General features: G+C 39.9%; 1 protein-coding gene, 1 long non-coding RNA gene and 1 pseudogene across 3 annotated transcripts; 1 reads left to right on the forward strand and 2 right to left on the reverse strand.

The window, feature by feature from the left end:
• Positions 1–40,577: 40,577 nt before the first annotated feature.
• On the reverse strand, positions 40,578–43,945 carry RGS2 (regulator of G protein signaling 2). Its single transcript, XM_004438999.3, has 5 exons — positions 43,809–43,945; positions 42,643–42,744; positions 42,477–42,538; positions 41,736–41,902; positions 40,578–41,452 (listed from the first exon to the last, which is right to left on the reverse strand). Exons 1-5 carry the CDS (start codon positions 43,916–43,918, stop codon positions 41,258–41,260), a joined length of 636 nt encoding a protein of 211 aa, XP_004439056.1. The 5' UTR covers positions 43,919–43,945; the 3' UTR covers positions 40,578–41,257.
• Positions 43,946–44,095: 150 nt separating this feature from the next.
• LOC147912345 (uncharacterized) lies at positions 44,096–94,309 on the forward strand. Of its 2 annotated transcripts, none has more exons than XR_015550016.1 (4): positions 44,096–44,181; positions 55,967–56,140; positions 80,944–81,109; positions 94,033–94,309. It is a non-coding gene; the product is annotated as an uncharacterized LOC147912345 (long non-coding RNA). The 2 variants fall into 2 exon arrangements; XR_015550015.1 differs by lacking the exon at positions 94,033–94,309 and adding an exon at positions 88,487–94,023.
• Positions 87,793–88,209, reverse strand: LOC101388443 (small ribosomal subunit protein eS24 pseudogene; annotated as a pseudogene).
• Positions 94,310–144,179: the final 49,870 nt, after the last annotated feature.

Below are 144,179 nucleotides of genomic sequence, written 5' to 3' on the forward strand. Positions count from 1 at the left end.
TGAGGAGCACTGGAGCATTGTCTGATAGAGCATCGGGAGGGGAGAGGATGTGCAAAAAGATTGGGGCAGGGTTCCCCGCCGCTGGACGCAGGGGCGCTAGGAGTCAGACGCTGACAGCCACAGAGTAGTAGTGATTCCCCAGACTTGGCAGAGACCCTGCTCAGCAGCTGAAAGCAGTTTTAAAAAGGCTGCTTCGTCAATGGCCATGCTGCTTTGGTGTGGACAGACCTGGGTTCAGACTTGGGCTTTGTTTTTAATCAGCAAGTTTTTTTTATCTCCCTTCCCATTATCAAATTTACAAACGAAGCTACATCGGCACCTGTTTTTCACCTCTTGCCCTCATAATGAAGAGCCAGTGCCCCCTCTTACATTTATTGGGTTATGGATCCCGTTTTCCCTCACTTTCTCTAGGAATTCACATGGTATTCTTTCAATATTATCTATAATACATGATACTCCTTTCTACTGGATCATTTCTTTCTTTCTTTCTTTCTTTTTTCTTTTTGCTGAGGAAGATTCACCCTGAGCTAACATCTGTGCCAAGCTTCCTCTATTTCGTATGTGGGTCACTGCCACAGCAGGGCTGACGATGAACGGTGTAGGTCCGAGCCTGGGATCTGAACCCCGGGCCGCTGAAGCAAAGTGTGCCGAACTTAACCACGAGGCCACGGGCCGGCCCCTACTGGGTCATTTCTATCAGCGCACTGACAGGCTTTCATATCTCCTGTTAAATTCATTAAACAAGGAGGCCGTTGGACTCAGATGCTTCCAATACCTTAGCAGCCTACGTAGACAAACCCAAACCGAAGCCTGTAAATGCCTCAGGTTAAGAAATCAAAACCTAAGGACGACCGATCACAAATAGCCATGAGGCTTTTCCACAAAAGGCAAATGCTCAGGCTACAGCCAACGCAATAATTTCCCTGCTTTACTTCACCTCTTCTCTAGAAAAGTCTCTCCCCAGCTCCTGCCAGGGGAGCACTCCTAACCACTTCCTGTTGGCGGATGCCCCATTCGAGTCGATTTTTTGCTCAAATAAACTCTTAAAATTCTTTACTGTCCCTCAGTTTATCTTTTAATGCTCCTGTGTTGAAAAAGCCCTCGCTGCATACCCGTCTCTCCCCACTCTCCGCTCCCTTTCTCAATCACGTACTTCACGCCCTCACCTCTCACCGTCTTCACCCGCTCCAATCCGCATTCAGCTATCCCTCCCTAAAAGTACATGCGCTAGTAACTTCCATGTAGCCAAATTCAGAGGATGCTTCTAGAGTGTCCTCATTTTCCCCATTCTCAGCAGCATTTGGTGTAGTTTATTAGTCCCTTTCTCTTGACAAACTCCCCTGCTGGTCTTCCTGACTCCACATATTCCTGACCACAATGGACTGTTTTCATAGCCTTTTCCCCCGCCCCAGCTCCTTATTCCTTAGCCCAGTGTAAAAGGTTGAGGTTGTTTAGGGCTTTTCCTGGATCCTTTTCTCTTTCCTTCCCCCCTCACCTCACTACGCTCCTCCTAGGTAATCTCATCCATACCCGTAACTTTAAATATCATCTTTAAACCACTGATTCACCAGTGTATGTCTGTAGCCCAGAGTTCTCCACTAGACTCCAACATTAACATTCAGTTCTAATATTTTTAATAAAATTTATCCAAAGGAGAATTCTTGATTCTTCCCAAACCTGTCCCCTGTCCCCTGCCTCAGCCCTTAAGTTTCCCCATCTCAATAAATGGATTCACCATCTACCCAGATGTTCAAGCCGAAAACCCAGGAGTCATGCCCATTTCCTCTTGTCCCTTGCAGGCATTTCATCACCAAATCCTATAAATGTTATCTCCAAAATATTTCTCAGATCCTGTGATTTCTCTCCATGTCCATTCGTCACCATTCTCTCTCTTCTGGACTACACTACACAGCCTGCCAACTGGTCTCCCTGTTTGCACTGTTGCATACCTCCCCTCCCAATCAATATTTCTAATTCATCTGCTACATTGCCTAAGAGTTTTCTTTAAATGTAAATATGGTATGTCCTCTCCTGCTTAAAACATTTCACTGACTTCTAGTTAAACTTAGAATACAATTTAAATTCATCTTCTGGGCCTTCAAGATCCTGCATAATGAGAGCCCTCGCCTCCCTAGTTCCTCAAGTCATCTCAAGTCACTCTTACATTCTTCCTTTATGCTCCAGACAAATTGATTCTATTTTGGTTCCTTGAGCATGCAAAGCTGTTTCCTGCCTCAGGGCCTTTGCACTTGCTACTCTTTCCTCCACCTGGAAGTTTCTCCCTATCCTCATCTAATATTTCTTATCCCTTTGGTCTCAGCTGAAATGTTCTCTCTTTAGTAAGTAGCTTTCCCTGACAGTTCTTTTTGACAGATTTCCCCAATCCCATAATTCCATCATTCTCTGGTTTAGCACCCAGTCATTTTCTTGTACTTGGCACATTGCAATTCTTTCTTATTTGTTAGTGTTTTTTGTTCACATAATTTTTGTCTATCTCAGTAAAGCAGGTGTAAAAGACCATCTGGTGTAGTCTAGAGGGCAGGGAACACAGTGGAATCACACAGTCTGAGTCTGAATCATTGATGTGTTCTCCTAGAGGTTATTTAACCTTTTAAAACCTCAGTTTTCTAATCTATAAAATGTGGACAACAATATTACCCTCCCAGGGTTGATGTGAGAAGCAAATGAGAGTATACTTATGGAGTTATTAGCAAAAAGCCTGGTATGTCAGGAACATTCCACAGCTCTTACTTGATAATGTTATTGTTCACTTTTTATTCCTCCACAGCTAGTATAGTGCTTAGAACACAGTAGGCTCCAGGGGGTTAAGTTTGCATGCTCTGCTTAGGTGGCCCGCTGTTCGCGGGTTCAGATCCCAGGCGCGGACCTATACATTGCTTATCACGCCATGCTGTGGCAGATGTACCACATAAAATAGAGGAAGATGGGCACAGATGTTAGCTCAGTGCCAATCTTCCTTAGCATAAAGAGGGGGATTGGCAACAGATGTTAGCTCAGGGCTAATCTTCCTCACCAAAAAAAAAAAAAAAGGGAACTCCTTCCCTTACGGTTCCTGGATACCTATTTGAGCAGCTATGGATTCCTCTTTCTAAGGTGGCAAGCAAGATAATTAATGGAATATTTGGTGCTGGTGTTAGGTCATATGTTAGTTTGGGATGAAATAAAGTAACACAGAAATTTAAAATAAAAAAAAGAATACAGTAGGCTCTTATTAAATATTTGTTCAGTGATTAAATAAACGAATGAATTGTGGGCTCAGTTTAATTCACAGAGTTGTTTTGAGGATGAGACAAAGCATACGTCAAGTGGTTAAAACAGTCCCTGGTACACCATAAGTGCTTTATCCTTATGAAACTCTATCATCAGTACTCAAAGAGCCTGATAATTTGATCAACAGATACAATTAAAAGCTACCTCGGGGGCTCTTATCTAAAGTAATCATCATCTTTCTTTGTCCAGTGGGTCCCGCCCCTCCCATGTTATAAAGGACTTGGCTCCTACAGTTGTCTCTATCTCACCCCCCCACCTCTCTTTATTGGATCCCCAGCAAGAAACAAACATGCGGAACTAATTTTCATTTTACTAACCCCTTCCTTGAATCCCCACATCTCCCTCCGATTATCATCCCATTTCTCCTCTGCTTTTCACAATTTTCCCTCCGATTCTCCTTCACTCATTCCAGTCATACTTTCTTCTCCACCTCTCTGCAGAAACTTCCTTTGTCAAGGTCGTCAGTGACTTACACACTGTCAAATCGAATGTTACGTCCTGGGTTCTCAACTTGCTTGATCAATCAGCAGCGCTGACAGTTGCTCCTTTTTTTGAAACACTTTCTTCACTTGGCTTTCAGAACACCATTCATTCTTGTTTATTCCTCTGCACGGCTGGCCAACTTTTTCTTAGTCTTTCTTTGGTTTGTTCTCGTGTTCCCAAACTCTAGATTTTGTCTTAGTATTAGAACCTCACCTCTTTTCTCCTTTTTCACTCCCCATGTAACCTCCTCGAATCCCATAGCTTTAAATATCGTCTTAAAACTGACGATTCGCAAGTTTACATTTTCACCTTTGACCTCTCTCTGGAACTCCAAACACATAATTGGCCCCTTGATGTTTCCATTTGGGTGTCTAATAGGCATCTCAAATGTAATGTGTTCAAAACTGTACTCTTAATTCCTCCCTCGCTCATTCCCCCAATAGTACCTCCTCCCACATTTTCCCGTGGGTGTGGCAACTCCATTCTTTCACTTGCTCAAACCAAAAACATTGTGTTCATCTTTGATTTGTCTATACTCCCTAGTTAGGCCGTAAACAAATCTTATGGGTCTATTTGGAAAATGTATCATGAATAGAACTACTTCTTATCACCCCAACTGCTCTCTCCTTACTCCAAGCCAGGATCACCTCTCACTTTATTACTGTAATAGCTGTCTCTTCAGTCTGCCTGCAGCCACCTCCTCTATCTGTTTGTCACCCGGTCCTTTTAAACGGGCATATCATTCCTCCACTCAAAACCATCGAATGGCTTTCCATTGAAAGTCAATGCTAAAATACTTACTGTGGCCTGAAATGTTCTATATAATCTTTCTGACCTCCCTCTGGACCCACAGTACCTCTATGATCCACCTTTTCCCCTGGCCCACCCGTCCCTATTCCAACCACACCAGGCAACTTGCTGTGTATAGAACATGCCAAGCATTCTCCGCCTCAGGGCCTTGGCACATGCTGTTCTTCTGTCTGGATCACTCTTTCCCCAGCTATATTTGCATGGCTCCTTCCCTGACCTCCTTCAAGCCTCCATTGTCCCCTTTTCTAAGAAGGCTTCCTTAACCCTCCAACATAAAATTGTTCTCCCCCTCATCACCATCATGATCACCCTTACCCTGTTTATTTTTCTTCATGTATACCTATCACCCACCAACATTTGATATATTTGATTATTATGTCTCACCTCCCTAGTGTGCAAATTCCATGAGAGTAGGGACTTTATTCTCCTCTTTACTCCCTGAAGCTAGAATGGTAGGCATTAAAAATATTTGACAAATCAATGAATAGGCTAATAAGTGTTTTAGAGGTCTAATGACTTCTAAATTTTTCTATTTAAGTGAAACTTTTGATTATTGATGATAACCTGATGAAATCACAAAGGCTATGTTTGCTGGAGTGATTTGTATGGTAGAGGGAAGTTTGTTGAATTTTTTGGTGTCTCTCAAATCCGGTAAGTGGGTGACTGTTTTCTTCTATGCACACAGCTAGCTCTATCTATTGCCAAAATCAAACTCTATTTTTGAAAAACTTCTGTTCAACTTGAAATCATTCTGCGCATTGCAATGGATACAAATTACTATGGGATGACTCATCACATGGCTCCTACCACTCCGAGGCCCTCCTTTCTCAGCTCCTCCCAATCACCTACTAATTGACTATGTAAAATGGTCACGAAGAGGAAAATCTTGTTTCAAAGCGGGGCTCACTGTGATTCAGGGGTGATAAATGTGCCTTTTGGCTCCTTGTCCTCCCAGTGGCACAGTGTAGCTTGTTCAAGCTACTTGGTTGGGGACCAAGTGCAATCTGATTTTCATTTGAAGCTCTTTTGTGCTTATGATGTGATGATTAGAATATCTGTTGAAAGACCATGGTATCCTTTCCAGGAACAGAACAAAACTATAAAATATAAAGCCTCTCAAGTGACTTTATTCTAAAGCCAAGCCTATATGTGAAACTTCTTTGTACAATAGGTGGTTTAAAAAAAAACATAATAAAGACCACTTTAGTCTCAAATACTTCTTCCTTTTTCTTTACTTTCTTCTCTTCATGAATCAGATATCTGGAACCAAATTGCTGTTTGCCTCAGTTTTCCACGTACCTTGCATATTAGATTAAGCCTAAATTCCCATCAAAACCCTTTTTAAAACAGTTTCAGCATTTTATGATGTATCAATTGTAATAATTAAAATTTTAAAAGATACTTTCCATAGAAAACGTGAAAGCATTTTTACTTCTCTTCTTCCAGGAAAACTTATCATCGGGAGCTAGAAGATGTATGCCCTAACACTTTCTAACTTTGGTAGAAATGTTTGGCAGCAACTTAGATGCTGCTGCTGATAATAAGTACAGACATCATAATTATGACACTTGTTTAGTACAACTTGTGTTCAAATAGTCATGTGGTGGGTTAATTAATATGTGAGCGTTTTGGTGAGTGCCAACTTTAATTACCATCTTGCCTTTAAAAATAAACCTCTAAGAGGTGCTTAACTTTACTAAAACAAATATAAAGTAGGTTTAACTTTCTTAATGCATGAGTAGTCTCTCTACGTCAGCCTTTCTCCTATCTAGAGCACTAGCTTAGCTAGGTAAATCTTTTAAGAAATTGTTTTTTCAAGTGATATCACTATTAAAAAACTTTAATGGTTTTACATTTCCAGTAGAGACCAACTGAATTACACACACACACACACACTAAGTACCTTCTCTATAAGAGGCAGCGAGGTAGGTTAGCAGAAAACTACAAAAATAAATAATATACAGTTCTTATCCTCAAGTACAGTCTTAGAAGGTTGCATAAGGGCTACTTTTGAAATCTTTACATTTGATGGCTTTTAAAAATCTGATCCTAACCTACTTTTCTAAACTTATCTCCCATTGAATCTTAAATAAACTCTCTGCTAAAGTCTAAAACGTCAACCTGTTCTCCCTGTGCGTACTTTGTGCATCCTTGATTCCATCCTTTTTCCTTACCTATTTTCCCACTTCTTTCCCTTAAGCCCTGCTCAGATCACACCTTTTTTGTAGAGTGTTCCCTGACCCCCAGTCTACACAGCTTGCCTCTTTCCTTTGGCGTCATGCACTGCTTTGCTAGTCAACTTTTTATACGTGTATCTTATATTTCCAAATTGACTGTGAGCATTCTGAGGACAGGAGCTATGTCTTGTTTATTTTTATGTGCCTCGCACATAGAAAGTGTTCAATATTTATTCCCTTCTAAGAGTTTGTAATTTTACATATTTTTTTCATAAGTGGAACTTTTAAAGTTTTAAGTTCTTTTAACTTTCTATGTAGCTGGGCCTTTAATGTAAAAATAAAAGTCTGTTGGTCCACTTATATAAGTATCACATCACATTCTAAGAGGTTCTACTTATGTGAGCACTATTTGTGATATTTACAAATGGTCCATATTTAGAAATGAAATAGACAGTAGTAAGGAAGAAGGAGGATGGTAATCTTGCTCAAGTATTACGAATTGATGTCTCTTTGTTCTCGGTCTGAATTTTAAGTCTCAGAAGCTCTTAACTGATTTGTGCTAAACAAATTCAGAAATTTATTAATTTATAAGAGCAGATTCTACCCAAGATATTCTCTTTCTGGACATTTTCACTCAGGAAAAATATAGTGTTTAGAAATTTGATGAATAGGATATAAGCAAAGGAAATGGAATATTTTAACAACATCTTTTACCAAGCCATGACATACTGAAGAGTTTTCCTTCTCTAATTATCCTGAAATCATTATCTGGGATCTTAACACAGGACAAACTAGTTTTCATTTTTCAACTCTAATTTTCCTAAAACTCTTTTGTGATCACTACTTTGGATTTGCACTTATGATAATTTCACTCTCTCATTTTAATGTATTGTCATAGTCTATTACAATGTCTGTGTTTCAGACCATGTCACTTTTGACTGATTGCTTTCCAAGCAGTTTGCTCATCACTAACCACACTGTAGAGTGGATTCCTTCCGGACTGGTCTTCAGGAGACAGCTAATCCACTCTACAGGTTGAGGATTTTTATTATCCTTATCCATCTCTAATTTCTGGTGTATATTCTGCTTTTACATCAAGCTATTGACTAGACAGACCATATTCTAAAAATGATTTGTACATATTTATTGGTTAGGAATATCACCTTTTGCAAAAAGTGAACTTAAGATTTTTAAAAGCAAATAACTTGGTTTGTATCCTTGCTTCTTAACAGCTATTAGGGCATTTGAATTATAACATGCTTTGAAAAAAAAGTGAGCCAAGACTGATAATCTCTAATTGTGAGTGATAATAAGACAGTTCAAACATGCAACTCTAACAATAAATGAAAATAGTTGAGAACTTGAGGGATAGGAGCAATTCACATCCGTGTTAAACTATATAGATCATTTTATTGATGCTCAATAATCTATCAGTTTCTTTCTCTAGCAACAGTGTTTGCCATATTAAAAGAAATGACTATTTTGCTCTTTGATGCAGGAGAAAGATTTTTTGAAAATCTCTCAGATGTCAGGATTTGATACATAAATATTAATTGCTTTCTTTCAGTTGGACATTGTGTTACAAGAGAAGTCACCCCTATTTTAGAACAGCTGACCTTGATTCTCCTCTAAACTATGTGTCACTGGCAAATGAAACAAAATAAATAAAATTAATCTTTGAGGAGCTGCAGTAAAGGAAAAACCCCCTTAAATATAAATAAGACTAGAACAGAATGTGCCCATTAAAAAAAAAGCCCATGTGACCACAGCTGTTCAAGGCCAACTGAAGAATTCCTTTTTATGTTTCAGCAGGATTCCTACTCTATTGCATATATAAGGTGTTTAAGAGTATAAGTAATGAAATCATATAGAAACTGGCACTGGTAATGCATCAAGAGGCACTTCAAGAAATGATGCACCAGTATTGACTGGGCAAACATATAGATCTACAGTTTACGTACTGTGTCTTCTTTGAGTTCATTTGACCAAAAAGAGGAACCAGTGATACAAAGAGATCTGAAAAAATATGAGAGGATGTAGTCAAAATAATTTTGACATTAGTTGTCATTACTCGTTCAGCTGTCACTGTGAAATATCTTCTAATACTTTTAATTATATCTTCACAAATATCTTATTTCATCAAACAGCTCATAAGTTCATTGAAAGCTTGCCACAAATTTTACTTCTTTGTATTTCTCTTATATAGAGAGAAGAAATTTGTATGGATTCTGTGCTTAATAAACGTGTTTTGGATTTTTGATTGAGGAAGGAGATGTGTGGTTAAAAATGTGATTTATATACTACTTGGATTAGCAACTTCCAGAGAATAAGAACATAAGTAGATACACTTTAAGTCTAATTTGAACACATTTCAGTGGATACCTAAGGGCCTAATCTAGATGCTACAGGGTGATATCACTTTATTTTCTAAATGCAGAAGTATTAACTAGCAAAAGACTCTAATTAACAGCATAGTAAATAAAAGGATTGATTTTATCATGTACATAAACTGATGACTAATACACAGGTATTTGTTATATGTCAAATTCTCCACAGTTCAAAATATGATAAATCACATAAGCACTAAATTACACAAGCAGGTAGAAAACAAGTTAGAAAAAATTATATTAATAAAATGACCTTTAAGGATTTTTTGTAAAAGTATCAAGTGATTAGAGTTAAAATGTAATGATTTTTATGAATTTTTCTATTTTATAATTTTTAAATTTAATTTAATTTTTTTTTTGGCGAGGAAGATTAGCTCTGACCTAACATCTGTTGCCAGTCTTCCTCTTTTTTTTTCTTTGCTTGAGGAAGACTAGCCCTGAGCTAACATCTATGCCAATCTTCCTCAGTTTTGTATGTGGGATGCCACCGCAGCATGGCTTGACAAGTGGTGTAGGTCTGTGCAGGATCTGAACCCATGAACCCAGGCCACTGAAGCAGAGTGTGCCAGACTTTAACCACTAGGCCAAGGGGCTGGCCCCTATAATTTTTTAAAAGACAACATAGTACTTAACAGAGATTAAGGAAAATGTTTTATTCCCAAAAAACTAGAAAAAATTTCAATTCCAAGACTGTTTCTTCCTTAAAGCACATATAAATTATGAGAAACAAGAAACTTCGGATGATGAGAATGATATTGTTAACTGCACATTTAAACATCTAACTGATAAATTCTTTAGAAAGCAACAACTGTATTTACAAGACTCATAGAAGGAATAAAATATAACTGAAAATTCCCATCAGTGTAAATTATTTTATTAATTTACAAACAATGCAAATGGTGACTTATAAATTACTATCAATATAGTAATATCATTCACCATACCTGTATAATATAAATAATGTCATAGGGCTCTCTATTGATGAAGTGAAAAGGAAGAAATAGAATAAGTATATCGGGACTGAACAAGCAATAATAAAATTTCTCTTTTCTTAAATGCCATAATTTATATCCCCCTTTTGTTCTGAATTTGCTGAGAGTTTATAATAACCATTGTGTGTGTGTATGTGTATAAAATTATAAACTCAAAATTTTTTTAAAGACCTTAAAATCTTCTAAGCAAACCTCTTTCCCACCATAGCAATTAGCACCAACATGCTTAACACAGCCCCTCAGCTACTGCTCGGATCTCTGGGGCATCAAGCTTAGTATTTTACAGATGGCTCTTAATTCGGGGAAAATATCCTACATTTGGCCAAACTCTGCGTGCAGTCCCACAACTGGTCCTCATTCTGCCCTGTGGCTTGCCCTTTGAAATCTATCTCCCTCCCCACTCTCCTTTCTCCCCTTAAATTTCAAGTTTTCTCAAAAAACTCACATGGCTTTTTCAGTCCTTAACCATCATCCTTGTTGTTTTATATTATACCTCTTCAGCTTATCAAGGGTATCGTTTTCAAAGCTTAACACCTGGAACTGGACACAATTCTGGGTGGTGTAAGCAGCACATAGTCTCGTGTCTTTCTTATTCTGGACATTAATTTTCTTTTTTTTTTTTTTTTTTAATTTTTATTTATTTATTTATTTATTTTTCCCCCAAAGCCCTGGTAGATAGTTGTCTGTCATAGCTGCACATCCTTCTAGTTGCTGTATGTGGGACGCGGCCTCAGCATGGCCAGAGAAGCGGTGCATCAGTGCGCGCCCGGGATCCGAACCCGGGCCGCCAGTAGCGGAGCGCATGCACTTAACCGCTAAGCCACGGGGCCGGCCCTGGACATTAATTTTCTGATAACACAGCCTAACAGGACATTTATTTTCAGCAGCTATACCTAATACTAAGCTTCCATTAATCTTGTGGCTAATTAACAGTCATAGATCAATTTCTTATGAACTATTAATTCAGTTCTAATGCAAGCTGAACTTATGAAGTGTATACTTTTAAACTTAGATGCACAGCTTTATAAATATGTTTTATTAGACTTCATCTTGTTGGTTCTCTTCTTAGTATTCTAGATCTAGCCTTAGTGTCTCTCTCTCCAGTGTATCCTCATGGACTGCTGCCAGACTTGAAATTTCCATTCTGTTTATTTAAATGTCCAAAAAATAAATTGAGTCAAACACTTCAGCCTGGCATTCCAAGTTCTGTGTAACAAGGCACTTCAGTGGCTCCCAAGGGCCTGTGGAGCGAGCATGGCAGTGTGGAAAGAGTGTTGGCCAGTCCACAGGTCTAGTTTCTAGTCTGACTCTGATATTTGCTAGTGGATAACTTAGCAAGTCACTCAGACTCAATTTCCTTATCTGTATTAAAGTGGGGATATATTAGGCCATCGACCTACTTTAAAGGTTTTGGGGACTTTAAAAAAGATGATGCATGTGAAAATGGAGGCCTATAAAAATATAAGGTCTTGATAACACAGAGACTGTCAGGCCCTCTCTTGTGCTGTCGAAAGCCTTTTATGATCTGACCCCGACCTGCCTTCCAATGTTGTTTTCTGCCACTGGCCCTCACTCCTTTCCTGAACATCTAAACAAACACGTTTTATTTCTTACTAGTCTTTAAATACATTCAGATATTCGTGCTTCCATATCTTTGCTAAAACTGCCTGGAATATTTCCCCCAACCTTACTTGTTCTCTCTTTTTCTCTCCCTCACCTCTATTCTCTCTCTTCCTCACTTCTCATCTCTAATTCAAGGCCAAACTCAAATGCTATTTCTTTCATAAGGCTTTGATTTTCCTAATCAGAATTAATCTGTTTCTTTACAATCTTCCTGTAGAAATTGATCTGCACCCTCAGTATTTCATTTTCATATCTGGTCATATCTTCTAGGTGATCTTATTCCCATTTGTTTGCCCAACACGAGGAACAGATACCGGGTATTTTTGTATTCCCGCAGTACTCAGAATTGTACTCTATTATTATTCCCATTTTTAGAGATGACTCAAGTAATGCGGAGAGTTCAGCCATTTGCTAAGCTCATGTTATCTTTTTTTTTTTTTTTTCTTGTGAGGAAGATCAGCCCTGAGCTAACATCTGCCCATCCTCCTCTTTTTCTGCTGAGGAAGACTGGCCCTGGGCTAACATCCGTGCCCATCTTCCTCTACTTTATAAGGGACGCCGCCACAGCATGGCTTAACAAGTGGTGCCTCGGTGCGCGCCCGGGATCCGAACCGGCGAACCCCGGGCCGCCGCAGCAGAGCTCGTGCACTTAACCGCTTGTGCCACCGGGCCGGCCCCTTATGTTATCTTTTAAGTGACAGGAAGACCCCAGGCTGCCTGATTTCAAATCCTGGGCCTTTCTACAGTGCTCCCCAGCACCCAGCCTTCTCCACGTCTATCGTGAGGACTCTTGGTTAGCGTCTGTTAACACGAATAATCCTCTTGTCTTCCTGAGCTTGATCTCCCCACTTTAGTGTCCCTCATGTGGAATTGTGTTTATCATTGCTCTGGAATTTTGAAATATGCTTTCATGTCCCTTAGAGTGCATATTTTACTGTGCTCATGTTGGTCACTTTTGCTATCATCAACGTTAAAGTGACATTTTTTTTTCTCTAATGTTTTCATAATTCCCACATCACTCGTTAGATGGTTCTTGCTGATGCGAATAAATCGAGAGTATCGACTCCTTAGTATTTCCTCTAACTTTTGAAATGTGACCTTTAGTATCCCATGTTCTGCTCCGATGGAATCAGGATCAAAGTCTGCTGATGCTGAAGCAGAGCTTCGCTCGTGCTGGTCTGAGTCCCTGGGTCATTCCTCCACCTTGCTTGCTTGCTCATCTTACACAGGTTCTCTTGAGTTGGACATATTCCAAATCATCCTTGCTTCTGGTCTTCTGTCAGTCTCCTGCTATGCGGTAGCTGGAGGCAGAATTCAGTCCAGTTTTGGACTTAGGGTATTTGTCCCTCTGTCCTTTGACGAGTAACCTCTCGTTCTTCGACCTGTCGCTAATGGATCTATACTGTATGCTCAGGCTCTTTGACTTGTTGATAATAATGCCTAAAATTGACTTTTATTGAGTGCCTACTCTGTGCCGGTTACTGGGCTAAAGGCCTTACATATATTATCTCTTTTCATCCTCAGCGTGCTGAAAGTATTCCCATTTAATAGATGGGGAAAAGGAGGCTTATAAAGGTTAATTGACTTGCTTAAGGAGAGATGGGACTTGATTCTAAGCTTGCCTGGTGCTCAGGCCCATAGTCTTGACCAGGACCCAGTCATTGCTGTGTTTTCCCCCCTGGGAGCCAATCACGAACTGGCACTTCTACTTACATTATTGAAAATCGGTTATTATTTACATTTAATTCCTATACGCATGTAGGATGTGCATTGTCCATAGATGGTTTTTGTATTTTTCTTGAGACAATAACAATTATACTAATAATATGCAAACTATTTAACAACGATTAAAAATATTTGCAGTTGGGGCGGCCCAGTGGCTTAGCGGTTAAGCACGCGCTCCTCTACTGGCGGGGCGGCCCGGGTTCGGATCCTGGGCGATCACTGACGCACCGCTTCTCCGGCCATGCTGAGGCCGCTTCCCACATACAGCAACTAGAAAAATGTGCAACTATGACATACAACTGTCTCCTGGGGCTTTGGGGAAGAAAAAAAAAAAAAAGGAGGAGGATTGGCAATAGATGTTAGCTCAGAGCTGGTCTTCCTCAGCAAAAAGAGGAGGATTAGCATGGATGTTAGCTCAGGGCTGATCTTCCTCACACACACACACAAAAAATACAGATGACTGATGTAATGGAATTATACACAAAGGGCAATGAGAACACAGTGGAAAGGATGTCTTAGGGGAAGTGCCCTCAAAGCAGATCCTAAGATCTTTGTCAAAGACTCAAATGCAAGTCGTGTTTTTGGTAAGTCAAGGCAACGCTGAGGGGGGCGGTGAAGGAAGACAGGAAAGGGAAAGGGGACAATGAAGGGTCATTCTCAGCCAGCAACCACTGCAGATCACGAGACTTTAAAATTCTGGGGGCTAGCATACAACACATGCCCCAGTTCCTTTTCACCCAAGGGGCAGGGAGTTGGAATATTTATACCCCAACTTTGGTCATTCAACAGTTGAAGCTGCACTAGGGAGCTTCATCCAGGTCAATTCCAGCTTTGCTGCACAGCCAGACACCATGTGTCCTTAGGGAGGGAAATGTAGACCCTGGCAACCAGAGAGCAGGCCTGAGTGCCCTCAAGTGGTCAGTGCTAGCGGAGAGGGTCTGGGAATACAGCCCCTGCGTAAGCCAGTCTAGGGGGCTCAGGAAAGTTCCACTAAGGAAGTGATTCTTGAGTCTACTGTTGATGACAAAAGCTTTCCACCAGGCAGATATGGTGAAATCATGAACATCTTTTCCAGGAAGAGAGAATAGAACGTGCAAAGACAGGGAGGCATGAGAGCACGTGGAATATCTGAGAAACTAAAGGTTGTCTAATGCTCCTCGAGGCTGAGGGGTGGCACCAGGAGAGGCTCTGTGTGCCATGACATGTTCAGGTTTTCTCTGATGGGACATAGGGAGCCACTGAAGATTTTTGAGCCAAGGAATGACATGTTTGTATTTGTATATTAAAAAATATCGCTTTGGCTAGAGTAGTGGGAATTGATTAAAGGAGAGGGGAATGAAGGCAGGAGGATTTTGAAAAGGGCTCCAGCAAGACAAGATGAGGGTTGCTGTGAGGATGGAGAGAAAAGGGCAAATTTGAGAGAGTTTGTATGGTAAAATGATAGGACTTTGTGGCTGGTTTGCTAAGGGAGACGGAGGGAGTGGCAGGGAGAGACTCATGATGATGGGAAGACTCTGGCATGGGTGACTGTAGATGGTGGTGTCATCAACCACAAAGGGCCACATAAGAGGAGGCCAGAGGAAGAGAAGACAGGGACCTTTGAGTGTGGAGAGTAGCTATGCGTCAGAGGAGGGGCTGGGAACGAGCTACGTCTGGGCTGTCGTGAATCATTTTGGAGAACAAGTTTTGTAGGAAAAAGGGTACATAGTTCCGGTATTTACAAGTGTCATGAAATGGTTTTGTATAGTCTCTCTGCCCACCAAGAAATCGAATTCAACATTCCCAGATTTTGCAGCTGAGGCAACTCCTGAAAATCGAAGAAAAAGAGATGGAATGAAGAAAAGCACATATTATTTCATCTTCTAGAAATCCAGATCTCTAATAGCTGATGCTTTCGGAGCTGAGGGAACTTGGAAGCACCACTTCAAATCGATTTTCCCCACAATTCCGCGTGGAATCACAATCCTTCATATAAAGAAAAACTGGTGTAGGTGGTAGTGCTAAAAATGACTTACCTGAAAGATGGGTTTAGAACGGAAATTCCTCTACAAGTCTCACTCAGCCTAAAGGGAGTTCAATCATCTAAGATGAAAAATTCAGACCATACATCATTCTTCATATAAAGATGAGCTGAGATATTGATCCCTGCAGCTCTTTCCTGGGATTGTCAGAGCAACACATTTCTAATCACCTCAGACCTGGAGTGGCATCAAGGAGCATTCCCAACGGTCCTGACTAAAAAAATGTAAATTTTTAGGTGTACCATGATGTGAAAAATGTTGGGAAACATTTTTTTTCTTTTTTTTTGGTGAGGAAGATTCACCCCGAGCTAATGTCTGTGCCAGTCTTCCTCTATTTTGTATGTGGGTTGCCACCTCAGCATGGCTGTTGAGTGGTGTAGATCTGTGCCCTGGATCTGAACCTGCGAACCCAGGCCACTGAAACAAGGCACAACAAACTTAACCACTAAGCCGTGAGGCCAGCACCTGGGGAGCATTTTTGTAAGGTTTGTGTAAAGTCAACATTTGCTCACTAACAAATACTTATTGAAGTCCTACTATATTCCAAATACATGGTATTGGGCTCCTTTTTATACAATTTCATAACAAAAGAAAACCTTATTATTATTATTTTTTAATAATTTTATATATTTACTTTTTTTCCCCTAAAGCCCCAGTAGATAGTTGTATGTCATAGCTGCACATCCTTCTAGTTGCTGTATGTGGGACGCTGCCTCAGCATGGCCGGAGAAGCGGTGCATTGGTGCGCGCCCAGGATCCAAACCTGGGCCGCCAGCAGCAGAGCACACGCACTTAACCGCTAAGCCACAGGGCCGGCCCAAGAAAACCTTACATTAACAGCCATCAACTAAATACTTTGAGAGAGAATAAGAAAATGCTTGTTAAGTGATCATATGTTGTTTTCTCAAGTACATTTTGAACATTTTTTCAGTTAACTATACAAGTCACGAAGGGAGAACTAAGGTATTCAATGTTTAACTTTTTCTATAACTTCTCAAATAGTTCTTCAAACAAAAGATGTATTCAAAAGTTTAGTGAGTGAAGAAATGAGATCATCTCAGACTTATTCATCATGAATCCTCCATTGAATAAATATGAATGAGTTTTAACTCTGAGATAGGTACCAGTGTAGTTGTTGGGTACAGTGAATTAAAAAACACATCTCCAACTCTAAAAGAACGCGGCCTTCTCTGGGAACACACAGGAAAGAACTGTGATAGTGCAGTCAGGTGTGCTCATAGACACCGGTACAAAGTGTTTCCAGAACACAGAGATGCTCAGAAAGATTTCAGCCAAGTGATGGAGAAGAACAGAAGCTTTCTCTTGCTGCTTTCTTCTAAGTCCCAGGTTTTATAGTTTGCTTCTTTTTATATACATTTTCTTTCTTTCTTTTTTTTTTTTGGTGAGGAAGATCAGCCCTGAGCTAACATCCATGCCAATCCTCCTCTTTTTGCCGAGGAAGATTGGCCCTGGGCTAACATCCGTGCCCATCTTCCTCTACTTTATATGGGACGCGGCCACAGCATGGCTTGATAAGTGGTGCGCTGGTGCGTGCCCGGGATCTGAACCTGTGAACCCTGGGCCACTGCAGTGGAACTTGAGAACTTAACTGCGCCACTGGGCCGGCCCCATTATATACATTTTCAATTTTAGAACAAAGTTTATACTCTAAGTGTTTCATGTGGCCAATATCATGCAAAACATATTGCAGTGGCTATATTCTGGACACTCACCAGATGGTCTTCTCAGTCACCCCTTCTTTGGGAACTGCCCCATGATCCCACCGTCTGTAGAGTCACAAAAGTGGACTCCTGGGGGTCATTTCATAAAATGTAACTCTGTCTCATGACCAGGGAGAGTCACCTGATCCAAATTGTACTAGAATCTCTTTCCTAGAATTCTAGAACCGAGACCCGGAGGATGAGATTCATTTTCTCTGGGAAGTGGACCTTATGTTTACACAGAAACCATTGGAAGTCTTACCCGCCATGTGGATTTAAGAACAAAGGAAATCAGTCCACACAGAGAGAAGAAACCATATCTACCTAGAGGAGAAATAAAAGACAGAGAGAAAAATTTCAATGACTTTGTACCCTTGGTTCCAGATCCTTCCAGAAGACTGGTAGCATTCATGCCTTTAAGCCTGAGGGATTTTTTTGGGTCTTTATAATAAAGTTCCATTTTCTTCTTAGGCTAGTTAGAATTGGTTTTTGCAATTAAAAAGAAATTCTAAATAACTGTAGTGGGAATGGACTGTTTGCTTCCTCAGAATTTTTTCTTGACCTCTGTCCACCTACCTTTTCCTTTTCTACTAGCATCTAGGTATTTCTTTCGGGGATTTTTTTTTTTTTTTAACATTCTTTAACCATTATGGTGTGTGAAGTGGGTGGGATTGACTTCACCCTCGGGCCCAGGGAAGGAGCCTTGTTACCAGTTGATTTAAGAGTAGTCCTGTGGCCGCCCACATAAGTGGATGGGCAAGGAGATGCTAAGTGAGAGATTCTGGGGAAAATACCCCACTCTCATTTGGGGGAGCCACTGGAGATGTTTCCACTTCTTCCTGACAGTGTGGCGGGGCAATGTGAAGTCTGGAGCTGCTGTAGCTCTTTCTGTAGTGAAGGAAGCCAGACAGAGGACCAAGTTGACACAAGGAGGAGGGCAGAGCTGAGAGAACACGGAGAAACAGAGACATGGTGGCCTTCTGGATCAAATCATGACTGACGTCAACACTGATTCTGTACATTTATTTTTTCCTGTTTTTTTTTTTTTTTTTAAGTCATTTCAGTCACATTTGCTACTTATAAACAAAAGCATCATAACCCACAGTAACTCATTCAGAATATTTTCCCCAGGTCCTTTATTTTTTTTGCTAACATCTTGGGGCCTGAAAACCCTCCTGATTTATATATAGACCCCAGATTTATAAATTCAGTCATCTCTGGGCTGTCCTTTTGAAATGTGGATCTGACAATATCGCTCTGTCTTACGTGTTCCAATGAGACCCATTTGGACAAGCCACAGTAACAAATGAGGAACAGAATGCTAGAGACGAGACAAGAGAATGAGACGCCCTCTTGATTGGGACTCTCGTCATCATGTATTATGTATTGAGGAATTTGAGCCACCTCAGAAGCTTCAGTTTCTAGAACATTATTTTCTGTGAATACTTTCAACTAATAGTTTTAGGTTTTTAGACTTTGAGAGGATTGTAAAGCTTTCTGGCAAGACGTGTTGCAGATAAAATTCACCTCCCAGAGCAGCCACTTGCTCCGCAAATTGTTAAATGATGGTCTTTAACTTAGAGAGCCATTCGTCGCGGAAAGGTGTGATAAGTATTTTTGATAACATCAAGTCAGATTGTTACTCTAGAAAATGATCCGGTATTCTACGATTGAGCTAGTCTTCCTAGCCAGTGCGGTTGCCTCTGAGGAGATGTGAGGGTGAATTCTATGCTCTTTTGTCTCCTCCAAGCACTGGATTCTCATTTCTCTGCTGGGCTGCCCAGAATTCCCAAGTTTCCTGTAAATGCGGACAAGTTAAAATTCTCTCCCGTTTCCTTCCTCCTGCAACTTCTTCTCCTTCTCAGCTCCCTCCTATTTCCTTTCTCATTCTAACAGACCCAGAGGATATTTTTACTGGAAATATCCATCTATCTTTAAACCTCCCATGATAAAACCAAGACATTGACCACAAACCTATCCCTCCAAATATGTTTTTGTTCTTAACTTGAATTACCAGATAACTGTGGGTGAAGTAACCAGCCTCAATGATCTGTTTACCATCTTCTCTATTTCATGGTCTGGAGATCCGGCCTTTTATGAAACAGCTATTTTTAAATTTCCAAGCTACGTGATTACAAGTGTTAGCTGCTTAACTTTCCTTGGAAGATGAGTAAATGTGGACAAAGATGTTTTACGTATTTTCTAGATTGTTTGTTTCTCTGTCAAGGATCCTTCTGGTATGTTAGAACCTCAAATACTTAATAAGACATGTTGTTAGTATTACTGGTTAAAAGAGCAGGTTTAAGAAGCATTTTCTTCTTCAGAAACCAGGAGGGGATTTAGAGAAGAGTAATCACTTTTGTTTCTCATATAGTGACATTTAGAAGTTACATTCTAGACAATAACTTGTTAAGAGTGCTGTGGTCTACAAGACTTTAGACTGAAATGTCAAGTTTAGGAAAGAGTCTTGAGAAGAAACGTTCTTTCCGGTAATACTTGAAAGGCTGAAGGCAGCTGTTGAAGAATGAAAACAGGGCAACTATACAGAGAGGTTTAGTGGCCTGCCCAAGGTCACACAGACTGTAAGCGGTAGGGCAGGAATTCAAGCTCATGACCTCCTGACCCCAATGTCTAAGCCCTTGGCCACAAGGATGATAATTGCCAAGATTGATTGAGCACTTCCTCTGAGCCAAGCACAGCCTCACAGGCAGCAACTTGATGGTAACTCTTGAGATTCTCGAGAGTGGGCATTGGATCTTCTATTTCTGTATGTCTTGTGCCTATACCAGGTGGTATCTCAAAAACTGTTAGTTTAAATAGACCCCCAACAGCCCTAAAAGGCAGGGTGGGATTTTGATGGAAGTGAGGCTAGGGTGGGGAGTTGGGAGAAAGCCTGCTTTTGTGATAAAGAGAAGTGGAGATTTTTTTTGATTGTCGTAAGAACACTTAATATGAGATCTACTCTCATAAGTTTTTTTTTTTTTTGCTGAAGAAGATTAGCTCTGAGCTAACATCTGTGCCAATCTTCCTCGATTTTATATGTGAGTCGCTGCCATAGCATGGCTGACGAGTGGTGTAGGTCTGCGCCTGGGATCTGAACCCACGAACCTGGGCTGCTGAAGCGGAGCACTCCAAACTTAACCACTAGGCCATGGGGCTGGCCCCTACCCTCTTAAATTTTTAAATATACAATACAGTATTGTTAACTATAGGCACATGTTGTACAGCAGATATCTAGAACTTGTTCATCTTGCATAACTGAAACCTTAGACCCACGATCACAACTCCTCGTTTCTCCCCTCCCCAGCCCCTGGCAAGCACCATTCTACTCTCTGCTTCTATGAGTCTGACTCTTTTAGATGTCTCCTCTATATGGAATCATGCAGCATTTATCCTTCTGTAACTGGCTTACTTCACTTAGCATCGTGACCCTAAGTTCATCCGTGTTGTTTCCTATGGCAGGATTATAAGAAGTGGAGATTTTTACTAAGTATAACTGCCCGGCACTGATGCTGGTGCTCAGACCTCACTGGTTGTGGCAGAGGTTGGATGCTTTCGCCTCTTCTTCCACAACCAAGCCTTTGATTTTTAGCTGGGCACACCTGCAGAAGTGGTGTTCAACTTCCAGGAAACGTCCTTGAAGAGTAGGAGTGTATCCTCCTTTTCTGCTTCTGTCCTCCTGCATGGAATAGGGACTGAATGGCTGGAGCTCCAGGAACTATTGTGTTCCATGAGGGAACCTTGAAGACGAGGCAACAAGGTAGAAGCAATCTGAGTCTCTGAAATTACAAAGGGCCATGCGTGTCCTGGAATGAATATCTTTGTACGCTTAAATGTGAGAGCGAAGAAAACTTCTATCTTGTTTATGCCACGGTTGCTTTTTCAATGCTATTCATAGCTGAACCAAATCCAAACTAATATACTTGTATCATTTCATTTGATCCCAAAGATAACCTTCTGAGATAGGTACTATGATTATGTCCATTTGTAGGTGAAGAAATAGAGGACCAGAGAACCTAAGTAACTTTTTCAGGATCATGCAGCTACCGGCTGGTAAAGCTGGGATTCTAACATCCAGTCTTAGGCACTGTGGTATATTCATCACATGTAAGATGGATCAGACAGAAGAATCCCTACTGCTCTTATGTCTCTAGTTAGGGGACCTTTCTAATAAGACTAAATGATGGGTCTGACCTTTTATTTATTCACTTATTTTTTTATTGAAGTATAATTGACTTACAATATTATATTAGTTTCAGGTGTACAACATAGTGATTCGATATTTTATACATTACAAAATGATCACCATGATATGTCTACTTACCATCTGTCACCACACAATTTTATTACTATATTATTGACTATATTCTATGCTGTACATTACATCCCTCTAACATTTATTTTATGGCTGGAAGTTTGCACCTCTTAATCCCTGGCACCCATCCCCCACCCCTGGGTCTGACCCTTTAGTGGCTCATTTAGTAAATAGTTTAGTGCACAACCTCTGCCACAGTCAACTACCTAGTAGAACATACAGGATGTTTTGGTTAGAATGTTTTTGATTTTGTAACTGAAAATCCAATTCAAATGGCCGTGAACAATTAAGACATTTGTTAGCTTACATGAAGGGAGATTCAGACATAGAGTGGTCTTCAGGGTTGGCTGACTCAGCAGCTAAGCGATGTTAATAAGAACACGGGTTCTTTTCACCTCTGCTCTGTGGCCCAGAGCATTATCTTCATCCAGAAGTTGGTTCTCCTTGTGGTGACAAAAAGGCTGCTTGGAGCAATCAGGATTACCTACTTTCCTATTCACATCTAGCAGAAAGAGAGAAGGCATTTCCTCATCTTTCTTTTAAAATTGAGGTAAATCTTTCTCAGAAGGTTCCCACTAACATTCTCCTGTCCAGTAGCAATTGACTGTAGATATGGAGGGAGATGTCAATAGACAAGTGATAACTGCAGCCGTGGGTGTGGATGAGGTGCAGGGCTGCCTGCTGGCAAACACATCATTTATGATGTTTAGAAAAGGACACTCCCTCTGGGCCAAATAATTAGAAATCTGCACTGCATCCCTCCCTCCCCCAAGGCCAACTCCGTGTTAGGACTTCAGCTGTGATTAAATTCCCCCTCCCTTGACCAGGTGGCTTTGTGCAAGACACTCCCTTCACACCAGGTGTGGCAACAGAGATAAGATGGTCTAGGGGAGTGGTAGACTGAGAAAAGAAGTGGGCCTTGATCAGAACCTCAAGGAGAATGTTTTCTTTTCATAGTCTAGAGTCCAGAACCGTAGTAGTGATGCACCTGCTAAGTCCAGAGCAGAGTAGGTCTGTCACCTCCCTCATCCTAAAGACTCTACCTCTGTTAACACAGCCTAATCCTGCACTGGATTTGGGGGGACCACAATAATCTGTCAATTTATGTCAACTTGAGCTCCTAGGTCTTTTTCATAAGGGCTACTCCTCAGATATATCCGTCTCAGGCAAAGAAGTTCAGGAGAAGAGCCTGTGTGAGAAAAAGAGACACGAAGGTGAGGCTGGAAAGTCAGGAGTGTGGCCAAGAGAATCAGACGCTTCAGTCTTGGAGTTCACTAATGGCAGTTGGCTTGCCCCTGTCCTGCCCATTTGTGAGTGAGAATCTCCTTTCTCCAGCTGTATATCGAGGGTCTATTGATGTGTATGTGCAGGTGTATGTCGTGTGTATTGACGTGTATGGCCCAATTTCCAGCGCCTCGAAGGTATTCACCAAACATGACTTAGCTGTACAGAGGGGGATTGTCTATCCCTATTCCCTGGTCCTCTGTCTCTCGGTAGCAGTGAAATGCACAGAACGTGCAGCTGTCCCCATGCACTACTTCCAGGACTCTGCCTACCTCCTCCACTGCCTCCTCCATGGGGCTTAACTCGTTGGTACTTTCCCCCCAGGAGGCAATGCTCCTCTCCCAGCCCCCTCAAATTCTTTCTTGCTTTTTTATTTGCAAAGGGAGGAGGGTGTGGGTTGGAGGAGGTAGTGTATCTATGAGGAGGGAACTGATGGGAGTCCTGGGAGAGCAGGACCCTAGTACCCTTAACAAACAGTGCCCTGCTTTTTGTGCCTAAAGGCAGGCAACCGGGAAAGGATCAGAATCTCTCTCCTTAGTGTCAGGCAGACAGTTTTGTTCTTTTTCAGGTTGTAAACCATGTGTCATCAAAGATCATGATTCCTAAATCAGCTCCATGGGTGTTGCGGTAGCAGGATTTCCTCTTAGAATCGGGCAATAGATAGCCTATCAATCACAGGTTCTAGTGTTTTGTATTTTTCTCTTGCTGTCTTTACAGGCACTTTGGGGGGCATTGTGAGATGCTGCCTCAGAGACCGGTTATTTGAAACTGGAGTCTTAGCCTCAGTATTTAGATAACTACATCTATAAAGCCATTTAAAACAATTTTTCTATTTAGAAATGAAAAGAAATCATCACTACTGGTTTGACTAGATGCCTATTTAAATGACTAACTCCATCTCAACCTAATTACTGATCTCCTGATTGGAAGTTAATACATAACTTTTAAACCAACACTATCCCTTCAACTCTCAAAATTGCTGCCTGGCTTCTATATAAATTAAAAGTGTCTTGAGTGACCTGCCTGTAACCTTACTTCTTTATCAAGGCTTCCCTAATATCAGCACAAATTGCGTCGTGGAATTTCCTCTTAGCACGTAGATATGGACATGTATCATCAACCAATATTTAAATGCATAAGAATTTTATTCATTTTCCCCTCAACTAAATTCTTCAAAGGCTAGAATTGCACTATATAATATATACTACAAATATATAATACATATATATGTTACAAATATATATTATATGTTACAAATATATAATATATGTATTACAAATATATATGTATGTTACAAATATATATGTTATAAATATTATATGTGTTACAAATATATTACATATATACATTTGCTTTTACTTCTTCCAAAATACTGATTGCATCCCGTTTCACGTTTCTGTCCCTACTGATATCACTCTAGTTTCGGTTCTCATTTCATATTATCTGCACAATTGTAATCTGTCTGTCTTGCAATTTTTTCTCATCTCGGTGTGTCTTACATAAAGTGGCCAGATCAGACGTGTTGGGAAGAATTCTCATCTTGTTACTCTTTTGCACAAAAATGGTTAAAAAAATTCCCTATATTTCTTTAACAAGAAAGCACAAAATTGTTAGCTGGATATTTTTGGATACCCCAGGTCCAATGGCCGCTTAACTCTTATTTGACTTTTCTCTAGCATTTTGAATTGTTTGACCTGAATGTAGTTTTTTCAAATCCCTTTCCCCCCTAGCTTCTAGCACAGCATTCTCTCTTGGCTCTACTACTCTCTGTAAACTGCTTCTCGGTCTCTTTCACTGGATCTCAACGTGTCTCTCCAATGTTGATGTCCTCTAACAGATGCTCCACCTCTTCTGCTCTCCCTCCACACTATAGGCTCTTCTTGGGGCCCTAACTTATTCTCGTGCATTAACTTGCGTGTACACAGTGGGGACTCCAGCCTCTTGGTCTTCAGGCTTGACCTATCTACCTGGTTCCAAACGTGCATTTTCAAATGTCTGGTGAAAAAACCATATATCTGTGTCCTCCATTAAAATGACTTCTTCAATGGCTGAAAGTTGTTTCATTATTAAATTTAGAAAAAAATCCCTTCTTCTTATATGTAAATGATAGGTAAACAATCTACAGTTGTAAATCGAACTTCCATAGTGGATGAAGAAGAGAGAAGGACAGTGGCAAGTGGGTTCTACTTTTGACTTTGGCACTAATTTGCCATATAACCTTTAAAAAAACACTTAAACTCATGGGGCCTTAATTTGATGTCTTTAGAATACGGGCTAATCTGGTTGAGGCAGCTGGTGTGGGGAAATGGCCTGCATCTGAAGTCTCGTCTTGGTTCTGTCCCAAAGGAGCAAAGTGACACTGGCAAGTCACTTCACCTCTCCAATTCTTCCTCTCTTGTGAAATAAAGAGATTGGATTAGTTACTCCTTCTATTCTGTACTCTTTGTAAATAATCAAGTTGGCATCAAAGATGAGAGGCAAATTATTAAGAACTGCTAGGCTTTTGAGTTCTACTAGGCTCTATAAAGATAGACTCATTTGAGTTCATGAGCAATTTTTAAGCTAAAAATAGAGTCACTGAATTACTATTGAGCACCCATATAATTACTAATATTTATTGTTTATAGTAATTTAGTATTGGTAGCACAATTACTAATAGTATTCTCCTAATACTGTATATTGTAGCATACACTACACTTACTAAGAGTATAGGTACCATTATTTATTGTTTCTCTTACTTCTAGTAGGTTGGCTCTTAGCAGGTGTCAATAAGCTTTTTTGTTTTAAAGGAATGATTAAAGAGATTATACACTGCGAATTGAGCACAACCAGAAGGAACACTTGAAATAGAAAAGTATAAAAATCTAGTAAAAGATAAAGGGAACTATATCATGTAAAAATCTTGGCTACGGTAAAGAGATCAGTTACGACATGACTCAGAATTCTCAGAAGTTTTATAGGGGAGAAGAAATTCGAACACTTGTAGGTTTACGGGACTCCTCTGTTCATATTTTCCATTCTATTCAGGCACCACTTGAATGGTCAACCAAAGCTTTTGTCTTTTCTTTCAGGCAATGATTGTAGAAGAGATTTCAGTAACCGTACCTCCTCCCCTAACTTCCATTCTGACCCAGGATTAACACACACATACACACACAGAGAAAATAAGCCTGTTTGAAAATGAAATCAAACCATTTGGAAGTTTAGGCAACTTATTTGACATTGCATCTGTCATGATTTTATGCAACGTTGCACTTATAATTCTATAATACTAATTTTACATCAATAAAGCAAGACAGTTTTAAAACATTATCAGTTACAAAATAAATATCCATGTTTTGTATGCACTATGCTTACAGTGTATCTAAAATCTGTTTTTTTCCATCAAAACTTTGTATTTATTTCAGATGTTTGTTTTGTTTTTAATTCAAACAACAAATCTTTTCTATTTAAGTACAAAGATCAATTTAGACTCTTTTAATTTCTTTATCTGGGCTATGCAGAAGGTGTTCCCTCTGAGACCTGAATCTGTTAATTCCTCAGTGGTTCCTACCTCACCGATGAAGAGTTCCAGACAGGTTATTCATTAATTATTGTTGTCAGTAGCCTCACTCCCAGTATTAGCTGTCAGATTCACTGCCAAGCTTCCTTTGTCATTGGCCTTAGTAAGACCAATCTGGGTTTATATTTCATGGTAGTTCATAGGCTGTTCTGTATGCCCTGCCCAGAGAGGAGGCATGGAATGTCATCCTTCTTTACAAGTTGTCATTCCTGATGCTGTGAAACATTTCCCAACTCTTACTTAGTCATTTCCTTTCAACTCCTGGGTAATGTTGGGTTCATTTCTTGGACTTTTTTAGGTAGTTAATTAACATTGAGAGGTGCAAGTGGTTTCTTTATATTGTCATTTGCTTTCAAGAAGAGTTTGCTCTGGAGGAGGGCTACATGGGTTCAAAGATTTATGAGACTGCACTCTAGATTTTTATCTTTTTGTATTTCCAGACTCTAGTTAACTAAAGGTATTACCATCAGTCATTGGCAGATCACTTTGGGGTTTATCTGAATCAATCTTGTTTCTAGGGTGATACTATTCAGACTGTTGCCCCAGGATGTGTTCACCCTGACTCTTGGGGTGGGGGTGGGGAAGTGGAGGAGGGAAATGACATAACTGTGATTGGACCTAGAAACCCTGTGCCATTCATTAGCATATTCATGAGGTGGCAGCATGCATGACATCCGTGCCAGATGGTCTGTGAAATGGAGAAAGTGTGCATATATTTTATTGTCCAAGTTTGGGTGAGTGATAGTGGATGGGTAAGAAGAAATTAGGAATGAAAGTCTAAGAAATGACTAAAATTTGTCTTAAATAATCTAAGAATGTCTTTCTAATTAAAATAAAAATATGGAAGCGTGAGGTCTTTTGGTAAATTTAGTATATACCATTTCTCTATGGGATAGATTTGCTTATTTGTTCATTTAACCACACTTATTAGGCATCTGCCATATGCCTTGACCTGTGCTAAACATTGGAAATAAAAAAATAAAAAAATAAAATATGGTTTATTTCCTTTGACTAATTCACAGTCTAATGAAAGGATAGATACACATTTAAATGGAATATGATAGTTGTTGAGCATTCCCTCTCAAGTCTCTGTGTGTGGACTTCTCCTTCTGTTTCATCACCTGCCATCAGGGTGACAAACACTTCCATCCTTTTCAAGGTGGGAGGCATGCTTATAATTATTCTAGGCCATTGACAAAGGGATTTCCAATATAGAGCAATTAAGAAGGGGCTGTCCTGGGGAATGGAAAGCCCACACTCAAAGTGATGGGTGGAATGTCTAGCTTTACTTACCCCAGGGCAACAGGTGATGTTCTCTGGAGTTCTGAGGAAGGTCTGCAGGCTTGTGTCGCCTTCTAAGCAACAGCTTTGCAGGGTAGTGGACAGCTCCCTACTCCTCTTCATGTAATTGTCCTACTTCTAGTCATAGTTTCTCTTCTTACATAACCCTGGGTGGGGTCTGAGAGGATGCATGGAAATTAGAAGAGCCAATGTGTGCTCTAAAGAAGGGAGCTGGGCCAATTGTGTCATCTTGGAACAGAATTTTGTGCTGCTTACTTTGGGAATCCTTTTTAAACTTTTCTGTAAAGTCATGGTTCTGCGCTGTGGACCTCTATGGCTGCCTGGAGATTCTCAGAATATTGTTTACAAATGCATAAATAAGCGGCCGGCAGGGTGGTGTAGTGGTTAAATGCATGAGCTCCGCTTCTGTGGCCGCGGGTTCACAGGTTCGGATCCCGGGCGCGCACCAACGCACCGCTTGTCAAGCCATGCTGTGGCGGCGTCCCATATAAAGTAGAGGAAGATGGGCACGGATGTTAGCCCAGGGCCAATCTTCCTAGGCAAAAAAAGAGGAGGATTGGCATAGGGTGTTAGCTCGGGGCTGATCTTCCTCACACACACAAAAAATAAATAAACGCATAAATAAAACATATAGGATTACAAAAGAATCCAATTATATTGAAATGTAGTAATCAAAATATTAAAAACAGTGATAGAAGAGAATTCCACTTCCTCGAAGATGGAATCGATTTTTTTGCCCCTATTTCTCCCACTAAATACAATGACTAGCCCTGCATATTATATATGAAACCAACATAAAAAGACCCTGAAAAGTGGAGAGAAGTAGGAAGCCCAGCTAGAGACTTTAGGGCCCAAGGAATGATGTAGTGGTGTGTTCCCTGGATTGTCATTTTGCTGCAGGTGTCCCAGACCGGGAGCTGAAAAAGCTGGCAACCCAGAAATGTCAAGGCACGTAGACAAAAATGTCCCAACAAAAGCCTTCTTTCTTTAGCCAGAGGACCAGGAAAGGGACCACCTAGCAAGACAGAAAACTTTTAAACAATAAGGACTTCACTCCAGCCAAACACTGTAGAAAAGAATCTATGGTCCCACCCACACCAATGCCAGAGAAATTTGAATGCAGAGTATAGACTTCCACCTTTGTCAGGTGGTAAGCCAGGGGAGCATCAGCGGAGAGCTAGTGGAGAGTTGAAACTCCCACTCCAACCCCAGCAGTAAAAATGAGCCTCTCTCCCCCTTGGGTGTCAACAGAGGCTAAGTGAAAAACTTGGACTTCTAATCCGCCTGCAAATAATCAGGCAGTATCTCCCCTCTCCTACTGGAGCAGTGTCAGATGAAGCCAGCTAACACGGAAGGTTTCAATAGCGTGGGTCTCATAAGAAAATACTCAGCGTTCAGATTTTTGTACAGAATCACTTGTCGTGCCAAGAACCAGAAAAATCTCAACTTGGATGAAAAAAGACAATCAGTAGATGCCAAGAATGAGATGACAGAGATGTTAAGATGATTTGACAGGGATTTTAAAGCAGCCATTACAAAAACATGTCAAAAAGCAATTATGAACACACTTAACACAAACAAAACATGGAAAGTTTCAGCAAAGAAACAGAAGATATGAAGAAGACCCAAATGGAAAAACTAAAACTGAAAAATACAATAACCTAAATAAAAATGCAATGGATGGGTCCAACAGCAGGTGGATAAGATAGAGGAAACAATCCAGTGAAACTGAAGATAAAATAGAGATTATCCCATCTAAAAAAAGAGAGAAAATAGACAGAAGAAAAAAATGAACAGGGCCTCAGATACCTGTGGGACTGTAACAAAAAAAGATTTGCTTTATTAGAGTCTTGAAAGGAGAGGAGAAAGGACAGGGCTGAAAAAGTCATCCCTGAAACTTCCCAATTTGAAAACAGAGCTAAACCTGCATATTCAAGAAGCTGAGTGGATCACAAAGAGGATAAACCCACGGGAATCCACATCGAAACAGGTCACAGTCAAACTTCTAAAACTAAAAGCAAAGAAAAAAAATCTCAGAAGTAGAGAGAGAGAAATGACCTTACCTCTAGGGGGAAAACAACTTGAATGACAGGAGATTTATCAGAAAGCATGGAGGCTAGAAGGAAGTGGCATATATGATTTTTCAAGTGCCAAAAGAGAAGAACAGTCAGCCCAAAATTCTATGTCCAGTGCAAATGTCCTGGGAATGAAGGGCAAATAGAGACAGTCTCAAATGAAGGAAAACTAGGACCATTTGTCACCATTAGAATACTTGTAGTTCTTATCTCATGAAAGCCGGGGGAAACAAGACAGGCTTACAACCAACTCAACACATAAGTGGCAAAAGAGAATTTAATATTAAAAATCAGGTGTTGGATATTCCACTTCAGCTTTCACAGTAAAATAAACAAGCCAGTTAGAAGATGGACAAAATGACATGAACAAAAGACATGCACAGACATTTCACCAAAGAGGATATACAGATGGCAAGTAAGCTCGTGAAAATGTTCAACATCGTTAGCCACTAGGGAAATGCAAATTAAAACCACAATGAGATATCATTACACACCTACCAGCATGGCTAAAATAAAAAATTGTTTTAACACCAAATGCTTGTGAGGTTGGAAAAAAACTGGATCACACATACTTACATTGCCAGTAAAGATGTAAAATGGTACAGCCACTCTGAAAAACAGTTTGGCAGTTTTCTTACAAATCTAAACAGACAACTAGTGTATGTATCACCCAGCAATTATGTTCTTGGGCAGTTATCTCAAAGAAATGAAAACTTGTGTTGACACAACAGCCTGTACGTGAGTGTTTACAGCAGTTTTATTCATAATAGCCAAAACTAGAGGCAATCAGATGTATTTCAGTGGGTAAATGGTTAAAGAGACCATGCACACTATGGAATACTACTCAGCAATAAAAGGAACACACCGCTGATACACGCGACATCTTGGATGAATCTCCATAGTATTATGCTGAGTGGCAAAGCCAATCCCAAAATGTTACATACTGTAGGATTCCATTTATGTGACATTCTACAAATGACAAAATTATAGAAATGGAGAGAGATTAGTGGTTGCCAGGGTTTAAGCATGGGGTGGGGTGGGGTGGGAGGGAAGTATATGTGACTATAAAAGAGCAAGACAAGGGACCCTTGTGGTGATGGAAATATTCTGTATCTTGACTGTATCAATGTCAATATCCTAGTTGTGATATTTCACCACAGTTTTGCAAAATGTTACCATTGGGGGAAACTGGGTAAAGAGTACACAGGATCTCTCTGTATTATTTCTTTCTTTATTTTTTTTTTTTTTGCTGAGGAAGGTTCATCCTGAGCTAACATCTGTGCCAAACTTCCTTTATTTTGTATGTGGGTCGCTGCCACAGCACGGCTGCAGACGAGTGGTGTAGGTCCATGCCCGGGAACTGAACTGGGGCTGCTAAAGTGGAGTGCGCTGAACTTAACCACTAGGCCAGGGGGCCAGCCCCCCAAAAGATTATTTTTTTATGGATAAAAAATTATTTTGGAATTAATAGAAAGTTATGGCTTAGCTTAAATAAGTTTTATGTCTATTCCATTCAAAGAGGATTTGTTATTGAAGAGCAGAACCAGGCTTTGGTTTAGTTAATCAGTCAGTTAACGCAAGTTCACGGAGCGTCTAACAACATTATGCACAGCTAAGATGTACCTTCCCAGACCACCCAGCCTCCTCCCTATCTCACCACTTAGCTTATGTCTTCCATAAGCACTTGTCATAATCTAGAATTGTCTTGTTTGCTCTCTTGTTCATTATCTATTGACTCCAGTGGAATGTAAGTTCCATGAGGGCAAGAAACCTCTCTCTTTTATTCAGCTTGGTGTCCTCAGTGCTTTGCACACAGTAGGCATTTGGCAAGTGTTTGCTGAAGGAAAGATTGGATGAAGAGATTAATAAACTGGTGTACCATGGGAACGTGAGTTGGGTCTTGAAGAATATATAGGATACAGATAGGATAAATGGCGTAGGGACCCTCTCCAGACAGGAGGTCAATATGAGTGAAATGATGGTGGCTTTTCTTATGGGGGTACGGAGGAGAGCAGATGATAAAACCAGTGGTTTTATGTTATATGGTTTGTGAAAAAAATTCAAGTTGTTAGGGTAAGGACAGGTTGCAGGGGACATCTATTGCCAATAAGATTTTAGGGCTGGAAGAAATTTGAGACATCCAATCAACTCTCTTATAGCTGAAGGAGCTGGGGTCCTGAGAGGTGATGATCCTTGGGGTAACTGGATAGTTAATGCTGTTCGGAATCTCATTCTGTTGATTTGCAATCCAGTGCTCTTCCTATGCTGCTTTGGAAATAGGGAGGCAATGAGACTGTTTGAATGGAAGACAGTACCTGGTAAAAAATTGGTGTTTTTGAAAAATGATCTAACTCCCTATGTAGGGTGAATTGGAAAGAGTAAACTCTAATTACAAGAGAACAGAAAATAGAATATGAAGTAATACTGTAAGAAGTGGAGCTGAAACTCAAATTTCTTTTTCTTTTTTTTTTGAAAGAGCACTGTCCTGTTTGTTTGTTTTTTTTCCTTAGGAAGATTGGCCCTGAGCTAACATCTGCTGCCAATCTTCCTCTTTTTCTTTTTTCTCCCCAAAGCCCCAGTATGTAGTTGTATATCCTAGTTGTACGTTCTTCTAGCTCTTCTATGTGGGATGCTGCCTCAGCATGGCTTGATGAGCAGTGAGTAGGTCTGAGCCCAGGATCCAAACTGGTGAACCCCAGGCCGCCAAAGTGGAGCACGGGAACTTAATGGCTATGCCACTGGGCTGGCCCCCTGCAACACAAATTTCTAAATCTATTCCTTGTTTTATACTTATTTGCTCATTTAATACCTTCCAGCCATGTCTGAACTGATAAAGACAACAGTCTATGCAGTCAGGATAAAAATCATGTGTGTTCTGGATTTCATTTGACAGTGACCCATTTTGTGATATTATTCCCAAGTACTTATTGGGTCATGGACTGCCGCGTCAGAGACTTTGGAACAATTACAGATGTAGAAGTTCATTTTTAGCATTGTGTGATAGACCTTGTTGATTGCCCACACAGTTTTAGTTCCTCCTTACTAACAAAACCCTAATTTCCTTCAGCTAACCGCGTCTTCCGTAGGCATGACTCCACCTCTGGACTAAAGAGTACTCTTGGATCCTGGTTAAAGAGTAGTATTAGATCTTGGTTAAAGAGTACTCTTGGATCCTGGACTAAAGTGTACTCTTGGATCCTGGACTAAAGAGTACTCTTGGATCCTGGTGATTCCAGACCCTTTGCCAATAATCATGTGAAAGCCCAGCCTAACACCAATCAATGCATGATTTCTTCTCCGGACTGCTGGAAGTTGATCCAATTACACTTAAGAAAGAAATTTTTTTTCCCTACAGTTGGAAGAGCAATCTTTTTGCCTCCATTTCTCCTCTTGCTAGTGGTAACCATTTTGTGACCATGATGGAAGCCAGTCTGTTGACAAAACTGAAGTATGGAGGACTGAGTAAAAGGAAAAGCTGAGTGACAGCAGAAGCTCAGATTGCACAATGATTGGTGTCGACCCTATTTTTGAATTTCTATATTTTGCAAGCCAGCTTGATTGGGGGTTTCTAATACTTGCATACAAAATCATCCTAATGATGGATGTAAGCAAGGAAAGTTTACAGGGGCAATCCACTGAAATAGAAGTTCCGCTGATGGCAGAGACTGTGTGTCTTGTTCACTGCTTAGTTGGGTACCTGGCTGAATATTGTTGAATATGTGAAAGCAACATATTCTAATTCTAATTCTACTTCTAATTCTACTTCTAATTCTACTTCTAATTCTAATTCTAATTCTAATTCTAATTCTAATTCTAGTGAGCAAAGGAGTCAGTTCCTTGAGAAACTGGTTCTTTCATGTTAGAATTTTCATATTAACTGAGAGTTAGTGGTCTCTCAGCCAACAATATTGACTGAGCTCCATCATGTCTAGAAATTACGCAAAGTAATGTTAACAGCTAACACTTAAATAATATTACTATTAAACATCATTTGCTAACACTGTCATAAGCACTTTACATGCATCAATCTATTTATTTTGAAAAAGTAATAAGAGCAAAAAAACCTATAAGGGGATGTATTACTGCTCTGTTTTGTAGATGAGAGACAGTGAGGTTAGAAGGTTCCATAATACATCTATGTTTGGTCACACAGCCAGTAAGTGATGGAGGTGGGATTTGAGCTCAGGCAATCTAGCTTGACTGTCTTTACACAGCAAATAGAAGACACTTTTCCTAATTCAAGGCAACATAATGGTAAAGAATTTTGAGAACCACTGGCTATAAAATGTATTTTGGGGATTGGAAAAAAATAAGACAGAACGTGTAAATTTATTCTGGTTTAAGATCTATCATCTCAGACTCAGCCTTTACTGCTATGTTCTCCGCTAAGGTAGCCACTAGCCACATGCGGCTACTGAGCACTTGCAATGTGACTGGTGCGGATTTAGATGTGCTGTAAGTGTCAAACACAAGCCAGATTTTTGAAGCCTTAATAAGAAAAAAAATGTATAAAATATCTCTTTCATACATTATTATACGAACTACATGTTGAAATGATAATATTCTGAATATACTGCGTTACATAAAATATATTGTTAAAATTAATTTCACTTGTTTCTTTTTTACATATTTTAATGTGGCTATAAGATTTAAAATTACTTATGTGGCCTATCACATTATCTTATATTTTTTATTGGACAGCACTACTTTACTGATTTTGTGTTCAGTGCTGTTTCTGGGTTCTTTCTACACTTTCTAGATAAAAACATCTCCAAGTTCAGAGATACTTCATTAATACTAACATTTTCAATAGTGAATGGATTATTGACTTTTTCCTATAAATAATGGTATGATGACCAAAATTATTTCTGAAATTGTTGTATCGGGCACCCTTGAAATGTTAATCATCTTACTAGCACTTTTGTAGAATGTTATGGGATTTGTGAGGTTCTAGAATCTGAAAACAGAAGTAAAATAAATTAGAAAGAGGTAGAACTTAAGACCTGACATTTAGGTCACCACGGTCAGTGGCCACTTCCGTAGGAAATCGCTCTGTATGAGAATGCGCTGGTTTGCGCCAAGTGGAGATTTCGTATCATAAAATTCCCTGCGAGCAGAGCAAAGGTCTACTAACTCCCACCTGCTTTTCAAACCAGAGCTTTCTATCTGGTCTTTCTCAGACTACACCACGGCTCACGTAGACTGCATATTTTTCTGAGTTCAATCAATATTGCAGTTTCAAAATGAACTCGTTGGAGATAACCTGTGGTTTCATTCCAAAGTTCAAGACTGAGAGAGTAATTTGGCATGGAAGCTGGAATGGGCCTATGAGACTGGAAGTTGCAAATGCATTAAAAAAAAAAAAAAAAAAATCAGTTCCCTCTCACCCTAAAGCAGACAGCAGCAAATAGTCTCGTCTCATTGTCTTTTTAGGCCCATTTCTCTTTTTCCTTATTTTGATTTTGCTGTGATGTCTGTGCATGTCTAAGATATATACCAGCTAAATAAACACACAGCCTCACTCCTAAGGGAAGTTTCCATATAGGTCAGTGCAGTTTTTAAAGCATACAAATTTCAGATTAACTTGGGATTCAAGAAAACCTAATGTTAGGACCTTATCCAAGATCCACACAGTTCAGTTTTTAAAAAAAATTTGCAAGACAAAAATGTAGACACAAAATGAAAAACTATGTGGACTCCTGAAAAAATATTACTTTTTTGCAAATGAGTTTAACAAATTTCAATGAAATAATTTATATCACTGCATGTATTTTTACATGAGTTTGTGAATCAATCAATCAGAATTAATCAGTTAATCAATAATCAATGGTGCTGAGTATCTTCCATGTATGAAATTTTACTAGTTACTCTGAAAACTAGGTAGAATAATGGTCCAGTTATTGTCCATTTAGTTGGGAGATAAGACTGACATACCCTTTACAATATTTCATAGAAGTGAAACTTGATCTGAGCCTTGAAAAATGAGGAAAATTTAAGGGAAGAGAGAGCAGTTCTAGGTAAGGGGAAAAATTTGATCTAATAATAGGAGAAAAATAATATATCTCAGGGACAATAAGAAAATCCAGCATTGAATGTTTTTGGTCAGTGGTGGGAAATAAGATTAGATGGGCAGGGCCGGCCCCGTGGCTTAGGGGTTAAGTGCTCGCGCTCCGATACTGGCGGCCCGGGTTCTATCCCAGGTGCGCACCCACGCACCGCTTCTCCGGCCATGCTGAGGCTGCGTCCCACATACAGCAACTAGAAGGATGTGCATCTATGACATACAACTATCTACTGGGGCTTTGGGGGAAAAAAAAAGGAGGAGGATTGGCAATAGATGTTAGCTCAGAGCCAGTCTTCCTCAGCAAAAAGAGGAGGATTAGCATGGATGTTAGCTCAGGGCTGATCTTCCTCACAAAAAAAAAAAAAAAAGATTAGATGGGCAGAAAAAAACAGAACTTTTAACCTTAGGTATAGGAGTTTTCCTGATTTGGGAGATCAGAGAGTTCATATATTTTTCTGGTCATAAGAGTGATGTGAGAAAATCAATGTTCAAATAGCAGTCTAGGGAATAAATTAGAAGTAGGACACAAGATCTGAGACCCCTCGAGATCTAGTGAGAGGAGGGTGACGATGGCGAGTAAGCTCTTGGCTGTAGTAAGAGAGGGGCAAGAACCTGAAGGAAGATTCAACAGAGCTTGATGACTAGGCTGGTTGATGATCTTACAGAAATCTGTTTTTGAGAAAAATAAAGTTGAGAGTTTAGTTGTGTTTTTGAGCTTCCAGCCTTTCTGTTCCTTTCCTTCTGAACAGATGACCATTTCATCTACTCTTTCACATCTGCCTTGCCCAGAGAAACCCTTCATATATTTGCCAAAAAATGAATCAATGAAATAGCTTTCAAATATACATCCCCACTAAAAATACCTGCCTACAAAAATATCATAGTACAATGCAAGATGTACTCCTGCTTTCCCCTTTCCCTATATTTAAACTGTTTCTCCACACTGAATACTCTCCCTTTCATCCTTATTAAATCCTACCCGTTCTTTAAATCTTATTTAAAAATGCCACTTCCCTTAAAGTGTTTCTTGATTCATTTCAGCTAAAAGCATGTGCACTTCTTTTTTGATAATCACCAATCATAGCCCAGCTTATATTTTACTTTCTGTACATTATTTCATTAGATACTTAATTGGTGCCTCTTGGAGGACAGGCAATATGTCTCAGATGTCTTTATATTTATTCCTTGTATGGTTTAGATCCATGGGTTCTGCTCAGAGCAGGTGATGAATAATTTGCTATTAAGTTACATTGAATTGTTTGGTGACAATATCCTGGTTTAGGCACATGGTATTTCTCATCTGGGCTATCACTGCAGTCTCCTGACTCATCTCCCTGCCCCCAGTTCATCCTTCAAATTGCTGTCCAAGTTACTTTTATGCATTTTAGTTGAGGTTGGTATCCATGGCCTCAGGATAAAATCCCAACCTTTAGAATTCAAGGCCCTCTATGACCTGGTCCTGAGTTAAGCTTCTATACCCACCCTAGGCTTTATCCTCCACATGTAGTGTGGTCTGGTCATGCTGGATCATGGGCCCAAAATGTTAATATCAGGCCTTTGTTTAATGCTGTCGCCTTAGGCTAGAATATACTTCTTACTCCTGCAGGTGATTCCTCTTTTTATCCTTCAGGTCACAGGAGAAGCTCTTTTGGGTTGTCCTCGTCACCTCAAGCAACTCCAAGCTGCTCCTTAGCTAGGACGCCAAAAATTAGAAAACCTCATCTCCTCGCCATTGACAAAAACACAGAAAATGGTTTTCTAAAGTTGTCAAAAGGCAGCTAAGCCAGACCCTGGGGCTCTCTGTACTTGTCAACTGCACTGTTTAATAGTGGCGATGCTGTCTTATAAAGTCAGACTAACTCCTTTAGCTGCAATTTGGGGCTAACATAGGAAAATACAGTTAGAACTTAGTATATTGCCTGGCACAGGGTAGGCACCTCCTAATCTCCATATTGTCCAAATGCACAATGCACCTCCGTCCATAACATTGCTCATGACGTAGAGAAACTCTCTTCACTCTCCAACCCACAAGGTGAGAATCACTGTCATAAATGATCAACTATTGTGGTAAAACCAACCAACCAACCAATCAACCAACCCATCCTCTACCAAACCCGTTTCCTACAAAATTCTGGGTGATCACTTTAAGCCATCTCATTGAAACTCATGTATTGCCTCCCTGTGCTCAAATGACAGCTAATACACAATTTCTTCTATTTTTTTCAGTGGGACCGTATGAAATTACCATCTTTTAAAATGGCCCTTGGTTTAAAATACATGAAAAATGAAATATCTTCAAAACGAAAGCACTGTGGATCCTAAACATATGAACTCTGAGAAACTGGAACATGAAGTAATATTTATTTGTGGAGGTATGTGGTTTCTAATCTTAAATCTATTTCAGTTTGTTCCACGCTGGAGAACATTGAGAAATACCACCTGAGTAAAGCCTGTGCTTTTAGCAGCCTTGAAAAAGTCAAAACTCTTATTTTTTGTTAGTATAATCTGGCTTCTCCTATTAAAGGTCAAAAGTTATAGAGAACATGCCTAGTAAGAGATATTTATTTTTTGCCAAAGGAAAAAGCTCTGTAGATATTTTCAGACAGTTGAGCCAATGGGGCTTTTAAAACTTTATCCTTATTTCCTCGTGCATTTGTGGATACTTCTTCTATCATCAAAATTTGTTTCTAGGCCCTTTTCCTAGTTATTCATTCCTTCAACAATGATTTATGCAGCTCCCCTCGTGTGCCAGGCATCGTGCTTGGTGTTGGGGTTCAGCAGTGAGCAGTAAAGCAGAGCCCTCAAATCGTGGCCTCAACAGTCTAGTGAGGGAAGACATAGAATTGTCAAGTATTCGTACAAGTTAACAAGAACTCTTATTAAGCACTCCAAATGAGAGAACTTGATGCTATGAGAATGTCTAAAAAGGGACATGACCTAGAGAAAGAGGTTAGGGAAGGCCTCCCTGAGGAAGCGACAATTCCACCGATCTATGAATGATGAGTAAGAGCTAAAATTGCATTCTGTGCAGAGGAATTATTACGTGCAAAGACCCTGTGGGACCAGTGGGCATGGTACCTACGAGGGAATAGGAGTAGGCCGGTGTGGCTAGCAGAGAGAGCCGGGGGAAACGTGATGGAGCCAAGGTTGGAGTGGAATGAGGGGTCAAGCTATGCAGGTGTTAGACCATATTAGGGATATTGCCTTTATCCTCATTGTTTGGGAAACCTGTCAAGGGTTAGTAGGTAACAGGAGACAAGATCAGGGTTATATCCTGAAGGACCTCTAGAGTTAAAAAGCAGGGAGCATATAGGAGGGGGGAAGAGCCAGTGAGGGGAGACAAGTTGAGACGACTATTGCAGTCATCCAGCCATCAGATGGTGGCATCTTTGATCAGGTGATGAGGGAAAGCAGGCTGGAGATTCGAGGTAAAATAAATAGGACTTGCTGACAAATTAGATATATGGCATGACTCCTGGGTTTCTCTGCTTGCCAAAACCTTTCCAAATTAAGGCTTGTGCAGATCTGACGTATTTATCCTCCAAAGAAATCTCTCTTTCAATGACCCTTCAGAATTCATTTATTCAACCACTATTTATGGAGCGCATATTATGTACTATTCTGGCTGCTGGCGACACAGGAGCTTGTGCCGTTGGTGCCACAACGTCTGGTTAAGGTGAAAATTAGTACAAGCACAATGAAAACAGTATTTAAACTACAGGAGGTCAATTTTTCTTTTGGCAAATCAGAATAAATGCTACCTTTTTTTTTTAAAGTGGTTTACAATTTCTAAAGCCCCTTGCTACCTCACAGGAACCAGTGGGATAGGAGGAAGGTGAAAATAAGGAGCCAGGAAAGATGAGGACTCCCAAGGTCACAGAGCTCTGAGAAATCATTACGGGGGCTCAGGTTTTCCAAATCCAAGATGAGGGCTCCCCCTTTTTTAAAATTAAAACCATAATCAGAGGTGGAAAAAGCAGCCTGCTGGCGAAGAGTATTCCTTTTCTGAATAGCCAGTTTGAAAAATAACAGATTCAAGGCCTCCCTCTCAACTAGGAAAAGAGCACATTTCTAGATGAAGCCTAAGAAACACAAGTGTGCTTCTTTTGCTTTCCTCATTAGCTAAAGTCACATAATCAGATTCTTTCTTGGCCAAATGCAGGCAGGAGATTCAGGAAAATTCTGATTTTGTATTGATCCATCATGGAAGTGAATTTCAGGTTTATATCTTCGACGCTCATGCCAGTACCCTGTGGGGGAACTTGGACCCAAGGGAAATAAAAAAGACAGGCCTACATTCACTTTATTGGGCTTTTTTCATCTGAGAAGCTAAGTTGTGTGATAATTTTGGTGCTGTCTCCACTATCTTATTTTACTTCTCATATTTAGCTAGTCTGTAACAGCTACTCATTAAGGGCTTTAGGTTAATGTTCTTCTGTTTTCATTAACAAGCTTGATTTTTACAAGGTCATATTAGAAAGCTTGATCCTAGGGTGGTTCTAAGGATATGATGACCTCCTTTGACCTACAAAAGCATCCTAGCAAAAGGAACATATGTTCCCTGCAACTATCATTTCCCAGTTCCAAGGACTGGCAATTCTCACTACACAGGCTCATCAATTATGATGCCTCTTCTCCACCAGAAAGGAGATGTTTTCCCTCGTATCGGCCATATTTCCGATTACCGAAAAACAAAACAAAACAAAAACCCCCCCAAACCACTCACATCTGGACCAAATATTCAATGACCTTATTTATCAAAATAAATTTATTAAAAGTATTCCAAGACCACTTCAAAGTGTAGCTGCCTTCAGGACAGTTTGGCACTCATCATGGACACTGTAGTTTTCTACATGACAGCACTCATTCTATTACACACACCATTTAACAATTCAAACACAGACCATTTCAGGTTTAGAGTTACATGAGACAACAGTACTCATGATCTGGAGGCAAAAGAACTTCAATACCCTTGCACACAGTAAACGTTTTAATGTTACTTAGTACTAAACTAAAACTAAAACCACTACGTGGTAACGTGGACTGATTCAAGGAAAGATGGACAGCCAGCTAGCTAAGGCCACATAATCCCAGGTCTACTGATTCTAAACGCTTTTGGACCACTAGCATTACATCGTATCTTCCAGTCTCCCATTCTGGCTTTTCCAGTGTGAGACACGCCACGTTCAGACCACTCTCCCTGTGTTCTACACAGTTATGGATGCCATCCTGATACAAGCCCCTTCTAGAAGGCTACCAGCTTCCTGATTGACTACCCAACTTTGAATCAATAGTTCTGAGCGATGTCTCCTGAACACCCAGGGTGAATTCAAGGTCAGTCTTTTTGGCAGGTCACACAGCCTTTCCCCTTAGGAAAAAAATGAAATGTCCTCCACTTTTGGGGTCCATCTCATGGTCTTCCATCTCATGTAGCATGGGGCTCTGTGGTGATCTGTGGCTTTTTACACAAGTCCTGGTAGAATTCTGACTCCAAGAAACGAGGGTAAGAGTTGTTCTCCATCAAGCTGTATACCCTTTTCTGGGCGGTTGTAAAGCAGCCGCTTGTCGCCTCTTGTATATTTTGGGCAATTAGAGTTTTGGTTTGAAAGTCTATGTTTATCTGCAATAAAACAAAGAAGTGGTTTATTCCATATTCAGAGTTAGAGACTGAAATCTATTTAATATTTGAAAACAAAAAAACAAACAAAAACTATAATGCACAATTGGCTTCACCAGCCAAGTCACTGAAGAAAATGAACTTAATTGAAAGCTAGGGTGAGGGGAAGACATTTTTCCCTCCACCCCTGCCCCACTTTTAATGTGCTGTCTCTTCAATTCTTGCTTCAGTTTGGCGCTAAGAATGTTCAAAATACACTGAAATGAGGAAACTTTTTTTCCCTTACCTCTTTTGGAGCTTCTTTCTCTATGAAGTCAGTATATATTTTCCTTGCTTTTGAGGACAGCTTTTGGGGTGACTTAGTTTTCTTGAAATCTTCACAGGCCAGCCAGAATTCAATATTTTCTTCACAGAATTCAGATTTCAAAAAAGCCCTGAATGCAGCAAGACCATCTAGAAGAAGGGATGGGGGAGAACGGATACGGAATGTGAAGAACTGAGTCACCAAATAATCCTATTTTTTCTAGAACTCCCATTCTCTTGCTCCCATATTTCATTGTTTCTGGATGACAGCAATTTTCTAGATTTCACTCAAACCTGTAATCCTCGGAATTTAGCTCTTTAAAGACTACGGTGCCAGTAAGAAAAATCCTTCAAGTTGGCACACTGCTACAAAAATATAAATACTTAACTTTGCTGTCAATGCAAATATTTACAGGGGAGTCACAAGTTCTCTGGGAACGAAGCCTCTTGACAATAGTGTATGCAATGGAAAAGCTAACCCAACCTTAACAAAGAGCAATTGCTACTATAATTTTTTTAGGCTACTTTTTCTTTCCCACAGGAGTGAATAAACTATGCATTTCCATGATTTAACACTGGGAAATAAAGGATAAAAATAGGCCTTATGTTATAGTGATTGTAAATTCGAATTCCCCTTGGGCAAGCTGCTTTTCTGTGATGTGGACACAACCTTTCTAGACTCTTGTGATACTTGAAATGGATCCAATTCAAGCGAGTAACTTACATTTGCTGGCTAGCAGCTCATCAAATGCTTCAGACCACAGCTGTGCTTCCTCAGGAGAAGGCCTGCAAGGGAGAGGTTCTGCACATTAGCTTATGCACATCCACTTTCTCTTTTCAGCTCAGCAGTCCAGCTATTCATATTTGCAACTACAAGATTTTCAACTTACTTGATGAAGGTTTGCTGCTTGCTTTTCTTGCCAGTTTTGGGCTTCCCAGGAGAGGAGGAATTTTGCAAGAAGTAGCTCAAACGGGTCTTCCAATCTTTTAATCTAAAAAAAAAAAAACAAAAGATATTCACTAAGTGGCAACACTTGAAGTCGCTACCGCAGCCAAAGGCATTTTTACCAAATAAAGTCGCCCAGTAGCTGCACACAAACCAAATAAGACAAAACACCAACTCTTCAAGTCAGTCTTATTTATCTAACATTTAAACCCAGCACCTATGTACTGAACATAATCAGTTTCATCTGTTCATCTGAACATAATTACTAGTTTTGTAACTAAGGGCAGAAATACCTAAAATTACTAGGGTATTTTAATGAATTTAGATTACATAATTCAAAAGGCAGATGCTATTTCTGGCTCACAAAAGGCAGCAGTTTTTCTGCCACTTAATTACAATTCTGAGACATTTCACACTTGATGAAACCACAGTGGAACTGCCTTGAGCACGCCCACGCTCATTTACCTCTACCCTTGGAGCAGGAGGCTCTGGACCACGCCAGAAGCTGTGTACAATGAGGTGTCTGTGTGTGTGTGTGTGTGCGCGCGCGTGTGTGTATGACTGCCTCCACCCTCGCCAACTACAACCCTCATTTTAAGCAGCTGATGCAGAACAATTATTTGTTCCACAGCCGTGAGTGTGCGAGATCTGCTTTTCAATTAAAAAATAAAAATGGATTCAAAAGGAATATATTCAGAACTAGCAAAAATATCTCCATCCCAGCAGCTGTGTAAGCTGATCAGAACTTATCATTCAACGCACAAAGGCCGGGGACGCCCTTCAGCCGCAGGATTCTCTGATGTCATTTCAATGCAGGGGGACAAAAAGCCAGCCCGTAATTTCTTAGCGCATCTACCACCGAAAAAAATCAAGAATTTTTTTCAGCTCCTAAACTACCCGAGAGTCCCTCGCTCACGTAACAAAATAAGTATATACCACACAAACAACCTTACGGAGCAAATTAACCTTTTCCACTTTTTTTTTTCCTGCAGAGGCGCAGGCTACATAGTTCTCAATGTCCAAGCCGAGCGCGAATGCACCGCGATTGCAGCCCGCCCGGGGAGCCAGGTCGGCAGCGGGGGGCGGGAGAGAGAACAAAGCCGTACTCACAGAGTCCGCTTCATTTTCTCCCGCTTCTCCTCGCTCTTGGGGCCGCTGCCTGCACTCTTGTCCATGGGGCCACAGTCGTGCTGGACAGCCAAGAACATGGCACTTTGCATGCTACTCTAACCACTGGCGCCGCCGGGGTCTGCAGCAGGGCGCGCGCTGCCGCCTTTATAAGAGGCGGAGGCGCGGGGGCGGGGCCTCACGTCGCCGGTCCCGCCTCCAGAGGGCGCCGATTGGCCGGCTGCAGCCGGGCCTGGGGGCGGGGCAGCGCCGGCCCGTGCGGTCCCGGGCGCCGCCGCAGCGTCTCAGAGCGAGGGCGCTGCTGACGTCTGTGGACCCGGTGTCGTGCGCACTCGGAGCGGACGGAGGTTTCACTGTGAGTCGCCGCGGGCGATCTCTTCCAGGCGGGGCGGCCGGTCCCTCCGGCCCAGGGAGGAGCCGAAGTCGGTGGCGCTCGCCCTCCTCGCCTCCTTCCCCTCCCCCACGCTCCCGTGCTCCCGACCCCAGAAAGTGATGACTCCCCGCAGGGCAAGGTTGCTGGTTGCGAACCAGAGTGCAATCACCTTACTTTGAGTTAAGACTTGCCCCTGGTGTTTGGAGCGCGCCCCTTCTCCTCACGCCTCCTTTCTGGGTCTGTAAACTGGGGGACCCCCCGCCCGCGCCCGTTCCCCTCTGCGACTCCATTTAGTTTGGGGAAGGAAACGGTGAACGGGAGGAACAGTGCTGGTCGAAGGGCACACGGTGTGACCTCCTCTGCAGCTTGCCTGGGCATCTGGGGACACTTTTGGGTAATGAACATGAGTCAGGGAAGGACCAGGGGAAAGTGACTTTGTCAGACGACAGTGCTTTAACGGTGTGCGTTTTTGATCACCGATAGACACGTGGCTGGGTCTGTCCGTGGGGTTGCAGGCTTAATCCTCCGGAGTCCTTCCAGAATAGAAATCACATATCTCCTTACGAGATAGAGGGAAACACCGAGACCTCGCAGCTGTAACGCACCGGAATCGTTCTAGTGTTAAGAGCGCAAGGATGCAGGATTTCCTCATGAGTCATTCTTGGTTGGCTTAGAATTTACCAGAACTCTTAACTGGCAAAAGGGGGGAGGTGAGAAGTTAACAGTTTGCTTGCGAAAGTTTAATTTGTTAGTTCTTCAGAAATCCTCTCAACTGTAGGGGGCTTTAAATGGTTTGATAGGTAAGGACAAATAGATAACCTCAACTACAAAATGGTTTGATTTCAGATAACATTATTAAAACTGGGGATTGGAATATTCAAGTGGTTTTCCCATCAAGCATCTAAGTGGACAGTAAGATTAACAGCAAGGTGTTTACTGGGCTGCAAATCTTCTCCTACTTTGCATCGAACTGTTAAAAGAAAATTGGAACTAGTTTAACATATTCTTATGGTGAGCTGCCAGTAGTTGGAGCTCCAAGTTTGACTTGGAGGGTAAAATTTGCAATTATTACTCAAGAGAACAGCCATGTACCTTATTATAGAAAGGAAAATCATTTCGATTTCAGTTGTGAATACTTTGTGCGAAATGTAAGAATGTCATCCTTCTCAAGCTTATGCTCATCTCTAAAAGAAGTTTGCATAATATTTCCTATATCTATTTTCACTTTCTGATGATTCAGTACTTATTTATTAAATATGTGTAATATGCAGACACTTGCTTTTCCTTGCAAATGTAAATCTCAGTCGTATTTTCCACTTAAAACCTTGGATGGTAGAATTCGCTCATTCTGGAAAGGCCAGGAGTTCTGACAAAAGCAGCAGGGAGAGAGAGCTGGGTTTCTGTTAGGAGACCTAGTTATAGTCTGAGCTTAACCAGTAATTACTAGGTAACTGTTGGAACTGCCCCATCACACCTTCTTGAGCCCGTTTCTCATCTGTATTGAGAGTAATGCATCTTTCTTGCCAACCTCCTTAGATATTATGTGAATCTTACCTGAAAGGCCTTGGTAAATTCTAAAGTACAATACAAAGTTTATTATTATTAATTTGCATATGTGTGAAAAAGGAAATATCTGGAAGCGTAGCTATTACAGGTAGAAAAATCATTAAAGGATTAACTCTGAGTTAATTAGGTTATGAATCTGTAGGTCCTATTAAAATATCAAGATAGGGCCAGCCCTGTGGCTTAGCGGTTAAGTGCTGGAGCTCCACTGCTGGCGGCCCGGGTTCGGATCCTGGACGTGCACCGACGCATGGCTTCTCCGGCCATGCTGCTGCCGAGTCCCACATACAGCAACTAGAAGGATGTTCAGCTATGACATACGTCTAGGGGCTTTGGGGGGAGGGGAAGGAGGAGGATTGGCAATAGATGTTAGCTCAGAGCCAGTCTTCCTCAGCAAAAAGAGGAGGATTAGCATGGATGTTAGCTCAGGGCTGATCTTCCTCACAAAAAATAAAAAAAATAAAATATGAAGATAATGTCAAGAGATTTGTAGAGTATCAAGCTCTTAATAGATACTTACTAAATGCTCTCTGGATAATAAGCACGTAAGGAAAATAAGCAAACTGTTTGACATTTAAACTTTCCAGACATCTCCAAGCCAGCAAAGTTCAATCATCTCAGTATATTCACAAAAGTGAATATACATGAATCTATGTAAGCAACTGCTTTAAATGTAGACTATTCTAGATGTTTTTGTAAATTTAATGTCATTATTTGCTTTTTTCCTAAACCATTTCCAATTAACATCTGATGTTAAGTGGCAGAAAATTAATTTTTTCCTTAAAATTATGAGGTTGATAAATCTGAATGTAAATTTATCATTTCTGTATCTATGGGTAATGTTAAGAGTTAAGGCAATATCACCTATAGACTAAGAAATCTTTTCATCAAAAAGTTGCCACGTTCTTGTCGTTTATAAAGACAGGCAGATGTATATTGAAAGGCAAGCTACTGTTTGATGACTTCCCTTTGTTTTTTTGTTGCGACTGGCTTTTAGGTAAATGGGATTGCTCAATATTAAGATGACACATATTTTCCATTCCATGGTGGAGGAAGAAACAATGCAATGGGTTGTAAATATTGCACAGCAAAGTCACAGCTGGAGAGTGGCTTGATAAACGAACCATACATTTTCCATGTTGAATCTCCCATGCCCTCTACTGGAGAGGCTCTCTGAACAGGTTAGTGGTGGAGGTTCTTAGTGTGGTTCTTGAACTTTTTGTATTTAAAATAATTTTAAGTTACTGAAGAAGGCAAACAGAAAAATACAAGTTTCTAGCAATTTCAAAGGGGGAATATGAAAAGCGAAAGTCTCCCTTGCCGTACTTCTCTCTTCCCCTCCAACTGTGTGCTATTATTAACCAAAAATTATTAATTATTATTAGCTAAAAATATTTATACATAACTTTCAGCTATACTTTAGAAATTTAGGAAACAAGATACATGCTTTAAAAAAACACAAAAGGATCATCCTGTGTATTACTCCGTGCCTTACTTTTTTTGGTCAGTAAGATGTTTTAGTTCCTGAATTTGTAAAAGCTGTAAACCTGTTGCTTACCTCATGAAATCTTACATGGGTAGTAAGTTGGAAAAAAGGGGAAAAAAACTAGGAAATTAAACACCATGTGGCAAAGGGTGTGATGAGTAACTGGAAAAAATGAAAACTTTTAGTACCCTAATTGTTGACCATATTTGAGGAAGTGACACCTGTCTTTTCCTTCCTTCCTTCCACCTTTGTCTCTCTCATTGAACTTTAGTTGGTGAAATTCTCTTTTAAGAGATTGAACGTATGACCCCATAAGATTCTGTACTCCACTTTTCACCCCAATGTGATCTGAGATTTAAAAATTACAATTACTGTCTTTCTTAGAATGTAATTTGCATACACAGAAGCTGATAAAAAAGAAAGTGTTTTTGTCAGGAATGAGTCAGAGTTGCAACCTAATACTTGACATGTACGATAGAGGAGTTCATAATTTTACCAGTCCTTGGATTGGTAATTCCGGTTAGAGTACTTCCATGGTTCTGCCTTCAATTCATCCATGGTGTGGAGTATGTTGTACTTCAGATGCAGATAAATTTAATAACCCCCTCCTTCCTAAAGTATCTGGATTCTCTTTGGGAACCAACAACAGGAGCATCACAAAGGTTTTTTTCCAAATAAAAAATGCTAATGTATATTGAAATACCTCTAATATGTTTCTGTAGTTAAAGGACCAATAGCATGAGCTCTAAGTTAGGGGACTGTTTCCAGTGTGTGCCTGTGCCTGCCATTTTCTGTGACAGTGGGGTACACAGAACCTCAGGGAGAGTAGGCGATCATAAAGACTTTCTTATAACATAAGTTACCTAGATGGCATATTGTCTATAAAGTGCAGAGAGAAAACTAGGAATTTCTTTCCTGGCATTTCTTCTGCCTAGGATTTTAATTTCTGTGCACAGAATTTTGTTAAATCATTAGGGTGCCAAATGTCTTATTGCCTACTTTTTGGGATGTTGGGTTCATAATATACAAGATTTCAAAGATCTGTATATGATGTCAATCACGGAGAGTCCGTCCCTTTTTTCTTTTTTTTTTAAGTGTAAAGAAGGGCTGCCTTTCGTCTGGTAAATAAGGAATCTCTTTGCAAAGAGATTTACAAAGGTCTTTGATCCATGGACTATTTCATAAAAGCCTAAAAGCTTGTGGATTCTCTCCCAAACACATTTTTTAAACAAACAAAAATTCCCAAATCCTAACCAAATTAATTGAAAAAAGAACAATGCTTCCAAAGAGATACCAGTAGGCCTTCACCCAATTGTCATGTTATAAATATTCAAGTCTTAAAGGCTGAGCTAATGGTACCAGACCCCATGACATTCTCAGCTTCAAAAAACAAAATAGTTTTGCATTTCTTTTCATAAATTATCCTTAGGAGAGCAAAATGGTTGGAGGGTTTGTCCGTAATTGGGATACTTGCCTTCAGTTCCCAGTTCCTGGTACTATTTTAGTTATGACATCAGACAGCTGGCTTCGCCTTCTTGTGCCTACGCTTCATATCTTTAGGGTGGAAGTAATTATAGCAGCCTTCCTCTGCAAGGAAGTTAAAAGAAAACATTGAGGAGAATGCCCTGAGCCACTTGGTTGATGATAGTACTAAGTGCATGTGGCTGGCCTTCAGCAAAGCTTTGTCATGGGACTAATTTCTTCTAGGTGACTCTCGTTCCCATTTTGTTGCTGCTTTCCTAGCACCCACTCTTTGGTGCTGCTTCTAGGGTGCCATGTCTCCCATTCAAGTGGAAGGGTTGCATCAAATGAAGGCCCTGGGTGTCTACCAGTTCAAGGAGCACCAGGACAGACCCTGTCTTGCTTCTTTGGAGGAGGCGCTGTGGTAAGGAGGGGGGTGGCCTAATCGAGGACTCTTTTGTCGGTGGTCCTAACCCTGGGAGGATTGCATCTGGTCTACACTGGGCACTGGACCCTGGATCCCGCGTGATCACTGCCTGATCTTCCTCCTTTCTTGGGGTCTGTTCATCTGTTGGTTCCCTGGTGGTCCCCTTGGATTCTTCCAAATGCCCCATTGGGAACATTAGGGATGTAAGGTTACTTTCTGAGATGTTTTAAGTTCTTCCTCAAAAATGTTTTGGAAATGTTCAGCTCTTCATGTGCTCATCTGTTCATCTACTTTGGAAGAATTCTCCACTGTGTTTATGGGGTGAATTCTCTCTACATTAGATATTGAGTGAAAATTCATTTCTTTTTCTTGATGCACCTTGGGAAGAATGTAAAGTTGCCTCTGGCACTTTGTGTGTTCTTTTCTGACTGCATGCCCCCCCCACCTCGCCCCGCCCCCACAGTTTGGAGACTTATAGTCTTTCCGTGCATCCATTGCTTTATCTCCTTCAGTTAGTTTAGTGTGTATTTGGTTTCAGATTCTTCAAGAGTGTTTAAATAAGTTTTTAAATAAATCCAGCTAAGGCCAGCCTAGTCACCTGGCCTAGGCCAGCCTAGACCAGCTGTATTTAACCCAGCAACACCAGTCAGTTTCTTCAAAACTCCTTTGAGTTCATCTTAGAAGTCTCCATTTTCTGGCACATTTATAATATCTAATTTCAAGGTCCCACCATCCACATTGTCTTCATGTACAGCAGGCTGAACTCTCTTCTTTAACAATGATCTGACTTTCTTAATCATTCTGAACTTATTTCGTATACAGTAGAGTTTTGATTTTTTTTTAAACTGTTTTTCTGATTAATGTCTGCTCACTCTTTCTATCCATTCTTTAGCTTCTTGTGAAAGCAGTTTTATACTTCCTGAAGATGAGAATTTCCATCTGAAGCATCTTTTTAGTGCTGTCTGAAGTTGTTCTTCACTTTTCTGATGTGCTTTGAAGGCTGTTTTGCTTGTAGCTGCTTGAAGTTGGATGTGTTTTGATGTACCTTCTAAAGACTGACCATTTCTTGTAATGTCAACTTGTTCTAAACGTTTAGGTTTCTCTTTGTTAATTCCTTTTCTAAAAGTCTGTATTTTAAGCCCAAGCAAAGAGTTGGAGCCCTAGCTCTTTATAATGACCTCTAGTTTGTTGATTTCTGATAGTTTGTTCTTGAGTCTGGCTTCCATTAATGTTGATTCAAGGCCTTCAAACTCTTTTTGAATTAATTTAAACTTGTCAACATTTTGATATCTTTCCTCCAGAAGGGCAGAAACTTCAGTGTCTACTTCTCTGTCTTTACTTGCATAAGGTAGGCTTTTAATTATTAAAGAATCTGATGATTACTATAAATAACACCATCTCCCACAGTAATCCGTGGGCATCTGGGTCTGATTTAATGTTCTCGGGCAGGGCTGCCACTGGCTGGCAGTGTGTCTCTGGAACTGGTGTAACATTGAGCATCACAGCCGTGAGCAGACCCTCCAAGAACCCCCAGGCTATTCTGAGCCACTTCAGGTTTCCAGGACGCTGCCGGTCACACAGACTGTAGAGGACACCAGTGAGCATTCTGCCTCGAACCAGTCCGGTGTCTGGTAACGGGGGCAGACCGCAATGGAGGTGCAGGAGGGGAGATAAATACAGTAAGTTATTGGCTAATGTTCCTTCTTCTCTTGACTAAACTTTTTATTCTGTGGCCCCAGGGGCCTTATTTTACCCATAAAGGCCACAGAAAACGGCTTCCTCTTTGACACCCTCCATGTCTGGCTGGCCTTGAATGTATGTGGGAAGGGGTGAGGGAGAGATTATGGAGGACCCTACAAAGCTTTCAACTTACTTCACCAATTCTACCTTTAAAGAATAAGGAAGAAATAAGTGGAATTCTTAAAAGTTTTCACATCTCAAGAATGTACAGTCCAACTATGAGAAAGGAAGACATGATTTTTTCAAACTCTTCTTATATGTGGTGAAATGTTTTTGTGTGTGTGTGTGTGTGTGAGGAAGATCAGCCCTGAGCTAACATCTGATGCCAATCCTCCTCTTTTTTTGCCGAGGAAGACTGGCCCTGAGCTAACATCCATGCCCATCCTCCTCCACTTTATATGGGACGCCGCCACAGCATGGCTTAACAAGCGGTGTGTCAGTGTGCGCCTGGGATCTGAACCTGCAAACCCCGGGCTGCCGAAGCACAGCGCGCTCACTTAACCGCTTGCACCACCGGGCCAGCCCCGTGGTGAAATGTTTGATGATACAGAAGCCGTTCAGGGTCCTTCTGTTCAGAATAATCATCTCTGGAGGTATTCGATGCTGAATGCAGTTTTCCTCACAGAGACTGATTCCTAGGCCGTGGGGGACCCAGACTTTGGCCAGCTCAATTAACAGCTCAGTCTTGTGGACAGTGAGTCTGCAGGTTGGCCGGGGGTTCCACTGGTCTTGGCTGGGCTGGGCGTCTCTGCTGACTCGCCTGGGCTCACTCATGCATCCTGGAGTCAGCTGGAGATTGGCCAGTCTGGGCTGGGCTAGGCTGGGTGGCTCTGCAGGTCTTGGCGGGACTCCTTCATGTGCTTGATGTCAGTTGGGGGTCAGCTGATACACGCTGGTACAGCTTGATGCTTGGCTCTACCTCTTTTGTCTCTCATCCTTGTCTCGTAACCTATGGTAAAGCCTGGTCTTTTCTTTCCATGGTAATAGCAGAACGAGAGACAGCCATTGGAAAGCAATTATCCAATTTGCATTTTTAAAAGTTTACCCTGACTATGAGATGTCAATGTCTCATTTGATGGCCTTTTCACTTTATGAAGTCATGATCCTGAGGGAGACTTTTCTGGAATTGGGATATAGGGTGGGAGTTGATATAGTCATCCATTTCTCTGTTTTTATGGCTTGGTTCATTGGCCACTGTGAATTTGGGACATGTGAGCTGACAGAGATGAAATCCTACTGCAGTGTACATCAACACAGAGATGGCTAAATGAGCATTCCCAAATTACTGCACTCTACCTACCAGGTGAAGAGCCACTCTACACAGCACGTACTGTCCAATGGCATAACATCAGCTTGGGTGTCCAAGATGCTGATTCAGCGGGACCAAATGCTGAGTAACTGCAGGATTCCAGGGAAGTGTCTTCATGTTTGCAGGCTTTCAGTTCCCTCTCTGAAGAGCAGGAAGTATGTGAATAAAATCCATATCCTGAATCTGGTGGGGCTCAAGATGATGTGAAAACTTCATCTTTGACAGGACTAAGATGATTTTTTTCGAAGAGATTTTTTTTTTGACTTATTGTAGAATTTTCTTGAAAGAATAAATCAACATCGATGTCAAGGTACAAGGAATGATGCACTGAGTCATTCCTCCTATTACCTTGCCAAAAAGTGAGAAGCCTTTAATTGTCCTGAAATAGCCTGCTGAAACTAAGAGCTCAAGAATTTCAGTCAACTTGACATTTTGTTCTTTATTTTCTCTTTTCCACCTCCGGGAGACCCTGGCTGTCCTGCCCCTTGGGGCACACTGTGATCCATTGGGCTGGTGAATGACTGTAACAAAACCTGAGGAGTTGGCCTAGTGGTTAAGTTTTACACATGCTGCTTCGGCAGCCCAGGTTCGGTTCCCAGCCTTGGACATACACCACTTATCGGTGTCCGTGCTGTGGTGACCACCCACATGCCAAATAGAGGAATATTGGCACAGATGTTAGCTCAGGGCAGATCTTCCTCAAGCAGAAAGAGGAAGATGGGCAACAGATATTAGCTCAGGGCAAGCCTTTCTCAGCAAAAAAAAAACCCCAGAAAACAGACAAAACCTGAGGAGCATCTGAAGGAAGCTGTCTCTGCTTTGGGAAGCTGCTCCTAGGGTGGAATGTCTCCCATTCTTTTACGTATTAAATATTTAAGGTTTTTTTTTTTGCCATGTAACATATAAACAGACCTCCTTAACAGACTGCTTTTTGATTTGAGAGAGAAAAGTGCTTAAGAACTTCATGAAAAGGAGAAAGTGTGTTGGTGAGTGTGTGTGCGTTTTGGGGAGCATAGAGAAAAGTGTAGGTGATGATGGCTATGAGAAATTAGAAGCTTAGCCGAGGGCCAGCCCTGGTGGCCTAGTGGTTAAGTTCAGTGCACTCTGCTTCAGCGGCCCAGGTTCGGTTCTGGGGCGTGGACCTGCACCACTCTGTTAGCGGCCATGCTGTGCTGGCAGCCCACATACTAAAAATAGAGGACGATTGGCATGGATGTGAGCTCAGGGCAAATCTTCCTCAGCAAAAAAAAGCTTAGCGAAGATGTGAGTTTAAGGTGGTTAGGAGAGCTCTTTCCATAGGTCTCCCAGATCTAAGCAGGGACTCTTTATAGGGATATCGAATTTATTTTCTGTTTGGAAGAGGTTTTTCTTTCAACCTCCTTTGCGGCATCTGCTCATTTGTCCTTTCAATGTTGAAGTTCCTCAGATGTCCTCTCTTTTTGCTCTACTCATTCACTCTGCGCATCCACCCTGTAAATTCAGTTGTGGCCTGTAGGCTGATGAGTCCCCGTGCTGATCTCCTCATCTCAGACCCTTACAGCTAATTGTCCGTTAGCTTGATTCGCTTAGATGACTCAGATGAACTCGTTAAAAACAGCATATCCCGCCTTTGCACCTAAATGTATTCCTTTGCCTTTGTTCTCTATCTCAGTGAATGGTTCCATCCTCTCTTACCTGAGACAGAACATGGGAGTGGAGAGAGTGGTCACCTTTGAGTTCTGTCCTTTCCCAGTCTCATATTGACTCTATCCTGCCTAATAACTTTACATCTAAATATATCTTGAAACTATAAACTTCTCTTCACTCCCGTTTCCACTTTCCTAATTCTCTCTTCATCGATCTAGGCAAGACTTCTAATTGATCTCTCATCTTCTAATAAATCCTCTGTAATGAATTATGTGTTTTTCAGCCAGCATGATTTTACTAAAACACTTATCTGGTCCTTATTGCTTTCCTGATTAAAACTACTCATGGTTTTCTATTACCCTTAAGTTTCAAATTCCTTACATTGACCTATGAGATCGTTTTCATCTGGCCTCTGAATGCTTTTCCAGCCTTATCATTCATAACCGATGTCTTACTCTCTGTGCCTTATCCTATTGATTTTGTTTTAGTTCCTTCTACATGCCGTGATTCCTCTTTCCTCTGGCCCTTTGCACATGCTATTCCCTCTACTTGGACTTGTCTTCTATTCTTCCCACCCTTCATCTGACTATCTTCTATGTTATTCATATGTCTCCAGGTGTCACTTAAATGAACTTTCTCTCCTGGATGTCACCTACCCACTTTTCCTCCCTCTGCTAACAAAGCTAGGTGAGGTACCCCTCCTACATGCTCTCACAGCACCTATTAATTTACTGACCACAGTGAATTGTAACTGCCTGATTTCCGTCAGTATTCCCCACCAGACTTATTTTGTTTATTTTTTTCTTATTGTATCCTGGAACCTAGAGGATACTCAATAAATATTTGTTGAGGGAATGGATGGATGGGAGTAGGAAGGAAGGAAGGAAGGATAGAGGGAAGGAAGGATTACTTTTCCAGGGAGTCTGCCATCTGTTATCAGTGTGACTTGTGTCAGAGGTTCATGTGTTCATGATTTCTATAACTAAATTCTGAATGTAACCTTCTAAAGTTTGCGTATTAACCCTGAATTGTGCAATGTTTATAAATTAGCTTTCTATTCTTTCTGTTGGTATTTTTTCTGTTTGCGATTTATGAGATAACCTATTTGTTGATTTTTTGAAAATCTGGCTTTTACTTGTAAATAGAACACTTTGTTTATAAAGCTACTTAACAGAGATCCAAATTAGGAGGAAAATTGACAAGGCAGTGATATACAAGATATTTATTTAAAACGTTATGAATATGTGGATAATCTCACATTTTTTTCTAATAAAATATTTTTAAAAACCCATAGGATTAAAAAGATTACATGGTATCATCATTTGTTCTCATTTCACTATCAATTGTAATATGTATTTGAATGTTGCTGTCTCTATATCTCTATATATTTATCTGTCTTAATTAGACAATTTAATAATAAATCTAATATGAAAGTGTAGCTTGTTTCTGAGGCTTTAGAAATTTCCATTTTGAACCATTATGTAATAGGTTGCCTCTTTTTGCTTCTGTCAGGCAAATGGACTGAGGTCTAACACATTACAGATTTTAGAGGACAGGACATTGCCTAATGGTTTTAAATCTTTCGTAATTACAGAAAATAATTTCCTTCATACTTTCACTGCTTGTAAGGTCTGAATTTCTGTTCACACAGAATCACTGCTACACTATTTGGATAATGTTCAAATTTATTATAACATTATAATATATAATGTATAATATATACAATGATCAGTTTAGATAATTTCCTTAGATTCAAGATGATGAAAACAAAGAGGAAAGCCTTATTAAGAGAATGATCAGGGCCGGCCCCATGGCTTAGCGGTTAAGTGTGCGCGCTCCGCTACTGGTGGCCCGGCTTCGGATCCCGGGTGCGCACTGACGCACCGCTTTTCCCGCCATGCTGAGGCCGCGTCCCACATACAGCAACTAGAAGGATGTGCAACTATGACATACAACTATCTACTGGGGCTTTGGGATCTTCCTCAGCAAAAAGAGGAGGATTAGCATGGATGTTAGCTCAGGGCTGATCTTCCTCAAAAAAAAAAAAGGAATGATCAGTTGGGGTAGCACTTGAAAGAGTTAAAAACAAATTCTAGATTATCGCTTTAAGGTCGTGTCTTGAACCTATGCACTTACCTTCCCTGCTTCCTCACAGCATGTTTAAAGAAACAAAAATGTAAACAAAAAAGAGAAGAAAAGAAAACAGAAGCTCTGTAGGACCACTGGAAAAGAGGGAAAGGCACCGCTGACCTGAGGAATGTGGAACTTTGGGAATATGTGAAACAAAGGGGATCGAACTGAAGCAAAACTAATCAGACTTGAGGAGCAGGTATGTTGGAGCCTCTTGAGGAGTGTGTGATGCCCTCAACGTAACCTGAAAAAGTTTCCAGTTTGGAGCAACAATGTCTTAAACAGGGGTGTACTGTAGCAGCAATGGGTGAGGGTTCAATTACAGTATTTGAGAAGCTGTAAGGGTGACCCACATAGTAAGTGTCCCTAGGTTTTGCTTTATACGGACAGTTTACTAAATGAAGAACTTGTAGGCCAAGGAGGAAATAAAAATAAAAGTCCAAGGCTATTTAGAAAGTATTAAAAATGGCATAATCGTGTATAAAAATCTGTGGGATGTAGTCAAAGCCATACATGGAAAATAATTCATGTTAATTTCTTAATATAGAAGAAAGATCGAAAATAACCAATCCATGTTTGTCACTTATGGTTATGTAGAGTGCTGTGTTAAGAAGGAGTCTGAAGGTGAGTCTATACTGAGCAGGAACACTGGTATTAGTGAGTAGTGACTTCAGGGTTCAATGAATTTTTTAGATGAGCTGAATAAAACTGTTAAGGGTCAGATAATTCCTATATTGCTGCAAAGCACAGAGTGACAGGAAGTTTCCCCAATAATTTTCTGAAGCGAGCATAATTCTGATCCCCAAACCTGATGAAGAGAACACTCAAAAGAAAACTGAAGAAAAATTTCAATTATAAAGATGTAGACACCTTAAATAAAATATTTCAAATAGGTTCTACCAGTAAACAGTTTAAACTAAGCAGCACCACTGTGCACAGTGAAAGATAGAATTCTTGGCACCTACGAGTAACAAAAGAAGCTCCTTTTAATTTGTGTTAGGCAGAAATTAAAGAAATTGTGTTGTAACTTACAGATACGGTGGTAAATACTATCCACCTAGCTCTGCTACGTGGTGGGATTCACAGTTGTGGCAGTGTGGTTGAGCTGGTAGGGCATGGAACGTGAGGGATCACCAGCATCCACACTGAACGTCTGAGAGCTAGGTGAAAGCTAGAGGAGAAGGTCCAACACTTGACTTTGAATGTCAAACTCTCTTTTTCCACTTGTGTTTTGAGTTGCTTATCTGTTTGTCTCATTTCCCCTTGCTCTCATGAGAGAAGAACTATAGTGATTCACCTTTGTTGCCACCTAGTACAGACTTTTCCATAAAGCAAGTGCAAAGAAAATACTTGTTCACTGAATCTAATCGAAGAAGCTGTGGTATAGTGGGGAGTGCACTGGTCTTGGAGACAAGGGTTTGGTTTCATGCAAAGCCAGGCTGCTAATGATGATCTGAGAGGTTGCTTCCTCAACCACTCAGCGAGGATGTCCCCTGTGGGGACTCTACTCACCCTCTCTACCCTGTGTTCTGAATGAGCTCACTCGTATGGTGCTTCCCTCTTTGGGTGCATTTAGCGTTCTCCTGTGTCTCCTCTGCTTGAGTTCAGAGACTCTCCTCTGCATCCTTGTACCTGCAGAGACGAGCCGTGGTCTGGCACATAGTTAGTGCTAGACAAGTTTGTTAAAGGAATGGATGATGTAACTTCTCTGAGCTTAATTTTTTTCCATTTGAAAAATGAGAATATTAATAATACATGATATTGGGGTTTCCAAGAATTTTCCTTAGAAAGAAGTTTGGCCTTGCCCCCTTTAATAGATTTTGTTTATTGGGCATTTATTATATGTGCCAAACATGGACCAGGCACTTTACATATATTATCATTTTATCTCTTATCCTCACGCCTCTATAAGATGGGCACTATTATCTCCATATAAGTCCTGGAGACATGAAGAACTGCCCCAGATCAATAGCAAGCAAGTCTGGCAGAGCCAGGATTTGGATTCCAAGTCTGTAATCTTCCCACTATAGAATTGGTGTTTCCGTGGGAAGTTCAGTTTGGGTTGTCATCAACAGGTCTTCTCATAGATTCCCTGGCTGTGTAATTATGGTCTGTAAAAGGTTGACCTTGCAAGTTGAGCTAGTGAAATCCAGCCTCTAATATGTTGCTTGGGACATGGTAATTGCTTGCTCAATATATAACTGTTGAATAAAATACAGAATTAGTTAATTAATGAAAAGTCCATGGATGGTAATAGTAATTAATCTAATAAACTAAGAGACTCTTCATATGTGTGTGACTGAAGCGTTTTTAAACACCCACATTTTCAGATGACGTGCAAATAATCCTAGGAAGGTGAGACTAGAATTTGATTCTCATTTAGTCTGTGAAAAGTATGGAATAAGGGGATTGTCTAGTCATGTAGGGATCTTACTAAAAGTGAAGATTTCTAGAGTCTATTCCCAGAGTTTGTTCGTTTTACACTCTCCTCTCTTGAGTGTGAAATAAAACACTTCATAAACTGTGGAATGCTGCACACACTTGACGTACTGCTAAGGAATTGTTGTTGTTTTTACATGAAGGTTGGAGAGAGTATCCTTTGGGATCTGTTGAAACTCAAAGAAGAGAACAGTTTAGAGACTCAGCTAAATCGGAAAAGGAAAGAGCTCTTTTGCTGGGTGAAAGGAAGGTTTCTTTTGTCAGTATCTCTTCAGAGGCAAGTGTGGTTGACTGAAATTTAACAAATGGAGTTCACTGGTGTGTTTGGTTATTTCAGGGTTGAGACCCCCTCAGGTTATCTCAGGTGATAGCGATGTATTGTCGCGGTGTACGCGCAGTCTGAAAGCCGAGCCGGGAGGGCCGGCCCGTGGCTTAGCGGTTAGGTGCGCGCTCTCTGCTGCTGGCGGCCTGGGTTCGGATCCCGGGCGCGCACCGACGCACCGCTTGTCTGGCCATGCTGAGGCCGCGTCCCACATACAGCAACTAGAAGGATGTGCAGCTATGACATGCAACTGTCTACTGGGGCTTTGGGGAAAAAAAAAAAAAAAATGCCGAGCCGGGAAACTCTGAGCAAGGCTGCGGTGTTCGGGATCAGCGGCAGCCCCAGGGAGCCCGGGTCGTTCTGCTTGTCTGTCATGCTTGTGACTCAGCATCTCTCTTTTTGCTTTTCTCTCTAGATTCCTTCCTGTTCCATCAGCGGTTCCTTCTTTTGTCTTTCCTTGTTTCTGCCTAATGGCTTGTGCTTCCTGCTTTCTATGTTTGACAATAAGCTCCATTTATGGAGGTTTACTGTGTGCCAAGCAGAATTTCATTTTTATGCTCGTAACAACCTTTTGAGGTAGGAATAGAGTGTCTCCCATATCTGATCTTTCATTACCCTGATCTCCGGAGGCACTGAGTGCACAGAGATGCAAAAGCCATCAAACTAGGAAAATTCCACCAATGAATTGAAAACCAATACATTTTCCACTCAAAACCCTCTCCCCACTTAATATTAGTCTTGGTAATTAACAATAACTAACATGCAATGCAAATGTAATGCAAAGCCAAGTGGCAAAATTTGCAAAAGATGCAGATTTTCATAAAGTTCATGTCAATGGGAAAACCACTGATAAACGAGGGTCTGAGGGTGTGGCCAGTTAAGAATCAGAGAAGAGAAAATTGACAAGGTCTATGTCAATTTTGCTGCTTGAGAACTGGTTTTGCTGTTCTGAAATACATTTTGGAAATCTTTGGTATGTGCACTATTATATAACTGGGTGTAGGCATTAACATAGGCCAGATTTTTAGCCTTTTCGGGTCCCTGGCTTTCACGGAATAAGAATTAGGCTCCTGGAACATAATGCCAGGGATTTTTGACTGATACATGCTCGTGAGGTTGGGAAACATGAATGGATGCCTGGAGTCCTTAAAAACTGAGGGTCATCTAAGATTTAGAAATGATGGAGGCTGTGACAAATTATTAATCAGCCCAAATAGACACTTTAGCTTCCACTTTAAAGTCCTGCTAATAGCATCTTACTTTTATATAGGATATTAGATTTTGAGAGTGTTTTTCACACGCATTATCTATTTCATGTCACAAAACTGTACGAAGCGGAAGAGGGAAATAGCATTACTCTGTGTTTTGAAGGTGAGAATACTGAGATTAGTCTGCTGTCGAGTAGTCTGACAGTCCAGGACTGAAATAATTTTCCTGACTCCTGGTTCAGTGCTTTTCCCACTCCCCAAAATAAAAAAAGGAGACTAAAAAAGGGAGACAGAAAAGAAGGAAGAAAGATATCTCACAGTTACTAAATACCAACCATGTGCTTCATACACTATTTAAGAAAGCTAATTTTTGATTATTTAGCATAATATATTTTTCAGAATGGGTGCTTTAAATTCATCTTTACTCTCTCTGTATGAGGAAGATCTCTATCTCACAAACAAAGAAATTACAAAAAAAAATCAAAGAATGTAGACACACTGGGAAAATCAGTTGGAAAATTAAATAGAATAGACATGTGTGCATAATCAGGCGATTACTAAAATAATTAACAAAAGTGGAATTACTCAGACTAATTACCCCTTTTACCCAGGGCAGCTTTTAAAATCTCATCTGATTTTCTCATCTTTTTCAGCAATATGTTTTATTGTAATTTTTTTTTTCTTTTTTACAATTGGTTTGTTAACTGCGATAAATCACAAAGCTCAGTACAGTTTTTATACTTTTCTCTTTGGGAAAAATAATACTTGGTCCTAAGCATTTACTTAAAAAAACTAAGTTGAAAACAAAACAAGAGAACACCAGGCAGAAGAGACTTAGTCTTGGGGCAATTGATAGCTAGCTGATCATGCACTAATTGCTTCTTAGGCTCAAAATCGATGATATATTTTACTTGTAATCATAGTTTATGCTTAAGGATTTTTTTTTTTGGTGTGTGTAGGGTGCTAGGGAAAGAACAATGATCAAAATTTTTGTGAGTCTTTACATTTCTGAGTGTTCCCCTTTCTTATGCTTTGCATTTAAGTACTTAGGAAAGAGTGGTTTCTGCAGAAAGGTTGGCTCCTGGTAATAACTGTAAGTAACTGTGGTTTTGTTCTAGGTGATTATTTGAAGTGGAAAAGTCCTGAACTTTGGACTGATGTTATTCTACCACCCACTTCATATTTAAACCAAATTTATTTGCTGAAAAATTTAGTTTATGAACCTCTTTTCATAAGCTCCTGAAATAACTCAAAGCTTTTTTTAGACACATGTCCTTGCCCTGAGTGCTTAATGGAATGGCATTTTTGTGACTCTTGGTACATTAAACTTTTCTGATTTCCCTGACTGGTCATTTGAGTACAAATTAAGAAAACATTCAGGATGAAGAAAGAATGTCTCTGAGGCAGTTGTGTCTAATTCTAAGGTGTAATAAAAAGCTCTCGCAATACCATGTCTGACTGATACCAGACCTCTTAATCTCAAGTTCATGAGCCCAATGCACAGTGCTTGGACATTTTTGCTTGGACATGGATAAAGTTTTCTTCAAATTGGCCAAAACAAGAAGGCAGGAGGATAGGTTCTCTCACATCCGTCTTCACAGGAGAAGAAAGCAGGGGGTTTTATGGAGCTAAGGGGTGTGGCAGGAGGAGTTTCAGAGAAACAAAGCGGAAGTCCGTGGTTCTTTCACTCCAGATAAGCCCCTGGGCAATCAGACTTCTGGGTGTCAGTGGCAGCTAGGGGCTGTTATCTGATGATCATTGAAGGCATTCTTTTTCTTCTGTAAAACAAGCTCATAAATCCTTGTGACCCTTGAGTCACCCCCCTGGTTAAACAAGAAAACAGCAAGAGCCGGCCTGGTGGTGTAGGGGTTAAGTGCGTGTGCTCCACTTTGGCGGCCCGTGGTTCGCAGGTTTGGATCCCAGGTGTGCACCAATGCACCACTTGTCAAGCCTTGTCGTGGCGGCATCCCGTATAAAGTAGAGGAAGATGGGCACAGATGTCAGCCCAGGGCCAATCTTCTTCAGCAAAAAAAGAGGAGGATTGGCAACAGATATTAGCTCAGGGCTAATCTTCGTCACAAAAAAAAAAAAGCATGAAAAAACTCCCAGAAAACCTCAAGAAAACAGCAAATTGACAAGATTAACTTCTTTTCCTAACAAGGTCAAAAGGTAATCTTATTGAATATTTACAGTAACCCTCAGATACCTGGCTTCAATGCCATGTCTGACTTTAAAACAGAAAAATATCTGTGGCTTTCGGAGACCTAATGACAGGCAGGGAGAGTGGGCCATCAGTCCCTGAGAGTTTCCTTGGGAGTGAAGTTCCTATTTTGTCAAGAAGAAAACATGCGGTAAAACATTCCGTTCCACCAAATAGGACTAAGCATGGCTCAAGCATGCTAACATCTCACACGTAATTATTTTGTCAAAGTATTTATTAGGTTTTGGTCATATGTTTGATTTATTTAACTTTATGTAGCTGAATCACCCTAACATATGATTACGTAGAATTTCTGGCTAAGTGTTCAATTTTTTATCACTCTTGCACATTATTATCTTATATTTTTAAGACCATCAAAACCTTACGTTTAACAAAATTTAATTTAACCAATTGAAAAACATTGGGAATATTTATCTTTAAGGCTTGTATGATATTTTGAAATATTTAAGATAAAATGATATTTGTGTAGCAACAATTTAGGCATATGATATAGAAATCATGGTAGTTATTAAAGTTTTTGTGCAATCACAGAAAGAATAATGAAACATGTTCATGTGGGAGGTACTGTAGGGTTGGGGAAAAAGCACAAGGTTTGCATCCTGATTCTATTATTTGCTAACTTTGATATCTCAGGTAACAATTTGATTAGTCTGGGTCCCTGTTCTCTCAACTGTAAAATAATTTTTACATCGGATGGTATTTGGCATATGTATTAATTTCTGCTTTCTTTTGTATTTAATATATGCTGTATTATTTTATACTTGTAAAATATGATTATATAAATTAATAGGCTTTTTAAATTGTAAAAAGTCATGATATGTTGTTTACATAATATTTGTTTCATATATTTGTTTTTGTTACCCAACCAGGTTTGTTTTTGCCCATCACACAGAGAAAGGGTTTTATTTTTTTTTAATTTTTTTGTGAGGAGGACTAGCCCTGAGCTAACATCCGATGCCAATCCTCCCCTTTTTTTTTCTTGAGGAAGAGTGGCCCTGGACTAATATCCATGCCCATCTTCCTCTACTTTACATGGGATGCCACCGCAGCATGGCCTGCCAAGTGGTGCGTCGGTGCGCGCCTGGGATCCGAACCTGTGAACCCTGGGCCGCCGCAGCGGAGCGTGCGCACTTAACCGCTTGCGCCACCCGGCCGGCCTGAGAAAGGGTTTTAATCACAAGGCAGCCAAGCGAGGAGGCAGGAGAATCAATCTCAGATCCACCTCCCCGAAAATGGGGACTCAAGGATATTTATGGGGTAGAGAGCAAAGTGGTCTGAAGTGTGGAAATAGATGATTGGAGGTAAGGATAAGTGAGGTAATTGATGATCTGCTCAAGTGTGGTCCAGCTTCACGGCTCTTCATAGGATGCATGTTCACAAAATGGCAGTGTTCCCATGATGTGAGCATGGAGTTTTTACCTCTTTGATGTCAGTGTCATTTATTGATCATCTGCACAGGCCCAGTTGGTGAGTTGATGGTCTCAGCCCACCTGAACTGCACAAGGAGTTGACTCTCAGTTCCTGAAAAACTTGAGCACCCCATCTGTTACCATGGTGACCCAAGTGTCAGAGATGTTGTCTATAGGGTGGGCTTTACTAATGCATTATCTAACTACTTTTGTGAACAGACAACTGAGTATAGCGAAAGCAAGTGGGCCCCTGGTTTCATTTTGTTTGTAGGGTCAGTGAGTCAAGAATCGTGACTTTTCCAAATTCCTTAGTGCTTTTCGTTCTTCCCAGTAACTTTGTATTAGAACAGATAAGCCAGAAGCAGGTAGGTTGTAAAGAAACTGATATAATTGTATCAGTCTTTGTTAGGAGGAATGGTCATTGTAGTCAAACTTCATCTTCTTTTTGGAACTTGATTCCTGCTTTAAAGCTGCTTATACCTGCCTGAAAGCTGGCAGAGCGTGCTGATAAGACTCTGCTAACAAAATAGCATCCGCATCCACTGTGTCCCCAAGGACTCGTGGTGTTATTTGGATAGGGGTGGGGGGAAGTGAGGATCTTAATTTCCTCTCAGATTATTTCCTTTTCCCTCTCCCTTGAAATCACTCCTGGTAATAGGATATCTGTGTAATGGTCTGTTGGCCTTGGCAATACCTGGGGGTTAGGAGTTTAGGAGAAACAACAGTGAGGACTCTAAGAACTCTCAGTGACATTGTCTTTGTTAAATTCTGAAATTAGTACTCAGTAGATACGAGCAGTGATATCACTTTAAAGAACTGGTTCTCAACTGAGGTTGATTTTGTCCCCAGGGGATAGTTGCCAATGCCTGGGGACATTTTTGATTGGCTTAACTGTTCCTAGCTGGTCTTCTCTCCCAAATCCCTCCTTCCACCCCACGTCAAGCCAGTCTTCTTTTTATTTAGTCTTATGGCAGTGAACTATGTGAAAACCATGAGACAAAATATCCTCATGCATTGCAGAGGTCAGTAGTAACAGGAAACGCAGGAAGGAGTGTGTGCATGTGCTACTGGAGTTAGTGGGTAGAGGCCAGGGATGCTGCTAAACGTCCTATGGTGCACAGGACAGCTCCCACAGCAAAGAATGACCTGGTTCAAAATGTCAACAGCGCTGAGGTTGAGAACCCCTCCTTCTTAGAACAATTGGCTTTCCTACTAGTGGATCTTGATTATAAAGGATTGAAGGTATTAATATATCGTTTAAAAAATGTATTGATTAGAATAACGCAATGTGGAACATTTCAGGAAAAATTGTAGAAAAGTAGAAAGACAAGGTTTGGCAATAATTATCCAAACACTGTTCGCATGAACTTGCATTCATTCATTCAACAAATATTGAAGGCTTTCTGTGAGCCAGACCATGTTCTAGGAGTTCAATGTGAGTTATGGGGCTGTTTGGTGACTCTTTCCTTATTAAGGAGATGGACCCATAAGGCTGTTAGACCTGATGTCATCGGATATTCAAATCATAAAATTAACTGCCCTGCCCCCCATTCTGAGCCTGTGCTCACGAAGCTCATCTGAAAATTTGTTTCCATGAAGCATGTGTCCAAAAGAAAGTGTACTGTTTAGATCAACTGACAATTACATTTCTCTATGTCAAGCTGTCCATTGACATTAGTCTCTTATTGGTTCTATTTGCATAAATTAGCAACCCTGAATTTTGTAACTCTGGGACATTGGTGAGATAGCTCTGGTCCTATGTGGTTGAGTGCCAGAGCAGTTCACTGTGGTACGTGTAACATTGTGGGCCCTGAATGGATGGCCATCATATTTTTTCTAGGCTTCTACTCTTTCTCAGTAGGTACTTTAATTGAAATTCTAACAGTAAATGATTTATTTTTAGAGGAAAAGAAACTAGATTAATACATTAAACTTGTTCTTAGTGCTTACAACCTTCTTTTTTGGGATGTTGTTAACATTATGTTTTATTGATGGAGATTTGCATAGCCTATTGCAATTATGAACTTGATAATTTTTTTTTCCTAAGGAAGATTTCTTAGGAATCTTATTAGCCCTGAGCTAACATCTGTGCCAGTCTTCCTCTATTTTGTATGTGGATTGCCACCACAGCATGGCCGCCAACGAGTGGTGTAGGTCCGTGCCTGGAAACTGAACCAGGGCCACTGAAGCGGAGTGTGCCAAACTTAACCACTAGGCCATGGGGCCGGCCCATGAGAACTTTTATATAAAAAGATATTGCCCTTTTCATTGAACTCCTGTAGTGTTTATTAAAGGAATACTTACTTTTGGGCTTATTCTCATTCTGACTTTTACTGTCATTCAAATTTGTATGTATTCAAGTTACAATACAAGTAGAATGTAAACTCTAAGAGTGTGTAAACCAGGGTCTATCACTTCTTGTAAACTTCTCAGCATCTTACATAGTCTGGGTGCCTCTTAGGTAGTCAGGGATACTGGCTACTGTTTACCCAGCGTGTACATCATGGCATCAAGGGCTTTGTAGGAGTGAGCTGGTACGCAGTGAGTGTGTTCGGATTTATTATGTGTTTTGGAGACCATACAAGTGAAATGACCCAGAGTAGAGTTCAAAATATGCTCACACTATTTATTATAAAATGATTATGACTCTAAATCTCTATATCACAATCTGTGGCAGCCCATTTTTTTCTTTCTCATCTCCAGATATCCCCATGGATCCCCAGGGTTGCTTACGCAGTCTAATGAGGTTGTTCCAAGTTTCTGTCTCCAAAAAATTGGGAGAGTATGCTGAATGCATTATTCTGAGCTGCTGTTGCAGATGTTGCTGCTCTGGGTGTCCCTTCTGAAGCCTAGGCAGTCTGGGCACACCAGAGCAAATGCCCTTTTGCTGTGGTTGCTGCCAGTCCACACAGTGGTTCCTCAGGGCTGAATCGGGGCCGAAAGTCATCAGCCATAACCTGTGCTCAGAATCCGACCTCCCTTACTAGTTTCCCAAAGAACGGGAACACAGTTTCACCCCAGAAGCACTGCTAAGTGAGACTCCTACACTCGCACAAGGCAGGTCCAGTGGTCCATGGGATATTACCCAGGGTCTTGCTCCACTGGCTAGTACACCAGAAATGGCCTTTTTGGGGGAGATTTGTTCGTTTCTTCCTGGTGTTTGTCCACCAGAGGCAGAGATGTTTACTGCATCTCCCACACCAACAGAGACCTGGAAGGGTTGGCTCTCCCTGGCCTCTTCCATCCAGTGCACTTCGTTTTAGGAAGAACGAAGTGTGCTTGTTTGTTACCTTTCCTTTGGAAAGGGTCTGGAAAACAGAGGATGCTCACTGAGGGTCACCTTTCAGATTTAATCAGTTCTTTTTTTTTTTTTTTTTGTGAGGAAGATCAGCCCTGAGCTAACATCCATGCTAATCCTCCTCTTTTTGCTGAGGAAGACCAGCTCTGAGCTAACATCTATTGCCAATCCTCCTCCTTTTTTTTTTTCCCCCCAAAGCCCCAGTAGATAGTCGTATATCATAGTTGCACATCCTTCTAGTTGCTGTATGTGGGACGCGGCCTCAGCGTGGCCGGAGAAGCAGTGCGTCAGTGCGTGCCCAGGATCCGAACCCGGGCCGCCAGCAGCGGAGCACGCGCACTTAACCGCTAAGCCACGGGGCCGGCCCTTAATCAGTTCTTTAGAGTGACTGCTCAGTTCACAGCACATGTGTCTCACACACTATTAGACAAGACCAGGGCAGTAGCTGGAAGGACAAAGTGGAGATCTACCAAACCTGTCCTGGCTTATTTTAATGTAACTATTAATAAGTCTTGGTTTTAAAACAAAAGATAAGTCTGGGACAAATACAGAGGTGGATAGGACATCAGGATGACAGACTCAGACCTAGACCACCCAGGCAAACTGGGCTCTGAACTCATTTGGGCTCTGAACTCATTTGGGCTCTGAACTCATTCTAAGGAGAAGAGTCTGGATCACATCCAGGGAAGAAAAAGAAGGTCAATATTGCTGAAAGGTATCGAGCAATGGGGAGAGCCACATGAGATAGGATTATGTAGGTAGAGGTGAGCCAGACAGTGCAGGGGCTTCGAGGCCATGGTGAAGGTTTTGGGTTTTATATTAGGGATAATGGAAAGTCATTGGAGGATTTTCACCAGGGGAACAATATGATCTGATTTGCAATTTTAAAAGTCCACGCTTGATTTTGTATGGAATATAGATTTTTTGATGCAAGAATGATAGGTGGGCAAGCAGGAGGCGATTTTAGTAGCCCAGGTGAAAGATGATGATGGCTTGGGCTACCATGATAAAGAATGGAGAGAAATGGTTAGAGTTAGGATATATTTTGGAGTTAAGACTGCTGATGGGTTTAATTTGGGGTATGAGGAAGAAAAGAAGAAAAAGGAACTATTAGGTTTCTGGCTTGAGCAACTGGGTGGGCTGTAGTGTCATTTGCTAATGAGAGAACCTGGTGGAAGAACCTATATGGGGGAAAAACAAGAGTTCAGTTTTGGGCGTGTTAACATTGAAATAAATGCCTTTTAGACAGAGTTCAGGGGAGAGGTCAGAGCTGGAAATACAGATTTGTGAGAACGAAGGGTATGGGTGGCATTTAAGGATGTGAGTGAGCTGAGTTAGTCAGGTTAGTCAGGAAGAATGGTTAGTCAGGAAGAATGCCAGACAATGTGGCGCCACAAGAGGAGAAAATGTTTCAAGGAGAAGAGAGTAGTAAAATAACTGAGTGCTGCTGAAAGTTTAAGATGAGGACAAAGAAGTGACCTTGGTTTGGACATGATGGAGGCTTTTGCTGATCTTGCTAACAGTTTCTGTGGAATGGTGGCGATAAAGTCCAGTTAGATCAGATTGATGACAAGCTAGGAAGTGAGGAAATGGAGAGAATGACTTTAGACATCAACTTGAGAAGTATTACTGGGAAAGGAGACAATATAATGGGGTTGTAGCTGCAAGAAGCTGTGATCAGGGGAACGTAATTCTCTTTCTGTCTCTCTCCTCATCCATCCATCCATCCATCCATCCATCCATCCATCCATCCATCCATCCTTCCATCCTTCCATCCATCCATCCATCCATCCATCCATCCATCCATCCATCCATCCATCCATCCATCCTTCCATCCATCCATCCATCCATCCATCCATCCATCCATCCATCCATCCATCCTTCCATCCTTCCATCCATCCATCCATCCATCCATCCATCCTTCCATCCTTCCATCCTTCCATCCATCCATCCATCCATCCATCCATCCATCCATCCATCCATCCATCCATCCATCCTTCCATCCATCCTTCCATCCTTCCATCCATCCATCCATCCATCCATCCATCCATCCATCCATCCATCCATCCATCCATCCATCCTTCCATCCATCCATCCATCCATCCATCCATCCATCCATCCATCCTTCCTTCCATCCATCCATCCATCCATCCATCCATCCTTCCATCCATCCATCCATCCCCATGCTCCCATTATTTATAATTATCACCTGAGAGGGAGGAGGTTATTGTATGCCTCAAGTCTCTGAAAAGGTGATAGGGGATGTGATCAAAGCACAAGTGGAGAAGCGTATAGGAGCAGGAACACCTCATCTATTGGAGGAGGAGGCAGAAAGGTAGGCTTTACAGGTAGAAATGGTATATTTGATGGTAGAAAGATGAGGGAATTCCCATCTCAGTCCTTCTACTTACTTAATGAAGAATGAGTCAGGTCATCAGCTGACAATGAGAGGAATGGGCAGGGGTGTTGTAGATTTGAGAAGGAAGAAAAAGGTGTGATATAGTAATCTTGCATAGTGGGAAAACAAATATTCCAGGAAGGTATAGTGAAATACCAGTGTTTAGTGCCCATTTGAGATTTGAGGTCATTAGTATAAAATGGAATTGTGAGCTTGGTTGTGTGTGTTTTTTTTTTTTTTTGTGAGGAAGATCAGCCCTGAGCTAACATCCATGCCAATCCTCCTCTTTTTTTTTTTTGCTGAGGAAGACTGGCCCTGGGCTAACATCTGTGCCTATCTTCCATCCACTTTTTTTTATATGGGACACCGCCACAGCATGGCCTGACAAGTGGTGCCTCGGTGTGAGCCCGGGATCCGAACCTGGGCTGCCAACAGCGGAGTGCGAGCGCTTAACCGCTATGCCACGGGGCCAACCCCGGTTGTGTGTTTTTCTTCAGCCACATTCAGCTGCTTCAGAGTTAGAGACAGAGCAAGCAGACTGCTGTGTTTAAACACGATCAGAATTTTGCTGAGTACTGCAGAGGGAGAAGGGTGTAAAAACGCAGTGGCATACCAAGGGGGTGGCAGTGGAATGGTCCACGCAGCAGAGGAGGAGCATTTCGCATTGACATATTTAGAATTGCCAGCACACGGTGCTAGTAAACAGCAGATGGGCTTCTAGTTGGCTTCATTATTTAAACTCTCTTTGGCAGTGCATCCTTTGTTGCCTGCACCTGGGAAAGAGGGCTCCCACTGCAAACCTTCCCTGGGCCACTGCAAGGGAGTGAAGGATATTTTGAAAGGAGAGAAAGGAGGATTATATTGATTAACCATCGAATCCAAAGAGAAAAACAAATCTCCCACCCCAAAAGGCCATTTCTGGCTTAAAAAAAAATTTGAATCCTCTCTTCACCAGGCACCCCATATACTTACAACTCTAAGAAATATTACTATTCCTATTTAGCAAATAACGGAGGGAATGGAGGAGAGAGGTTCACAGATGTGTGAGTTGCCCAGGGCCAGACGGTGAGTAGTAGGCATGGCTGAAGGCCAAATCTAGGCCCTTCTCATCCATGGCTTTTGTACTTTTTGTTCTGCTGAGCTACTTATTATCTTTAAAGTCGTTTCATTTTTATGACCCAAAAGAGCCATAGACAGTAGCAGAAGAATTTATAATTACTATAAGGATTATTGTTTAAATGTAACAATGTGAGACTGCTAAATATTGTTTGTATAAATACAGAATAGGAGACTGGAACTCTTTAATATGTGATCCGGGAAAGGGAATTGTGAAAAGCTAGTGATGAGCGTTTTCCATCTACTCAAGGTTATGGGAAAGAGAATGAGTTAGTTCCATGTGGTCCTTTTCTTTTTCCCGATGCTTGATAAATTCATTATTCTTTTTAACTGTGTTGGATTTTTATTTATCATGGATAGTAACATAGTAACACGTATCAAGAACAGTATGAATACCTATGTCACTAGAAATAAAAAAGTCAAGAAAGGAAAGGGTGCACACACGGTTGTTGCCCTGTGGGTCCCTCCCTGATACCATTCCACCTGCTCCCCCAGGAGGCCACCATTCTCCCGACTATGGCATTCAGGATGTGTATACATCATGCAGCATCTGCAGAACTGCACTGTGGGTTTGTGAAAGAATGAATGTGGAAAAGCAAATCATATCTTAGTAGTGTTATGAAAATAGCTTTGATCTTATAGACTCCCTGAAAGAAGCGTCTCAGGGAGCCTCCAGGGTTCCCCAGGCCACACATACACCCTAGGACCACCACTCTAAGATATATACTGAGGAGTGGGATTTTGTGGTCACATGGTAAACACATCTTTCACACACTTCCAAAGTGCTTGTATCAACTTGTGCTCCCATCAGTAATTCATCAGAGTTCCCATTTCTCTGATTTTCACAAACTCTTGTTATTATCGCTCCTTTTAATTTTTTTCCCCAACCTTATATGTTTAAAATATCTCATTGTAATTTTAGTTTTCATTTCTATGATTACTAGCAAGGTTGAACATCTTTTCCTACATTTATTAGCAACTTTGGTTTTTGTTTTCTTTTTTTTGTGTGTGAGGAAGATCAGCCCTGAGCTAACATCCATGCCAATCCTCCTGTTTTTGCTGAGGAAGACTGGCCCTGGGCTAACATCTATTGCCAATCCTCCTTTTTTTCCCCCAAAGCCCCAGTAGATAGTTGTATGTCATAGTCGCACATCCTTCTAGTTGCTGTATGTGGGACGCGGCCTCAGCATGGCCAGAGAAGCGGTGCATTGGTGCGCGCCTGGGATCCGAACCCAGGCCGCCAGTAGCGGAGCGCGCACTTAACTGCTACGCCACGGGGCCAGCCCTGGTTTTTGTTTTCTATGAATGATCTGGTCCTTTTCTCATTTTTCCATTTAGTTGTTTGTCTTTTTCTTATTGGTTTTGTAGGTGTTCTTTATATATTCTGGATACTTAGTCTTTGTCAGTTATACAAATTCCAAATTAATTCTACTCTGAGCCTTTTCATTTCACTATTTTAATATTATCTTTAAATATTTGAAGTAGTTGAATTTACAAAGTATTTTTCTTTACAGTTCTGGATTTTGGGGTCTTATTTAAGAAAATCTTTTCAACTCTGAGGTTATAAAGATATTTTTCAATATATATATTTTTTTATTTTGTAAGGTTTGATTTTCTATATTTAGTTTTTTAATCTACTTGGGATTTACTTTTATATATAATATAAGGTAAGGATCTATTTGTGTGTGAGTGTGTGCCTGCGCTATTTATTAATAAATTTTCTTTGTTGTTCTGATCTAAAATGCCAGCTTTGTTTACTTTTCGTGTGTGTGTGTGGGTGTGTGTATATATATAAAATATATTTGTTTATTTTTCTCTCTATGCAAACGTAGGTGTATTTCTAGGTTTTCAAATTAAGTTCTATTGATTTATTTCTCTATCCTTAGAGCAATATCATATTCTCTTAATTACTATAACTTTATGATAAGACTATATATATTTTTTATTTTGAGGAAGATCAGCCCTGAGCTAACATCCATGCCAATCCTTCTCTTTTTGCTGAGGAAGACTGACCCTGGGCTAACATCTGTGCCTATCTTCCTCCACTTTATATGGGATGCTTCCACAGCATGGCCTGACAAGCGGTGCATCGGTGCGTGCCTGGGATCCGAACCTGGGCTGCCAGCAGCGGAGTGTGTGCACTTAACCCTATGCCATGGGGCTGGCCCCCAAGACTATGTGTTAAGCAAATACTACACCTTATTGTTCTTTTATTTTCAGAATTGTCTTGGCTAAGATCTTTCATATAAATTTTAAAATCCATTTGTAAAGTTCTATGAGAAGTCTTTTTGGGATAATGATTGAAATAGCATTGGATTTATAGACTACTTTGGAGAAAATTGGCATCTAATGAACATGGTACATTTACCCCAGACCTTCTTTCCTGTTCTTTTGATAAGTGGTATATTCTCTATAGATGATCTTGAAAGTTTTCACTTGCTGTCCCTTCTGATTAGAATGTAGTTTTTAGAATTCGTAGTTGCTCTCTGTATTAGTTTCCTAGGATTGCTGTGACAAATTACTATGAACTGTGTGACTTGAAACAACAGAGAAGATGGCTGTCTGCGATCCAAGACAAGAGCCCTCACTGGGGAACTGAATTGGCCAGCACCTCGATCTTGAATTTCCCGGCCTCTAGAACTCTGAGAACTAAATGTTTGTTGTTTAAACCACCCAGTCTATGGTATTTTATTGTGGCAGCCTGAGCTGTCTAGGACGGGGAGAATCCATTCTTTGCCTCTTCCAACTCTGGTGGCTCTCAGCATTCCTTGACTTGTGGCCGCGTCACTCCGATCTCTGCCTCTGTCTGTCACCTCCTCCTCTGTGTGTGTGTGCGCGTCTTCTGCTTTCTGTCTCAAAGCTCCATCTGCCTTTCTCTTATAAGGACAAGTGTCTTTGGATTTAGGGCCTACCTGGATAGTGCAGAATGACCTCCTTATTTCAAGATCCTAACTCAATCACCTCTATAAAGACCCTTTGTCCAAATACGGTCAACGTTCACAGGTTCTGGGGGTTAGGAGATGGATGTATCTTTTGTGGGGAGGCATCCTTAAACTTGTTACATCTTATTTATTCAGATCTCAACTCAAACATCACCTCCTCAGATGACATTTTCTCTTCTTCATACCCTTGTACTTGACATTTTCTTAATAATTTGTTAATGTTTTATTGATTATCTCCCTTCCCATTAGAAAAAATGTAAACTCTTTGCAGGTGGGGGCTCTGTTGTATTTATTGCTATATTCAGATTGATATCCTGATAATACACAGTGGTGAAGCTTTGTCAGTTGTTTCTAGTTGGTGTCTGCTGGTTGGGTATCCCTTCTAAGTGGTCTATGTAATGTTATACTAGTTGCTAGATATTTTAAATATCATCCCTGACTGTGTACCTAGCTTCTAGAACAATGGCTGGCTTACGGTAGGCTCTAAACAAATAATCGTGTTGATTAAGAGATGGCACAGATGAGGATGGAGATCAATGCAGAGGCCAGATGATAGAAAGATTTCTATGTCATGATAAGGAGTTTGGACTTTATCCTCAAAAATGATAGAGCTTCATCCCAGAGTTTTAAGTAGGGAAATAATATAACTAGATCTACATTTAAAACATGAAATTCAAAACAAATTACCCTTAGATATTTTAGAACCTCTGTTGAACCCCTGAAGGGATGTTCAGAGGGATGGAATGAGATGGAGAGAAATCTGCCTTTTTCTGTTGAGGTAGATGAATGCTAATAAACTACACAACCAAACTTTTCTTTATTTCTCAAGAAACACTCTCATCGTTGTGTGTGTGTGTGTGTGTGTATGCACGTGCATTTGTGGTCATATCGTTAGAACTCTTAGGCAGCCCTAAGGAGAGGTCTGTGTTGTGAGGAACTGAGACATCTTGCCAATAGCCATGTGAGGGAGCCATCTTGGAAGTGGATTCTCCAGCCAGTTAAGCCTTCAGATCCCTGCAGCCCCTGCCAACGTCTTGACTGCATGCGATTCCCGCTGTTGGAACCACCAATTAAGCTCCACCCAAATTCCTGACCATAGAAACTGCAAGATAATAAATGTTTGTTGTTTTAAAAGTGGCTGTGTTTTACAGTAACTTACTACACAGCAACAGATAACCAAAACACTTTGAAGAGAAGGTATAATATGAGTTGGTTCTTGAGGGGCCAATAGGAAAATTTATTTTTATTTTTTTAGTAAAGAAGTTGGGGCAAGGCATTCTAAGCATAATAGATGGCATGTGTGAAGTCACAGAAAGTCCTGATGTATTTGGGAATAATTTTCAAAAATCTAATGAATTCGCTGAGATGAGAGAATACTACACACGGTGGGGAGTTGCATGAATTGAGACTAAAGCTTGTGAAAGGTCTTTTGTAAAACTAAGTTTAGACTTTGTCTTTAAGGTCATGCAGAAGCAACAACAGATTTTGATCTGATATAACACGATGAGATTTGGATTGAAGAGCAAAACATTTTACAGTACAGTAGTCCCCCCGGTTGTATGTAGGGATATGTTCCAAGACCCCCAGTGGATGCCTGAAACTGCAGATAGCACTGAACCCTACATATACAATGTTTTTTCCTATACATTCATGCCTCTGATAAAGTTTAATTTATAAATTAGGCATAGTAAGAGATTAACAACAATAGCTAATAATAAAATAGAACAATTATAACAGTATACTGTAATAAAAGTCATGTGAATGTGGTCTCTCTCTCTCTCAAAATGTCTTATTGTACTGTACGCACCCTTCCTCTTGTGATGATGTGAGATGATACAATGCCTACGTGATGAGATGAAGTGAGGTGAATGACGTGGGCGTCGTAAGGTAGCTTTAGGCTACTGCTGACCTTCTGGGGATGCAACAGAGGGAGGATCATCTACTTCTGGACCACGGTTGACTACGGGTAACTAAAACTGTGGAAAGTGAAACCATGGATAAGGTGGGGGGGACTACTTGTGTAGCCTGATGGGTCGGTGGTCTGAAGATGATGCTCTCATAAGAGGTGATGAGTTGGGTCTGCCGCTCCAGTAGTAGATAGAGGAGAAGTATAATGTAAGATATTTTTGAAGTTGAATCAATAGGATTGGAAGCCCGAGAGTCAAATTACACCATTGAATCAAATAAAATTGGTTAAATGTTTCTGACAGATGTTGATACTACGCTGCATCCATAGGCAGGCATTAATTTATTTCCATAAAAGAGTAAAATTTTGTGAAGAAAAGAAAATTTTGAGGGGATACAGAGCATTGTCTTTAGACAATAATATTAAATTCTGCATTTGCATTAATACTCCGTGAAGCCATCCCCCAGAGATTTCCAGCCTAATCCTTCTAGTACCATTCAGTATTGTGAGACATGCTGTTATCTAGAAAGGGAGAGTCGAGTGAGAAAGTCGGAACAAATAGTTCTGCTCTGAGATGACAAAGACATGGAGGAGAACGCTCAGGAAACACTGTTCAGTCTCATCAGGAACATCGAGACTGTTCTGCTGAATATTTTGTTTGTATGTGTTCTCGCAAGAGTCTACCTTTAAAAAATTTGACAGAAAAGAAACATGTTTTTCTTCGTTTCAGGGGTTCCAAATGGGGGAGGGTGTGGAGACAGAGCAGATCACTGAGCCCTTACCACCTGCCCCTCCCCCCACCCCCCACTAGGTCCTAAGACTCAGAGCTCATCAGAGTCCAAGGTGACTGGGGTGGGGAAGTGAGCCAGTTTGAACCTTCTCCCTTGGCGGTTTTAGTATGCCTCCTCTCACCTTCTGCTGTCTCATTCCCCACTCCATCCTGAAAGTCACTGTTCCACTGCAAATAGTTAAGCATAACTCTTCTGTGCTGAGAAAGGTATGCAGTTCAAGTCTTGAGGAATTTATGTGATGAGAAGGTGCTCAACTGGAAAATGTAGTCTTACGTCCATCTGAATATATGTGTCGCAGTTCACTGGGCCTTCGTGCTGTTTTAAATAGGATTTGCATTTCTTCAGGAATGCATCAAGATGATGGGCAAGGGCTTATGTTTTTGGTTGTCCTGGGAGACCTAAGTGAGCTTCCGCGACAACCTCTCCAGCTTCACTGAGGCAGTGCAGAGCTGAATGACTCGGATTCCGAACATACTGACTCGGTCAGCTAAGTGAGATGTATTGGTAATTAACATACACGTTTGCATTTACTGGAGTTATGCTAACGTTTCTCCTTGTTCTCTTGGTTGTAGTTGATAAGATTTTACCTCATCCACAGTCCTCCTTGGCACTGAGTGCTGTTACTTAGATAAATCTAAGATACTTTTATCTTATCGTGTATTTTTATTTTAATGCAAAGAAACTGGTTTCCGGTACTCCTTGTATGTATTGTCCTTAAATGAGCAAATGACACTTAGGCCTCTTCAATGTAGCTGACAGAGAAAAAGGAGATAGAATTAACCAGTTCTCTTGTTTCTTTTTTGTTTTGTTTCCTGTAGGTGCACATTGCCAGTGTCTCTTTTATGTTCATGAATTTAAATAATAGTCTGTGACGTGCTGTTATTTATTTATTTATTTTTTTGAGGAAGGTTAGCCCTGAGCTAACATCTGTTGCCAATCCTCCTCTTTTTTGCTGAGGAAGATTGGCCCTGGGCTAGCATCCGTGCCCATCTTCCTCTACTTATATGGGATGCTGCCACAGCATGGTTTGATAAGCTATGATAAGCATAGGTCCATGCCCGGGATCTGAACCCGTGAACCCTGGGCTGCTGAAGCAGAGCATGCGAACTTAACCGCTACGCCAATAGGCTGGCCCCATGTGTGGTTATGTTTTAAGACCCAAAACTTTTATACCATGCTTTCCATAAGGCAATGAATGAGAGGTCTCAAGAATACACTTGTCTAACTCAGCAAAGACTTTGTTTAAATAACAAAGCCTAAAGCTTACATAGAGGTAAGCACCTTTGTAGTAAATGGATTGAAATGCTGTGGAATTCAAAGAAGAGAGAAAGTGTGAAGGTGCTGTATTAGTCTGAGAGGCTAAGTAACAAATTAACACAGAAATCTCAATATATTGACATATGGAAGTCTTTAGTGTGCCTGGAAGGTTTCCGGAAGCTGACTTTAAGCAATGATTCAAGGATTCATCTTGACTCTGTCATCTCAGCACTAGTTTTCCACATTCACTGAGGCAGGGGACAAAAATCTGGAACTTTTCTTTGCCTCAGCCTGAAAGTGACACACATTACTTCTGCTCCCAATTTTTTGGTCAGAGCTGATAATACAGCCTGCCCATCTCTAGCAGGACTGGAGTTGTGAAGAAGTACATGGATGTTAGGTGAGAATTGCAGGTCTGTGCCAGGGTTGTTATATCATTATGCCTGGGATAAAGGCATAAAGTAGTGAAATATTTGTGGAGTAAAAGCTTAGTTTTATTTTGTTGGTTTTGCTTTTGTTTTAAACACGATTTTAAAAAAAGTATGATGGGGACATAAAAACACAAGTAATGAGTGCCCCCTGGTTAAAGGAGCTGGTTGTTTCTATGACCTTTAATTTTTCTGAGTTCTCACCTCTGCTGGAATCTTTATATCATTTTGGCATCTGGTTGTCATGCATCTGAGTAATCAATATTCTTAAAATGACGTGTACATCTGCACTGTGATGCTGTATTTGTGATACTGTGTCTAAAACACAGCACAGCACTTATTAGCATTTCCACATCACTTTATCTTAAAGAGAAAAAACATTTTTTATCTGGTAGAAAGAAGTAACTTTTTCCAAGTCACAAGAAGTAAGAGGAAGATTACTGAGATTGAAAGATTAAATAATTCATTCTTTTTTCCCCACATTGGAACTATTTTCCTAATTGAAAATGGTGTATGCTCATGTGAAAAGTTAGAAATATAGTGAAAAATGGAAAAGAAGATAAAAATACCTTATAATTCTATTGTCCATAGATAACCATTTGTATTAGACAACATGGTTGGCAGGTCTAGCAAACCACTCACAAATCCCAATGGGCTGACTTAGTATATGTTTATTTCTTGCTCGTACAAAGACTCTACAGTCTTTGTCAGAAGCTTTTTTGAGCAGCTTTCTTCCAAGTCTCAGGGATCTAGACCACTTCATTTTGTGATGTTAACAGTCTCTACTGTGGCTTCTATGGTCGTCATGGAAAGCAGAGAGTGTGGAGGAAACACTATGATTTCTTAAACTCTTTGGCCTAGAAGTGATACACATTACTTCCATTCACTTTATATGGATCCAAACTAGTTACATAGCTTCACTTAGAGGAAAAGAGGCTTGGAAATTAATCACTTCCCAGCAGCAACTTTACAATGGAGAAGGAGAGCGTGGATCTTTGAAGGTCAGCTTGCTGTCTCTGTTATACCACTGTTGATATGTATCTTTGCAGACTACTGTCCTTAGCCTCAAACTCACACCCTTTGAACAAAAATGGTGTCATACCATAATACAAAACATACTAAACAGTCAATGTGCAAGCTAGATAAATAGTTCTTACAGGTGAAATGTGCCTTGTCAAATTTTATGCTCTATTAAAAATTTATATACAGAAATGGAAAGATTGGCTTTACTAGGTAAGCAAATTTAAGATTTAAAAAGTAGCTCTTTTCTTTCTTTGTATAAAGTATGTTGAAAGATTAAAAACCAGTCAGTCAAGTGGGGTTTTAAGAAATTTGGGAATTTTCAATTTTTTATTTTATTCTGCCTGGAATATGCTTAATTTTAGCCAGGTTATTAAAATTTAAAGATATGTTGCTGGCATACTGGTGATATTATTAAATTGCATCCAGCTGTCTATAAGGAAGGAGAGAAGAATCTTAGGTCTTAGGTACTAAGTTTGCAACATCTTCTTGTGTGAATCTCAGGAGATTAACATACATCCTGTTTCTTGGTCTCTGGCATTTGGTAACATTTAATAATACTTTAATAGTATTTTTAAGTAAATTTTTTATTTTGGAATAATTTTAGATTTACAGAAAGATTGCAAAGCTAGAACAGAGAGTTCCTGTTTACTCCTCAACCAGTATCACCTAGTGTTAACATCTTACATAATCACGATGTATTTGTCAAAACTAAGAAATAATTAACATCGGTACAGTGTTATTAACTAAACTACAGGCTTTATTTGGATTTTACCAGTTTCTCCCACAAATGTCTTTTTTTCTGTCAGTATCCAACCTAGCCTACCATATTGCATTTAATCTTCATCTCCTTAGTCTCCTCGTCTGTGACAATCACTTAGTCTTTCCTTGCCATTCATGACTTTGAGACTTTTAAAGAGTTCTTGTTTGGCATTATGTAAAATGTCCCTCATTTTGGGTTTGTCTGATGTTTTCTTATGATTACACTGGAGTATTAGATTTTTGTGAAGCATAGCACAAGGTGAGGGGTTGTTCTCATTGCATTATATCAGGGGGTACATGATATAATGTGGCTTATCTCTGGTGGTCTTAACCTTGATCCCTTGGTTAACATTGTATCCATTTCACTTCATGGGTATGATTTTTCCATATCATATGATAGTTGTAAAGCGTATCTGTGCTGGGCTGGAGCCTCCTCAGTGTGTTCTGTTGATGATTTACAGTCAGCTCTCGTGGACAACATCTGTGGTCATAAATCCTCTCCATGAGCTTGACTGTGCACCTGCCTCCTCCTCAAAGCTATGCATGTCTTACTTCAACATTTCTTTAAGGGGAAATAAAAGGTGACCCCTTTTGCACAGTTTGTGTGAATTGGTGTCAATATCAGGGACCTCAAGCTACAGAGTGGGTGTAGAGGAGGGAGCATGTGACCACAGCTGGAAGTACTTTGTGTTGGCAAGTTACATTGATGCTACTGAACTTAAACATTGAGACCTGGGCCAACAGGCCAAGTACTGTCCCATGAACTCCCACTGCAAACAGCTGGTGCATATTAATAATTGGGCATTTGGATCATCCCAAATTAGAAAACTCGATGACATTTCCTAGGGCTAGTACTTGTCCTGGTAGTGATGCGTGGTGTTATCAGGGATCTCGTAACCAAAGTGAAAAGTAGGAAGTGCTCCTGCCTCAAAATAAGAGAAGACCTCCCGGTTGGGGGAAGCCTTCTAAGAAACTAAAGCGTAATATGCATAAGTTAATAAATTTCATGCCTAATGCATAAATTTTTAAATTAGCAATAACTTAGAATCTAGCCTGTCTATCCTTCTAACCAGTGAAAAAATCCAGGAAAAATTACTACTCTTTTCTCTTAGTATTTTTTTTTCCACATAAGGAAGTTGATTTATGATTTGATATTTATACATTGTCTACAAATTAACACATGATCATGAGAACAGGTGCAAAAAACTATTATTTGTAGATACGATGATAATTATCTTTCCATTTGACTTTTAATTTAGGAAATTTTATCCATTTGCTAGGGTATAAATTATAGTTCATTCTATAAAAATAAATTATTTTAAGCAGTAGCTATTATCTTTTTCTGGAAGTTTCTTTTAATGCCTATAAGGGGAATTATTACCTTTTCTTTCTGGGATTGAAATTTAAATTGTTGTTATGAAAGCATGGTTTGACTGGGTTTTTGATGATTTATGATTTAGTACAGAAATGATATTCTTGTTGCAGATGGTTCAGAGTTTCTCTTCTTGGAGAATGTGTGGTCACTGCCATACAGCGTTGCTGTGGAAACAAGAGATTAGATGCTGTCTTCATTTATTGCGGCAGTGATGTCTCTTCTGATCAGACAGTAGTTTCTCGGAGTGCAGGGAAAAGCAAAGTCTCTGTATCCAGGGTAAGTATCAGCTCTGTTTACCGCAAGACCCTGTAGCTCTGACCTCCCAGTGTTACAGCGTTTGATTTTATCGTTACAGTCTCAGTCGTTAATCCCGAGGTACATCTATGTGCTGTAGTAGCTGAGTCAGATACATACAGTACAGTGTCTATAGCCAGCCCCTCCCCACGAGAGTCCAGGCCCTTCCATTGAGGCTAAGTCACTGGTTCAAACACCTAAATTCTTCATCAAGAGTAGTTCAGTGATGAGATATGTTCTAATAATGTTGAACATCACAATGAAAAGCAGTTGGAGTCTTAAGCTCTGTGCAAATTTGAACTGGCCTTTCTCCAGTAGACTTGAAGTCCTATATCATAAGGGATATGGTGTTGGGTTGACTTTCATCAAGTTCTAAACTTTATCTGTTACCTCATGATATTAATTTAGACTCTATTCTATTCATTCTATTTTCTAAGTTACTTCTCTTTAGGAATTCTGTTTATTTTACTATATTTTATAAAAATGGAATCTCCATGGTTATTAGACTGTAGATTAACCAAAACTTTCTTCCATTTTCATCGTTATCCTTAGACATTACACTTACCGTGTCCAGTTTAAAACGTGATGAGCAAAAATATCTTAGTACTATATAAAATGGACTTAAGTACAAAGATACACTAAAGAGGAGTTCTCAAGGACTATCTCAGAAGTGCGATGTAAGGAAAAATAGAAAAAGAGATTGTGGGGAGGGAGGGTGCTTCTTCTCTAATAGGATTGTCAAGTGTTTAAAGATATAAAACAAGGAAGATGAGAGGCAGCAAAGGCTTCTCTATGGCCTATAGCTTCTAACAGGGTCACACCACAATGGCAGTTACGTTGAATGGTTCAGAGGAAGTTCTTTGCTTGCTCCAAGCTTCACTGTGAGCAGCATGTGAAAGCAAGGCCAGGGAGAGGAATGAATGACAGAGATGCTTCCCATAAGAACCTTGATGAGGATGGAAATGAGGACAACGGGGAAGCTATGAGACTTGAGGCAACACTCCATGGTTTTGAATGTGGTCCTGTTGGGGGATAAAGACAGTTATTTAGGGGCATTGGACCGATTGGACTGGACTGCATGGATTGGACAATCAGTAGTTCTGATTGCCTACATAGTTAATATTTGATAAATGTAACCTGAAATATTTGGGCCAGTTCACCTTCTTAATCCAAGCTTTTGGTAAGAGTCTATCCTGTATTTTAGATAGCATCGATAACTGAGAAAGAATGACCATGACAAGTACAATTCAATGCAACTAATGGTGGGAGAATTCAAAAAGAGAGTGTGCACATACAGGTTCTTGCAATTTGTTTTCTTGTAGCAGTAGGTTTAAGGAATTGTTGGATTTGACTCCTTCCTCACATCAGAAAGTAAGGAATAGCAGCCAGCCCACTGTGGCTTTAACAGAGATGTATTGTTCTCAGGGGCGAATGAGCAAATTCAAAACACAGTAAGGAAGGAGTAGAGATGACAGTTTCTTTTAGTGTGGGAATGGAGAAATTGTTAGATTATTTAAAAATCATGACAAAAATATTGCCAATCTTTGCAATACATCATAGAAGGAGAATTTTGAGTGATGAAAATGACTGTCCTGTAAACTTATTCTCCCAATATCCCACTGCCATTCCTAAAAGATATAGGCCACTATCTCCTAAAAGCATAGGATCATGAAGCTAAATATTGAGATTTAAAACAAAAATCCTGCGAGAACTTTAGAGAAGCCACTAAATACTCTGCAAGTCATCTCCATGAGAGGAGCTGACCCAGTATAACAGTTGTAAACAATGTTTATGTGCAGTGAACTAAGTGGCTTCTCCAAGCTCTTTTCTGAAAATGATGGGTTCTGACATCATGTAGCGTATGTGTAACAAAAACATTGGGGACAGAGAATCAAAACAGTTTAGACAGATAGCATCTTTGAGACAAATCTGATAATGCTGTGTTTGAGAATTACTGAGGGAAGGAAGAATGGAATGGGGTCATCAACGTCTTCCTGCAGCTTCATAAATCTGTCAACAATTGCCAAACTCGGAAAGCCACATGAAAAGAGATGGGGTCAAAGAAAGGAAGATCGGAGGATGTCCTTGACTGTCACTTCTGGTAAAAGCATTGGAAAATCTGCTCATCTGAATTCTAGACAATGTGGTAAGGAAGGTTTTGTGCCTGCTGATTTTATCTAAAGACAGAGAGGAAAAGAGGCCCCTACTAAATGTTTGATAAATTGTTCTTATGTCAGTACGCTCACAAAACTGCAAAATAGATTTCCTTTACCAGCTGTGAAAGTGCAATGTATTATAGACAATATATCAGTTTAGAGTTACAACTCAGTCACCTCAGAGAACCACTGGAATATTTGCAGAAATCACATATATTCCTTTCCTATTCTAGTGGTTGGCTGGATGACTCATTTTCAGACTAATATTCAAGCTACACTGAAGGTGAGTTGTTCACTCTTTGGTACAGACTTTAGTGCTGGAGAGAAGTGGATTTGAATCTCAGCAGTCTCTTGCTAGTTGAGGAATCCTGTGCAAGTCACTTAGCTTCTCTAGGCCTCAGGTCTTCAGCTGTCAGATGAAGATAACAATGGGTTGGGTGTGGAGTATAAGAGGAAACGAGGCATCAAGAATGATGCTAGCTTTTTGGCTTGAGCAATTGGCAGGATGGAGTTGCCATCAATAGCCATAAGGGTTTGCAGGGGAGAGGATAAGTTTTTGGAAGTGGTGCTCACTGTTGGCCGTATTAGATATAAGATGCCTTTCAGACATCTAAGTGAAGATGTTGAGCAGGACGTTGGATATAAAAGTCCAGAAAGAGATTTGGGAGGGAGATAAATATTTGGGAGTTGACATCATGTGGATAGTATTCAAGGCCATCACTAAGGGAATCAGTGTAGGTAAAGAGGCATTCTGAGGCTAAGAGGTTGGAGAGAAGAGGAATCTATAAAGGAACCTGAGAAAGGGTGGCGATGTGGTAGGAAGAAATCAAGAGAGTTGGTGTCCTGGAAGTCAAGAGAAATAAAATATTTCAAAGAGGAGAGAGTAATCACTTGTATTATATATACTGCAGTTAAGCAACATGACGACTGAGAAACAAGTAACTTCAACTACTGGATTATTGGCAATCTTGAGTAGAGGAGTGGTGGGGATAAAATTTGTGGTGAACTTAAGACAGAGTAAGAGGTGAAGGAGAGAAATTGGAGATGGTGAATATAGACATTTTTAGGAGTTTGCTGCAGAGGGGAGCAAAGAAATAGGACTAGCTGGCAGAAAAAGTAGGGATCAAAATTCTTTTTTTTTAGGCAGCGAAAAATAACAGTGTCCGTGGGCAGATATGAAAGATCCAGAGGTCCAGCATGAAAGGAAGGATTGGTGATAGAGGAGAGAGAGAGGGGAGAAATGCTGGGCAAAGTCCTTGTGCAGCCGCAGGAGAGGGGGATCTAGTTTACCTCTGCTAGGGGTACAGACATTTCTAGATGGTAACTGGAGAGAAGGAAGGATATGTGGGCACAGACACAGGTGGGTAGTTCTGAAGCAGGAACAAGGTCATCAGCTGAGTGAGTCTGAGAAGGAGCTGTTAGAAGTTTGGGGACAGAGGAGCAGTTAGGAAATAGTCATCAAGGAGAGTAGGAGAGTGAATAACTAAGGAAATAGAGCATCATGGTGAGCGGCTCCAAAGGCCCACTCCAGGTAATGATCAGAACATACAGGAGATTAGCTCTTTTATTTTACATAAACATTTCAGCCTTCCAGATTGTCTAAAGGGTTTCAAATAATGAAAACATTGTCTTGGAGCAGTTGTATTCTACGGAGACTAAATTTCTACCCACCTTAACTATCCCTTGGGTTAAAGTACAGGTTTTATTTATGCTATAATTGGAAATATATATTAAGCTCATGAATTACAGCCAGGATGCCCTGTCCTGTTGTCAGAATCAAAGGCTGAAGAAAGACTCAAAAATTTACGTAAACAATCTCTATTTGGATATGAATTAAACATTTCAAACTCAACACACCCAAAACAGAACTTTAATCTGTTCTCCTCTCCTCCCGACCTCCGCACCACCGCTCCCATCCTGTTCCTTTCTGGATCTCCTCAGTCTCAGCAAATGTCACCACCATCCATCTACTCACTTTTAGCCAAAAGACCTGTCAATACACGTCCAAAATATTTCTCAGAAACCTTTTACTCCTTTCCTTCTCTACTGATATTACTGTAACTCAAGCGACTCTCTCTTCTCACTTAGATTGTTAACAAGAACCTTCTAACCCACCTCCCTGCTTCTACTGGTGTCTCTGCTACGGTCCACAAGTAAGCCAGAGTGGTCCCTGTCACCCTGTTTGAAACTCTCCAGCGGTTTCCCATTGTGCTTAGAATAAAATCTGCACGTTGCCTAAATGGCCGTGTCTTGGCTTGCTTTTCTACCAGTCTGACTTCAGCATGTTCCACTGATAATGCTGGCTCACTAGATTTTAGCCATAGGGGTCACCTTCTCTTTCCTTTCAGCTTTGCACAAGTTAAGTGCTTTCCTGTCACTGGGCCTTTGTAATTTGTCATTTCCTCTGCCTGAATCCTAATCTCTCAACTCTTTGTATAGCTGCTTTCTTCCAATTGTCTTATAAACACAATTTTTTTTTTAAACTCAGACGCCGTGTCCTCAGAGAGCCCTTTCCAGACCATTCTACTTAAGTACCCTCATCTTGTCTCGAAGGTACTTTCTGTTGTATTAGTCAGTTTTCCTTCACAGCACGTAGCAGATTCTGAGTTTTTGTTTGCAGTTTTATTCTCTGTCTCTTCCTGCTCCTACTAGAAGCAAGCTCATTGAAGACAAGGTTCTTGTCTGTCTTATTCTCTGTTCGTGCAGCTCCCGAAACAGTGCCAGCACATGGGGGTCCCCCAGAAGGTGATATGACGTGCTGGGAAAAAAATGGAAGCCAAAACATGGATGTTTTTGTGCCTTTTGAATTTGCTATTTGATTTATCTGTCAAGAAACTATCTTGCTAAGTTGTATGTAAGTTGTAGATGATTTACTGTACAGTTATACTGTATATCGTGCAGTTAAAAGCATGTGCTCTGAGCTATGCTGCCTGAATGAAAATGACTGCTGTGTGACTTTGGACAAGTTACTTACCTTCTCTGAGTCTTCATTTCCTCATCTGTGAAACAGGGCTAATAATAATATATATATCTAAAATAGCACTTTTCTGAGGATTAAATGAGTTAATTTAGCATAGTGCCTGGTATAGTAAGAACTCAATAAATATTACCTAATATTAATTTTTAATTCGTGCATAACTCATACAATTTCCTAGCCATAGAAGCAGTAGCTGAGGAAAGATAAAAATGATTTAAATAGCTTTTAAAGATATTTTGTATATGCCATGTTAGGAAATAAGCCGATTTAAATGATCTTAAAATTAGTCTTTTTGATGAGACTAATATATTTATGCAAAAAGATTTTTGGCTCTCTGGCTTTAGCTTCAAGAACAGTTTAGTATAATTTACTGAAAATTGTAATGGTGTGTGGCAGTGTGCCATAATTGGCCAGTTCATAAAATTAAACTGATGATTAGGAAAACTGTTTTGAAAATATTGTTAAAGCATCCAGTGTGGAAGTTGTTCTGTAAGGACTGACTGTGGTATGAAGACACATTTATCTTGCTCAAAGGAAAGTGCCTAAGAGTAGCTTATTTTACAAACTGATTTGGTTTAAAATGTTTGCTCTCTGTGAAGAAAACACTGCATGATTCTTAAGTCTTGTTCTATTATATGTAAATTTTTGTTTAACTTTGCCAAGGGGAATAGGACATGTTTTCTTAAGAAAAAAATGTCTTTAATATTAGTCATCAGAATGTGACTGTAAATCTCTATATTAAAGCCTAAAACATAATCTTTAGCATTCAGCCCCAAATGGCCTTTACAGTAGTTCCCATTTTCAAAATAAAGGAGAGAAGCTTTGTCACCAGAGTAGCCATCCAGCTTAGGTTTCATTCTCTTTCTCTTTTGGACAAAGGAATGAGAATACAAGAAACAAGACCGGGAGAACCATTTAGGACACCAGCCTTGGGGTAAAAGGGGTTTTCTATTACAGGTCGGTATTATAACTAAAAGTAGGCTCAGGAAGTCAATGCTGGCTTTCTGAAAAGGGAAACTAAAGGTTCCTGGTGCCCTGCCCAGTATTCAGAGTGTGGCGTCAGCCCTCCAGCAGAGCAGCGTCAAATCTCAAGGGTACGACAGCTGCCGGGCCAGGGTCTTCTTGGCTGAATAGCGATTGGAGTGGGCTGGAGTAATACGTACTACCTTGGCCAGGAGAGAGGAGGCAGGGAGGAAATGATAACTATGCAGATTTCCAAGCAATTGAAAATAATCAAAATGCTCTTAAGCTTTTTTTCTTAAGTTCAGTGGCACCTGGTGTTGGCATAATTTTTATTGTCCAAAAAATAGCTCTTCACTTGGCTACATAAATGATATAACCATGAGGTGAAGGTAGCATTGTTATCACTATTTTATATGAAAACTGAGACCCAGGTTAATTCTGCAAAGATCTAGCTGCTCTGGATTTGAACATGTTCTTCCTGATATATAATTAGCGTATGGTAAAAAAATTCAAATTTTGAGTGTATAGCCTTGTAACTTTTTACAAATGTAACTTTTTTTAAAGTTCGTAGTTGATTAATCCTCTCATGAAAAATCTGCACAGTCACCACAGGTAAAGTCACTGCAGAATCTTTCCTCCTTCTGTTGTCCAATCTCCAGTTCACTCTTTGCCAGCACTGATACTGGCTTTCGCAGTCCCCTGACTTTCTTCATTCTGTTCTTGTGTTCTTTTCGCTGTTTTCTTGAGGTCTTTTTCTTCTCATACAGGCCATGCCTTGCAAGTCTATGTTTGGGTTCATTTTTCTCTGCATAATCCAAGGAATCAGAAATCATGCCAAAGCCAGTTGTCTTCCCACCACCAGAATGGGTTCTGAATCCAAAAACAAAGCTGACGTCTGGTGTGGTCTTGTACACTTTGGCTAGTTTTTCCCGAATTTCTGTCGTAAGTACTGTTGCCTTCCCAGGGTGAAGGACGTTGATGACCATTTGTTTCCACTAAAGTAGCCGGTTGGTCATGAACTTCCTGTGAAACCGGTAAACAGTCAGCCATTAGTGATTAGGTAGCTAGTAACTAAAGTTTTTTTTTTTTTTTTTTTTTTTTTTTTTTTTCTGATTACTAATTATAGCTTTTCGTTGTTCGCCTACCCCATTGTTAGCTGGGCTGCTTAGGCAATATGTTATCCGGCTCCCACTAGGTTCCTGTAGATAACATCTCCCTGGTGCCTGGGTCACCATGGTAACAGATGTTTGAGCTGTTTTTCAGGAATAAGGACCCCCTTGTCCAGTTCAGGCTGGTTGAGACCACTAACTCATCAGCTGGGCCTGTGCAGGTGCCCGAAAAGTGACCTTTTTTACATCAAGAGGCTAAAAACTCCACCCTCAGATCACAGTAATTCTGCCATTTTGTGAACATGCGTCCCATGGAGAGGCACGAAGCTGGACTACGCTTGCGCAGATCATCAATCACCTCACTTCTCCTCGCCTCCAATCATCTATTCCCACACTTCAGACCACCTTGCCCCCTGCTGCATAAATATTCCTGAGTCCCCATTTTCAGGGAAGTGGATCTGAGATTGATTCTCCCACCTCCTGGCTTGGCTGCTTTGTGATTAAATCCTTTGTCTTTGGAAACTCGTAGTCTTGGTGATTGATATAATTGCGGGGTGGGCAAAATGAACCTGGTTTGGTAACACTTGGTCCAGATAGCTACTGTGTCATTCATAATGAAAGTCGATCCTCAGGCAGCCTGGGAGGAAAAGAGACAAATGTAACTTTTAAACATTGTAACTACCACCAAGATCAAGAGATAGAAAATTTCCATCACCTTAAAAGCAATAAAAACTGAGTTCATTTGCTACAGATAGGGCATCTGATGAAAAGAAAAAAAATATTTTAGTCATTTAAGTTTAAAGACAATTATTTTTGTGCACAGCTTCTATTATACTATAAATTAACAGAGTTTGTGCAATAAACTTTGCAAGCCAAGTTAATGGCTCAGGTGGAGAAATTGATCACGTTTGAAACTCTCTTTTGTTCTCATTCCCTTAGCCCTTAAATAGTTTATGACATATTCGGAAGATGTTGATGTAGAATGTGGCGTTAGATGGCCAGGGGATGGAAAGTCATTGAAGATATTCATTGACCTGCTTTTTTCAGATTAAGATTTTTTTTTTCAGTTAAAAGATTTTGAGAGAGCCAATTTGAGAGATATGAGTGGATCTTAAATTATACCTTTGTATGATATGACCAAAAATCTGAGCCTATTGAAATTAAACAATACAGAAAAATGAATAGTACTAATTTATTCAAGGAAATGCAGGTATTCAGGCTAAAACTGGGTGTGTGGATAGACCAGATGCTAATAGAAAGCTGAATTTTCTTCCATTGCTTGGATGTTCTGACTCTAATGGAACAATAGATTTTGGAGAATTTCAGAGCTTTGCAGTGGAACAAAGCCACAGTTTTAAAGATGAGTCACAGGGTTTGAGTATTATCTTCAAGTTTTTGCAGATATATATTTCTTGAGCTAACCTTAAAAGTTGTCTGAATTACCAAGTACCCATCCTTCAAGAGAGGAGGGTAAGTGAATCTTTGAATTCTTAGAATTTTTAATTTTTGAAATGAGTGTATCAATCTTAGTATATCCTTATGCTTTTGAAAAGAACATATGACCAGACTGTAGACGCAAATCCGCATGGCTTATGTACTGTCTTTCATGGAGTTTCTAAAATCGAAGTGAAAGCTAATGTGACTGATGTAATCCTTAAGTTATAAGTGAGATCTTCTCTAACAGAAATCACTTTTTCTACTTCCCCAATCTGCCTCCAGGTCTCAAAAATATTTTAGTCTGTTAATATTTTCATTAGAATTGATCAATCTAAACTATGAACAGTATTGGTCTTATAACTGTGCACTCTTGTATACATAAATTTAAATTTTTGGAACCACTTTTGCATTATTTCTAATAAATGAAACTATCCCAAAGGCTCCCCTGTCAAAAGATTTTTGATTGTTTAGCTCACTTGCTGTAGAAAACATTTGTTTGTCTCCTTGAAGAACTGAGTTTCCTTTGCTAAATTTGCTTTATAAATTCAATATAATTTAAGTCGGCAAACATTATATAGTTCCTTGTCTTCAGCAACCTGTTATGCTGTTCTAATTAAGAAATTCCACTGAAGAGCTTCTGAGAGGGTTCTGCATTTGAGCAACCTTCAAACAAGTCTACCAACATTTGTAAGTGAAACATGAGTCTAATGCTCTGGGTTGGGGAAAACATCCTGTAACCTGTAAGTGGAAGATTAATTTTGAGTAGCTCAAGGGCAGTGTGAAGTTGGAACAGAGCTAGATCAGGAACCTGAGGAAAGCATCACTCCCTTCGGTAGCTGTAGCCAGTGACTGGAGGAAGATAGTTCTCTAAAGAAATAGTACATAATGCACAGCTCAAACTCAAGGTAACGATGAGCATGAATGAGTTTGGAGGTGAATCCAAATTTTCATTATACTCAAGCACAATGGGATAGCTGCTTCTGAAATAGAGTTTGTTTATTTATTTTCTGTATTTGAAGACCTACATCCCAAGGAATGTTATATTTACTACAGTAAAATAAAATTTCTCCACGTGTATTTTGAGGATTTTTTGTTTAGACTTTTTTAATTTTTAAGGGCAATTTTATATGAATCCTAGGATGAATAAGTTCGTCGCTATTGAGTCTTTTAAAAATTTACCTTGTTCCCTTGAGCAGTTTATTGAAATGTGATGGTCCTACATTCATTCCTTCTCTCAGTGTTTACTGAGTGCTTTCCATGAGCCGGACCCTATGGCGTGTACTTGGATTGCGGTGATAAACCAGGTGAATTTTATCCTGGCGGTTATAGAATTTAAAGCTTGGTGTGCTGTGTTTAACCTGTGCTCTGAGAACTCCTGAAGGTTTCAGGGATGCCTCCGGGGAACTGGAGAGGAGAGTGGGGTGGGAGGTGAGAGGCCTGAACTTCCTGGCTCATCTCTTCTCCAGACTCAACCAGTTGCCCTTTCTCTGTTTCCCCCATTGAGCCACCTTCGAAGATTTCATTTGCCTGAAAGATCCTGCTGCTAAACCAGTTTAAAATTCACAATCTAGTTAGCCTAACTGCTCTCAACAAGTCCTCCTTTCCCAATCTCTTCAGTTTTTCACTTATTTGCTCAATAAACATCAGGCATGTTATGGTGGATTATAAAACATAGTTGTTGCACTCAACGTTTTAATTTAGTGATATTTTATCCTGGTTTCAACTATTTTCGGATTAAGGCTATTGGGATGACCTCTGCCAGGTTACAACTAAGCTGTGAAGCCTCTTTCAAAATTCCTGTGCTACCCAAGTTCAAGAGCATGCTCTTGGGCTGGTGGAGGACATCCGGGAGCACTAGTTGCTGTGTGCTCAGGAGAGTATGGATTCCTTCTTACCTTGCCAATCAGTGTACTTACCCTTCGTTGTGGAGTACCACATATTCACACTCAAGATGTGCCAGGGATTGACTGAGATTTTGGCCATCAAGATGAAGAACTAAAATAAGTTTCCAGGGATAAGTTCCTTTTGTATTAACCACAACCCCACCCCTTTCCCACGATTGATTGTAGCAGGTCCTGTGTCACCAGGCAGCCAGGCTGAGCACCGCTGCCCTGCATCAGCCCACGTAGTGCTGTATTTACTGCTCTTGGCTGCTGAGTAAATGGTGGTGGAACTGAACTGAACAGGAACAGAAGTCCTTCCTATACAGACCACTGTGTGGAAAGGTGCCTGGAGTCAGGAATTGGTGCCTGTTGACCCTTTACATAGAGCTTGATTGGGTGGCATGGACAGGGTTCCTTTATCCTCAGACAGGGCTGACCTTATTGGTGGAATGACTGGGTCATGATTTGGTGAGGGGCCTGAGTCAGAGAGCATCTCTCCCCAAGTACCCTTCTGATTTTTAAAGTCAGCAATTAAATTCCTTTTCTAATGGTTAAAGCGGTTTGTCTGAAAACATACCTGTTAAGATATGGATCCCTTGGTCCCCATGCCCTCCCAAGGTGTAACTTACATTATCATCATGCATTTGCATCTTCTGTATTATTTAGATAAGAATTATTTAACTCATCAGATTGGCTTCAGTTAATTTATAGAGACTTGAGTAAGTAGGGCTCATTGAAAGAAAGGCAGAAAAGTGTTTTCTGAGCACAAAGCTCTCTGCATTAAGGATCTAGGATACTGTAAAAGGCAGCCTTGTTCTTTCAGGAGGCTGACACATGGGATTAGAGGTGTTAAAAAAAGAAACAACCCAAAACCCAAAACTATTTCCCCCACGGTTTTGTCTCTGGCTAGTTCTAACTTGTAGCGTTATCATTCCCAGCTGCAAGAAACTGGGCACTGAAGTTGAAAGCCATTTTTGTTGGTAAAAGATGATAAATGCTTTCATATAGCTATATTTGGATATGCTTCATAGCCATTTTTAGGTATGGTCCTGAACCATTTCTATACTGAAGGAAAAGAAAATAATGAATGCAGGTCAGAGAGGATCCATGAGAATTCTCCACATTTACTACTAAACTTTTATCCTAGGGTAATAGAGGAATTTCTACCAAGATCAAAAATTACTCATTCATTGAAGGACAATGTCTGTAGAATATATATATATATGCCATGCTTTAATATTTTTTAGTTAATCACAGACAAAAACAATATATTTTAAAATCTGAAATGAAATACATGGAAGCCTGTATTAGGTTTTTGATTTGAAGTTTTTAAGAGTTCTGGAATTTTAAAACTAAAAACTTCCATTAATTTATTTTTATTTTAATATTTCAGAAGACATAAAATATATAGGAATCTTTGGTATGACCCCAAATCACTTTAAGTGTTATGAAACTTAATTTTGTATGCTTACCTAGTTAATGAGATCTGATGAATAGCCGGCTTATAATTGGAGTGATGTAATACTGAAGACATTGTTTTCAAGACTAGACACACTTGCCTCATTAGGCAATTTCTGCTTACCATTGTGTTATCCTCCTCTACTTAGAGGCTTCAATAGACCAAACAGGTTTAGTATCTGAGGTAAAAATAGATTAACTTTTACCTTTTGCATTGAAAGTCAAAGAGCCTTGTACATCTATCTGAAAATGGAATGAGATAGGGCAGAGACAAAACTATGATGCATGGTTTAGAAAATCTAAACATGCTTCTAAATGGGTCAGTTACCCATTAATTACCTTCTTATTACCATCTTAAATTTTATTTTTGAATGTTCGTTGTCAAAAGCTAAATTCCATAAATTTGTATGAATATTTTTGATCAATATGCAAAGTCAGCAACCTCCATTTACTCCCTGTTACTGTTCAAGTGCAGATTATTTTGCCTTTTTATTCAATGTCCTTCACAATTTGGCCTCTACTTTCTTTCCCAATATTACATAGTAGTAAACTTCGATCCACACCTTCTACTCTAGTTAGACTGGTCCAGCAAACATGACGTGTTTGTCCTTCCACTATTACTCCATCCCCGCAGACTGTAGCTGTAGCCCACTCCTCTCTGCCGCTTCACATCCTAACCATCTTTCAAGTTTATGTTGAGGTCCTCCCTCAGGCTTGAAGTGCCCTTTGACTGCTCTGCTCCATAGTACTTCCACTCCATTTCCAGGTTCTTATGCTCTTGTCTGTATTGCTCATTTGACACCTAATAAGTAGACAGCATTTCCCGAGTGCTTACTGAGCGCCAAGCATTGTGCTAAGAGCGTTTTGTTATGTAATCCTCAAACCGAATGGGAAAGGTACTATTTTTATCCTCATTTTGCAGGTGACACAACATTTTGGAGAACTGAAATGAAGACCACTAGCTAAAATTGGTGAAACCTGCATTCAATTGTATATTCTTATCTACTAAATAATATTACTTTATATTAATAATTAACCTGTCCTCCATTTTTTCCCCTTCCTCTGAGATTGTAAATTCTTTTGAAATTTTGGAGTGTTGCAATATATTTTCAGCCTTTCTGACACTGCCCCTCTTCTGCACATGGTTTCTAGCATAATGCTCTGCATTTGGTTGAATCTCAATAAATATTTGTTCATTGAAGAAACAAAAACATGTATCAGTCTCCTTTACCATGGATTTATATCTTGTTTCCTTACCTTTTTTGAAACATACTTTTCTCTGTAATAAGCAATGACTTATTAAGATACGTCAGTGATAGAAGATATTCAGTGTATGAGTGCCTCAGAAATGTTACCAAATTTTTTGCCCCAGAAACATTGAGATATTGTCAACTCTGGGGCACTTTATTGATGTAATCGTATGATTGACTTTGAATGTGTACAATAAACCTTAGGCAAAATTTATTCAGTGCAAAGTATGTTTACATTATCATAGGCCAATGAATGTTCATTGAAAAAAGAAATGAAATTGTTTCCATGGAGAAGAGCTAGGAATCAGCACAAAGGGAAGAAATGGAGTCTCCAACACCTCGAATATTTTTCTCAGTCTCTATGGTCGCGATTTGATGACTTCAGTGTTGGGACAGGGGAAGGGGTCTGCGCGTGAGTAGAGCTGAAGGTGATGAGAAAGAAGATGGGAACATTAAAGATGTCTGTATACTACAAGTTCACTGTGTTTTTTCATAAAAAGAAAATAAATGTCTTAGTTTTTCTCTAGTAGAAAAAGAAAAAAGAAGAAAAAAATGAATAAATGAATAAGACCTAAAACCATAGCAGTGCATGTCTGCCAATGATAGTCAAAATGGGGATAATGTCTGTGTATATAACTACTTTTGTGTCCGTTGTCCAAATAAAACCTTGATACCATGCTTACATCATCCCCTTAAAACTTATTACTATTCATCATTATTGTAGGAGCAAAATGTTGCATTCATCTGAAAATTAAAATGGATGTATCTATTGTATTGCTGAAGTATTCTATAATATGACATGGGCATTTCATCATGCATGATTAATCTTATCTTATTTCCCCAGAGGCCAGTGTGGCTTCTTGAGTTCCAGGGTAAGTATTAACAGACAGGTGCAAACAAGAGCGCATAGCATTGCCTTGGCAGGTAAAATAATCCTTTCTCATAGGTCTGATTTCTAAACTGATTCACCTTGGTGCTTGGTTATAAATCAGGTGAGTGGGGAGAACTTTTTGCCAAAATACATTTCCAAGTTGAATGAATGCATTAGGCTATTTAGGAGGGCCAGGGAGGTGGGGGGAGGGAGGAGAATCAGTTTCTAAAAGCTACCGTGGCAAGATTATTCGTGCATATACAAACATGCTTAATTTCTTAATTTCAGCTCCAAGATTAAAACATTAAAGACTCATATAACAATTTGTGTTGAAAATGCCTTCTGGTTAGTAATACATTATTTATGGATGCGCCATTAGTTCACACATGGACTCCTAACTCTACTCCAATGCCAGAGATTCTTGTTGGGTTACTTCTGGGTCGTACACATCACTGTCAATAATTTTAGAAATAAAAGCTAGCCTATCATCTGGCTGGATAGGAGTTAAATTGATAAACCCACGGTAGTGAAGGAAATCGTATACTCTAAGAACCCGGGTGGAGGCCTCATTTATATTCACTGGGAGGGGTAAGCTCAGAACTTCATCTCTGGTTCCTATCCCTAACCCTCTCCATTTACAACACCAGACAGGAAATAATGGTCATTAATCCTCCTGCTGAGATGACTAGAAACTTCCTTATTGAGGACACTAGAGGAAATCCTTACTTGATCATGAGAATGCCACCTGACTTCCCTTGCAAAGACGTTACAATAAAGCAAAAATGCAGAATTCATAAATAAAATGAAATCTGACATGTATTCTTGTTCAAATGCTCTCCTTTTTTTTTTTGTAAGGAAGATCAGCCCAGGGCTAACATCTGCCAATCCTCCTCTTTTTTTTTTTGCTGAGGAAGACTGGCCCTGGGCTAACATCCATGCCCATCTTCCTCCACTTTATATGGGACGCCGCCACAGCATGGCTTGACAAGCAGTGCCTCGGTCCGCACCCGGAATCCAAACAGGCGAACCCCGGGCCACCGCAGCAGAACGCGCGCACTTAACTGCTTGCACCACCAGGCTGGCCCCCTCTTTTTTTTTTGTTTTTGAGCTACAAATATCCATTTATTCAGGAGAATAAAAGCTTTCACAGAATTACATTACCACCTCCTCCCAGCCAAGAGACTTCTGTCCTTGTCCAGAATTCTGTCACCTGGCTGCTCAAGGCTATAAGGGAAGCTGGGAATATCCCCGCATTGGCCGTTGGGAGGACAAACAGAGCTGGAAGTGGGTTTGGATTAACCAACCTGCAGTGTCAGAAGCAGATGGCAGATGGCCAAAGAACCCTCCACAATGCTTGACCTGTCAAAGCAGAATTTTCTGTCTTTTGATATTTTGTCCTGGTCTATATTTACATACAAAAGCAGCCAGCTCTTGGACATGACAGAAAATAAAACCATTTGTCTCCTTGTTCCCTCTCCTCTTTTAAATGATATTTTAAAACAATATTTCCTTAGATGTCTATTCAAACTGGTTTTTAAAAAGGAGGATCCGCAGGTATTCAATGAATTCTATTTTTATTTTCACTGAACATGCGCACTGAAAATAGAAATTGTGTGCTCTTATGATGAGCTATTTCTTAGGTAGAAGAAAAACTTTTCAGATTATCAATGCATTTTTGATTCTTTGAACTTGAGTGATGTACATGAGAATTAAACTCATAATTTTCAGTAGTTACTCTTGTTTTAGATAACTATTCCAAGTGTTTTTGCTAAATATATTTACCACAGTTGAGATTTGCATGCCCCTTGTCTTTGAAATTCCATCCCAGGATAATTCAACAAAAGTGTGTGACGGTTAAGGGATGTGATGGATAGGCAAATTTTTACATTTTAGCTTTGATTTGAGTGACTTTGCAATATTTGATAAGAAAGAAGTAAAAAGAACCTTGAGTTTGTCCCTCATTTGATACAGAAAGCAAATGAAAAGCTTCAAGAAAAAATAGCTAAACTGCCTTTTACTGAGTAAGAGGCTATCTTTCAGGGCTTCAAAGCAGTTCAGGTATGATCATTCATCCTTAGATATCCTGTGTGTAAGGTTAGGTGGGATCCTACTCATTTAAATGCTGATGAAAGTCTCATGACCCAGCAAGTAAGCTGGTGAGAAAGAGTTATTTTTAGACCATCCGGTACTTTCATATGCTTCATTCTAGACTATACTCTTATTTCTTTTCTTTTTTTGGTGAGGAAGATCGCCCTTGACCTAACATCTGTTGCCAATCTTCCTCTTTTTGCTTGAGGAAGATTGTCCCTGAACTAACATCTTCCTCTATTTTGTATGTGAGACACCACCACAGCATGGCTTGATGAGGGGTGTAGGTCCATGCTTGGGATCTGAACCTGCAAACCTGGGCCTCAGAAGCAGAGTGCACTGGACTTAACCACCACACCACAGGGCCGGCCCCACTAGAATTTTTTTTTAAGCAATTTTGCAAGAATGAAAGATATGATATGTGGCAGGAAATGAAATGGAAATAGTCAAAATAATTTCAGCCAACTCACAAGTTAAGGAGGTCTTATCCGTTGTATTTCCTTTTCAATGTCATGTCACAAAATGAAAAGTTAGAGCTACTTTACTTGGAGTAAATGCCCTTATTAATTGGATTTGGATTTACTTATAGTAAGGGATGACTAGAGTTGATTTTTTCAGAGAATGGCCTGCTTTGATCTTGTACTGGAGCCCACTGGGCCAAGAAGCTTAACTAATACTTTCCGACTGTGTTGTAATTCTTCATATTTCTTTAGCTAGTTTGCTCAGACATTTCCGTGTAGGAAATAAAAACCATTTGGTAATTAAAGAAATAGGTTATCTGGTCACAATCTGTCTCATGGGCTTACGTAGAACAAAGGGAAAGGTGACTATGTCATTGTGGGGAATCCACAGATGAAAACCGTTGCTATGTGTAAGTTAGGAAAATAGTTACTTGAAACAGATAACTCACCTTGGGATTTTCTAAACTTACCCGAAGAGTCTATCCTACGATATCTAAAATTTAGCAATCGCCTTAAAATAGTTGTTACTTCTCTAGTTCTATTTATTTATTTATTTATTTATTTTTTGTGAGGAAGATCAGCCCTGAGCTAACATCTGTTGCCAATTCTCCTCTTTTTGCTAATGAAGACTGGCCCTGGGCTGACATCTGTGCCCATCTTCCTCCACTTTATGTGGGATGCTGCCACAGCATGGCCTGACAAGCAGTGCGTCGGTGCGCGCCCGGGATCTGAACCTGGGCTGCCAGCAGCGGAGCGTGTGCACTTAACCACTATGCCACGGGGCCAGCCCCCACTAGTTCTTGATTTATGTAAATTGGTACCTTTCCCAAAAGTTGATTCTGTGTAGCTTTCCTGCCTAAAATTATCTTTCTCAAAAGTGACTACAGTTTATTTTTTGAATAGAATTGTTAAATTACATGACAGTAATCATTTTTCAATTTTATTGATGCTTGTAGACTGACTGATAATTAGTGGAATTCAAGTATCCAGCTGAAAAGTCAATGTGTGAAATTCTGGATGAAAACGTTTTAAAAGGAATGCTGTAGTGGTGATGGTAATGATTGTGGTGGAGATTGTGTCTGGGAAAACTATATACAAAAGCAACATTTAAATAATTGATATTTTGGTATATACTCAATCAGGGAACAAGTTTTCAGTTTCTGTAAAAGCATATCACTTAGACTTAAAATAAAAACTATTTTTAAGAAGATCTACCTGTTATAGATTTAAAAACACATCTTCATTTAGCCTGTTTAAAGTATATGTATCTGAATGAATGAATTATAAAGTGTTTGAAAAGTCTAATATCAGTGTATTCATAGCTCTAGACATTCTGTTATATCATAATGCTCTCCATTTTATACCAATTTCTGAATGAGACAAGACAGATGTCATTTTTATGACAATTCATGGGAAGTTCATTTGTAAGACAGAATTCAGACAATTCATTAGGAAGTTGTAGCCAATTGTCTTTATAGGTCTCTATAATGTGTCTTGTGTCAATTCTAGAAAGCATTTTTGGCTCCAGGTTTAATTTGTTCCTGAGTCTAGAGCGAGATTACCTACATTTGAATCTGAGCTATAGCTTAATATCAGTGTGACTTCAGACAAGCTAAACTGTGGCTAAGTTTTCTCGTCTGTAGAATAGGTTGACAATAGTACCCATTTCATAGGCTGATTGTGAGGAATAAATGAATTAATTAGAATTAATGAATTACCCTAAACATCTAGTACTGTGCCAGGTACACAGTAAGAGGGCATTATACAATTATCATTATTATTTGATTGTAAAGAATGTATTACCAAAATAAGGCGGGAGTCATAGAGAACTGGGTTTAATTCCTTTTTTTAAAAATAATTTTATTTATTTATTTTTCCCCCAAAGCCCCAGTAGATAGTTGTATGTCATAGTTGCACATCCTTCTAGTTGCTGTATGTGGGACGCAGCCTCAGCATGGCCAGAGAAGCGGTGTGTCGGTGCACGCCCGGGATCCGAACCCAGGCCGCCAGCAGTGGAGCGCTCGCACTTAACCGCTAAGCCGCGGGGCCGGCCCTCGGTTTAATTCCTAATCCTAGACATTAATTAAGTGACCTTTGTCAAGTTAGTTGACTTGTTTGATCTCAGTCTTAACATAAATCTAATAGGATTCTTGCACTGGGTAAGCTTATCTCATGTAACTTGTTTGTACATGCTTTGGCGTGTATTAGATGTGTGATAAATGGTAGCTCAAAAAAGAGTGTAGTTAGTGGCAGAGGGTAAAGTAGTTGCAGATAACAACTATAAAATACTGGATTAAAAAAGTCTATATAAAGACACTGGAAGGCATTAAAAAGTTAGTAGAAACCTACACCTGGAAGAGTTTTTGAAAACCTGTAACTGGATTGGGTAAGAATTATGAGTTTGCAGTTTATGGTCCAAGGGTGATGCCCAACCCTCACAGATATGGCTGTGGAAAATGGTGGTGGAAATAAACTGCAGCCTTACCAGCTAATGATACTGAGATCAGAGCTTAGGACTGGGAAAGCACTAGAAATCTAAAGGAAAATCCTGGCAGCACAAGACCGTCAGAAGAAGCGAGACACAAATTCAGAGCATAAACTGTCCAAATTGGTGGTTGACTGCTGAACTCCATATGTACAGACCAGGGGCTTACCCAAAAATTAAGCAGACACTGGAGAGAAATCTACTTCTGAAAAATATAAGTATAGATCCAGATCTGTGAATTGGACGCTTTTCTTGACTGAGTGCATTTTTCAACTGTGCCCAGCACAGGTGGCAGAAGGCTGCGACCGGCTGGATTTGGATGATCATGGTGCAGAGCCCAAAGGCAGTGGAGCTGCTGGAAAAGAGGGAGGAATCCCCAGAAGAAAGAAATCATAGAGAGAGTGAGCCCCATCTCTGTCCCAATCTTTGGCTTATCAGAGAATTTTTGTAGAAACAGGGAGACTTACATGGATCAGACTAAAAAAGAACGAGAGTCTGTAATCCATAGGGGGAAGCAAGATTTTTAGTTTGAATCCAGGCAAGAATAAAACTCCAATAGTTCTCAGAAGAACAAAACAGAACTATGAGTAGCTATAATATGTTATCTACAATCTCAGTTTTCAAGCCCAAATTTACATGACATGCAAAAAGACAGGAAATTGTGACCCATGCTTGGGAAAAAAGGCAGTCGACAGAAACTGACTCTGAGATGGCCCAGGTGCTAGATTTACCATGTAAAATCTTCCAAGCACCTATTATAATATGTTTTAACAATGAAAAGAAAATATTTAAAGGAAAATATTTCTTAACAACAGAGAAATGGTAACTATATAAAAATGCAAATGCTAGAGCTGAAAAATAAAGTAACTGAAATTTAAAAAATGCTGGGTGGGCTTAACAGAAGATTGGAAATAGAGTAAGAAAGAATTAATGAATTTGATAAAAGATCGATAGAAATTGCATAATCCAAGAATAGAGGGGGAAAAAAGATTAAAGAAAAATGAACTGAACTTTAAAAACCTCTGAGATGTTATAAAGTAATCTAACATGTGGAATTGGAATTCCAAAAGGAGAGGAAAGAGAGAAAAGAATCAGAAAAATTATTTGAAGAAATAATGGCCAAAACTTCCTCAAATTTAATGAAAAACATTAATTTACAATTCAAGGAACTCAACAAACCCAAAGCAAGATTAACATAGAGAATGTTACTCCTGAACACATCATAGTCATGTAATATAGGGGACGACAGTAGTATTAAGAATGCAGGGGGCTGGCCCTGTCGTCTAGTGGTTAAGTTCAGCCCGCTCCACTTTGGCAGCCCGGGTTTGGTTTCTGGGTGTGGACTTACCCTACTTGTTGGTGGCCATGCTGTGGCGATGACACACATATAAAATAGAGGAAGATTGGCACAGATGTTAGCTCAGGGCAAATCGTCTCAGCAAAAAAAAAAAAAAAAAAAGAATGGAGGGTACATGGAAAGATGAGAATAGATACCTATTTGCCTACACGCCCTCCTCTAGTTTCCTTGATGTGCCAGCGGACTGCCATTGGTGAACTACCTAATGACATTTAGGGTGTGGAATACCAGGAGACTAATTACCTTGGACTTATTACCTCTTTTACGTCATATATTAATTAGCTAAAGTCAACTCCTCTCTCTCTCTGTGCACATACATATATATGGGTGTATATATGTGTCTGTGTATGTGTGTGTTTGTATATTATTTTAGACTTTAGGAATTGTGATGATTTCTTACACTGTGGAGGAAATTTATATATATTTAATATATAAATATACATATATAATATAAATTTATTTACATTTCCTCCATAACTTAAGAAATCATCATAATTTCTAAAGTTTATCAAAAATATAACTCTTTTAAAGGAAACTTGATGCTATTAGTAAAAACCAAAATCTGTGAAAGGCTGATTAGCTATTATTTAAATTGTAACTATATGACTTTGTATTAAAAAAAAAGCCATATAAGTACGAATCCTGACAACAATGTAATAGTCTGTGTGTATATATAACCAAAGTTATGTTATAAATGTACTGCGGTTTGTTTTTTTTTTTTTAATTGAGGGGACTACTACGGCAATGTAAATATTTAAAAAAAATCAACTGGGACAATTTTTAAAAGAAATATAAATATTTAGGAGCAATTAGAATTTTTTACTAACTCTAAATCCTTTTTCTAACAAATATTTAATTTTTCTTTGTATGTAGAGGATACTGTGCCAGACTCTTGGGGGGTATGAAAACTGTAAATTGTGATTTTTGTTTTTAAGGTTACTAAATCTATGGTGGAAAGAACATGTATTCAAAACAATCAAGAAGGTTCAAAATCATGTCCAGACGAGCATTTGTTTCAATGTGAAGTCCTTAGGGCAGCTGCATCCAGATTACCTGGTCACTTATAAAAAATACGGATGTCTTGGCTCCAGTCTCAACCTGTTGAATCCCGGTCTCTTGAAGTCTGGTTTTGGGCTTATGTGGGTTTAAAAACACCCCAGATGGTCCCAGTGCTCCCCAAAGTGTTGACACCACGATTCTAGAACGGAAGAGCAGAGTAAGCTTCCTTCCAGCTCGGACTGTTTAATAATCAAGGTGGTGTTTCACCTGTACCTTAAGTGGAAGTTTGGATTTTAAGAGATCGAGATGCGAGTCAGGATATTCCAAGAGGATAGAGGGATGGGAACAGCCTGAAATTTTATCTTTTTGCAGAAGAGTGAGTATTCTGATTTGTCTCGGGTATGGTGTATAAGAAGGATAAAAGTTTAAGAAAATACTGGAAAATTAGGTTGGTGTCATTTTGAAAGGGCCCTTGGTTTCTTTCCACAGATAAAAAGGAAAGAGTGTATTTCACACCTGCTAACAATAAATCTCCAAGATCATAGTTTTAGAACAATTTAATCGCCTCTGTTGTCAGTAGCTTCTTTCATATATATATGTGTGTATATATATATACCATAACCTTTTGCTATCTTTGCTTCTTTTTTTTAAACATATTTTTAAATACTAAGCATCCTATTTATCCTGAATACTTCACTGTACATATCAAAGAAGAAAGGATATTTTCTTACATAATGACAGTACCATTATCACACTTAAAATTAATGTAATTGTCTCATATGATTGAATACCCAGCCCATATTCAGATATTCCCAGTTTAGCATGTTGTTTTAAACACCTGTTTTTTTACTTCCCAAAAACAAGATTCAACGAGCACCACTCATTGCATTTGGTTCTGAAGTTGCCTTTGATCTAGAACACTATTCTCCCTGCCCCACTGCTTTCCTTTTTCCTCTTATTCCCTGCACGGAAACATGTGAATTACAATGAACAGGATCGGAGAGATTTCACCTCTTTTTCCATTCATCCATTCATTTGTTCACTCATTAATTTTTTAAAGAATTGTTTGTTGAGCTACTTCTGTGTGCCAAGCACTGTACTTAAAGCTGGACATACAAGAGGATAAGTGTCTTCCCTATGGTATGTCAGAAATTATTTTGAAGGAAACATATTGCTTTTCTAATGGAAACTAAAGTACTGAGAATGTCCTAAAAAATACGTGCACACGTGCACAGGCATACGCACACGCTGAACAGATTGCAGCAAACTTTCAAACAGAATATAAAGTAGTTTTTGTTTATTAAAACTCTGTTTCAGAGTTTATGATACATAGCCACAACGTTTCAACTACAAGAATCAAATGACATGATTTTCTAAGTTGCAACTTAAAAACAAAAACCTGCGGTTAGGACCAAGAATGAGATTTCTCTGACTACCTTAGGCATCTAGACGTGGAATCTAGACCAAATAAATAATATACAACAAACAAGACCCATTCAAAAATGAACATCGTATAAACAATTCTGTTCCAATTGTGGGAAAGTATCAGGACCTTGGGAGATTTTCTTTTGCTTCTGGAGTCTTGCTGAGCTTGAGAAGAAAAGCCAATCGAGGAAACCTGGCAGAGAAGATGGTAGGCACTGATTCAGAGGAAGAGCTTCATTTTGGCTCTTATATCACCTTGTTTTCATGTAAAAACATTTTTAAAGATGTTAAAGTGCACTTGGGAATGCCCTGCAGCCTCATTGCCCTGAGAGTTGTTCCATCCCTCATCCCTCTGGACCTTTCTGGAGCTGCCTCAGCAACAGGCAATAGGATGCCTTCCCTGGGAAGGTTTTTAGAACTGGAACTGAGAAAAGTAAACCAGTCGCTGAGTTTTTAGAGTGTAGGATGTAAGGCTTATGGTGTGAGCCCCATGTTTCCTGGCAGGGTTTCAGAGTGGGGGAAGCCACTTTGCAAAGAGAAAAGAGGAGAGAGGAGCTGCTGTAGAGAAGAGTGATGGAGAGAGTCTGGTGGTATTTGAGTTATCTGTGGTTCCACTGTTCACTGAGGCTCACCCGAATACCTTTCCATCCTGGTGTTCCAGGTGACACACACCTAACCCAAGTTCTCTTAGCATAATTTCCATTAAAAAACAAAACTTCCAACCTGAGTTGGGTTTCAGTCCCTTACAACCTAGGGTACCAATTATTTTATGTTCACCTATTTCTCTCCAATTATTTGGATGTTAAATACAAATTAATATAAAAGAAATATTGAAACAATAATAGCAATATCTTAGATAACGCTTACAATATGCCAGGTGCTATTCTTTGCACTTTAATTATATTAATTTATTCTCAAAATGATCCTATGAAGTAGGTGTTGGTATTATTCCATTTTATACATAAAGATTAATTTGAGATTAATTTGTCCAAGTTTATATGTATGTATTGGCACCAACATTCAAACCCAAATGGTCTGGCTCTGCCGTGCTATAACCGCTATACTTCTCTACCTCTGATTGATATGCCTCCTTCCTTCCCTACCATCCTTCTAGCCCACTGTGACTGCAAGGCCATCTCACAATTATTAAATGAGCAAATGAAACAAAAGTGCCTGTTTTGAAAGCAACAGCCTTGTCTCATAAATTTACCTGTTTGTGATCACCATTGGGCTTATTCTCTACTTTTATTAATTCTGACACTCTTCACCCAAGGAAGTTTTGATACAAACTGTTCAGTCGTGGAGATACAAAGACAAATTAGGCACCAGAAGCCACTCTGAAGGCAGTGCCAAGTACCTGTGTGAGTAGCCTCAGACTTTAAGGTGAGTTCATCATCCAGGAATTAAACTTCAGTAGAAGAGAGTGCTCTCAGAGTGTCTGGGACTGCTCTGTTCCAGATTAAGAAACTTCCTCAATTCTTTAAAGGTATTTTAGCCTCCCCAAAAGCTCATCTCACTCACACACACACACACACACACACACACACACATGGTTATCCATCCCCCCCCCCAATCAACAACTGGGAGTTGTCACAATTTCTGCATCACCAGAAATTTACTATGCTGTCACTGCCACCTTCTAGTAAAATCTGCACGATCTCATCTGCATCTCGTGGCCTGGCTTTTTGTTGCCTGATGAAGGACATCATTATCATGTGATGCTCCCTATGCAAACCATTCTTCAATTTTTATGAGGTCATTATTTAAAAAATATATGATCATAAAAGATTTGTTTCAAACAATTCCATTGCTTGAATATTAAAGTGTTTAGACTACAGGTAGGTATTCTGATTTCTTTCATAATGGAAGATATAATGGCTGAGTTTTCTTCAGAAGTGATCTTCCAGGAGGAGTGTGTGTGTGAGGTGGTGATGCTGGTGGGGATTAATACTTGAGTGAATTATGAACTGTTGGATAGTTCATAAGGGGCCTGATTTTTCTGGAAACTTCTGTTTCTTTAAATATTTGTTAAATATTAGTTCCTTCTTGTTCTAAAATGTCCTGGTCATAGTAGGCTGAATGCTTATGCATGGGTATTTTATAAAGGGTTGCTTTTTATTTTTGAAGATTGTGGAAAAATCTGCTGAGATCCTTCTCTCAGTTAAGCCATATCAAGACTAAGGATTTTTACCATAAGGCTATGTTAGAGTCACTCCCTATAGTAAGAAGAGTCACTGATAGGATTGGGTTGTGTAGAAGAAAAGGTTGCAAAATAGTAGTTTAGGGAATAAGATGATTCCTAACCAAAGCCAGAAGATAAGGGCCTTGCTGAAATTTAATTCAGGCAACCAAGGTGAAATATCGTTTGTATACAAAAGAATCTGTAATTATATGGCAACTTAATTGAAGAAAGAACTTTTGAATAAAAGGATTGCAGAAGGAGACAAGTAAGGTTTTGGGGGTGGTGGATATATATGTTTATTATCTTGATTGGGCTGATGGTTTCTCGGTTGCATAAATGTGTCAAAACACACTTTAGTGTAAATTTTTCACTTTAAATGCGTGCAGTTTATTGTATGTCAATTTTACCTCAATAAAGCTGTTAAAAAGAAAAAATAGTAAGGACTTGAATCATCATGCGGTTTTCGAGCAAAGTGCTCACCAGTGAGTCCTGACCAAGCGGCCAGCGGGCCTTCCCTCTGCCATCCAGCCTAGGAAAGGAGCCACACCATCCATCATAAAGGGGACCTTGATTAGTCCCACAAAGAGGAACATGTGAAATGCAATGGCAGTGCACCAAGAGGGAGATTTTGTTTTGGTGAGGAAGATTAGCTCTGAGCTAACATCTGTTGCCAATCCTCCTCTTTTTGCTGGGCTAACATCCACACCCATCTTCCCCTACTTTACATGTGGGACGCCACCACAGCATGGCTTGAGAAGCGGTGAGTATGTCCACGCCTGGGGTCCGAACCTGCGAACCCCAGGCCGCTGAAGCGGAGCATGCGAACTTAACCACTATGCCACTGGGACAGCCCCGAGGGAGATTTTTTAGAACCACTGCACATGAGGACTGGGGAGGAAATGAGAGGTTCTCTAATTCTCTGGGGAAATAGATTTAAATTTTTAGTGACTTTTCCAAGAGAACACAGCTATGAATTGGAAAAACAAAGAAAGCAAGTGTTTGGAGAAGGGGTCCGTGAGCTACTCTTCAAGGCTGGGTGGGCTTGAAGCCATGTCGCCGTGGGGGCCTTGTAGACAGAAGAGGCAGATGGCCAGGCACAGAAACGAGAAGCAGCAGTGTATGGACGAGAAGACAGAGTGAAAATACAGACCCTGAAGACCCCCAGTAAGGAATACAGTTGGAAACTTTTTTTTTGAGATCAAAGAATAATGAACTGAATGAACTTCTTTCTACGACCAGGATTCTGCAGGGTGGTTGATTGTTTTGTTTGGCACAGATCACTTTCTACCCAAGAGTTCTTGTTATTAAATAACACATGTACAGTGGTGTCTGTACATATGAGGATTTTGGGTTTTTTTGCCTGAATATACCAAGTTGCAATACGTTGTGTAATACTTGCATAAATATTTCATCTAAAAAACTTAAATATATTTACATGTGCGTTTATATGACTATAAATGTATTTTTTTTTCTTTTTGTGAGGAAGATCCGCCCTGAGCTAACGTCTGCCAATCCTCCTCTTTTTGCTGAGGAAGACTGGCCCTGGGCTAACATCCATGCCCGTCTTCCTGCAGTTTATATGGGATGCTGCCACAGCATGGCTTGACAAGTGGTGCATTGGTGCGCGCCCGGGATCCGAACCCACGAACCCTGGGCCGCTGCAGCGGAGCGTGCGCACTTAACCGCTTGCGCCACAGGGCTGGCCCTATAAATGTGTTTTTAAAAGGCCTAGAAGGATTCACATCAAACTGGTTAGTTCTGAGGAAGACGGTGGGGTTGGGTGGGGCTATAAGATCTGTATTCAAAATGTTTCAACACGGAGAACATCTTCATGTGTTAGCTGTGTATTTAAAAATAACTTTCAAAAAGATGCAAAAAAAAAAAAAATGCATTGAGAAATAGATTAAGTATTTTAGTGCCTTGAAGCCCAAAAAGGGAAGGTTAGAAGTGACTATATTAAAACATCTATTATAAATGGAATTAGTTAATAAATGGAATTGTAAAATAAATATAATTTTTTTTGTTGACCAAATCAGAAGAAAATACAAACAATGTGAGAGAAGTCTAGAATATGTTTATATGTTAAAAAAATACTGCTTTCGGGCCAGCCCTGGTGGCCTAGTGGTTAGGTTTGTTGTGCTCTGCTTCAGCGGCCTGGGTTCGGTTCCCAGGCATGGACCTACACCACCTGTCTGTCAGTGGCCACCCTGTGGTGGCGGCTCACATAAAAAAAAAAAAGAGGAAGATTGGCAACAGATGTTAGCTCAGGGCAAATCTTCCTCAGCAAAAAAACAAAACAAACAAAAAACATGACTTCACATAGTGGAGAGAAGCTTACAGAACTCATTTTTCACAGTGGTGGCACAGGTTAAAAATACAAACAAGTTAACAGATAATTTAGATAGATCCAGAGATGAAAGACCTATGCTAACTTCTAAAGGAAAATCATGAGATTTGGGTTGTATTCCTAAATTTTGGGGGTTTTATCAAAGAAGGTAATATTTTCAGAGGTAAGAGACCGAGTTACGTGATATCTGAGTATTTCCGGGGACAGTATATCCGTGTTCTTCAGGTGTGACCTCCTCAGGCTTGTCGTGAGCACCTGGTGGTCTCCCTCCTCTGCCCTGGAAGAGCGAGAGACTCAGTTTCCCCCTTTGGAACTTTTCAGCTTGGCCCTTTTGCCTTCCCTTCTCAAGTCGCCGATTGATTATCAGATCACCTGGGAGGGAATCCACTCTTCCTGTGATTGTAGTGTATCCAGTTGTCATTGTTCCCACAGCTCTTCATCTTTAAAGGTATGATGTTTGGTAATTTATCTGGCTTTTTCAAATTGTTGCGAGAGTTGTCTCACCATGACCTCCTACATCCTCCTTGGCATAGAAGTCTTGCATATGATGCTTAGAACCTCATTTTGATGTTGCACATAATTACCGATAGTGTGTCTGATGTGAAGTATTTCACAAATGGTTTTTATTTGCCTGCAACTGGGAACACAATTGCAGGGCCTGTGAGTTGACTTTCCTCACAGAACATGTGTTGTTGGCGTCGTGTCTCTTCTATGGCTGGGTCCATACTCTCTGCGGGGGCCTGCCTTCTTTCTGCTTTGCACAGGCCCACCACATCCCTGTTGTATTGTACCTGCCTGGATCCACAGCCCCTGTTAACTGCCTGGGTCCTGCGGTCATCTGAGTTTGTGATCTTTGTCTGCTCTAGCCCTGAGAAAATAGTAGCCATTCTGTCTTTGTTTCAGCATCTTTGTGTAGGTGATCTTGTCATCTTGGAGCTCCTGGAATGTTTAAGTGGTCATCATGGTCCATCTCCATAGAGACTTTCTGGTTTATGTTTTGAAGATTATTCAAAGGAGTTCTAAGAATATGTTTCTTTTTTATTCACCAATTCTCTTCCCTTTTTCTTCTAACTTTTTTTTTTCTTTTGGTGAAGATGATTGTCCCTGAGCTAACATCTGTGCCAGTCTTCCTCTATTTTTTATATGTGGGACGTTGCCACAGAATGGCTTGATGAGTGCTGTGTATGTTCACGCCCGGGATCTGAACCTGCGAACCCCAGGCCACCGAAGCAGAGTGCGCGAACTTGACCACTATGCCACCAGGCCGGCCCGCAATTCTCTTCCCTTAACCTATAAACTCTTGGTTTGGATTTAGTGCCAGGTAAAAGTCTCCTTCTTTAAAGAATTGATATGTTTCTTCCTATGCAATAATGGCATAATGGCAGTCACATAATTTACTATTCTATCTATCTATCTATCTATCTGTCTATCTATCTATCTATCTTATCTATCAATCATCTAGCTATCTATCTAATCTATCAATCATCTAGTTATCTATCATGTATTGGACATTATTATGAGGGTATGCAGAACCAAATTTGAATTTCAGTGGCAGTAATGATGTTATCTTCTAGTCAAAAAGCTTACATCTTCTTTTTAGTCCTCTGCCTGGAAATTTTCTACTTTTCTTAGTTATATCTTTTGTTGTAATCTATTTAAATTCTTTTGGAAAGAGGAGGGATATAAGTCATTTGACACATAAAAGTAATTTGTGTAAAAATTAAAAATTACATCTATTAATATAAATTTGAGTTTGCTTAATTAGCATGCAAAGCAACAACAATCATGCCTATCTTTAAATGCTAATAGGCTGAACATTTTCTTAAGGCGTATTTGATTATAGTATTGAGTTCAGTTCATGTATGTGAATAATTTATAATTCCTGAGGTAAACTTTATTCTCATAACAAAACAAGTAGAGCCAACATTTATAATCTGTTCATCTCTGAATGAATCATTTCCCTTAGTCTTGAGAATAATCTTGGGAAATAGAAAATATCCATAAGAAAATTAGGGGAGAGTTGAATAGTGTGTCTTAGAGTTCAGAGCACCACAGTTTGTTGCATTACACTTCAAACAGAGCCAAGATTATTCACTGTTTATACCTTTGCGGATGGAAAGAAATTGCTTCCTATCATCATTTGTTCAGAAACAGAAGACATCTGGTAATAGACTGTGTTGAAATCATTTGGCTGGGAAAAAAAAGGAAAAAATCATCTATTTAACAGCCTGCCAGATGGTCGACAAAGAATGCCTTTACTGATTTGTGGGACAATTTTTCTTAAGTACTGGGCTGTTCTTGAGAGCAAAATGCTCAAATGAGCAGCGAGCTTCAGATAAAGAAATATGGCCAGCCTGCAGTGGCTTGGTGGGCGTGACCGAACTTTTTAGTCTTCAGCAAATTCACTTTAGAGCACGGGTTTTTGAGTGTGGCGGGAATAGAGTCCTTTGGATTTCAAATCCAAAATCTTGATATAACATATTTTTACCTAATTTTTTGTGTGTGTGTGAGGAAGATTAGCCCTGGGGCTAACAACCGTGCCCATCTGCCTCTATTTTATATGTGGGACGCCTGCCACAGCACAGCTTGATAAGCTGTGTGTAGGTCTGCGCCCGGGATCTGAACCTATAAAGCCCGGGGCTGCTGAAGCAGAGTGCGTGAACTTAACCACTACACCCCTGGGCTGGCCCTATTTTTACTAAATTTAAAGCATCAAATCATTCCCAGTTTTCATACTTACCTGAAAGGATATGAACCTAAGATTGAATAACACAGGCACGTGGTTACCCGAGATCAAAGTCCCTTTTAGAATCTTTTGACATTGAAAGCAATCTCCACATACCACTTTGGCTGATGCCATCTTTTTATTCACCCTGGATTAATTTAAAAGGGAGAATCATTTTACAAACAAGAAGCTGCTATTTTTCCTTGCCTTGGCAGGAACCTAAAAGAAGTATTTTATTGTTCTTTTTGAAAGCCTTGAATCTAGGCATTGTTTTCTGGGTTTCTACCCACCTAGATTTCAGCTGCTCTGGAAACCTTACCAGAAAAACCCAGACCTATCCTTCCGCCTTCCGCATGATGCGAAGCAGAGTCAGGGACTTTGGGGTCAGAGCCAGGGCCTGGTCTTTTTCCTGCCAGATACTGGCAGGTGTGTGCTGGGGAAATTACCTAGTCTCTCTAAATTTCAGATGGTTGTCCTGAGGATTAAATGAGAACGTGCTATGTTAAATATTCAGTAAATAGTAGCAATAGTAATAATGATGATAATTATCTTCTTCAATGACAAACACCTATACTTTCCTGTTTACCTTCTCTATTAAAATGCATAAATATTTCCACCAGTGAACCTCTAAGTATGGTTTCTTGCTCATGTCTGAATCTCTTCCATGAACGCAGATTTAAGTGTCTGCCCTGTCTTTGTCATTAAACACCGTCTCTGTCTTAGTCAGCTTGGGCTGCCATAACAAACTACCATGGAGTGGTGACTTAAAAAACAGAAATTTATTTTCTCATAGTTTTAGGGACTGAAAATCCAAGATCAAGGTGCCAGCATGGTTGGTCTCTGGTGAGGGCTGTCTCCTTGGGTTGGCAGACTGCCACCTTCTCGCTACATCCTCGTATGGTGGAGAGAGAGGAGAACAAGCTCTCTGGTGTCCCTTCTTATATGCGCACTAATCTCATCATGGGGTCCCCACCCTCATGACCTCATCTAATCCTAATTACCTCCCAGAGGCCCCATCTCCTAATACCATCACATTAGGGGTTAGGCTTCAATGTAAGAACTTGGGGGGGACACAGTTCGGGCCACAGCAGTGTTTGCACACAAGGGGCCTTCTTGCTTTGCCTTTGTAAGTTCTCAGTGCTCAGCGCAGTGCTTCCCACAGAAGAGGAAGTCAAATTTGTATTATTGCCTAGTTAAGTGACCAGGTCCATCTTTGAATTTCTCAAAGTGACACAGGAGCTCTGCCAGGTGAATGCAGACCCTAGAAATCTGGAAAATCCTAAGGCCGCAGGATTGCTTGAAAACGTAGGAGATAACGCTTCCTCTGGTGGCACTTCAAGGGAAATGATTTGAGGTGGGCCCTCCAACCGGCATCCTTCTTGGGTAAATGTCCACTCCAGGCAGTGGAGTGTAGTGGTTAAAGCACATACTCCAGAATTCAGATGGCCTGAGTTTTAAATGCCGGCTCTGCCACTTTAAAGCTGTGTGAATATGGGCCTCAATTTTCCCATCTGTAAAGTAAGGATAGTAATAGTAGCTTCCTCACAGGGTTGTTGTGAAGATTATACGACACATACTCATTCACACACACACACAGTCTCTTTCTCACACACACAGTGCTTAGAGCTCTCTCTGGCACACAGTAAGTGCTATATAGATGTAAGCTGTTGTTTTGATTGTATGTTTGGGGAGACAGGACTGTGAATGTGTGTCCTTGTCATCTGCTTTCCTACACATCTACAGGGTGGACCAGAGCCTGGAATGCTGAGACCAGGCTGACTCCAGCTGATCAAGCCCATTCCACTCTTGAACATCTCCCATCTTCTGGTCTCTTTGGACAGACGAAAAGGAGTTAGAATTCAGCCCCGGAATCTAGGATTAAAAGGAGTGTGTGGTTTCCTGTTTTCCTTGTCTGTGAGCTGGTGAAGGTATATACACAGTTGAGGAAATTATGCAGGGGATGAGACTTTGATTTCAGTTTATCCTACTTTTCTGAGCTTTGCTTTTTTTTTTTTCTTTTCCAAAAATCTATCCAGGCAGGCCAATTCTAGTTATTGAGGAAAATACACACTATTGTCATTTTATATCGTTAGTCAACATACTACAGTCATTTACTGGCAAATGGAAAATTTAGAGATGGGGAAAAATAGAAAGAGTTTGATCTGGACTCTTAACAAAAGTCTGTGTTGTCCTGACCTCGCCTCTGATTTTCCGATGAATATGTAGATGGCCAAGGGCCTGAAATAAACGCTGGTTGCCGTTCCACGTGGTTATTCCTGTGTCCAGTTAAGAAGCAGCCCGGCAGAATCTGTACACTGTGCGAGTATGTTTCTAATAGCAAGAGCCGCCTTTCCTTGATAAATCATTACCGTGTGCAAGCCATTTTATATAGATTGTCTTTGAAAAAGACACGTCATCTGTGCCAGAATATTTGCTCAGGATGTAGGGGGTGGATTTTACTCCACTTCTCTGACGTCTGTTGGACTATAGAGTTTAGTTGCTACCCTGAGAGGCACTGGGAGAAACCCTCCGTTATGAATCTGTCTGTAACCATAAGTTTACATAGAAGTAGAGGAGTCTCCTCTGAGGAAAGGAGCCCGCACTGATGCCTTTTTTGGAAATTCACAGTTGTTACACTTATTAAATTGACTGATGCAGACTTCATGATAGCTTGCTTTTGTAGGAAGGAGCACTGAGGCCCTTGAGAGTGAATTCATCCCCAGCAGAGTAGATGGGGCTAGTGGGTGAGGTTCTGTCTCAGGGCTGGAGGTGGAAGGGAAGAGCTGGTTGTGAGACAGTGAAGTAGCTGACGCTGGAGGCCAAACACTCTCACCCAAGAGCAGGGTCTGGGTTACTGAACCAAAGATATTATCACATTGGCGCCCGGGCCGGTTTTGTCATGGAGCGCTCCTGCCTGAGCCTGTCTTTTAAAGAAGGTGCATTTATCAAACCTTAAGGAATTACGACAGCGTAAGGAGCTGTACCCCAGCTGTGGTGGAGGCGACCAGGACCCCAGATTCGGTGACGGTGGCACCAAAGACAACAGGAGCTCATGGTTTGACTGAGCCCACACCTTTGTAGCTTGCTTAAGTTTAGCAGGTGGTGACACCCAGCCTCTACTTTAGGGACAGTGAAGAGGGAGGCCACAAGAGAAGGTCTGTGCCGAGCATCGTCATGGCGGGTGGCCACTACAGCAAGAGCTATGTCATTACATGGCTCTAAGGTCACTTTGGGCCACAAGTGGATCACCTGGATCACCAACATTTCCTCTTTTCCCTGTTTTAACTGAGTATAACCCAGAGCCATCTCCTTCCGCTTTGTCGGAGTAATAGTTGGAGCTCAGGAATGAGCGCCAATGGTGAACTAGAGACGTGCTAATTCTCAAATGTTGGGAGAACGTGGTAGTCCCTGGGAAACGAGCTTCCAGAGGAGTCAGTGTTTGAGCCAGAAGTTGTAGAGTCCTCCTCCCTGAAGAGCACATCCTGGTTTCCACTCCTCTCACGCCTGGCAAGGACAACCAGCGCCAACCCTAGAACATGAATAAGCAGCCTTGGAGATGCTTAAGCTTAAAGGGCAGGAGGAGGTGAGCCTGGAGAAAAGTGGGTTCCACTTCATTGGAATACATAAGTACTTGGTGGTTTATTTTGGAATATCAGTATATGGATGGCATTGTTTCCCAAGATGGTGAAAAATAGCCATGCTAGCTGCAGTTCTAAACTTTGTAACTGTTGTGCAAGATAGATGATATTGTGCCTATTTTACAGGTAAGAAAACTGAGACTAAGCAAGGTGAAGGGATTTACCCTTTGCTGGTAAGTCGCAAAGCCGGGCTTGGAACCAGTAGCATCAAAACTCGGGCTTTTGTTACTATGCTGCCTATTGTTTACATGTTGTTTCTCTTCATACATATGCCTGGTGTGTTAAAAAAGAATATTGAAAAAAAACAAAATTTAAAAAGAAAAAGAAAGAAAGAAAAAAAAATTTTTTTAAAGTACACCTGGGTACTTAAAGTTCAAATCGTTGACCCAGAAAAGTTTCACAGTAAGCTAGTTCTGCATTGTCTTATGTCATGTTCTTGCTCACGAAAGTGTTTGTAGTTAGTATGATTTCTGAATCAAATACTCCTTCAAGGTAATGCTCGAAGATAAAGTTTATAGAGAGCTAGAAACAACAGATGTGTGTATATATATATTAAAAATATATTTATATATAATTTTTTAAAGCAATTTATTACTTTAAAAATATTCTTAGAGGCTAGCCCCGTGGTGCAGTGGTTAAGTTTGTGTGCTCTGCTTTGGCGGCCTGGGGTTCGTGGGTTTGGACCCTGGGCACGGACCTATGCACCACTCATCAAGCCACGCTGTGGTGGCATCCCATATACAAAATAGAGGAAGATGGGCACCAATATTAGCTCAGGGCCAATCTTCCTCAGCAAAAAAAGAGGAAGATTGGCAACGGATGTTAGCTCATGGCCAATCTCCTTCACCAAAAAAAAAAAAAAATATTCTTAGAATGGCGGTTTTTACAATGCTACATTACAACTTTGGTCACTGGTAAGAATAAAGAACTCTTGGGAGAACATTGTGTGAAGATATGGTTTGTGAGAAAGAGATTATGGAAGGGATGGAAATATTCTAAGAAGATCAACAGTAATATTTGACATTTGTACAACAGTTATAGTTTTCAAATTGTTTGTATATAAGTCAGTTTCCTCAACGACCAGGTGAAATAGTAGGACAAGTATCATCATTTTCTTCCTTTCAGACAGGAAGCTGAGGTTCAGAGAGGTCATGTGATTTACTGAAGGTCACTCAGCAGTTAATGGAAAACTGGGATTAGAATTTCTAACTTTTGGTATTTTAGTCTAATGTTCTATTCATAATCTGGAATTTGTGACATTGCTTCTTTTTTTTAATGAAAAATATGAAGGAGCCTCCATGAACACTTAGAGTTTTGCAAAAACATTTTAGCATGCTGTTAATTTAGAAAAGGTTCCCAGTAATTTTTAAGAAGAGGGGTTCTGTGATTCTTACTTGAATTAGCGTTTTGTGCACATTGAAATTTTGAGAGAGGGTTGGGTGCATGATTGTGCAGTTCTCTTGAGTTTGGCCTGGCCTCAGTTCTCAGTCAAGAAGCTACAGTGACTCAGGGACCTGCTGGAGCAAAGATATGGGATTAACTGATCAGTGGGCCATTAAAAATTGGACAAATTACTGACATTTTAGCATATTAGTTTAGGTTGCCAGTGTATAATATTTTTCTTAATTTTATGATTGTTTCAATTCAGTAACATTTAAGTACCATAACTCATGTAAAGGAGAAAGAGCTTTAATTGAATTAGTGCTGGAATAATCATGATGTTGAAATTAAACTAATGTTCCCTAAGAGAATGATTGTCTTGGTAAGATGCATCTCATATTGTCTATTTATGAAGACACAGAGTGCTTTTCAAAACTGATTTATTAAAAATGCACTGCATCCAACAAATGGAAGTCCAGGAACAGATGGCTTCACTGGTGAATTTTACCAAACATTTAATACCAATCTTTCTCAAACTCTTCCAAAAATAGAAGAGGAGGGAACACTTCCAAAATCATTTTACAAGGCCAGTACTACCTTGTTACCAAAACCAGATGAGGACACTACAAGAAAAGAAAATTATAGGCCAATATCCCTCATGAACATAGATGCAAAAATCCTCAACAAAATATCAGCAAACTGAATTCAACAACATATTAAAAGGATCATACACTATGATCAAGTGGGATTTATTCCAGGGATGCAAGACTGGTTCAGCATCCGCAAGTCAATCAATGTGATACACCACGTTAACAAAATGAAGGATAAAAATCATATTATCATCTTAATAGATGCAGAAAAAGCAGTTGACAAAATTTAACGTCCATTCATGATAAAAACTCTCAACAAAGTGGGTACAGAGGGAAGGTGCCTCAACATAATAAAGCCCATGTATGACAAGCCCACAACTAATATCATACTCAATGGTAAAAAGCTGAAAACCTTTCCTCTAAGATCAGGAACAAGACAAAGATGTCCCCTCTTGCCACTTTTATTCAACATAGTACTGGAAGTCCTAGCCGGAGCAATTAGGCAAGACAAACAAATAAAAGTCATCTAAATCTGAAAAAAGAAGTAAAACTGTCGATCTTTGCAGATGATATGTATTATATATAGAAAACCCTAAAGACTCCACCAAAAAAAGTATTAGAACTAATAAACAAATTCAGTAAAGTTGCAGGATGCAAAACTCAGTTGCTTTTCTATACACTAATAATGAACTATCAGAAAGAGGAATGAAGAAAACCACCTCATTTACAATTGCATCAAAAGAATAAAATCCCTAGGAATAAACTTAACCAAGGAAGTGAAAGACCTGTACACTGAAAACTATGAGATATTGAGGAAAGAAATTGAAGAAGACACACATAAATGGAAAGATATTCCATGCTCATGGATTGGAAGAATTAATATTGTTAAAATGTCCATGCTACCCAATGTAATAATAATAATAATAATAATAATAATAATACTATCAAATTTTAATCCTATCAAAATTCCAGTAGCACTCTTCATAGAAATAGAATGAACAATCCTAAAATTTGTATGGAACCACAAAAGACCCCAAATAGCCAAAGCAATGTTGAGAAAGAAGAACAAAGCTGGAGGCATCATGTTCCCTGATTTCAAACTGTATTACAAAGCCGTAGCAATCAAAAACAGTATGGTATTGGCATAAAAACAGACACATAGATCAACGGAACAGAATCGAGAGCCCAGAAATAAACCCATGCATATATGGTCAATTAATTTACAACAAGGGAGCCAAGTATATACAAATGGAAAAGGACAGTCTCTTGAATAAATAGTATTGGGAAAACTGGACAGCCACATGCAAAAGAATGAAAGTGGATCAGTATCATACACTATACACAAAAACAAACTCAAAATGGATTAAAGACTTGAATGTAAGACCTGAAACCATAAAACTCCTAGATGAAAACATAGGGGGTAGGCTCCTTGACATTGGTCTTGGCAATGACTTTTTGGATTTGACACTAAAAGCAAAGGCAACAAAAGCAAAAATAAACAAGTGGGAGTATATCACACAAAAAAGCTTTTGCACAGCAAAGGAAACCATCAACACAATGGAAAGGCAACCTATGGAATGGGAGAAAATATTTGCAAATCATATTTCTGATAAGGGGTTAATATCCAAAATATATAAAGAGCTCATACAACTCAATAGCAAAAACACCCAAACAATTTGATAAAAAGTGGGCAGAGGATCCGTACAGAAATTTTTTCAAAGAAGACATAAAGATGGCCAACAGTTATAGATGAAAAGATGCTCAACATCACTAGTCATCAGGGAAATGCAAATCAAAACCACAATGAGATATCACCTTATGCCTGTCAGAATGGCTATTATCAAAAAGACAAGAAATAAATGTTGGCAAGGATGTGGAGAAATGGAACCCTTGTGCACTGTTGATGAGAATGTACATTGGTGCAGCCGCTATGGAAAACAGTATGGAGGTTCCTCAAAAAATTGAAAATAGAACTACCATACGATCCAGCAATTCCACTTCTGAGTATTTATCCAAAAGAAACAAAAACACTAACTCAAAACTATACATGCACCTCAATGTTCATTGCAGTATTATTTACAATAGACAAGACATGGAAATAACATAATGTCCATTGACAGATGAGTGAATAAAGAAAATGTGGTGTATACACAGTCATGCATTGCTTAGTGACAGGGATACATTCAGGGATACGTTGTGAGAAATGTGTCATCAGGCGATTTCATCATTGTGGGAACATCATAGAGTGAAGTTCATAAACCTAGATGGTATGGCCTACTACACACCTAGGCTATATGGTACTAATCTTATGGGACCACTGTCTATATGTGGTCCATTGTTGACCGAAACATTGTTATATGACACATGAATGTATACAATGGAAAATTATTTAGCCATAAAGAAGAAGAAAATCCTGCCATTTGCACCAATATGAATGGACCTTGAGGGCATTATACTAAATGAAATAAGTCAGACAGAGAAAGACAAATACCATATGATCTCACTAGTGTGTGGAATCTAAAAATAAAAAAAAAAACTGAACTCATAGATACAGAGAACAGATTGGAGGTTGCCAGAGGCAGGGAGTGGAGGGTGGGGGAAATGGGTGAAGGGGGTCAAAAGGTACAAACTTCCATTTATTAGATAAATAAATCCCGGGGATGTAATGTACAGCATGGTGATTATAGTTAACACTACTTTATTGAATATTTGAAAGTTGCTAACTATGTGTGGTGATGGATGTTGACTAAACTTATTTAGGCAATAATTTTGCAATATATACACATATCAAATCATTATGTTGTACACCTAAAACCAATACAATGTTATATGTCGATTGTATCTCAATTAAAAAAAAATCCATGTGCTGCCTCCCCAACCTTTTGATCCCTTTCCAAGGCTGGTGACAAATAGCAATTGCTGCTGGAACAAAGCTAAAGGGAAATTGTAAAAATTGTTACATGACTTTGGGACCAATCAGTAATTCGAAAAACCTGCTGGAAAAGAAATCATTACCTTTTCAGAGCTTTAACAATAGGCTCTGACTCAGACTCTTCTGTCCGGACTTTCCACTTAGAACCTGAATCTAGGATAAGTAACCACCACTTCCTCATTTGTAAAATGGGTTTTCCTGGCACCACCCTTTACTTCCCTTGTAGGGTTTTCCTAACGAGTCACTAGACTGCTATTACAACAAAAATAAAGTTGGAAAAGTCTCAGGAGAGGAATTCTATGTAATTATTATAAACATCATTCTGAATTATATTGTGCTTGTTGCATGAGAAAAAAACATTGCAAAATCAATGTTGCAAACATTGATTTTGCATACCACTTATAATACATCCGTTTTCTCTAATCCTTGAGAAAAGCATTTTTCAGTACACCAATTCTACCAACATGACTGAGCATCTCATAGCGTCCTGTTAGCTCCAAGACACAGGCAACGACACTGTTGCATTTTCCTCGTAGAGTCCCCCACGGACAGTACACTTAGGTATTTGTTTATTTAAGGAACACGACCATCTAAATCAGTTAGACTTGTGCAGAATTGACCGCCTCTAGTTTGCAAACTTAACCACACACAACATAACCTGAGCTGGATCCTAGACGCCATGGTTTTTATGGCAACATTTGTAGGACAGAAATGAAAAAGCATCCACTTAACTGAGGGAAGCAAACAACCTCATTGTCAGCTCGAAGCAACTAGTGTTTCAGACCTTGTTTTTTTTGTGTGTCTACTGAGCCAGTGATATAACAAATGATTGTAGAGGAATATATTTTACTTTAGTCTCTTTTTATGACCACATGTATTGAAACAATTAAAAATCTTGAAACAAACATTTGTCTTTTTGCAAACAAATCAGAACTACCTAATGTCAAGTAGTGGCGAGAAATTTCCGTTTTACTTGTAGGTGTCTTAGCATGGATGGAACTGGGAGGATCTTTGCATGGAGACTGTGAGCTCCATGAAGAGAAGAGCTGGGTCCATCTTGCTCAGTGCTGCGCCCCCTTACCTAGCACGCTGTCTGACACACAGGAAGCACCCCTACTTCTCTGTATAACTGGATTGATTATGAATCATTCAACAACAACATTCATTTACTTAACACATATTTTTGAGTACCTCTAATGTGCCAGTCACTGTTACAGGTGTCAGGCAAGTGGTGAACAGAAGTCCTTGCCCTCCTATGTGGTGAGACAGACGCCAAGGAAATAGGTATATAGTGACATATCAATGGCCCTAAGTGCTGTGAAGAAAAGTAAAGCTGCTTAAAAGGATAGAGAATGATATAGGTGCCATTTTGGGTGCAGTGGTCAGGAACGTTCTGTTTGCGATGTTCACATTTGATCAGAACGCTGAAGGAAGTGAAGGAGCACCGTGGCCATCGGGGACAGAGCATTCCAGTCAGAAGGAACAGGAAATGCAAAGGAATGTGCTTGATGAGTTCAAAGAAATGCGAGGACATAAGTGTGGTGGAGGCACAATGATGTTGGTTTTAATCATCGTTATTTAAGTAACTGTGAAAAAGAACCATATTAATTCTCTCAAACCTGAGTTACATCTACAGTTGTTTCATTTTTATGAAAGTTGTGAGTAGACAATCAAGGTTTATGAGGGATGAACATTACACTGTTTCGTTTTACCAGTAACTTCCTGTGGGCCACCCCATTATTATCCTCATTTATCCAGAACTTCCAAAGAACCGAGGTAGGGAGACTGTGAATACTTCCCCCTGGTAATTGTCTGAGGCGGGATTTACCTGGGCAGCCTGACTCCTGAGGTGGTGCGTTCATCCGCTCAGAGCTGGCTTCACACCCAGGCGTGTGGGAGCCTGAGACCTTCAACTCTACACCATCCAGATTCTTTCTTAGAGTATGGAAAGAAGGGATACTTTGAAAGTGGATTCTGGGGACAGTTTTGAGGCTTGGTAATTTTGCTGGGGGCTTATAAAAAGATATAAGATATTCTTATATCTTTTTCTGTGGAGAATTAAATAAACAATCTTAGGGAAAAAAAATTTATGACTTTTTCTGGCAAGAACTCTGGCCACAGCTGTGTGTCCTCTTCATGAGAAAGGGTCATGATGTAAGTTAATTCCAGCTTGAATGCACTTTGGATCGTTTGTCATCAGAGTAGGAGGAATAAACTTCATTTGTCAGTGTGTGCCCCAAGATGTGGGCACAGCAGATCCGTGTCCACCAGGCATCCTTTTACAGGGAGGATAAAAAAGCAGTATTAGGGCCGCCCCGTGGCTTAGCGGATAAGCGCTCATGCTCCACTACTGGCGGCCCGGGTTCGGATCCCGGGCGCGCACGTCACACTGCTTCTCCAGCCATGCTGAGGCGGCATCCCACATACAGCAACTAGAAGGATGTGCAACTATGACACACAACTATCTACGGGGGCTTTGGGGAGAAAAAAAGGAGGAGGATTGGCAATAGATGTTAGCTCAGAGCCGGTCTTCCTCAGCAAAAAGAGGAGGATTAGCATGGATGTTAGCTCAGGGCTGATCTTCCTCACACACACACACACAAAAGCACTATTAGCAAAAATCAAGGGTGATCATGCATAGATTCTTGAATCTCAGAGCAGAAATGAAGCTCAAAGAAGAGTTTAGCTCTTCTAATGTCAGATCAAGGCTGGTTCAGAAAAGATAGCTAGCAGGAATTAAATCCGTAGGATGTTCAATAAATGCATGTTGCTGAGAGCTGACCTTTTGGGTACCCATGGGTGAGATCCGACTTTCTCGTGTCTGTCAGCCATGTAGAGACAGTGACAGAAGAGTATATGAGATCTAGATACCCTATTCTGACAAGTTTTCTCCCTTTCTGTTCCTTACAATGTCTGAGGCAGACTCTGATTTTGAGTGTTTATAATGCTGCCGGGCTGAGCACTGGGAAGTATTTCAGATAGTGCTCTGCTTCTTATTTCCTGAAGAAAGAAGCCTTATTGGAGACATCTTTTTAAGTGTCATTGTTATTTTCTTTCAAAGAAATAATTAAAATCAGTCTATTTTTGAATCTGGAATGCCACTGTAATTCATATTCACTGATTTGGGCAAGTTTTCTCCTACTGTTATGATTTTCCATTTACTTACCTGGTACTTTCCGACGTGAGAAACAGGAAAAGGTTTGATATTAAGTAAACGTGTTCTTGAGTCATGTGTACAGCAGCAAAAAAATCAGTGGAACATTGAGATACGTGAAGACTTTGTAATTGGGCTTGACTTACTTATAATACATAGATAATGAATGAGACAGTTTAAGGGCAGACAAATACCAAAGATTTGACAAATGACTTTTAGCCCATAACAAAGAGCTTTCTTCATATTGATGATCTGAGAAGGGCTGTTTCTGGCTTCTTGCCTATTACCTTATAGGCATGATAAGTACTGAGAAAATAAACCAGATATTAATTACAAGGGATACTTCCAGATACTAATCACAAGAGACTCTATTTATAGATCATTTGGAATTATTTTTCCATTATCAATTTGGAATTAGTGATGATATTTAGTTCAAAATTTTTATTGCTATGTTACTTTCCCTATTAAGTGTCTGTAACATTTTGGCTTAATGTATTCAAAGATTAATTATAATAAATTCCAGCAAGCTGAAATGATGACTAGTTTCCATTGATTATGGTCTCTAGTGTTGGATAATAGGAACTTGAGAAATTAGTTTTAAAAAAGAGAGTAAATAAAAATATTAATCATATTCTAAATATTTGATTGGAAATCTTAACAAATAGTAATGAGGCCCTTCCATTAATTAATTAAAACATTCTTGTTAATTTTGAATTGTCAAATTTTATACAAGATTAATAACAAGTGGAAGAAAATTGAGTTATGATGTAGTTTTGTGATATTATGTACTTTAGGTCAATATACTCCTTTAAATTCTTAAAACGACATAAGTCTGACTCATCAAAGTATCGTATGCACTTTTCTGAAAAGAGCACTATTATTAGACTTGAAAAAGATACTAAACTACTTAATTTCTCTCTTCTGGCTATTGTAATACCTTAAAATAGATTTAACTACTTTTTTTTTTTTTTGAGGAAGATCAGCCCTGAGCTAACATCCGCTGCCAATCCTCTTTTTTCCTGAGGAAGACTGGCCCTGGGCTCACATCCGTGCCCATCTTCCTCTGCTTTTTATGGGGCTCCACCACAGCATGGCTTGATAAGCAATGCATAGGTCCGTGCCTAGGATCCGAACCTGCAAACCCCAGGCCGCCAAAGCTAACTGCTATGCCTCCGGGCCAGCATCCTAGGTTTAACTTCTTGATATTTGATTTGCTCTATTTATCTCAGAGTCCTTTGATCATTAAGTGAAGCAGGTAAAAGACAAATCATGTTCTGCAAAGAATAGAAGGTAATGTAGAATATCTATGAATGAACATTTGTAAAATATCAATTTTATTTTATTTTATTTTATTGTTGCTGATGAAATGTCACCCTGAGTGAATATCTGTGCCAATCTTCTTCTATTTTGTATGTGGGTTGCCACCACAGCATGGCTGCTGACAAGCAGTGTAAGTCCGCACCTGGGAACTGAACCCAGGCTGCCAAAGTGGAGTGTGCTGAACTTAGCCACTAACCCACAGGGCTGGTCCCTCTATTTCATTTTTTATGAAGACAAACAGGTTGACAGTTGCATTCATGACTCAAATCATTGCAGTAAGTTTTGTGTACATTTTTTATGTTAAAAATGGGTAAATAATAACTTCTTGTAAAGGTCTCATTGGTGTTGTTATCTCTCACATATCTGGCAAACTCAATTACTAATATAAACAGACATGTAGAAATAAATAAGAAAGACTTTTGGGTAACCAAATACAGTAACACAAAATCCACAGGCTGAAACTAATGTACTCTTACTCACAGGTGAGCACTCCAGCTGTCAGTTATAGGCATTTTCCTTCCATTTTACTCTCAGAACTGTGCTTCTCTTTTTTATCGATCCCTCAGAAGACTGGGAATGAGAAATCAAAGCAGAGGGGAAAGAGAGGTGACAAAGGCAGGTACAATGCCTTCAGTAAAAAAAAGCAATACTTGAGAGCTAAGCAGGAAGGGAAAGGCAAAATGATAAGGATAATAATAAACATTTCTTTCTATCTATCTATGATGACATATATAGATCTATCTATTTATAGATCTGTGATAATTTTAGGTGTCAACTTGGCCAGGCCATGGTACCCAGATATTTGGTCAAACACTAGTCTAGATGTCTCTGTGCAGGTATTATTTAGATGAAATTAACATTTAAATCAGTAGATTTTGAGTAAAGCAGATTACCCTCCATAATGTGGGTGGGCCTCATCTAATTGGTTGAAGACTTTAAGAGAAAAGAGACTGACATCCATTGAGGAAGAGGGAATTCTGCCAGTCTAAGTGATCTTCAGAAGAAAGGCAAAGGGCCCTCTTCTTAGAAAGACCTATTCTTAAAATTATTAATAAAATTTGAAAATTAAATATGTTATTTGAAAAGTCTTTTATGTGGAAAATTGTCTTCAGAATTCCTGAAAAATAAGGTATGTAATTTTGTTGGAATCTGATATTATCAAATGCAACTTATAATTTTTTTTATCTTTAAGACATTAGAATAAAATTCTGTTTAGAAGTAATGGAGTAAAGGAATTTTTAACTTTAGTTTTCGCTCTCAAAATAAGTGAAGTCAATAAAAAGAATGAAAATTAGAGAAAAAAAGAATGAAAAAAATGGCCACAATCCCAAATCGGAAACTGTGAACTATACTTGTTGGTTGTATATTGTGGAATTAGGACTATGATGGTGAGGCAACATATACATGCTTGGTTGGGGTTGGTTACATATTTTGCCTAAAACAAAAGTCAGAATCCTGAAAGGAACATTCAGCATTTTTTTCTGTAAGGATTGTCTCTGGAGTGACCCAGTTCAACACTAGAGAATAGTAGTGGAGGTAGGTCCCATGCCAGTGACACTTTGTATTACCCGGGAACCAGGCTTCCCTCTGGGGGTGAAGAGGGGGATGAGAGAGTGATTGCTCATTATGCCAAAGAGTGACTTGATTACTCTAAGCTGCACTGATCAATTGAGGACTGAAAACTGAGGAAAGATATGTCCCTAATGAAAAGGAAATAAAGTTTCAATGAGATGGTGGGTATTGTTGGAGGCAATCCAGGAGAGTGGAGGCCGTGTACTCTCCCAGCACACTCACAACCCACATCCATTTAACCCACAGGTCCTCATGGCTTAGAGCAAGTAGGTGACCCCATTAAAAAATAAGTACTAATCAGAAAGGAATGTATACATAAAGTAACTATACATAAAAACTGCATAAAGAGGAAATAAACATCATCAAAGCTAGATAAAGAACACACATTACAAGGGGAATTAACCCCCAAAACAGAGAATAAGTAATTTTCAAGTAATGTTTAGACAAATAGTTTTCCAGTGTTAAAAAAATAACAGAGAACATAATATCTTCAAAGTCAGAGCATAAAGAAAACAGAATGAGAGGAAAGTAGGCTGGAGGAGCTCACAGACAAAATGAAAGGAAAATAAAACATTATGATATGAAAACTGTATTAGAAGGATTCAAAAGAGCATAAACATAAATGAAAATGGGATCAGGGGATGGTGAATAGATCTGATGAAATGATCCAAAACGAAATGGCAAGAATAAGAATATAAACATGATTGTAGGGAATCCAACTCATTCATGAATTTCTACAAGAGGTAGAATTTTAGTTCAATAGCATGTTTTGTAATTCAAATGTCTGATTTTAGGGATGATGTATTAGTTATCTGTTGCTGTATAACAAATTTCCCCAAAATTTAGTGGCTTAAAACAACATTTATTATCTCATGGCATCTGTGGGTTAGGAATCCAGGTGTGGTTTTGTTGGGTCCTTTGGCTCAGGGTCTTTCAGAAAGCCTCAGTCAAGGTGTCAGCTGGGGCTGCAGTCATCTCAAGGCTCAGTTGGGGATAGATCTGCTTCCAAGCTCCCTCAAACGATTATTAGTAGGATTCAGTTCCTCATAAGCTATTGGACTGAAGGTCTCAGTTTTTAGTTGGCTGTTGGCTGGAGATACCCTCAGTTCCTTGCCATGTTGTCTCTCTACAATGTAGTTCATAACATGGCAACTTGTTTCATCAGTGAGGAAGAGCAGAGAGGGAGAGAAAGAGAGGAAGAGAGGAAGAGAGGCAGAAGTCACAGTCTTTTGTAACCCAATCTTAGAAGTGATATTCCATTACTTTTGTTGTACTACATTAATTATAAGCAAGTCATTAGGTCTAGTGCACTCATGAGGAGGGGATTACATAAAGGCCTGAATATCAGGAGGTGAGGATAATCGGGCACCATTTTAGATGCTGCCTACCACAGGTGGTGCACCTTTTATCCACTTTTTGTGGATAGAGAAGTGACCGAAAGTTAAACATATATGGACTACGGACATTGGTGAATGGCCTGGCTGGCTGGTTGGGAGCTGGGAAGGGAGGGGACTGGAAAATTGAAAACACAAAGGTCTGTGGTAGAGGCCTGTGGACGGACATATGGGAGGGGATAAGAGGTGTGAAAATGTTTCTTTCACATATTAATGGCCAGCATTGGAAGAGAGACTAACAACCAACTAAAACATGATTTGTCCAGGTGATGTCAGCCAGCCTGTGACACTGGCCAACCCAGTGAACAAAGTGGCCATGGTTGCAGAGATGGAGGCTGTGCATGGGTCCAACAGTATAGGCTGCCATTTACCTAGGCTAACCTGCTGTCATCAAAAATATCCAATCTGCCAGCAACAGAGACCAACAGTGAGCCTCCACCATGTCACCTCTTCTTGAGGAGACCAACCAGCCATCTGATGGCAAGTCAACTACATGGGGCCTGTTCCACCTTGGCAGACCCAGGGACTGTCCTAACAGGGATAGTTTGGGTTTGAATTTATTGCCTTCAGACAGTCAGCCAGCACCACCATGGGAGGGTTTACAGAGTGTTTGATTCTCCAGTAGAGGATCCCATAGAATATCACATCAGACTAAGGACCCATTGTACATCAAAAAAGGTGGGAGAATGGGCTCGTGACCATGGGATCCGTTGGTCTTATTGTATACTACAGCATCCAGAAGCAGCAGTATGCCCTGATAGGGTGTGGGAAAGGTCTTCTAAAGGCGTAGCTGAAGGCCTTCTCAGAGGCAATACTTTATGAGGATGGGGAACCATCCTCCAGGTGACAATATACTTCTTGAATCAAAGAACTTTGTATGCTGTATCTCCAAAAGGAAAAATACATGAGTTCAGGAACCGAGATGTAGGAACTGAATCCCCTCTTACCGTTGCTCCCAATGACCCATTTGGGGAATTTGTGCCTAATATCCCTGCAACTCTGGGCTCTGAGGGGTTAGAGATCTTGGTTCACAAAACAGGAACACTTTTGCTAGGGAATACTACAAGAGTCCTATTGAACTATTAACTACAGCTGCTTTCTGGGCACTTTGAGCTCATTGTGCCAAGGCGTCAGGAGGAAAAGAAGAGGAATTATCATTTTGGCAGGTGTAGTTGACTTTGCTAATGAGGAAAAGTTGCTGTTACACAGTGGGGGCTGGGAGGAATGTCTGGTACGTGGGTGAGCTATTTGGGTGCCTCTTGGTACTCCCGTGCCCAATTGTAATGGCAAATGGACAAATGCAGCAACCCTAGCCTGAGAAAGGCATGGTGACAAGGGTTCAGTCCCTTGAGGGGTGAGGGTATGGGTTATACCACCAGATAAGCCAATGAAACCAGCAGAGGGGCTAGCTGAGGGTGAGGGAGATCTAGAATGGTTAGGGGAGAAGAGAGAAGTTGAGTGTCAGTTGGGGTTCTGAGACCAGCTGCAGTGGTGGGGGCTGTAGCTCATCACACTAACCTTCCTTTTCTAAGTTTCTCTGAGAAACAGAAGCCTACCAGAATCCTGAAAGATCTGCCTCCCCAACCTACATGAAGAAGTGGGTCTGAGTAGCAGAAGGAATAGCTGTGGTGGACCCCAAGATGTGCTTCTCAGAATCATCATCAAGGAAGACTCTTTGCTCCTGTTCCTGCTAGTACTGAGGGTGCATGATCTTCAGTTGCCCTTCTGGGATTGGCTCAGCTTTGAGCATCTCTCTTACCCAAGGTCACATGCTTTCCCGGGTGGCCCACATCCAGTGACTAATTGAGGTGGGTAGGGAATCTTGCAGCTCCAGAGCTCCCTGTGAGGTTGCCTGAGTCTGCGTCTGAGCGCTACTTCTTCTTCGGCTGAATCCTGCTCACGTCTCTCCTTTACATGAGTGCTGATTCCAAGACTCCTTCTTAAACACCCTGGACTCTAAACTTCATCTCAGAGTTTGCTTTCTGGAGAACCCAAAAGAGAACCTGTCTCTTAGAAAGAGAAGTGTGACCCATTTCTGTTCTCAGATTTCCCATAACCCTTTGATTTTTCTTTACTATCTTAGGTTGAGTTCACACAGAGGCAGACCTGGGACAAAGAGGTGAGTGAAAGTGTTTGGGAGATGATTTGAGATGTGATTCCAGAAAGCAGTAGGGGAGTGGAGAAGTGGGTCAGGGAAGGGAAGGAAACAAATAAAGGATGCATCATTACGCAGGTTACTGCCATAGGTAAACGAGGCTCAGTCCCTCTTAGGAACTTTGGGAGATAGTATAGAACACACCTCAGAATTAACCCACCAAGAGGCAAAGGAGCAGAGGTATTTATCCCGTCAGATATTGGTTGAAAACTGCTCCTGAGATGCTTTAACTCCCAGGAACCAGAGAGAGCACCAACCAGGATCTGGGAGCCAGAGGAAGCCCTTAGGTAGGCAACAGAGGATTGCATTTTGATACTGTTAGGTCAACATTCAGGGGAATGGTGAGTGTTAAAAGGATATGGGATGGGCACCTACAGAATCTGCTACAGCTATCCATCCCAAACCCTGGTACTTGTTCAGGAGACAGGGGTGGAGTGGACCCTATCTCAGAGAGCTGCGAAATGTTCAAACTAGAATTACCTTACCTCTGATTCTCTCTCTCTCTCTCTTTTTTTTTTTGTGAGGAGATCAGCCCTGTGCTGACATCTGCCAATCCTCCTCCTCTTTTTGCTGAGGAAGACTGGCCCTGGGCTAACATCCGTGCCCATCGTCCTCTACTTTATATGGGACGCCGCCACAGCATGTCTTAACCAGCAGTGCGTCGGTGCACGCCCGGGATCCGAACCAGCGAACCCTGGGCCGCTGCAGTGGAGCGCGCGGTCTTAACCGCTTGCGCCACCAGGCCGGCCCCCTGATTCTCTCTTTTGTCAGTTCATCAGATTTTTTTTCTATATTTGTGCTGCTACTAGCTCTCATTTCATCATACTTTTGTCCTGTTTATGGTGTAAACTTCGTGCCCTGCTCCTCCTTCAAGGCTTTTCTTCTTGAATCTCAAAACCTAGATTTTTTGAAGACCAAAAAACTCTTCTGTTTCTTAAGTGCCTGGCTCTTGAAACAAAAATGTTTATCTTTCAAGACAATTTTCCATCCTGTAAGTTTAAACTAAATTTATAGCAACTTGATTGACTTACATTTTTGCCCACTCACTCACTGATACTATAAATCCAACTGACAAGCTGGAGGGATGCCTCAAGGCAATATGAAAATAATTCACCAAATAGAATTTATATTAATTATCTCTTAATATACTTAACAATTGTGAGTGGGAAGAAAAGGTAAGAAGAAGTAAAAACAGATAGTGTTTTCATCTTATAGAACACAAAGTTAATGGATAACTGTTTAAATTTTAAAAGTGTAGGTTAAAAGTATAATTTCCCATAACCCTTTTCAGCTTTAGAGAAATCTGCTGTGAACTTATGTTAGGTATTTAGGAAATATTTATTTTAATGCCTAACAATTCTTATATCACTTCAGTTTCATTAAATTCAAGCACCATTAAATTAATTTTTATTCAGAATGTCATGTATGTAAGAACCCATTTTAAAAAGCCTATGTATTTATCATCTTTGTATTTTTCTAGCTTTTCTCCTATGTGTATACATAGAAAAATATCTACAGAGCTACTCAACAAATATTCAGAAAATGATTTCTACATGTTAGGATTTTAGGGGATTTAAACATACTTTGCTTTGTATTACATTGTTTTATCTGATTACTTATAATGAGTGTGTACAGTTTTTATGAAAGTAACAATGTTGTTTAACCTCAGCAAAGAAGATCAAAATAGAACCAAAGGGAAATCCATACCAGAATATGTTTATAGTGTTCTCAGTAGATAATAAACTCAAACAAATATCAATTGCATCATTACAATTACATACAATTACAAAGGACTACCATCATGTGAATATGAGCTTGAATTGATTAGAACTTTTGCTTTATTAGCAGAAATTTAATTTTTTTTTTTCTTGGTGAGGAAGATGGCCCTGAGCTAACATCCGTGACAATCTTCCTCTGTTTTGTATGTGGGATGCCATCACAGTGTGGCTTGATGTGTGGTGTGCAGGTCTGCAACTGTGATCTGAACCTGTGAACCCCGGGCCAATGAAGTGGAGTGCACGAACTTAACCACTACGCCACTGGGCAGGCCCCTAATTGTTTTTTTTTTTTTGCTAAAAGTGTACGAATGCAAGCATTTTTATCACAGATGATTCAACTCACTCTTTTTTTTTTTTTTTTGGTGAGAAAGATCAGCCCTGAGCTAACATCCGTGCTAATCCTCCTCTTTATGCTGAGGAAGACCGGCTCTGAGCTAACATCTATTGCCAGTCCTCCTCCTTTTTTTTTTTTCCCCTTTTTCTCCCCAAAGCCCCAATAGATAGTTGTATGTCATAGTTGCACATCCTTCTAGTTGCTGTATGTGGGACGCAGCCTCAGCATGGCTGGAGAAGCAGTGCATCGGTGCACGCCTGGGATCCCAACCCGGGCCGCCAGTAGCGGAGCGCATGCACTTAACCGCTAAGCCACGGGGCTGGCCCTCAACTCACTCTTAATCAATATAATGTGATAGACTGGGTTCTCAATCAAACCTTTGATGAGATGTAGTCCTCAGTCTGTACTTTATTCCTGGCTCCATTTGATGGAGCTTCAAAAACTAAAATATATACACATACACCCACAATGACCACATCTGCTTTCCTGAAGAATACAGAAGTATTTCAAGTTACTTGAACGGTTAATGATGAAAAGAATGCTAGTAAAATGAATGTTTTGTTGCTGGGAAGCCCAAGAGCAAACTGAAGAATAAAGGATAATAAGCAACAAGTCCTGAAAAGATATTCTCTGAGCAAAAATTACTCAAACCCAACTTGTCAGCAAAATTCAGTGGGAATGATGAATAAAAAGAACCAAAATGTTATTCTACTGCTCTTGTAAAAATTTTGATATATGACAAGACTTTCAGTTTCCTGTAGAATAAGAATGTTTCTAAAGGGCTAAGTTCTCCCATACTAAATCTTCACGTGCTCCAAAGCATATTCTATATATATACACATATGCCCCTTGGATAAATGGAAGGCAGCAATTCAGATCTCTCTTTTTCAATCTCCCACCTCACAGGTATCCTCACTATCCAAGAAGTGGTTGCAAACTTTTTTTTTTTTTTTTTGGTAAGGAAGATTGGCCCTGAGCTAACATCTGTTGCCAGCCTGCCTCTTTTTTTGCTTGAGGAGATGGCCCCTGAGCTAACATCTGTGCCAATCTTCCTCTACTTTATATATGGGACGCTGCCACAGCATGGCTTGATGAGTGGTGTGTAGGTCCATGTCCGGGATCTGAATCCGCGAACCTGGGACACTGAAGTGGAGCGTGCGAACTTAACCCCTACTCCACCAGGCCAGCCCTGGCTGCAAACTTTTGTTAGGTTGCTAACCTAGTTCAAATTTTTACAAAATAATTTTTAAATAAGGAATGACTACAAAAGAAATATCTAGGGGCTGGCCTCGTGGCCTAGCGGTTTAGTGCACGTGCTCTATTGCTGGCGGCCTGGGTTGGATTCGGGCGTGCACCAAGGCACCGCTTGTCAAGCCATGCTGTGGCGGCGTCCCATATAAAGTGGAGGAAGATGGGCATGGATGTTAGCCCAGGGCCAGTCTTCCTCAGCAAAAAGAGGAGGATTGTCATGGATGCTAGCTCAGGGCTGATCTTCCTCATAAAAAATACCAAAAAGAAATATTTCTGTTTGCTTCTTTTGTGAGGTCTCACTTCCAAATTGTCTCTGCATTCAGTTGGCACATGGTTTAGTCTTGTGATCCTAAAGTTTTGCTTGTGATATTAGTTTCTTCTTATAGAGGGCATAGATAGCAGGAAGGTAGGATTCAATGATACTCCATTGCTTTACTTGCCTCAAATGTTGAGAAGATTAGTATGTTGCAAAATGTTAGAAAATGTAGGGCAGAGGTTGCTTCTTGGAATGTAATATCTATCTTTTGCAAAAGGATAGTCATTCAAAATTTTAAAACTATTTACAATTGTTTATGTTCAAATCAAATTCAAGAGAGTTCTATGGTTTAATAGCTTCATGAGTCACATTCTATTTAGATATTTGTTAGAATAGATTCTAAGAATGTGTGGAATTTTTAGCATCATTTAGTTGAAGAAAGTGACAGCTTAGGGGCTGCTAGGGCACAAACGCCCCTTTGAGTAGTTAGTCAAAGGCACCTCCTCGGGGCTCCTGAAGGCCTTTGGGTACGTGGCTTGGGGATTCGGCTCAGGCTGGCTTTCAGCCCCCAATCACCCCTTGCCTTTGTGCCTTTGTACGGAGAACAACCTGTAGAACCCTTGGAGTGGCCTCGACCAGCCTCGTTTAGAAATGGAGAAATTTTGGTCCCATAAATGTTCTCACTATTAGTTGACCACTTAACCAGGAGGAGCATCATCAATTGAACAAACTGCTTTAACCATTAACATGACTTTATTTGCACTATTTTAATGTCTAAGATAGATTAACGATGTGACAGTGAAATCAGTTGCTTTATATACAACTATTATAATCAAGAAGGTGAATTAGAAAACGTCAATTTAGCAGTCTAGATTTTGTTTTGATTTTCCTTTAATAATTCATTCCATCAACTAATGAATTACACAAAGTCAATTAAGAATTTTGACCATGGTTGAGTTGTTACTCATAAACGTCCATCCTGGACGAGTCCATCCTGATGAAGTTTTGGCCTCTGATTTGAACATCATATGAGTGGGTATACTTCATTATTTTCAACAATCATAAACAGTAAATGCTTAAGCCTAGTTAGTTTGTCAGATAAATCCTACTTAGTAATTTGATATCACTAATTTGGTCAGTTATGTTTAGTTTCACTTACAACTATTTTGTTATACCAGACTTTGTATTTTGTTTACTGTAGATAAATAAAGGTTGCACAACATTCTTCCTATGGCATACAATATAACATAGATTGTGCCGTGAAGCAATGGATTTGTATTTATTTATTCACTTGTGGCAAGAAGCCAGAAACTCATGCATATAATTTTTAAAAGGTCATAGCAATAAAAATTTTAATATTACCATTTTATCGTAAAGTCACTTAGGAAAACTTCTTGGGAAAGTGCTCTTAGAGAAAGCTCAAATTCAGATCTACATTGTTTTGCCAAACAATTCAGAGTTTGGCGAAAGCTATGCCAAACTTTGAAGATTTTAGTGATCTGTTTAGATCAAATTGGATATTGAAATCCAAACTACTGATGACTCAAGACAGTTGCAAACGGGAATGTTATTCAAGCTGCTTCCAGTGTTTTAAAAAGCCTGCCAGAATCATGTGCTTACCTGCAATGTGACTGCATAGATAATTGAAATGTCAAGCTAATCTCACCTTGAAGAAGAATACGCTCAGATACACACACACACATTTTATTTAATGTATAGGAAAATAATGTGTTTTTTTTGACAGATAAAACAAACAAGGAAACCCAATTAGCATCAAATACTCACAGCCCAAGGTAGGGGATAAGTAATAAAGGAGCATATTATGGCAAAATGACTGGGAATTCCTAATCAAGCCCACGTTTCAACACACATGGTGTCATAATCCTCCTCCTTGGTTATGTAAACCTCACCCAATCTGGCTGTTGTTTTTGCTTTTACAGTGTGTAGACCTATACAAGTTACATAGCATATTTTTCAATTATATGCTTATTTTCTAGTTAATTTTCTAGAAATTTAGTCGAAGTGTGTCAGCTTCCCCTTCCTCCCTGCTATTCTCTGGATATGCAGTGTATTAATTTGTTAGGGCTTTCATAACAAAGTACTGCAGACTGGGGGGCTTAAACAACAGAAATTTAATTCTCACAGTTCTGGAGGCTGGAAGTCCAAGATTAAGGTGTCGGCAGGTTTGGTTTCTTCTGAGGCCTCTCTCCGTGGCTTCCAGATGGCCACCAGGTGCTTACCCGGTCTGTCCTCTGTGAGGGCACATACCTGGTGTCTCTTTGCGTATCCAAATATCCTCTTCAGGTCCCCTCTAACAGACTCATTTTCACTTAATCATCTCTTTAAAGGCCCTATCTCCAAATACAGTCACATTCTGAGATTCTGGGAGTTAGGACTTCAACATATGAATTTTTGAGGAGACGCATTCAGCCCATAACACACAATGAGTCTATTTTGATCAACATACTGAGTTACTTAAAAGAATTCCATTCAATAAATATTTACTATGTGACACACACAATGGTATGTGTGTATCTTGTGAGTGTGTTACTGTGTGTGTGTGTGAGACAGAGACAGAGAGACAGAGAAAGAGAAAGATGGTTCCTCCTCTTCTCTGAGAAAGGAAGACATAAAGATCTACTTCATCTAAGCCTTCACAGCATCGTGTTTGTATCTTTCTTGTGATACAAAATCTGCCTGCTATAGTTTCTTGTTTAGACTGCAAATTTTTGAAGAGAGACACTGTCTGACTCATTTTGTTTTTCCTTGTACTGGCCTGGTAGAGAGGAGACCCTCAATAAATGTTTATTGGATTGCATTAAACCTAGTATAATTTAAAGTGGTATGGAATAGGTACCACAGCAGAGATGCAAACAAAGTGTAGCAAAGACAAGAGGAGGAAGACAATCATTCTGACTGGGGGAATTGGGAAGAGTTTAGAGTTAGAGGACATTACAGTAGCTAGGATTTCCAGATATACGTAAGGACGGGAGCGAAGGAAGGCGATACCTTGGAAGATAATGGAAACAGTCTTAGGTAATAGAAAGTGTGTAATCGGAATAATGAGTAGTTTACAGTAGAGACCAAGGGAAAAGCAGTAGGCTGGGAGGAACAACTGAAAATTTGTGTTTGGTCCACATAGAGAAAGCTCTTGAGTACCAACACCAGATATTTGGATCTGATTCTTTGGATATTGGGAGCCATTGAGAATTTTGGAAGGAATGTAATGGCTGGATCTTAATTTTTGGTAAATAACTGTAACTTCATGAAGGATAAAAGGGATGGGGAAGAGGCCTAAGCTCCTGGATGAATAGTAGGAAACTTGGAATGATGAGGGCTAAACTAAGGAAGTGACAGTGGAAATGGTAAGAAAAGGAATGCAAGGGACACTGTGGAAATGGAAGCAATGATTAGATGACACTCATTAGATGAGGAGAGTGAAAGATGGGGAGGGGGAGGTAGATGATTTGAAATTCTGAGATTTCAGAAGTTGGCAACTGGGAGTATGATGAGGGCATAAAATCATATGTGGAATACAGGAGGAAGACTACATTTGAGTAGAAGATGAAGAGTCGCAAGATATGAGGCATTTGATCTGCTTCTGGGAACATTCATATGATAGTGGTTTGGCTGAAAACTAGATATGTGGATCTGGAGTGAAGGAGAGAGGTTGATTTAGAAGTTGACTGTGAGGATGGATAATTGGAGATGAAATTGTTCAGAAAGTTAAAGAGAAAAGCATTGACCTTTAAAAATATTTAAAATAGTTAGGCAATTAATCAAACTGTGTGTGTATGTGTGTGCGCCTGTGCATGCATATAAGTATGTAGGAATATACATGAGGTAATTAATGCAGAAAAGGTTAAAAAGGAGCAAACAATGTATAATTTCAAAGTACTAAATTGTGGTTTAGTCAAACCCATAGTTTAAAGCTTTCGAGACAATAGATCCATCTGATCCATTTTCAGAATATATCGTGCTGAGTGCATAGTGTCATGCGGCATTCTTCTGCAACTGTTTTAATAGTTTATAACATTGTGAAATTTTTGGTTGTACATTTTTGTTTGTCCATCACCATGTATATGACTCCCTTCACCCCTTGTGCACACCCCGTACCCTCCTTGCTCCTGGTAACCACAATACATGTGTTGGTTTATATTCCACATATGAGTGAGACCATACAGTGTTTGTCTTTCTCTGTCTGGCTTATTTCACTTAACATAATACCCTCCAGGCCCATCCATGTTGTTGCAAATGGGACGATTTTGTCTTTTTTTTATGGCTGAGTAGTATTCCATTGTGTATATATACCACATCTTCTTTATCCAATCATCAGTTGAAGGACACTTAGGTTGCTTCCACTTCTTGGCTATAGTGAGTAATGCTGCAATGAACATAGGGGTGCATAAGCCTCTTTGGATTGTTGATTTCAGGTTCGTTGGATAGATTCCCAGTAGTGGGATAGCTGGATCATAGAGTATTTCTATTTTTAATTCTTTGAGGAATCTCCATACCATTTTCCATAGAGGCTGCACCAGTTTGCATTCCCACCAGCTGTGTATGAGGGTTCCTGTTTCTCCACATCCTCTCCAACGTTTGTTGTTTTTTGTCTTGGTGATTATGGCCATTCTAATGGGCGTGAGGTGATATCTTAGTGTTGTTTTGATTTGCATTTCCATGATTATTAGTGATGTTGAACATCTTTTCGTGTTCCTATTGGCCATCTGTATATCTTCTTTGGAGAAGTGTCTGTTCATTTCTTCTGCCCCCCCCTCCTTTTTTTTTTTGTGAGGAAGATCAGCCCTGAGCTGACATCTGCCAATCCTTCCTCTTTTTGCTGAGGAAGACTGGCCCTGGGCTAACATCCGTGCCCATCTTCCTCCACTTTATATGGGACGCCGCCACAGCGTGGCTTGACAAGCGGTGCGTCAGTGTGCGCCCGGTATCCGAAACGGCGAACCCCGGGCCACTGCAGCGGAGTGCATGCACTTAACTGCTTGCGCCACCAGGCTGGCCCCTCCTCTGCCCATTTTTTGACTGGGTTGTTTGTTTTGTTGTTGTTCAGTTGTGTGAGTTCTTTATATATTATGGAGATTAACTCCTTGTCAGATATATGTTTTGCAAATATTTTCTCCCACCTGGTGGGTTGTCTGTTCATCTTGATTCTGGTTTGTTTGTCTTGTAGAAGCTCTTTAACCTGATAAAGTCCCACTTGCTTATTTTTTCTTTTGTTTCCCTAGTCTGGGTAGGCAAGTCATCTGAAAAGATTCCTTTATGACCAATGTCAAATAGTGTGTTGCCTATATTTTCTTCTGTGAGTTTTATAGTTTCAGGTCTCACCTTCAGGTCTTTGATCCATTTTGAGTTAATTTTTGTGAATGGCCATAGCAGATGGTCCACTTTCATTCTTTTGCATGTGGCTGTCCAGTTTTCCCAACACCATTTATTGAAGAGACTTTCCTTTCTCCATTGTATGTTCTTAGCTCCATTGTTGAAAATTAGGTGTCCGTGTATGTGTGGTTTTATTTCTCGGCTTTCAATTCTGTTCCATTGATCTGTGTGTCTTTTTTGGTACCAGTACCATGCTGTTTTGATTACTATCACTTTGTAGCATGTTTTGAAGTCAGGGTTTGTGATGCCTCCAGCTTTGTTCTTTTTTCTTAGGATTGCTGTAGCTATTTGGGGTCTTTTGTTGCCCCACATGAATTTTAGTGTTCTTTCTTCTATTTCCGTGAAGAATGTCATTGGGATTCTCATTGGGATTGCATTGAATCTGTAGATAACTTTAGGTAATATAGACATTTTAACTATGTTTATTCTTCCAATCCATGTGCATGGGATGTCTTTCCATTTCTTTATGTCATCATTGATTTCTTTCAATAATGTCTAGCAGTTTTCATTGTATAGGTCTTTCACCTCCTTGGTAAGATTTATTCCTAGATATTTTATTTTTTTTGATGCAATTGTAAATGGCATTGTCTTTTTTAGCTCTCTTTCTGTCAGTTCGTTATTAGCATACAGAAATGCAACTGATTTTTGTAGACTGATTTTGTATCCTGTGACTTTGCTGTAGTTGTTGATTATTTCTAATAGTTTTCCAATGGATTCTTTAGGGTTTTCTATATATGAAATCATGTCATCTGCAAATAGTGAGAGTTTCACTTCTTTGTTACCTATTTGGATTCCTTTTATTCCTTTTTCTTGCCTAATTGCTCTGGCCAAAACCTCCAGTACTATGTTGAATAAGTGGTGAGAGTGGGCAGCCTTGTCTTGTTCCTGTTCTCAGAGGAATGGTTTTCAGCCTTTCCCCGTTGAGTATGATGTTGGCTGTGGGTTTGTCATAAATAGCCTTTATTATGTTGAGGTACTTTCCTTTTATACCCATTTTGTTGAGAGTTTTTGTCATAAATGGATGTTGTATCTTGTCAAATGCCTTCTCTGTGTCTATTGAGATGACCATGTGGTTTTTATTCTTTGTTTTGTTGATGTGATGTATCACGTTGATTGATTTGCAGATGTTGAACCATCCCTGCATCCCTGGTATAAATCCCACTTGATCATGGTGTATGATCTTTTTAATGTATTGCTGTATTTGGTTTGCCAATATTTTGTTGAGGATTTTTGCATCTATGTTCATCAGCAATATTGGCCTGTAATTTTCCTTTTTTGTATTGTCTTTGTCTGGCTTTGGTATCAGGGTGATGTTGGCCTCATAGAATGAGTTAGGAAGTGTTCCATCTTCTTCTATTTTTTGGAATAGTTTGAGAAGGATGGGTATTAAATCTTCTTTGAATGTTTGGTAAAATTCACCGGAGAAGCCATCTGGTCCTGGATCCTTATTTTTTGGGAGGTTTTTGATTACTATTTCAATCTCTTTACTTGTGATTGGTCTATTCAGATTCTCCATTTCTTCTTGGTTCAGTTTTGGGAGGTTGTATGAGTCTAAGAATTTATCTATTTCTTCTAGATTGTCCAATTCTAATTAATAATTTTTCACATCCAAGGGGCTCCAGAAATCTCTGTATGAGGTTTAAATTCCATTATGTCAGATGCATAAAATAAAAATGTAGGTAGAATCCTGTTTTAATTTTATTGATGGATTCAGACTTATTATTATTGCTAAAATATACCTGGAGACAGGGGAAGTAGAATAGTTCATACATGAAAAAGCATTGTATGTATAACATTTTTGCTAAGAAACTGAAGTCATATCCTATCTTTTTACTTCTTTCCTGGGTAATGACTATTACTTTGCAACTAGAAACCTCCAAATATGAGGGTAACATATTTAGTATTGAGATAGAAATCTAAGAGGAGTGAGTATGTTATTTAATATAGTTTATTGTAATCAGATAAGCTAAGCTTTTTGTTACTATTATACTGGCATATGAAGGATTGTGGAAATCATCTTGTCTTGTAGAACCACAGAAGAGTCACTACATACAGTACAGCAGGTGGGTTTCCTAAGGTCCTATTTGACCTGTACCCTCACTGATTATCCTCATTCTTGGGTAATGATTCATCTTATTTATTTATTTATTTGGTGAGGAAGATTCAATCTGAGCTAACACCTGTTGACAATCCTCCTCTTTATTTGCTTGAGGAAGATTAGCTCTGAGCTAACATCTGTGCCAATCCTCCTCTTTTTTTTTTGTATGTGGGTTGCTGCCACAGCATGGTTTGATGAGTGCTATAGGTTTGCACCTGGGATCCCATGAACCTGGGCCACCGAAGTGGAGCACACGAACTTAACGACTATGCCACTGGGCCGGCCCCCAATTCACCCTCATTATTGATGGAGCTTTCTTGTCTTAGAAAATCCAAAGGATCTAGTCTGAAACCTGAGTTTGATTCCTAGGAGACACTTTAACTTTCTGAGTTATTGTTTACTCATTGATAAAATGGAGATTATAATAATAGTAGTCTCCTCGAGGAATAGCTATAAAGATCAAATATGTTTGTGCATGAGAAAGATGGTGTAATGCCATTAGGGGAACAGTGAGTGTTAGAATTTATGCTAGATGATACTTGAGTTTAGTTAATGTTTTGAAACTTTAAGTGAGAATACTTTCTTTCTTTTTCATTAGAATACTCAGAATTTCTGTTTTTTATCCTGATTTCTGTGCTACTCTATGATTACCCTTTTTAGCTAGTGAATCAATTTTTCTGAGCTTTATCAATTTACATAAAGAGCAATATTTTGGGGTTTTGCGGAGTGGTTGGAGAGATATACAATGATTACAGAAGTGCACTCTAAAATAACACACGAGAGTATAGAATTTTGAAAATATAACGATTGGTTTGCAGTGGAAAGTTTCTATGACGTCAGGTGTTTACACAGGTATAATTTAATCTCCCTAATAAGATGGAGTTTCTCAATCTATATTTAGCACTTCTCTTCCTCCTGGCTAGGATTTTAGAAGATTGGCATTCACTCACCCTATTCTTAAGATAAGATATTAGTACTTCCTGTTCTAAAATGCCTTCCAGGACAGGAATCTCTCCAGGTAGAGGAAGTATTTAACTGTAAATAGTAGATGTATTCATCCTCAGCCAAGTGTGTGGATTTTGGCTAAAATGTGCCCACTTGTCTATTAAAAGTTGTATTATGATCGATTCTCCTCCTCCTCTTTCTCGGGAAACTCAACATAGCATATTGAAAAAAGGTCACAGATTTCATCCTGGTACATGACAGGGTATTTTTCAGTATGTGAATTACAACATTTCCCATTAGAAGTTCAAATTCCCACTTGAAGCATTTTTAAGGCTCTTTAATATCCTTAAATTTGGGAAAGTTGGACTTAAGGTGAAATGAAGTTCTATGTAATTTAATTAATTTATTTTATGTAGTTACAATCATTTTACATTATTCATTTAAGGTGATCTTAACTACATAAGTTGTAGAACTTAAGTATATAAATTGTATAAAATGTATAAACGGATACAATTGATTAAAATGTAACCTCCATTTAGGTAGAATTAACTCAGAACATCCCCTGAGCACTGTAACTGGAGAACATTTAATGCTGCTATAAGAAATGTTTCTCCAATGGATGATTCATTTTCAAGTTGATCATTAATCTGGAAGTTATACTTTTCTCCATAAAAAAGAACATTAGCTCTCTTTCCTTCATAGGGAACTGAATAAAGCGTTCTTTCCTTTGGCACAGAGAGTAGTTGCCTCACCCAGAGCTTAGAATGCCATGTCAACAGAGGAAGAGAAGAAGTCTTCGTTAGCATGTGAAGCATGCAGTTGACATTTTGCAAGCTAGTTATTAGAGAAACATTCCATCCTCAGCTGTACCGCAAAATGGTTGAGGATACAGCTTGGAACGAGTTCTGCATCTGAATTCCAGTTCACCATTTCCCATCTGTGTGACGTTAGAATTCTCACAATACCTGTAAACCTCAGTTTCTTCAAAACTTGAAAAGTGGGAGTAAAAATATTTACCTTGCAAGGTTTTATAAATATAATATGAGATAATAAATAATATATTTAACATAGTGATTGGCAAATATTGAGTAGTCTTGAGTAAATATTATTAGAATGGAATGAATAGATCTCATACTTGAACTTTTAAGCATGTGAAAAACTAGAGACTGAAAATAAAGATCTCGATGCTCAATAAACCAATGTTCCAAAATAGACTAGGATGGCACAAACGTAGTGAGGTATTTGTTAAAGAAAAAGAAGATGCTAAAAAAAGAGAAATCCGTACCAGAATGGAGACTTTTCTCTTAGCCATACTAGTTAAAGTGTTTTACCAGTTCCACTGTTAGAAGGGCAAGGAAGTTGATTCAGATCCTCATTTTTATCCATTGAATACTTGCCATAAATGTTATGCGTATGATGGATACTATTCATTTGTTTAATACGTTCTAAAATATAGTGATATCTCTATACATATCCATATATGTCTTATGGTAGGGGTTATTCATTCTTTGCATTCTCAGTTCAAGTTTTGGTTATTTCATAAAATGCCAAAAAATTTTTTAAAAAGCGAACCCTTGGGCCAGCGCCATGGCTTAGCGGTTAAGTGCACGCGCTCATTTCACCTTAAGTCCAACTTTCCCAGATTTAAGGATATTAAAGAGCCTTAAAAACGCTTCAAGTGGGAATTTGAACTGCTGGCGGCCAGGGTTCGGATCCCGGATGTGCACGATGCACCGCTTCTCCGGCCTTGCTGAGGCCGCGTCCCACATACAGCAACTAGAAGGATGTGCAACTATGACATACAACTGTCTACTGGGGCTTTGGGGAAAAAAAAAAGGAGGAGGATTGGCAATAGATGTTAGCTCAGAGCTGGTCTTCCTCAGCAAAAAGAGGAGGATTAGCATGGATGTTAGCTCAGGGCTGATCTTCCTCACAAAAAAAAAAAAAAAAGCAAACGCTTCAGGATATGTAGATAACTGAACTAAGTGGACCCTACTGACCGCCAGACAGGATGTCTTTGCTAAGAGTGAGAAAACTGATGAGCAGTGTGGGTGGTTTAAAGACCACAGACTTGGAGTCAGATATGCCAGAGTCTGGGTGCTGAATTTTCCACTTAAGAGGTTAGACAATAGTCTTAAAGTCTCTGAGATTTCATTTTCCAGTCTGTAAGCTGAATATGACTACCTCCCATGGTGGTTGTGAGGATTAGCAAATGCCATTTATCTAAAATGAGGTTTTCTTGGGGTAGGGGTATCTGGCTGTGCGGTAACATTGTAAGGTGTTTGTAATAAGAATAGAAAAAAGGGCATGTGGAATTATTTCAGTTGGAAAAGGAAAGGAGTAAGATAAATGCATGTAATTTATGTTAAATAAAACTAGATTGTTCAAAAAGATCTTAACGTGTATATGTGTTTTCCTAATACGTTTATTTCAGTTTGGGAAATAAGTCTTTAACAGACTTTTGAGATAAAACAAATATGAAGATAATAAGATATTTTAATAAAATGTCACCAAATGTTTATCTCATTTGTATTTTAGGGAAAACTGTAAAATCTTCCTTACATATTACAAACTGGATTCGGGTGGAACTACTTTTAAATGATTTAACCTACATTTATAATATATACACAGATATATTACTGCATTTTCACAGTGCTTTTATTATCATTCATTTGTTGTGACTCCTACTGT

The sequence above is a fragment of the Ceratotherium simum genome, chromosome 36 (assembly GCF_057802395.1).
Source record: "Ceratotherium simum simum isolate JZ-2026a chromosome 36, ASM5780239v1, whole genome shotgun sequence".
NCBI lineage: Eukaryota > Metazoa > Chordata > Mammalia > Perissodactyla > Rhinocerotidae > Ceratotherium > Ceratotherium simum.

Bases quoted from the DNA above. Each gene is read 5' to 3' on its own strand.
- RGS2 (XM_004438999.3), bottom strand. From the start codon at position 43,918: ATGCAAAGTGCCATGTTCTTGGCTGTCCAGCACGACTGTGGCCCCATG. The intron at 42,745-43,808 runs GTGAGTACGGCT...TTTTTTTTTTAG, and splicing joins GAGAAAATGAAGCGGACTCT to ATTAAAAGATTGGAAGACCC. The intron at 41,903-42,476 runs GTAAGTTACTCG...CCCTTCTTCTAG, and splicing joins TGAGCTGCTAGCCAGCAAAT to ATGGTCTTGCTGCATTCAGG.